Below are 144,179 nucleotides of genomic sequence, written 5' to 3'. Positions count from 1 at the left end.
AGGCATCCAGGCAAGATGCCATCACTATATCCTGTGGCAAGGAGTTCCACAAACTAATTAGACGCTGGGTAAAGAAATATTTTTCTTGTTGTTGTTGAACTTGTTGTTGAACTTGAATCTGAATTCATTTGGTAAGGGCTTTTCAGAATATATTGTTTTGCTGGTGGACCTACTGTGAAGCTAGTAGAATTACTGTATGCAGCTTCTTTGGAAGGCTGTGTGTATTCTGTGAAAACCCCCACATTATGGGTCATAGATGTCAGTGGTCTGAGAAGCTCTGCTTTTGGCTATTACATCTCCAAGATGAGCCTGAAAGCAACGTGTGGGCAATACCTGCTGAATTCTAAGATGCTGGAGGGTGGGAGGGGAAATGACTGGGATAAGAATTTCAGTAGATACAAATGGAACCTCAGTGCTGAGCACAACTCCTTGATTGTCCCAATTCCTAGCCAAAGCAGAATAAGTTATTAAAAACAAATATAGTCAAACTGCTTTAATTTGCTTAATTTCTTTTGGTTGCAGGATTCTGATTTTCCTGGCACTGAATTTGGAATGCCTTGCTGCAGAATGAATGGTATGGTTTATACAAAATTCTACCTGACCCACAGCTGGTAAGAAGCATAGGTAAGCTTCATTAAGCCAACTCTAAAGCAATTGAACAAAACAGGACTTGTTGATTTTTAATCCCTTTCCTAATAATTCTTAAAATTTAATTGGCGTTGGGCACCCGCGAAATCCTAACCCAGGCCTGATCTGCCTTCACAGCACAACATAGAGCCACACCAATTATATCAATGGTACAGGTCTGAGTAGACCCATTGGGTCAGCATGGGCCTTCCCAGAGGAAAGGAAATAAATGTTCCTTTACCCTGAGGAGGCCTCAACATGTCAAAACTCCCCCACGTTATAGCGGATATAGCGGACACCACGCTGGTGCCACTGCATTGTCATGTGAGGAGTTACAATGGATTTGGTTGCCCAGCTGTATGACAGCAGAACACAAGTTTCTGCTGTTGTAAATGGCCATTTGGCGGGGTGTGGGTATACTGTCGGGAGTCATTTCCAAATCACCACTGCAAAGGGCACAGAGGCAGGTGGTGGGAGGAATGGGGTGGGAAAGGAGAAGAATGGGGGAGGATCTAGGTGGTAAGGGAGTAGACAGGAGGCAGACCTGGGGAAGGAGGGGGTGGATCCTGGCAACATTGAGTGTGCCAGGATCCTATCCCTCTTCCATCTCCTCCTTTACCCTCCTCTGTTTTGTGCCAGCAAAATGGCTGGCTCAGATTCAAGGAGACCCATTGGAGGCTTGCCTTATAGCAAGAGAATGAAAGTTCCTTACCTTGAGGAAACTTCCACAACTGCTCCCCTGCAGGATGCAGCACATGCTCAACTGGCTCAGCTGGATCAGTGGAGGGGTTCTAGAATTGGGCTGCTAGAATTCCAGTTGCCTACCCCAAATGGGAAGAAGCATCCGCAGTTGCTCAATGGTGCAGTAAACTCACTCTGCACATGCTCAGAATCAGAGGCGGACTTTACTGACAATAATTTCCAAACCTGAGCCCTGGAAAGATTTGCCTGTCTCCTGTTAAAAGTTCTGCCTCTGTAACATCAAAGCTACATTCGCATTTGGTGTCATGCTAGGAGCTTGCATCCAGCCCTGAAGGATTGTTCTAAATCTTTTTGCTGGCTGATCAGTCACAATTTGGAGCATTTTTTAAACTACAGTAATATCTTTTGTTGGTTTGTTGCATTTTTTTTTTAATACAAATAATGTTTCCTGAAATTATGGAAATAGCTGCAGAGGGAACAGTGACATATTATGATGCTAAGTACTTAGGACATGATGAGTGATAGACACATATGGTCTTTCAATTACTGTTACATCTTTGAAGAGCCAATGTAATAAAAGGGAAATGTGACCAAAGTGTCAAAACAAAACTCTACCTTCAAGCATAATTCTTCTGGAAAAGAGTGTTGAGAGGAAAAGAAATATAAATGGATGGAAGGAGAGAGGAAAGCAAACAGAGACAGAAATTGGCGAATACATTCTATTTATGATCACACCATGAAATCCTGAACCCATTTACCACTGAATGGGCTGCCTTCCAGGCATCCCTAAATTTATCTAATAGGGTCTACAACAGTTATGTTGATATGTTTAATAAACAGATTTTGTTTGAAAAAGATTGCAATTTGCAAAGGACAATATGTTGCCATTACTTTTTTTTTTTGAAAGGGTGATGGAGCATGTTTAAACCATCCTTCTGAGAAAGGCTGGGTTTTTTGTTTTTTTTTTGGCTTTTCGTTTTGTTTTTTGGTGATCATCCTGCCTCTTGGAAAACTGAGATGATAACAACGCTCACATTCATACAGTGCCTTTTGAGTGTCAAAGCTGTTTCATTACCACTATTATTCCCATATTGCAAATGGCAGGCTCAGGGGTAACCCAACCTTACCCAAATCCCTCCCCACCAACAATTGTTGGTGCAATCCCAGTGCACCAACAGAGTGTGCACTGTATCCGCAGGAAGTGGGGCAATTGGAAAGGTCTCCTTGGGGTAAGAGAATGTTTGCTTTCTTATACTGGGGGAAAGATTCCATTGCTGCCAGGAACTCCTCAGATCTACACATAAATCTGAAGCATCTGGTGGTGAGGGAGTATGATGTCCATTGGTCCCAGAGCCCCCAAGTTGGGAGGAACAGGGTTTCGAAAGGGAATCTCTGTGATGTGGCCATCCCTCCCTGCATCACCCCTGGCCCTTGGACATAGACACTGACTTGGTAGCTGTTGTGCAGAATTGGTTTAATTTAGTTACTGTGTTTACATTCATCAGGGATCTCTGCTTCCTCACAGGGTCTGCCTAACAGGTCTATCAAGAACATTGTCTTCCCTTTGGCTTGCCTGCTGCTGGAGTACCAGCTGGTCTTGGAGGGTTCCCACCCTAGAGGGCCGGCTGAGAGAAGATGGTGGCAGGGCTGGCCCCTTGAGGTCTGAGCTGGCTCTAGGTTCAGACTCCCAGCCCCTAAGGTGGTCCCACTGTACTTGACCCCACTGTTATAGGCTGGCCAAGAATGGTGGCTGGGGGCTTCCCTCTTTGGGTAGGGTGCCTTGCGGGTTGGCCCAGTGGGACCTGGGCATCTCTTCCACAGATAATCTGCAGATCTCTAGGGTACCCCAGCAAGGACTGCTGAAATAATATCTCCAAGACATTCCAGGATACCACCTTCAGTGCCACAGATGGACATTGAATCTACTGTGCCGTTGCTAGGAGATGCCTCAGGTGGATCGTTGAGTAGACCTTCCACAAAGAAGTGCAGGAGAAGAGTCACTGTTATCCAGAATGGACTTGCAAACTACCTGAGAGACCTGATCTGTGATATGTGCTCCGTCTGAATATCTGTAAACATTTTCTTGGATTGCTGTCATTGCTGTCTTCTGTCTGAAGAGGGAGGATAATTGTTATGTGCACTGAGTGTGCCTAATAGCCCAATCCTATCCTCCACCATCTTCCACCATGCGTGCTGCATGCTATGGTTGGATGGCGATCAGACAATTAGCAACAAGTAAGTAAAAATAATTTAGTAATCTTTTTTACTTACCACCTGTTAGGTTGCCTGATTGCCTGTGGGAATCCTCAGACCCACACCAGCTATTTTGTTGGCATAAGTCCAAGGAGAGTAAGCGAGTGGGGTGTGCTTAAAAAATCAGGTATAGGATCTGGTGTGCACCTTTGCTACTACTGTCCACCCCCTCCAGCTCATTCTCTGCTCTCTGCCTACCGCCCTCCCAAATCTGCCCCAAACTGCCCCTTCCACCATCTTACCTGGCAACTTTTGCACCAGTGCAGGGCCATTTACAAAAGAATCAATAGATTCACTGTGGTAAACAGTCCACAGCATTGGACCATAAGCACTATTCCCTCTAAGGTGTATAGTCTTGCAACTCTGCACCTCTCAGTCCAGCTCCATGCAGTGTGGAGCTCAGCAACCTGGAAGTTCAGCATGATATGTCATCACCAAATGTCCAGAGGAGTTATGCCATGCAGCTGCCAAAGGGGTCCAAGCACGGGCATGGAGGGCTTAGGGAATGCTGGCTGGTTGTAAGTGAATCTTCAGTTAGGTTTCACAGCAGCTGGTCTGCTGGATCTGTTCAATTAGTGTAATGGAAGATCAGAAGATCATCAGGTGGATGATGTGGTCTTGCCAGCGATTCCATGTTTTGACAGCTGGTTGACAGCTCTGGGAAGGGCAGGGCTGGCTCCACAGCTGTAATCAATCAAGGCCAATGGAGACTCTGATGGACACCTGAGCTTCATTTGACCTTGATGAGACTTTGAATGGATGTGGACTCATGGACTGAAGAGATGGCTCAGCTGAGCCTAATTTGGAGCTAACGAGGTAGCTCACAGCTGAGCTGCATTTGGACTTAACAAGGGGCTGCAGGATAAAAGGCAGCTTCAGAAGGAGCAAAGCACTGACCAGAGCAGGACGCTGACCTGGCCGGACCCAGATCTACAGAAGGGGACTGTCAGGACTCTGCTGGAGGACACAGAAAAGAGGACTGCCAGGACCCTGCTGGAGGAGATGCTCTGCTGGAGAGAACACTGCTGGAGAGGAGGGATTCTGCTTCAGAAGACTGGACTGTGCTTTGGAGATTGGATTGGACTTGGACTGGAGGCTTTGGACCTTTAACCACTGAGTTAAGTGGAGTTTTGGGGAGGGAAAGCCTCTGGACAAGAGGACTTGCAGGGAGTGTCTGTGTTTGTAGCAATAAATTCTTGTTAATTGCTATAGATAAGGAGTTCTGTGTTCATTCCTTTGCACACCACAGCTGCTGTTCCTAGAGATAAAGAGGGTGTTAATTAGCCAAAAAGCGGGCATTAGAAGGGTGTTGGGGTATTTGGACAGGACAAATTGGTGTAGTTGGCAGGACAATTAGTTTTACATACTGTGTTACCCAATAGTGCCAAATTAAAAATCCAGCCTGTACATATATGTTTATGTGGGTTTGTGCAGGTGTGTCCTTGCAAGATTTCCAGCAGATATCTTGCACGATCAACCTTGATGGTATACAAAGCCTGCCCTAGAGCCTGGCTGGAGGGCACCGGTGTGAAGACAGTAAGAAGCCAATATGCTTTATATAGAACTATGATGCTGTCTTGAGAAATATGGGATATGAATAGGGCTGTCGCTTGATTAAAGAAATCTTAGTTGATTAACTGCATGAGTTATAATCAATGGAATGATTAAATCTGCATACATCTGCATCATGCTGAAGAAAAGCTATTCTTTCTTTGGTCTTGGATGAGGCACACAGGTGTTCCAGCAGGGCACAATCTTAGGAGTAGCATCCCCTCCTGTGTGAGAGAAGGAAAAACAGCTCTTGAAAGGTGGGGTGGTAGTTTTGTTAAGTACCCGCATTACAAATAACACTTGAAGAAGAAAAATCTAATGCCTTGATTAGTTGGAGGCGCTTTGCGAATTGACCCAAACCAGCCAACCAGCGGATCTGATTAATGGACTGGAAATTGAAGGCCTGGCCATGATGAAGCAGCAGTCCTGATGCCCTGCCCAGAAATAATCACGACTGCCGGAGCACGTGGTTGTCTTCCCCCAGATAGCTATTGAATTCATCTTCCTCCAGGGACAGCTATTGTGACGACTGTGTGGAATGTCACACTCCCAGGCACCTACGTGATGATGCCTCGATTGAGGAAACAGTCCCCTCCCCGATGCTGTCTCATTCTGAAGAGGAGTTTTTCCTCTATGGTCTTGGCGGCGGAGCCTTCCTCCCTGCCCAAGGGGTATCCAGTGAAAACCAACTGAAAAAGCCTGCATTTCCTTCCAGAAAGAAATTCTGGGCTCACTTCGCTCTCCTTCATCCCACTGAGCAGCCGCAAGCTATTTTCTTGCTCCCCCACCCTCTCCTCTTGCCACAGTGGCGTAGCGAGAGGGGGGTGCAAAGCACGAAGTTTTGCAGGGAGCCCCTCCCCGTCGGAGCTATTCCGGGCGGGGGAAGCAAAACGAAGGCGAATGCCAGGAAGGGCTCCGGAGGAGAGGCTCTCCGCAAAACTTCGTGCTTTGCACCCCCTCTTGCGACGCCACTGCCCTGCCAAGGCTGCTGAGAGCCATGGCACTCAAGGGGCAGAGTCGAGTGAGCGGCGGGCTGCATGGCTTTGGTTGCAAGCCCTCCGATGCCCTGTTCTCTGCAGCCTCCTTCCCTACGGGGCGATCTTAGGCGCGCCCTCGCCCTGGAGCCTCACTGAACGCACTTCGGGACTAGGCTGCCAGAGGAGTGCCCCGCGCAGCAGCTCCACGTGCTCCCCGTCGCCGGAGCCCCCCAGCGGTGGTGTGAGTTTTGGAGCAGGCTCGGGGTGCACACTGACCCCGGGGTAAGCCCCACTGACTGGTAGACGTGCACAGGCTGGGGCGGTCTCATCGGCACCAACAGGTCTCCCGCCCCGCCACTGCCCTGCTTGCTGATTGGCGCGCCCCCCACGCGGCGCAGCAGCCCAGCCTCTCCCGGGGGCTGGGAGCAGCGTGCCCCGGGGGGACCTGCGGGCGCATCACTGGGCAGCAGGAGGGAGGCAGCTCCGGCGCGTCGCTCTCTGCAGGCAGGGGGCGCCCCTGGGGGTTAACCCCCCCCCCGGCCCGGTGACTGCGGCGAAGGTGCGTTCGGCAGCCAGGAAAGAAACTTGCCGCCCGGGCTGGGCGCGCCTCTGCCGCTTGGCTGCCCGGCTCGGCCCGGCCGGCGGGCGAGTTGCAGGACTTTGCGGCGCTGCAGGCGGACGGCGGCGATGGAGTGGGGCAGCCTCGGGGCGCACTGCCGGCCCGGCGAGGTGTGACTCCCTGCGCGGGGCTCCATGACGCTGCCCCCGCCAGGCTGCTGCTGAGAAGGGGTCCTGCGCGCCCCTCGGACCCTTGACGGGGCGCCAGCCGACCCGCGGCCACCATGGGGGCCAACGGCACCGGGGACTTCCTCTCCAACGACACCCTCCCTGGGGAGCCGGGCCACAACTTCGCCGCCCTGGTCCTCGGCATCTTCCTCATCCTCTTCATCATCAGCGGGAACCTGCTGGTCTGCCTCAGCGTCTGCACCGAGAAGGCGCTGAAGACCACCACCAACTACTTCATCGTCAGCCTGGCCGTGGCAGACCTGCTCTTGGCCATCCTGGTGCTGCCCCTCTACGTCTACTCCGAGGTAAAGGAAGACTGGCAGCCCCTCGCCCGCCCCCCCCCCCCCGGGTGGAAGCAGGCATTCCCGGGCACAAGATAAGGTTGCCCCTCACTCCAGGAGGTGACAGGTCCAGGGCAGGTGCAGCTTGTCACACTGCGGGGAGGAGAAAAGCTGCAGCCCGCAAAATTCCCTCTTGTGCACAAGAATCTTAAAACTTAAGGGTGCCAAAGCCTTGCTTTCAGCTGGTCACTGAGGGCCCAGTCCTACCCAGCTCTCCAGCACCGGTGCAGCCCCGACGTAAGGGAGATGCAAGGCGTAAGCCCAGATGCAAGGGAGCCCAGACGTAAGCCCAGATGCAAGGGAGGGCACCAGGATGAGGTCTCTTGTTATCTGGTGTGCTCCCTGGGGCATTTGGTGGGCCGCTGTGAGATACAGGAAGCTGGACTAGATGGGCCTATGGCCTGATCCAGTGGGGCTGTTCTTATGTTCTTATGTAAGGGAACAAATGTTCCCATACTTTGATTACGCCTCTGTGACTGTCCCCCCACCACAGGATGCAGTGCACACCCTCTAAGCATGGCTGCACTGGCTCTGGAAAACTGGATAGGATTGTGCTTTAACCAGCACAGCAGTGGAATAGGGCAACCTTTGCAATGAATTCCTACAGACTTGTGGGAATGTTGCGATGTGGACATTGGCAGTGCTGTGTCAGTGTTTTGGTCTGCACTGGTCCTTGTGGTCTGCATGTTGACGGGGACCCCCCATGGAGGACCACTGTGGCTGCGCAGCCCTTGATTTCATGAGGGAAAGGCTATTGTGGGCTGCAACTGTCCCGGTGAGCCTGTAGTGCTAGCAGGAGCGGAGAAGGCACGGATACCAGAATCTCTCTGAGTTCCATGTGGGCAGGACCAGCACAGTTTGAGAGCTTGCACTTTGTGGACCATTATCTATTGGATACATATTGGATGCACTCTGTTCCCTTTGAGAATGGTCTGTGCAGATACACAGTAGCGCTGTTTTTTTCCCCCTTCAATGTCCCCTTTTTTGGAAGTTTTCTGCCATCTATGGCATCATTGTCCTACCAATGAACACTTTTATGTAATGTGTGTATTAACCATGCTATGCCTGTGTTTGGCATACTGTCGGAAAAATGTGGTGAAGGTACCTGCCAAAAGCCTTGCACCCATGCCAGGCTCAGTATTGTGCTACGGGTCTGTGTGCACAGATGATCAAGTCGATTTAAGAGTTGGGGGTGGTTTGTTTGCTGTTTGTGTTGCGCCATGTATACAAATACATGGACCACTTTTTCTGCCTTTACAGTAACACTGATTGATGACACAGTGAGTTTTAAAGATAGGACATAGAAGTTTGAAGGTTGGGAATTTGCCCAAGGCCGTTCAGTAAGCCTGAGCTTTCTGGTCCTAACCCAGCATGCTAAATGCTAGGCTGTGCTGGCTGGTGGCCAATGTCTAATCTACTGCTGTTCTGCCACAGAGTCTGTTGCAGAAGTTGCTGGTATCTGTGTCACCTGAGGACTGAACTCAATGGATTACAAATGAAATTAGTACATTTCCACAACCACCATCAGCACAACCATGGAATGAAATAGTATAATGTTATATAGAGAAATTGCTTAAACCATTTCTGAGGTTTACTCAGAAATAAATACCACTGAGTTTCTAGCAATTATGTGAAAGACTGCAGTCTAAAATACTATGTGTGCAGTTAGCTTGGAAGGGCTGGGTGAATCTCATGCAATACAGATAAGTGCTGATAAATGGGAGCACCTTTAACAAATTCTGGTTGTGTTTGCTGATTCATGGAGAGGTCTGGGGGAGCAAGGATCTCAAAGAAGCTAATACAATAGAGGGCTTTATTGTGTTTGCAGATTAAAGAGATATTCAAATGTTACTTGCAGACTTGAAACACACTTTGTCCCAGAGCTCAATGTTTGTTTGCAAGACTTTGTTCATTTCTCTTTTGAAAATGCAAGAGGCACTTAATACAAATTAGCAGGTAAAACCCATGGCAGCTAGAATAAGGAAGTGATGGAAGCGTATATGCTTTTCTTTGTGGTTGGTTTCCTTGTAGGGGTTAATGGTAATTTTTGTTGGACACCTCTGTGTATGTGTTTATGTCAAAGACCTCTGCCGTTCAGCTGAACTAAGGACTAATTTCCAAAGCAGGTATACCAGTCACCCTTAGATCTGATTCAAAGTCATTTGAAGTTAATGGAAGTCTTGTGAGGCAGAGGTGTGAGAGGAGCTAAATGTAGAGTAGATTGAATGTCAGGAATATGTATTAGAATATGAATTAGAAACAGTGATGTGAAACACACAGCACCCTATTATTATCCATTATCATAGCAGGCTATTAGATGAAAAAAGCACTTACGTTTCCAAGGGTACCTCTGATATAACGAAGGAAAGAAGACTGTTAAGTTAAAACATTCTTCCCTTGCATGTACAGGTGAATGCAGCTTTCGTGTAATATTTGCTCAGGACCTGATCTTGTTCCCAGAGCCCACTGAAGCAGGCAAAAAGATGTTATTAGCCTTTCGATCCTTAGCAAGCAGCTGAACATCTGCATTTCAAAGTGTACTATTCTAAATCTAGCTCTGTTTGGCATGCAGATGAAACTCATACTGGATTTGTTTGGAAAATGTTCTACATAGTTCAGTTTCAAATGCTGAAGTCATTGATCTGAGGGACTGTATTTGCAATGGCTAGAATAGATTACTTGATCCTAGCTTCTACTGGTCCGCTGGATCATTCACTCTACCATTTGGCCCATTCACTCTAACATTTTTTCATTTCTAAAATTATTTCATGTGCAAAATGGTGACTATTGCAGCTGACTGAGGGCCCAATCCCATTAATTTTCCAGGGCTGGTACAGCAGTGCCAATGGGTTGTGAACTGCATCCTGTGGTGGGGAGGCAGTCGCAGAGGTCTCCTCAAGGTATGGCAATGTTTGTTCCCTTATCTTGGAGCTGCAATGTGGCTGCACCAGTGCAGGAAAGTTGTATAGGATTGGGCCCCTTAATACTTATCTTAGATCAGAGTGGGCAAACTTTCAACTTTAGGTATCCTGGACCTTTAACAATTGTATAGGAGTGGGAATTTCAGCAGGTGCAGCTTGTCATCTCACAGACTAGGTTTGTAGTAGTAACATATATTAAGCCTATGATGGTCATGGAATTGTGGGTCCCATTTTGACAGATAAATGCCCAAAGTGCAAAATCAAGAACCTGTAGCGTTGTAAATAATTCCTTGTAAAACTATTGTGGAGTTGAAGTAAGAGCTGAGCATGTTTTTGAAAATTAATACTCCTTTGGACCCAAACCCTGAAGCTACTTTGCTGTTATGAACATGCAAAGAGGAAGTGGTGGTAGAATTAGATGCTTGGCAGAAATCACTGGAAGCAAACAGTACACACTTGCATGTGTCTACAACACATTTGAAAGCCAGGGCTGGATTTGCTAAATGTTTATGTGATGTGTGTGACTTGGAAGTGGAGAATCTGCCACAGAAAAATAACCTGGAATGATTGGAGATGATTGTTGCGGTTTGGTAATTGCAAGGTTATGGGACAGAAGAACTGCATTGTAAACTGCTGGGGTAGGCCTGCACAGCTTGTGACCCACCAAGTAGACTGGCAGTCCACCAGCTATGTATTTTGGACTGCCAGGTGCTTGACAATTCTGTTGTTGGGAAGTCTTGGGAAGGTGGCCAAAGCCTGGAGTTTATTAAGCTGCTCATGGCTGCATTACCTTGGGTGGGTCAAAAGTTGTCCAGGCCAGTGGTGGTAGATATAAACTATCAGTATAATCTAACACAGGTTGGGCAAACTTTCAACTTTAGGGATCCTGGACCTTTAACAATTGTGTAGGACCGAGAATTTCAGCAGGTACAGCTTGTCAACTGTGAGATGAAACCTTTCAAATGTGACTGGAGAGAGAGGTTGATTGACTGCTGCCAGCTCTTCCCCATTACAATGGTAATTGAGGCTTTTTTTAAAAGGGACATTTTTTCTTTAATTTCTCATTGCGTTGAGATAAAACCACTGGTGCAAAATCTGTGGATAATTGGGTTATACCTGTAATTTTTTTTGTGCAGTGACTGAACAGTTGAAACATTTCATGGAATCCCAGTGACATTCATTAAAATTAAGTTTATGTGGGAAAGATGTTGCATTTTCCCAATTCTTAAACTGTAATAATTCATCATCAAGATAATGTGATTTTCTGTCTATGTAGCTAGTGTCTCCAATCTGGATGTGGCTGTGTAGGACCGAATTAGATGCCTCATAACTGATGCATTCAATGCGTCATTGGTCTTGTCATGCTTACCTGTTCTTTCCTTACTATTAGCCAGCATGTGTGCCTTGCGCATAATCTGAAGTAGGGCTGTGGCAGGGGCAAAATATGTCAAGTGCCCTCTCCCCACACTGTGATCCTGATTTTGATTCCTACCTCACATGGATGCCATGGGCAGCCCAATCCTACCTAACTCTCCACTTAGTGATACACGTCACCAACATGGCACCTGCTGAATCCTGCAGAGGAGTTTTGGCCTTGAGAGGCCTCCTAAGGCTCAAGGAACATTTGTTCCTTTCCCCCTGAGCAAACCCCTGCTGCCCATGGATCAACTTGGACCTGCACCGGTGATATCACTGGCACAAATCTGTGTTGACCTGTGAAGGTGGATCAGGCCTAGGAAGGGAGTTAGAATTTTTTTTTGGGGGGGGGGGTCCGCTGCTGTTGATCTTGCCCCCTTTGCAGATCCAGTCCACTCTCCTCCCTGCCCCCATCTCCTCCCCATTCTGGCCACCCTGTTCCCCACCTCCCTCCCAGCCTCTGCCTGGTCTTACCTGAAGTGGCAGGTGTGATCCATTGCTGTGTGGACATGGCTGTTTGCTGTTTCTGGTGGTGTTGCATTTGCTATAGCTGGAAAGTGCATTCCTCTGGCATAACACATGCTTAGGATTGGGCCTTTAGTAAAGAAAAGCTTTTACTTTACTTTGCCCTTTGGGGTGGGGTAATGACACATTTAATGTAACGTACAGATTGGCCATTAGGTTAGATACAGCACCTTCTTATATTTTGTGATCATTTTAAAAGTATGACTTTGTTAATAAAAATTGCTTAGAAGCTGAGTGGCCCCTTGCTGTGCAGCTCAAGCATAGGAGCTCTTCTTTCTTTAAGAAATGTGATGAACACCCACCCACAAACTGTTTCCTTTCTCTCCAGGAATGCTACCTCATTTTATGAATGCTGCACAAATGTTGCCATTTTATTTTTTTGATAATCTTTTTGAAGACTGTGAGCCCTTTTCCTTCACCTATGAAAAGTGCCTTACATATTAGAATGGGACTGGCTATTGCTTGTGCAAGGCTATCCTCCATTCTCTGAAAATGCTTTCATGTTCTTGGCTCTGGATTGGAATAGTCAACTGTACAAGACTGCCTTGTTTTGATTTTTAAAACATCTGAAATGTTCATTGTTACTAGTCATAGACTCCTGTGACTATTCCAGCTATGTTGCCAAACTCTGTGTTAAATGTTTAAGGAAGTACCTAGGTAGTAATAGGTAATAAGTGATCCCTCTTGCCCCTTACATGAAACACATATTGCAGCAAGAATTGAACCCAACTTTTTATCTTATCAGGTGGAGGTTTTCCGAGTTAGTTTATCTGAGCTTCCTTGACCAAAAGTTAGCAAAGCGATATTGTCAGATGCAAGACAATAAGTGTGTTCAGATCTCCAGCCCATTTCCCAATAAGAAAAACTAGACTGGTGTCCTTTAAGCCTCTGAAATTTACTGAGCAAAGTGTTTCATCACATGCGCAATATTTGAACTTTAATAGTTAGATATAGTGGTTTATGTTTTGGCGACTTCAGGGAGATAGTAGTTTATATATATTTTAAATTCTGTTTTCCATTTGCCACCAAAGTGGACCACATTCTTCTCTTTGGACTGATTTAAAGCCTGAGTAATTCCATCCAATATGGCAGGAGATTACTATCTAGGAATGTGAGCATCAGAAAGTAAGCAACCCAAATTTGGAAGCTGTTATTAAAAATAAAATCTGGATATGAGCATTGTTGGCATGCTTCATCAGATGTTTATCATTCAGTTGGAGACCTAATATGCAGAAGCTTTGGAACTGTAAGACTTAAATCTTGAGATTGGTTTTGACATCTCCAGTTTATTGAAAATTCTTGAATTATTTCTGTATGACTTTAGGGTCAGTGCAGATAAGCAATCATAGATAAGACTTGGAGAGGGCTATTAGATCGCATGCTTCCACCCCCAGCTCTCCCCTCTCAAGCATATATTTCATTGTCCCACGGACCTTAACTACAGTTATGGCTCAGTTCTAACAGGACCTTACACTGCCAGAACGAGTGTTAAGCAGCGTAAAGTCCTTTACAGTTGTCACAAAGTGCAACACACCATAGAATGTGACCTAGCTGCCGCCACAAGCAGTATGTGGCCCGGTCTGCCTGTCAGTGGACAGAGAAAGAGACCCAGTCTGTCAGAAAGAGCCCCCCTCAGCACAGGAGGCGGGGTGGGGGTGGATTGGGGCAAAGAGGGGGAAGAGTGAAGAGGAGACTGGGGCAGGGGAAGGGCAATTTGAGGGCAGGAAGGGCGCATTATCAGCCGTGGTACTGATATCCCCCCCACCTCTCTCCCTTCCCAACCTTGATCCGCCTTCCTGAGTCCACTCAAACTTGTGACAGCTGTATAGCTGACACAGGTCCAAGTATATCCAGCAGAGTCATGAGGGCTTACCCTTACCTCAGGGAGGCCTTTGTGGCCTGAAACTTTCCCACAGGATAAAACGTGCATAGAGGTGCATCTCCGCTTGGAGAGCTAGGTAGAATTGGGCTGCCTGTATGTCTTTGAAACCAACTTTAGCCATGGCTTATACCAGGAGTGGGCAAACTTTCAATTTAAAGGATCCTGGATTTCAACAATTGTATAGAAGTGGGAATTTCAGCAGGTGCAGATGACAAGCACCTGCAGCCACCTGTAAGTAAAAGCAATCCTCCTTCCACCCCTATTAGCGATCCTGGGGATAGAATTGCTGCCCTCACTCACTTCCCTAAAGTTGAAACTTTGCCCACCCCTGGTTTATACTGAGCAGGTTCTCTCTTGACCAGGATTTGCTACCCATTTTATAACCCTGGTAAGAGCTAGCATTAATCACAATTGACTCTGGTGCTAGTGTAATGAAGTTCATTGGGGTGGGATAGGGATGTGTGTAGGACAGTGGTTCTCTAACTTCCCGGGGGTTTTACTCCTGGGGTAAGTCTTTGCGGGGAAGTGAGTGAGGGCAGCAATTCTATCCCCAGGATCGCTAATAGGGGTGGAAGGAGGATTGCTTTTACTTACAGGTGGCTGCAGGAGGTGCAGGGAGCTCCCACACAGCCCTTTGCAGGGCTCCCTGATGCTTAGAACTTTGATACAAAGCGGGTGCAAGGCATTTCCTAGTTGTGAACGCAAAGAGGAAGTGCTTTGTGCTTGCTTTGTTTCAATGTTCTAAGCTTTGGGGAGCCCTATGGACGGCTGCAGAGACTCCATGCACCTCCTGCAATGTCCCACCTGTAAGTAAAAGCACCCCAGACATGATCCTGGGGGTCATGTTGCTGCCCTTGCCCCCTCCCCTGCCTCTTAAAGGGATGGGGGACCCTTTACACGAACTGGTGGGTCTGACTCACCAGTTTAAGAACCCCCAGTGTAGGACAAAGGGAGGACACTTTCCTTCTGCTTTTTCATGAGAGTTAAATGCAGACTTCACAAGGAAATGCCAGCTTTGCGTGGATGGGTGGGTTGTGTGTGTGTGTTTTTTTAATATGATGCCAGAAACAGGGACTTAATAAAAAACTCAAGAGTGTCACTGCAGTTGCAATCAGATTGGAAGGGCTGGCTGTCTTGCATCTCCATAGTCTCTTTTATTATTTCATGCCATGAGCAGAAGCCTTCTACCCAAGCCATTTGGACTAGGCAGAGCAGCATGGAATGATTTTCACACTCATACTAAGATCCTGGTTGCTCTTTGTATCATCTCCAGTGTGAATTCTATTAGTACCAGATGAAAGGTGTTGCCAGCAGGCAATTTAATATTATAGCCTGTTTCCTATTCATTCTTTCATGCCTGAGTTAGCCACCTAGCTATTTATTTTTAATACAGTTCATTAAGAAATGAGAGTGAATTATCAATGCCTGGCTGAGCAGTGCCCCTCTTGATGGTTTTTAAACCTTTTGCTTGCTAGGAGGGGACACTCAATTACATTCCATAACAAATCATTCCTGATTTGTCATTCAGTTGGGAAAACCTGATCAGCCTGGCTGGGGCTTTCCTCTTTCCAGCACCATGGGCTAGGGTAGGGGTGCTCACACTTTTTTGGCTTGAGAGCTACTTTGAAACCCAGCAAGGCCCGGAGATCTACCAGGGTTTTTTTTTTACAATGTTTGCACCATCATAACATATAACATTTATGTGTACAATGTATGTTGGTGTACCTTGAGCCCCACTGAGTATAACAGGACTTACTCCTGCGTAGACATGCCTAGGATTAGGCTGTGAGGCTGCAATCCTAGCCACACTTACCTGGGAGTAAGCCCCATTGAGTACAATGGGGCTTACTCCCGGCGTTTCCTCCCAGAGGCACCTGAAGGGGGGGTCAGCACTCCGCGATCTACTCATTTTGCCTCGCGATCTGCCGGTAGATCGCTATCCACCTCTTGAGCACCCCTGGGCTAAGGGTTGGTTGGTTGTTTTTTGCCTTGACTTCACTTGTAACGTATTTGTCATGTTAGTCTGTGTATCAGAGAGTCATTCTAGTGCAGTACTATTCTATGGAATATGTTCCCACCTGAGCATGATCCCCACCCCCTTTGTCTCCATAGGAGGCCCACAAAGGTTTATTGGGTATAGGTTTGATTTTTAAGACAGCCAAATTCAGCACAGAACAGGACTTTATATTTTATTTATTTACTGATTGCTTTTGGGCAATAACTTTTCATAGTTACATGGGATGGATATTTTTGAAAAAGGCTGCTTTTCTCCGTCTCTTGTTGGGAACTCAGAGCTGTCAGAGAATGCTATCTTGCACTATCACAATGAATACCTGCGGTACTGACACCTTTCTCGCAAATGGCTACAGCCCCTGTGAATCCATAATGCAGTCATTCAGACTTCAAATGATTAGGTTTCAAAGGGCACCTTCTTAGGTGAAGGTGCATTGTACAACCTCAATCCATTGTTCAAACATACCTGTTGCTCTCTAACATTGAGTTAGGTGGGGGGGCAGTAGTGTAGCTACAGGGGGATAAAGCACTAAGTTGTGCAGGGTGCCTCAATGCACTGTGGAAGCTGCCTCGCCCTGGTGGAGCCATTCCCGGTGGCAAGAGCAATGGGGGGGGGAGATGCCTCCACATTGCTCTCACCAGCGGGAATGTCTCCAACAGCTAGGGGAGGGGCAACCTCCATGGCTCATTGAGGTGCCCTGCAAAATGTAGTGCTGTGCCCCTCCCCATATCTATGTTCTTGGTGGGGGGATGTTCTGCCACTTTCAGGCAGAACAGAACCAATTGCCTAACCTGTGTGATGTCACCAAAAGCATTTAATTCCCTCCCCGTTCCTGAAGCAATTTTGCATTTAATTTTTTTTTTCAAAGAATGAAAAAGTTTATTTATTAGGGCAAGGAATAAATAGATACACATGACATTTATCTACTGCTTTTACAGAGTGTAAACAAATGGACAACTTACCTGTTGCATGGGCAGAGGGGCGAGACTGATATTAGAGCCAGCATTCTGTTTCCTGCCATTCAACTCTAAACCTGACAGGAAGCTATGATTTGCACTGCAACTTGAGAATTTGGTGTGCTGTCATCTGTCTTGACCCCTAGGATGCTTCTGGTGTGTTCTTGCTTTCAGGTGAAGAAGTGGGAGTAGATGGAATTCAAGAGCAGAACTGGGCTTCTATTGTAACATTCTGCTGGCTCTTGACTACAGGAAAGCTCATCTATCAGCACATCATCCATGTTGAGTTTGAAGGAGATTTCAGTGGCTTTGACAGTTGCATAAATATCCATTTTTTAAAAGAGGATAGTAATTGTATAAGGAAGAAACATTTGCTAGAGAACTATTCGGTATAACTGAAGATAGGCCTTCAACAATGACCTTGTTCCAGGTTATTTTTGTGTCTTTGCCATGGCTGTTATCTGCTATAGCAGATACTTGAGAGAATGCATTTCTGTTTCTAAGCCATTGGTCACATAGACCTCCATGTTCTGCAGTGAGCCTTTTGCCATTGCTTGTATAGGAGAACATCTTTTGTGTGTGTGCATTGCACATCCATCATGTAGGACATGATCTCTCTCCTGTAAGCCTACATAAAGAATTAGAGCTTTTAGCCTTGAGAGAAAGTCTCATGACCTTCTCACCATGTGCGGTAGTGTCTATCGGTTTGTTTATGTATATAGTGAAGTAAAGGTAGAATTATTTTTTCCTTGAGATTTGGTATTTCTGACAATGAGTTTTCATTGTTTATTTCTCAAGTAATTCTCATAGTTTATTTTCATGTTTACTTGTCAAGTAAGCAAATCATCAACTATCTCTTAACTAGTCTTGCACACATATCTTTATTGTAGATCTGTATGGAAAACTTCTGCACTATAGCCCCCGAGAGGAAGCCTGAAAAAGAAGACATTACTGTATATGAAAAAGAAGAATCTTGCACTGATATTGATTATCTTTGACTGGAGACTTGTGTCAGTCGTTCTGACGCTATAATTGCTCCCACCTTCAGGATACGAGATGGCTAGAGGCTGACACAGGCAAAACAGTGTGGTGTGAACCACCTACACACGGACCGGACATCAAATGTTCCTGAAATGTGTCTTACAAGTATGCCCTTATATTATACAACTGTTGTATTAAACAAGGAATGACTAATCTCAGGTCATTCATCATTAGAAAACAATTTGCATTTACCAATGTTAATTATAGGCCAAAAGGTTAAATGTGTAAGAGGTTTACAAACTTGCTCAGTTTCTTTGCCTTTTTTCCCCTTTATGCAATTGCTTTCTTGCCTGCAATTTTCTTAATACAGGTGCTAAAGTAGAAAATTCCTGATGGGTAATAAAGGTTTGTGATCTACAGCATAGTGTACTGATAATTCTGGGAAATGCATCTTTGTTTCCTAGTAGCTTGTCCCAAAGGAACTGGGAGAGACAGTTGTCAATGTTAGGGTTACCAGATACAAACAGGGACAGAGTGCCTATACCTTTAACCATTGTATAGAAGAGGGAATTTTGTCAGGTGCAGCCCAACATGGAAGCTGTACCTCTTCTTCCCTCTTCAGTATTTAAAGGTATAGGCATTCTGTCCCTGATTGTATCTGGTTATCCTACTCAATGGTATAGTGCAAAGTGGGTTTCCCAAGGCATCATGGCTACTATAATACATTTTAAAACTTAACTGAGAATCTGTCAGGTTTTCATCTGCTTTGCTCATCTTTTCTTTAGTGGTGGAGCATTGTAGGCAGCCTTTTCATGCACAGATCTGGAAAAGTGAGAAGACTGTTGTGCAAATTGAGGTCAAAAAGATCAAGGAACATATCCTGAGAGCAGAGATCTCACACACTAAAGCTGAATAGCAATAATGAATATTGAATAACAATATCTGAGCTGCAATAATTACTTGGGAGCAAGCAGTTCCACTGAACTTCTGAGTGAGTATGCACAGGATTCAGCTGTCAGTCCTGAGACATCCACAGGTATTGATGAGCTTGTACACACCCAGCACATGCAGGCTGCTCTTTAGTGTGCATAATTCAAACTAATTAGTTTCTTAGTGACCAAATTCAATCTTGATTAAGGTCTGAGGATACACTGTCAAATTTGTTGATGGACCCAGAAGCTTCATGCTCTCTGTCTGAGCCATTTTTTCTCAAGTTAGGATGGCCAGCCTTTCAACTTTAGGGCTCCTGGACATTTAACAGTTGTGAAGAGGAAGGAATTTCAGCAGGTGCAGCTTGACATCTCACAGATGACAAGCTGCACCTGCTGAAATTCTCACTTCTGCACAGTTGTTAAAGGTCCAGGAGCCCTAAAGTTGAAAGGTTGCCCACCCCTGACTTAAATGTAGTGACTTTCAGGTCAGGCATTGAATGTGGTGGAAAGAGACAGAAATGGCTTGTTCTTCTGTGTTGCATTTCTGTTGGCACGTGTATGTCCATTCAGGGCCCAATCCTATCCAACTTCCCAGTGCTGACATGGCCGTGCCAACAGGGTTTGTACTGCATCCTGTGGTGGGGGTCAATCATGGAGGCCTCCTCAAGGAAACATTTGTTCCCTTACTTTGGGGCTGCATTGCAGCTGCATCAGTGCTGGAATGTTGGATAGGACTGGGCCCTCATCTCTTATTTAAACTATGTTTGTTTCATGTTTTATTATTTCTTGTAGGCATCATTTTATTCTATTTTTATAGTGTTGTTCTATGTCACTTTGGTCATTATTTTGATAGCAGAGTATAGCAAACTACAGAAAATTCCTTTCACATATTTGCATTTTCCTCTCCCTGTTTTTTGCAAATCTTAAAAGCAGGTTTTTTGCTGGCCATCCACTGCTACCTGCTGTTGCCAGCCCAGTATTAATTGGAGAAAGGCTTTGTTTTTATGGCATGCCAGTGTTATGGGTGACAATTCATATTCCAAAAACATAAGTTTGTTTAGCAAACTGTCAGTGTGATCCTATGCATGTCTACTCAGAAGTAGGCCTCATTGTGTTCAGTAGAGCTTACTTCCAGGAAAGTGGCAGTTCTGTGGCATTTCTGTGGCAGTCTGTGGCATGTAGGAGCTTTCATGCTATTTTGTGTGTCCATTCCACTATTGAACTCACAGAAGATGGGGAATACGCTTGTGCTCATGACTTTCTGCTAACATAGAAATGGGCTGTAGGGCTTGCTACCTTCATATTACTGTAGTCATCTGGTATGATTGTTCACAATCTGTGCCTACAAAATTATGTAAGGACTGTTGTGTAAGAGCACTGGACAGACCAGCTTGACTCGAGTCCCTTTTCCCTAGAATGTATGAAGAGAAATTCTTGCCATAGCTATTCAGTCTGAGTATCTGTGTTGCAGATGCTTGTCATGAAAATGCTGGATAAACTGGCTGAACAAAATGAAATATAAAGGTCCGTTTCTGGCAGATCTCTTGCTCTCAAGTACTATTTAAAGAGGCCTGAGCCATTTAAGATCTCTAAAGCTTTGCACTCTGTACCTTGACAAGCTAATCTCTGGCAACCAGTATAATCAGGTAACAGTTTACCGCGTGACAGGGTTGAAGCTGGTTTGGCCTCTCTTAATCCCAAGTAAGTCAAGCATCAAGGAGATGGCTGAGGTTTTGGTTACCATATATGTGGGATGAATGTATAGGACAGCAGCTTCTTGCTTAAAAGCCATAGCAGTAACATGGACAATGAAGAAATATGAAATTTGGAAGGGATCGTGGTTTATTTGGCTTGTCAGCTTGTTTTGGTTTTAGTGATAGTTTGAGAGGGATGGGGAGAATCAGTATATAATTTGAGGCTCAGATCTTCAAAAATGATTTCACTTTCCTTGAAATCCTGTGGATGTTTACTCAGAAGTAAGTATCATTGTGTTCAGTAGGACTTACTCCCAAGACAGTGTTATAGGATTGCAGCCTTTGTATACCAAATTTGTACACCTTACACGGTCAGAGTTTGTTTCATTTAGGGCCACATTTTAGGACCTTTTTCTGAATGGACACAAGCTAGGGCACAGCTGCCCAACTGAAGTACTGTGTTCCACAGGACAATTCATTTCAAAGGAACAAATAAAGACACGATTCACATGGATTTCAATAGGGCTAAGTGTAACTGAGGGTGAGACTGCCCATGTAGTGAGAGATCTGTGAATAAATCTGTGAATAAAAAATAAATCTTTTGCTAAAAACAGCAATGGGGGCAGGGGCAATTTGGATAGGAACTGCAGAGCTGGGAGAGAGGGTTAAACTCCCCCCCCCCACTATTTCCCTAACTTAAGTTGTCCCCTTGAAGTTGCTTCTAGCCATGAAGGGGAAAGAGATATAGGAATTCATATGATTCTCTACCTCTTTTCCTTGATAGCAAATTTAGGGCAATTTGGATCAGGGCTACAGCTCAGAGGGAAAGTTAAGCCCTCTTGCCTAGGCCGCTCTGTCTGTCCAAATATTGCACATACACCCCACCTGCTTTTAACCAAATTCATATGTAAAATACATGAAAAGTTGTCAGGAAATCCATTCCTAGAGTATTACATCACTGATGCATCTCATGTAGTTTGGCCCTAACTTTGTCTGGATTGTGGCCAGTTTCTGCAATTATGAGACCTGCTGTTGCTGTGACTGTCATGCATTAGAAATTCAGCCCACTAAGGGTAGAGGGAGAAGTGGGATCCTGCATATGTCCAAAAAAATACCACATATAGATTGCATGTATTTGGCATGCACATACCGCCAACAGCATGACTGTTTCTAGATCCAAACACTGTTGAGGTGCAGACTACCTGCATGCACATGCCTGTTTTTCTCCATAGCTGCAACTGACCTCAAGGTCAGTTCTTCAGTGTGGTCAGCCAGAAGTCTCTCAACATGTATAGGTCTTTGATTTCTATTTTGGAAGTGGTGTTTATACTTGAAGTAATAGACTGAACCCCTTTCTGTTCATTAAGAAGATGAACATAACTGTTTTCCAAGTTTCCATATCTTATCATCCTGTTTTGTGATTTATACTGACCATAGTAGAGAAACTCATGTGGAGTCTGTTGCAAGGTACCCAAGATGTTGCAAGGTAATCCCAGATGTTGCAAGAGATCCCAAGATTCCAAAGCAAACTAAGAAGGCAGTGGTGATCAAATCCAGGCCTTTACTGTAAATCTAAAGTGAGATAAATCACAAATGAGAGTGAAGTCGCGCCGAGCACTCTCTCCAACTCACTTCTATTACGTACAATCTGGGGTTCCCTCCTTGAAACACATCATTGGTGGGTTACAAATCATCCATTCTTCAGATTATGCAATTCCATACATCATCATACAGTTAGTAAATGGTATTGCACTTCAGTTTTGCTCACAAGTGACCTCACCTCATAACCATTCTCTATGACTTACTGTGGCCTTCGTGTGTAGCCCGTGAAATGCAACACACTTGCAGTTTGGAAAAAGTGTTGCGGGCTCAGCTAAAGAGAAAATGCTATCTTGCATTTTCTCTGGGAACTTGACCTCTGAACCTGGAAATAGCCTTGATGTGAACCGGAACTGGCTGTGTTGTCTTCTTGAACCTTTCTAATGTAGTTAGACCACTACAACTAACTTAAAATATTACTACTTGCTAGTCACACAAAACTGGTTTTAAAATGAAGAACAAGAAATATAAGGAAAACTAAGCTGCCTAGTGGTTTCTATGAGAGCTGGTGTGAATATTGCTTTCTAGCATTTGTGTGTGCAAGTGGTGCTCTGAAGAAGCCTTCAAACCGAAAAGTTCAAACTGCTGGAATATATTATTTTTCTGTGGTTTGAAAACAAAGGAATATTCATTGTGCTTGCATCTTATTTGTTGTGCCGGGAACATCTGCGGCACGCAGCCAAGTCCAGCCAATGCTTGTGAAAAACCAAAACTGTTTTTCCCCCTTCTAGTTTAACTTACAGAGAGAGGTGAACCATGTTTACATTTCAGGTAAGCATACTATAGCATAACTAACAGTCCTTGATACCTTGTATCAGAGTCCAGTAACACGAGCAGCCCTGGATACTGGCTGTGGTTAGGGGTCCAGAGTTCCTCCTCAGCAGACCCACTTCCTTCCAGTTGGAGTGGTTGTAGGAGTGGCTTTGCATTTGGGATTATTGTATGCTGGTATGACCAGTTTATGTACCCGCGTACTCAATCACAGCACTCTTTTTTTAAAAATGCTTCTGAAAGCAGAATAGAAGATGAGAGTAAAGCCAACAGTTTAGCAGAAATTACCATTACTGAGCTGCAAGCTGTGATGACTCCCTAATTGCCAGGATGGGGTAGGGAACATAAAAGCACCATTAAAGCAACTGTACCTTTCCAATCACAGATATATGAATTTGGAAATACAAGACCAAGTACGAACAATAATGCTGTAGACAACTTTGGATACATCAACAAATCACATATTTTTCCATGAGGCACAGCACAGAGACTGGCTGCACAGAGTGGCCATCTGGGGTTGCTGAGACTTTAATCTCAAGGAAGCTGGATGGGGTACAGTTGGTGGGGAAAAAGAAAAGAGGGACAGAAGCACTTCCCTTGGAGAGTGGCCATCCTATCTCCCTATAGTGTGGATCCAACTCCCACTTAGACTTGGTCTTCCAGGGGGGTTTCCAGCTAGCCTTTTCTAGGGCAGTTTGGGCTGCAGAGCTAGGTGCCTGCAAAGGTCATCCATGTAAACTTCTATGGCTACACAGGGGACCTAGACCCAGAAGGGCAAAAGGCCACAGGAAAAAGAGGTGAACAAGAGTCAGACTTCCTGTACCAAGCCTTCCTCCCTTTTCCTGTACGCTCTTTTCAAAAGAAATAAACTCCAAACAGCTGCATCCTTTACCTGTGTCACCTTCAGGTCACCCACACCAAGATATGGCATTCCCCACACCTTTTGATGGAGAACTATCCTCATGGAAGAAGCAGGAGGGGACGAGTTGCCTGTCAGAAATGGGCTAGCTTGCATAGTTCTGCGGTCCTAAAACGGGTTTTGGTGGCATGTGTAATGTGCTGCTGGTAGCCATTTCAGGAGCACAGCCACTAATGATGGCAGTGAGGGAGGCCTGCCGCCTGACCCCGGAAGGTTAGTCCAATGTAATGGGGAGGGGGCAGAGCAGGGAGGAGACGGGCAGGGACAGAGTGAATCGAGGCTGGGAGTGCTGCCAATATTCTACCCCCCTTCCTGGCCTCAATCCGCCCTCCTGGCTCCATTCAGACTTGCACCAGCAAAGTAGCTGGCACTGATCCAAGTAGATCCAGCAGGGCAGGGAAGGCAAGTGTTTCGGCAGTGGCCCTTCCAGGGCTGTGGGCCTCTAGTATTTCTCTGAGGGTGCCATGGTCTGACTCTAGCTGCACCAACATTGCAGATGGAAGGGAAAGACAGCCAACCGTTGAGACTTCAGAGTAGGACTGTGGATGCTCTATATCCTCTAGTTGCCCAGGAGTTCTTAATGCTCCAGACATGCTATCAGAGTCTGGATTGGGCATGTCTGCTGCCTACATCTTTCCCAAATATTTAGTGGTCTTCCTTTAAAAATAAACCTTCCCTTGGCAGCAAGCTCAGGTTTTTCTGGCACTCCAGCTGTTTTTTTCCTGCTTGCTAAGTATTTCTACTCTGTTACTAATTTCCTGGTCTTTAGAACTAAATTGCATTATTCCACCTTCAGTTCTGCTATAGTTGGAGCGGGATATGCCACCACTCAGGGACTCAGTGGTGTTCTTTAGCACTGCAGTGATTCAAATTGGGCTGACTGGGATTGCCATTGAACAAGGTTTGTCAACGTTTTTAATGACTCAGTTCCTTGAATAGCAACCTAGCACTTATGAAATTCAGCAGGTAATGCTTTTCTGGCTGAGAAATTGAGTGATGTTTTAATTTCTATCTGCCAGATTGCCATTAAAGCCACAATAGCAGGGCCATTGGAAAACAAACAAAGGTTGCTCTGGAATGACTTAGAAGTAAGGATATGTTGCTTGTGATACCTTGGAGAAATAGTTCTGTGGGGTTTCATACTTCAGAGTTCCTTTGCCTTACTATGTTTTTCTGGAAGGTCTCCTGTGACTTTTAAGAAATATGTAACAGGCAGAAAGTGAACAGGTGAGCCTTGTCCATGGTGGGCGAAAGTAAAAGGCCAAATTGCATGTGATGTGGAAGAGCCATGATCTGATCTTCCAAAGTCTTTCTTTGGCCTAAAGCAGGTCTCAGTCTAGGATGGGACCACACCAGTGGGGAAGAGGAGGCTTAAAACTGACTGATTTCCTCCTTAGTTCAAGTAATGCTGGCCCCTGAAGAGAGGGATATTAAAGGAAGGAGCGGATGCTGGGCTTGTGGAGATCAGATCAGATTATCAAGGCTGAGTGTGTACAATTCCCTGTGTTGGTATGTTCAACACTTACAGCCCCCTCCCATTGGACAGCTGGCTTATTTTATGTTTCCTTTTGAAGCAAGCAACAGTAGTGTGCAGTTTCAATGTCACCTTTGCCTACTTCTTCCTTCCTTCAGCTTCTAATCTCTGATACAATTACACCCAGTGTTCAGGACACAAGCAGAAGCCCAAAAAGGAGAGATTGGACAATTTGTATATGAGCAAGGTGGGTCAAAGTCCCAGCGCAATGGATAGCTCCAAAGAGACATGGACATGACAAAGGTCTGAGGCATACTTAGGTAATTTTAAGCTAGCCCTTTTGGAACCCACCTCCCCGCTTGTAGAGTGGAGCCTTAAAGGGGCAGTCTACCGGCTTAGAGCCTTGCTCTTCTTCTCCTCTGTCATATCCTGCCTAGTCCATTGCTGATGCTGGTGCACAGAAGGGTAGATTTTATTTAATTTGCTACTCAGACTCAATTTATGTCATATTTAAAAAGTATACTCTTCCTTGCATAAAACCTTAATACATATTTTTCAAAACTCAAGTTATACAAATTCATTTTTAGAAGGTCCGTACTATACATTTTAAACAGTGATTTGTTTTGAAAAATGTTCAGATTAGTTTTGCAGTTCTATCAGAAAGTGAATGATTTCATTTTAGTTAACAAAGCCAATTGAAACAGGTATCTGTGTTTACTGAATATTTTCTTACTGTACTCTATTACGTAGAAGGACAACTAGACAGACGTTTAAATTATTTTATTTTACTATAACAATAACGTTGCTGTGTTTTGGATTTTTGTTCCTTCAATAGCAAACCGACAATATTTAAGAAGCATATGATTTTTTTTCCAGTTTATTAAACATTTATCACCATTAGGAAAAGAAAAACAAGCAGCATAGACCTAAATTGTGCAATCCATCACTTCATTGAATATGTATAAAATATGACCATCTTTGCCAATGGATTAAACACTGCTATTGGACAATATTGTATATCCCAAAAGATCAAGCAGGATTTATAAAGACAGCAGATAGCATGAAATATGTTGAATTTGCTGAACCTGTCAGGAAACCAAAAGGAACTCAAGCAATTTTACTGTGTTGATGCAGAGAAAGTCTTAACAGAACTGAAAAGTTGTTTTTAAAGGAGGTGCTTAAGGTATATAGCTTTAGAATAAAGTTACATATGTTTCAATTCACATTTGCCAGGGCTTTTTCACAGGCCCTGTTGCACAACTATGGCCACTTGAAGTGGCAGCCCAGCTGTACAGAATGATGGATCACCTTTTTGCAACCACTATAGAGCACTCTGCACCTCCGGAATACAAATTCCAGCAGCAAAGCAAGCCTATAGGTTTGGGCTTTAATAAAAGTGATTCATAATTTATGGATCTTAATGAAAGGTACAAATAATGAGATTGACAGTTTCCAAATCAAAGACTAAAGGTGTTAGATACTTGGGTATTAATATAGTAGGTATAGTTACATATATCTTGGAGGAAATTTTTGAATTGTTGGTAAAGGCAGAATTAGATTTATAAGAATGAAGCTTTCCTGGTTAGTAAGCATTGCTATATTTAAGGGGGAGTTCAAATTTATGTGTTGGGATTATAAGAAAGCTCTTTGGAAGTTGAGCCTGGCCACTATTAGCGGGATAACTGAATATAATGTACCATTTTTATCATCTGTTTGCTTGCTAAACGCCTTACATCCTTATGTGAGATTGATTAATCCAATTCTTGTATCTAATTTAATTACAGGGTAATGATAGTAAATATTGGTTACAAGAATATCTTCCTAGTTAAGAGATGTGGCTACAGAAATGTTTGCACACTGTATTTATTTATAAGACCACTGAAATAAAACAACGCTGGGATTGTAGTTTTGGACAGTTTCAATGCCTTTTTTAAGGTATTGGGATCAGAGAATGTTAAGTGATGGTCACCCAGGGTTTTTTGGTGCTGGTGATGTAAGATCTGTGTCATCTTTCTTTTTTATGTGTGACAGTAGTTTGCTTTTACATGTATCATTGCTTCTGTTGGTAATATGATCTACTTCATTCAGCAAGCAAAATCTGGAGAAAAAAATCCATTTGGATGGTATAGTATATTCAAAGCAGGCTGATGGTCTAATATCTGCTTTTACATGTACCATTGTTATATCTGTCTGATATCTGGGTTTCTGTGTAGAGGAAATGTTTGTGTGTGGAGGAGCTTTAGGAAACTGCCTTATGCCAAAGGTGGCCATTGGTCTATCTAGATCGGTATTGTCAATACAGACTGGCAATGGCTCTCCAGGGTTTCAGGCAGGGGTTTTTGTCTGTCCTACCTGGAGATGTTGGAGATTGAACCTGGGACCTTCTGTGAGCAAAGCAGATGTTCTGCCACTAAGTTCAGACTTCTCAGTCATGTAACCCCCCAACTGCAATCTGAAGGGGTACTGTACATCTTCTGAGGGGAACAAAGTCCGTGTTGCTTTTAGTTTTCTATCGCAGAAGAATGGCAAAAGAATAGCAAAATTCTTTGCATGCTGAAAGTAGAATAGAAAAGGCAAATAATGGGATTATCTTGTTTGGAGACAATAATGCTGGACAGAATAGTCCATTTACATTTTAAGAGTGCGGGAAAGAAGAATATATAATTAGAAAGAAAAGTTGTGTGAAGGTAAGATTGGTGCTGAAAAAACTCTACCAAGAGAACCAATTATTGCTAATGGAAGCCCATTGTGCTATTCTGAAATATGCAGATTTAGGGCAAATTAGAGCCTCACTAATGGATTACAAGACTTCAGAGACAATCTAGCCCTCTTAGAGTAATTTTCCAATAACATTACGTATAAATGAATTGCGCAGCTGTGGCAGTGACTTCATCAGCAGCTATTTTGTGATAGGAGATGCTGAGTTGTAAATGAATTTGCTGTTTGCTGTGCAGGAAGAAACAAAGGAAGGTGGAAAGGATGGTGCAAGTGCATCCCCCCCACCCCACCCCACGACTGCCATCTCCACAGTGTTGTATTCAAAAAGAAAACTAAAGAAGCCCCTTATCTTGTTCCACAATTCTTCTCCCAAATCAGGAAGTGTGGGGCTTCCTATTTTATTTAAATTGTTGCAAGAAAAGAGCAGGGTGAGTGAATCCTTATATTCCTGTCTCCTAACGTGGTCCCATTGAATAGTACAGGAAGTCCCACACTTCCTGTTTTGGGAAAAGACCCCATGTAACAGAACAAGGCAAGAAAGTGGATCCACTTCTTGCTCACTTTTACTGAATGGGAAGCAGATCAGTGCAGTTGCATCCACCGTGAACTAGAGGCAGGCATTGGCAGACTCAGGATGAAGGGCACCCCAAATCTGTCCACCAACCCTCTGCCATTCTCTGCTGATACAAGCCGTATCATTCACTTTGTGACTGGGCCAGATCTGTGGAGGGGTCAAAATGGAAGAGGAAAGATTTTCAGGTTAGACACATTAATTCTCTCACACATAGTTATTCTGCTGGGTGAGTTGCCAGAAACACAATTTTTCAGATTTCAGAAATTCCAGATATACAATATCAGGGGTTCACTTGCATCCACAAGCCTTTTGACCTTTTCAAAGAACTCTAAAAGATGCACGAGGCAAGGCTTCCCCCTACAGAAACCATGCTGATTTCCCCCTCAGCAAAGCTTATTCTTCTAAGTGCAGGGGTCTCCAAACATTTTGGCCAGAGGGCCGCATCAAATATCTGGCATGGTGTGGAAGGCCGGAAAAAAATGTAAATATAAAATTTAAATAAATTAGAGATGGAACTTAGATGAGTGAGTAAATGAATGAATGGGCTCATTCATTCAACCTCTCTGGCCCTCAGAACACCCTCCAGACACAATCAGAGCACAGTTCTGGTCCTGTTCAGTTGAGTGGGCCGGAGGCTTTCAGGGGACAAGAGGTTGGCCGCGGGCCAGAAAGAGGCTTGCTGCAGGTCGCATCTGGCCTCCGGGCCAGGGTTTGGAGACTCCTGTTCTATGTGTGATTTTATCCTTAATTAGGCTTTCCACCATCTTAACTGGAAAATATGTTAGGCTGACTGACCTGTAGTTTCCTGGGCCCTCTTGTTTTTTAAAGATTGGCATTAAATTAGCTGTCCTCCAGTCAGCTGGCACATTGGCCATTTTAAGGGGCAAAATGAATGTTTTAGTCTGAAGATCAGTCATGTCACACTTGAATTCTTTCAGAACTCTTGGGTGGATGCCATCTGGGCCCAGTGATTGTTGTTTATTTACTTCCAGACCTGCCAAAAACAATTGGTTTCAATGTCTGGATTCACATAAATCTGGGCTACTCAATGTATTCACCCAAAAGGTTGTATTTTCCCTCTTAGATCCATCAATTGCCTCTTCGATCCACTCTATATATCACCTTGAAGCCCTGACACCTAGACTTCTTATTTTAAGGATCCTCAGCTCTCACTTGGCAACCTTCAGTCTCGAAAGACTATGGTATCTGAAAGGTGGTTCTGGAACAGCGTCTAGTGTGGCTGAAAAGGCCGATTCGGGAGTGACAGTCCCTTCCACACCGGGAGCAAGTGCAGTCTGTCCCTGGTCTGTCTCCCTGGCTATGGGCCTTCCTTCTTTGCCTCTTAGCCTCAGACTGTTGGCCAAGTGTCTCTTCAAACTGGGAAAGGCCATGCTGCACAGCCTGCCTCCAAGCGGGCCGCTCAGAGGCCAGGGTTTCCCACCTGTTGAGGTTCACTCCTAAGGCCTTCAGATCCCTCTTGCAGATGTCCTTGTATCGCAGCTGTGGTCTACCTGTAGGGCGCTTTCCTTGCACGAATTCTCCATAGAGGAGATCCTGTGGGATCTGGCCATCATCCATTCTCATGACATGACCGAGCCAACGCAGGCGTCTCTGTTTCAGCAGTGCATACATGCTAGGGATTCCAGCACGTTCCAGGACTGTGTTGTTAGGAACTTTGTCCTGCCAGGTGATGCCGAGAATGCGTCGGAGGCAGCGCATGTGTAAAGCATTCAGTTTCCTCTCCTGTTGTGAGCGAAGAGTCCACGACTCGCTGCAGTACAGAAGTGTACTCAGGACGCAAGCTCTGTAGACCTGGATCTTGGTATGTTCCGTCAGCTTCTTGTTGGACCAGACTCTCTTTGTGAGTCTGGAAAACGTGGTAGCTGCTTTACCGATGCATTTGTTTAGCTCGGTATCGAGAGAAAGAGTGTCGGAGATCGTTGAGCCAAGGTACACAAAGTCATGGACAACCTCCAGTTCATGTGCAGAGATTGTAATGCAGGGAGGTGAGTCCACATCCTGAACCATGACCTGTGTTTTCTTCAGGCTGAAGAAATGTCAGCTCTAGGGCTGTGGCATTAAGCATAACCTCTAAATCCCACTGACATCAATGGGGTTTGCTCAGTAAAAAGGACTTGGATTGGGCTGTAAGGGTATCTCCTGCCTTTTCCTTTGAGGTTCATGAAAAATGATTTATCAATAGTGAAGCATCTGCTTCCATGCTGGATTACAGGCATGGTGGGCTAATGACCCTACAGACTGCTTGCACCTTAGCTAGTGCAGATTTTTTACATTCACAGCTTCCTCAGAAGGATTTGGAAAAGCTTCTTTGACTCCTTTTTCTTTACCCAGGATTTTTTTTTTCTAGTCGATGTTCAGTAATGTTCTGAACTCTGTACATCTGCTTAAAAATGACCTCAAAAGCAGTTTCAGCCCTTGTTCAACTGCCCTGGTCAAGTGAGAGCTGTCTGGGCTCTGTGCTAAAAGGGGGAAAAAGGTAACCCCCATGCTGTGACAAGGAAAGCTGAACTGTGAGACCTACAATATGCAGATGTGTGCATCATATTTTATTTTGCATAATCTATTCTACTATTTTTACTTGTTTTGCATTATTCATTCTATTTCAGTTGTCATGGGGAATGACAAAGAGAGATTGAGGGCAATGAAACCTCTGCTCTTTGACTTCTGGATGTCTACACAATGATGGGCAGTTTGGCAATTTTTCTTGGTATCTTTTTTGTTTTTCAGTGAAAAGTAGCTACAGGAGGCTGCAATTGGGACTGAAGTAAAAATCTTCTGCCTGATTAATTGGGGGCATCTTTTTAATCAGTCACAAGGGTTTTAATTGATCTAATCTATTAACCCAATAAATGTTGAGGCTCTAAAATAAATCCTAACATGCTAGTCCTCATGGATAGCCAGTACCAGCTAGACAGAATTTCCTCATATTTAGCTTCTTAGAGCAGCAATTTTCAACCACTGTGCCACAGCACTTTGGTGTGCTACAAATAGTCCACAGGTGTGTCGAGGGCGTTTGGGAAGTGTCATTTATTAGTGGGGCCATTGGAGGTATGATCCCCTCCAGCAACCTGGTGTGCCTTGTCAATGGTCAGGAAACTGATGGTGTCCCTTGACAATTTGTCAGTGTGCCGTGAGATGAAAAAGTCTGAAAATCTCTACTCTAGAGATTAGTAGAGTGGCCTGAACACTGTGGAGTTCACAGATTGCAAAATTGAAATGGATGCTGCAGTTTGCACACACCTCTTTTGTGGCATCTTTTTTGATCAACCAAAATGGTACACCTAATTAATCCGGCAGCAGATTGGGTTCTTAAAATGGTAAATTATTTTACTGCAAGTCTTTAGGAAGACTGAAAGTGGCTGTAGATACATTTTTGAATGGGGCATCCCTTTTCCTTTCTCTCACATGAGAGAATGACTTCTTTAAGATCCTGCCTGTGGCAACATTTGCATACACTGCCTATAAAATCAAGTAAAAAGGATGTGTTTTTCTCAGAACTATCTTATTCCTATTCAAATGTATGTAAAGTTAATCAGTTAACTAATGGCTGAATCCTATTTAGAGGGACTAACCCAGTGAATATCCCACTCTACTGCTCTAAAAGTGGCGCAATTGTCATGCCACCATCATGTGTGTTGAAGCTGCTGGCAGAAACAGCTGGAGGATCTTCATGGCTGCCACTCATGGACCCAGCCTGCATCTGGGCAGGTAAGGTTATGTCATGGACAGTTTGGTGGAGGTGGTTTCAAATCCTGGTGGCAGCAGCATGCACTAGGATGCTAGCCCCCTTTTTCCAGATCAACACATCCCCTGCCTCTAATGGCAGCAAAATAGCTGGCGTGGGTCCAAGGATAGCCAAATGGCCTACAGAGGGAGAAGTATAAAATGTTTTTACTTACCTCTCTATCTGGTTGCCCCCCACATTGGTTGCCCCCCTTGCTCTGTCAGCAAGGCTGCATGGCAAAAGACAGTGGGGGATAGGATTTGGTTCTAACTGACGTGCGAGTACAGCCCAATCCTATCCCCTGCCAGTCTATACCATGCACTACCACCGAAAGAATGTGTGCTGTGGGGATGACAGGATGGCCTGGGAGAAGTTAAAAAAATATTTTTTTATTTGCCTGCGGGTAGGCCTGCTGATCACCAGTGGGTCTTCTTGGACCCATGCCAGCTCTCTTGCTGGTGTAAGTCGGAGGAGAGTCAGGATCCAGGCCAGAATGGGGGATAGGATCTGGCACATGCTGCTGCCACCGAAACCCACCTCCTCCCACTTCTGAACTGTCCCCGAAGCACCCATGACCTGCCCCCCATTTTACACATTCTGGTGTGGCCTGGGTAGGTGATTGACAGGCATAGTGAGCCTCCAGACATTTTTCCCCAGCAGCTCTGGAGCACTCAGAGGAGTTGCTCTTTTCACACCACTGTAACTGAACTTGTGGCAACAGATAGTGGGATTTGCTGCTGTAGGCTCAGAATAAGACTGAGCCATTAATTAACAGGAGATTTTTCTAAAACCTCCTTTTATTTATTCATTTTTTATTTGTGTGTTTGTAGCCTGCTTACATGCTCATGGGTTCTTTAGCATTCAGTGTTAAACCCCAAATATATAAGCATAGCTTCAGTTGATGTAACAAGATAATATAAACTGGGTATACTAAACCCAAAACAACCCCCAGTTCTCACAAGCAGCAGCTGCTAGTGTGTCACTCAAATTTAGGGTTGGCAAATTTCTAAAACGGAACCTGCTGCTTTTCTTCCAGTCTTGCCATTTGTAAAGGTACCCGAGACTTGCTGGGGGAAAAGTCATTAGCTTTAGATAGGTTAGGCTGAGAGTGTCGTTTGCCCAAGACTTCCCAGTGATGCCTCATTTGCTGAGCAGCTAATTTTAGCTTGATTCTGCCACATGCAAAGCTGGCTCTCTGTCTTGTCACTACACTAGAGGCACCATATCAATGCTATCAGCCCTGGTCAGAGTGGGATGGATCCCTCTCAGGAAGAGAGCAGGGCAGGTCCAAATCTTACAAGTACACAACAGTTTCCTTGTTCTTATTAGTAGTAAGTTAATACAATATTAACTTACTACTGAAATAAAGGGAAGTTCCGCAGCAGCCATCGAGATACTCATACATAGATCAACAGTTTGGGGGGGACGGGACTTTTTATTTTAAACTGGCATTCTTTACATAATACAATCAGTAAAAATAACATAAGAGAAACACACTTCATTTATTCTCTTCATTGGATAGAAACCACGCAAGTCTTAGCTAAACCCTTGTGCACTGAGGAAACATGGGGTCTCTTGTGTTCCCTGCTAATGCGATGGTTAATGAGGCCATATGAAACCCGATTTTCTCCGCTCTTTTGCAGTGGTATTAACCTTCCCCTAACCTGACTCTGAAGTCAGGCTTCAGTTAAGGCTAGTTAACGCAAGTTAAGGTTAATGAAGCTGTGGCCTATGAGGTGCGAATAATCCACCTGTGTGGACGTCATCCCAGGGGGAGATTTATAGCAGCAGCAAACCAGGGATTATTGGACATCAGCAAAAGGTTTTGTGATTTATTTTCTTTCTAGGACAATCCTAGATTTTGCAGACACGTCTGAAATCTCCTATTAACGTACATTAAGGTGACAGTCAGAAGATTCTAGGTTGCTTTTATTCCATCAAGAGTTGGTGCTTTGAACTGCTCATTGCTTGGTTATGCAGGAGATCTTGTGTGATTGGAGCTGAACCAGGGTGGAATGGGCAAGGGAGGAGGTCAGAATTATTATCTCAGCATCTGCTAGTATTGATGATCTCCTTTACCCCGTTGTATACACTTTCTCTGGACAGATCTCTACTTTTTCAAAGCAGTTGAGATCTGAAGTGGTTCATACCCAAAGTGTGGGTAAGTATGGGAAAGTGGCACTTTCCAGTGCCAGTGTAGCCTTGTCAATGGGTATGCACTGCGTCCTGCAGTGGGGGGGACGGGACAGTCATGAAGTCCTCCTCAAGATAAGAGAATGATTGTTCCCTTACCTTGGTACTGCATTACAGTTGCATTGGTAATGGAAAATCAAATAGGATTTTGCCTTCAATAGCTTTAAAATGACCAATGAAGCAAAAAGCACAGAAGCCACAGCTTCTTTTGTCTGTTGTTACCCTGTTCATTTCATTCACCTCTTTCTTTGTCACTTGTTGTGTCAGCAGGACTTCAGGTGTGATGGACAGCAGGCATGGAGAAGGCAGTTTTGTCCCCAACCAGGGATGGAAGTTTGCAGCAACCTCATGCTTGCTCAATTGTTTCAAACCTCCTAGCTGCAACTTGGTAACCTTAGTGGTGGGCATTCAAAATAATCAGCCTTTAAAAAGGACCTTCTTAGGGAAAAAGTAGTAAGCCAAGTTTAGAATCTATTTAGGCCTGTGATTGTGGACCTGGTGGTGAGAAGAAGAATTTAAACAATGGCTTGTACTATCAACATGTACTTATGGCTGATGGCCTGTTTTTATCTTCAGTTCCAGGGAGGCATGTGGTCCTTGAGTACAGTCCTATGTGATGCCTTGATGACAATGGACGTGATGCTGTGCACAGCCTCAATTTTCAACCTTTGTGCAATCAGTGTGGATCGGTAAGCATCCCCCTTTCCTGACTCGTTGTGTGAGGATTTCCCTGTTTTGTTTGATCCCTCTAGGACAGGGGTACCCAAACCCTGGCCCTGGGGCCACTTGCAGCCCTTGAGGCCTCTCAATGCAGCCCTCAGGGAGCCAGCAGTCTCCAATGAGCCTCTAGCCCTCTGGAGATTTGTTGGAACCCGCACTGGCCTGACGCAACTGCTCCCAGCGTGAGGGCGACTGTTTGACCTCTTGCGTGAGCTGTGGGATGAGGGCTCCCTCCACTGCTTGTTGTTTCACATCTGTGATGCAGTAGCAGCAGCAAAGGAAAGGCCAGCCTTGCTTTGTGCCAGGCCTTTTATAGGCCTTGAGCTATTGCAAGACCTTCATTCATTTTTATAAGTTCATCTTTAATGTATTCATTTATGTAAACTTATGTAAATTTAATCAAATTTGAAATGTAAATTAATTCTTTTTTCCCCCGGCCCCCGACACAGTGTCAGAGAGACAATGTGGCCCTCCTGCCAAAAACATTGGACACCCCTGCTCTAGGATACAAATAGGAACAAATAATAACAATAATCAACCCTTCTCCATTTGCCTGGCTGCTCTGCATCTGACCTGGGTTTGAAGCAGACCATCTCAGGTTCAAGTCTCACCCTCATGTTACCATCTTGTAGTAGATAATAATTTGTATTGATGGCCCAAAATTACAGTAGATTTTTTACACATATTTACACAATTTTACAAAATTACGCACTACACTTCACCATGATGCTCAAGGACAGCAAAGGACAGCAAAGATTGGGAACCTCAAGAGCTTGTACACTAAGTGCTTTGACAATGAAATAATAATGTACAAAAGGTATGAATGGTGTATACTAGAACCAGAATATACACTGCATAGATGCTCTTACCTTAAGTGTGTATGTGAGTGTCATTCTTTATGAAAAAGAGAATTCTGTATGAAAACTGGCTCTCAGAGGCACAGTGTTTACTGTACAGCTTGGAAGAAGTGGCTGTCTCTCAGTGTAATTCTGTGCATGTTTACTCAGAAGTCAGTTATATTGCATGGGAATTTCAGTCTTAGTATTTGGAGTGGTAACTGTAGCTTTGTTTGGCTAGAATAATGCCACTCAGCCAATAGTAAACTCTGTTGCCTTTGCTTGTTAATTGGCATAGTAAAGAGTAAAATGAGAGTGATTCTGGGTGGGAACTTGGGAAAGAGAGAGAAATATTTTATGCCCAGAATTAGCTTTCTTTCAATCAGAGAATCCAGGGCTTTTTTTCCTTAGGGCAGTGGTTCTCAAATTCCCTTGGAGTGTTTGGGCTGCTCAAAGTGTTTTTAGGGGTGGGGGAATGGCAGCAACACGATTGTGCCTCAGCTGGAGACAGCTACTTTTTTAACCTACCTCTGTCAGCTCTGGCCTCTGGGGTGTGTGTGGGGCTCCCCCACACATGGGGGAGCATGGCTCTGCATAGCTCCCCGCAACTCAGAAAAGCTAAAAATAGCGATTGCGACCCACTTCTGGTTCGCGATTGCAAAACCAGAAGTGGGTTGTGATATCTATTTTTAACTTTTCTGCGGCGTGGGGCATTCTGCAGAGGGATTTACGGCTTCCCAGACAGACACACAGACACCCCTACCTGGAGACCGGTTCTGGCAAAGGTAAGTTTCCAAAAAAAACATTTTGTCCCCAGGGGCAGCACCTGCCCCTTAAGGGGACAGAGACAGGGCTTCCCTGGCTGGGGTGTCACAGTGCCCCAGTTTGAGAACCTTCCTTAGCGAGTTGCCACGCAGTTAATTTTAGTTTGATCTGACCAGATTTTGTTTCTTGCCTCAAGATTTTTCTTAGCTCAGCTTCATTTTTCCGCAGTGAATGATGTTAAATGATGTCTGTTTGTATTTAAATATTTCAACAAATGCAAACACCAAATAGCCAGTGCCTTTTTTCCATCCAGTAGAAGTGAAAATCCTGAATTTCTGCTGTAAAGATTATGGAGACAAAATAGAAATGTTGGGAATTTGTTTTGCTAAGCTCATTCAATTCTTACAGCCAGACTTATGCTGATTTTCAAAGTTAATTAAGATATATACACCTGATCAATGATATGTGACTTTAAGCCTACCCACTACATTTCTGCATAGCCGTAAAGTTGGCTATTAAAGGCCTCTTTATACTTTTAATGGTGAGAATCACTATCAGTTCTCTGCTAACTGTAGTTGCAGCCCAACTTTACTTTCTGTGCAGTGGAAGTATTCTCTAGATTTTTTCCTGTATGTGTTGTTTGTAACTTTCAGTTAAAATAAGCCAGAGGAAATGTTAAAATGCGCTCAGTTAATTTGAGCAAGACGAACTGAGAATTAAAGAGCAAGTATTTAGGCATCTGTTACATAAGACCATTAGAGGTATATAGATTTGAGGAAGAACTTGTAGCTCATTTAGTACAACCAATATATTGGTAAGGATTTAATGATATTTCAAGAGGCAAATCATTGCATGTCAGTGAAATAATAGATTGGAGGACATATTTATACAGAGGATTAGTAACCCTGCTGTTAGCTACATCTCAGTTACAGGCTCCAGGTATTAATCCAGAATCCATGTACATAATCCATTGATGTTTAACATGCATCATCTGCCTTGTGAAACCAAGTGCATTTTGTAGTTGAGATTTAGACAAAGAAGTCAAACTGCAAGCTTCCAGGCTGCAGTTAGACTAGACTAGATAGACTAGTTTACCAACTGCTTATAGTGAATTCTCAGGACCAGAAATTATTCCTCCTATAACCTCCACTACAGAAACTCTTTACATCCACAAGGAAATTCCAGGTGCTTTAGCCAGCCTGCAGTGGCTAAATATCATTCACAGGACACAATGGCTTGGTTCCCACTAGTGTTTACTTGATATCTTCTCCACAGTTGATTACTGTCCATTTGATGTCTAGTGGCTGAATGTTTGAATTGACTTAAAAACACTGTATTTCAGGTGATCGGAGGCAATAAAGTTATAGTGAGATCTGATCTGTAATCACACAGTCAGCCCAATCACACATTGATATTGGGTTATGTAGGCCTGGATCATTCAGTTATCTAAACAATGGTTTAGAATGATCATGAATAAAAGTAAGCCTGCTGAAGTTTCTGAGGAAGTTGGAGCTTGGGCACTGAAGGCTGTTGTGGCTCCATCTCATAACAACCTACCATGATTTCTCATGATGTCTAAATATGGCCACATAGAGCCTGAGATGCTCTAGTTCAACTTTGTGAATTGGGCCAGATCGAAGAAGGAGTCTAACAGCTCTATCTTGTTCTCTGTCACCCAGGTTCATTGCTGTCTCCATCCCACTGAACTACAATCGCCGGCAAATTGACCTACGGCAGCTGGTCCTCATCTCCACCACCTGGATCTTTGCTTTTGCTGTGGCCTCCCCAGTAATCTTTGGCCTCAACAATGTTCCAGACCGTAACCCCACTTTGTGTCAGTTAGAGGATAACAACTATATTGTGTACTCCTCCATCTGCTCCTTCTTCATTCCATGTCCTGTCATGCTGGTCCTCTACTGTGCCATGTTCCAGGGACTGAGGCGCTGGGAGGAGGCTCGGAAGGCCAAGCTGAAGAGCAGCATCTACTTGGGCAACAGGAGGTTGTATTGTCCACCACCCCTAATTGAGAGGAACCAGACTGAGATCAAATTGGAGGAACACAACCTGCATGCTCACTCTGAGCAGTCTTTTCCCAGGGATTACGTGAACAATGGCATTCAGACTGTCTCCTGTCCACACCTCAGATATCTGCCACATCCAGGACTCAAAAGGAAACCAGCTAAAATCAATGGGAGGGAAAGGAAAGCCATGAAGGTTCTACCAGTTGTTGTTGGTGAGTGCACAATATTCAGTGGTCAACATGATGGTGTATCATTAGGCGGTGGGTTAAAAACAGAAGGTTTCAAAAGGCCTTAGGAGCTAGGTCTTAAAAGACTTGGAATACTGCTGAGGACTGAGGCCATGCTATACAGACTCTCATAGATGTCACTGTATACCAGTGGTTCCCAACGTTTTTTCACTTGCGTACCCCTTGGCAATTGTACCCTTCATATTAGCCCTGCAAGGCGTTCTAATGTCAGCCCTGCAAGGTATTCTAATACAGACCTGTCTTTTTCTGCCATTATTCAGTTCTTTTTCAAGTACCCTTAAAGGTCCTGGCAAGTACCCCTGGGGGTTACACATACCCCAGGTTAGAAATCACTGCTGTGTACAATCCATATATTTTTCATCTTGAGAGGCAGTGAGTTTATTCAGTATATTGTCATCAGCCTTTTCATTTTATATTAAAACAAGCCACTGCTTAGTTCCTAATATAAATGTCTAGTGGCTCAAACCTGTCTGAAAGTCGCATCATCTGCCCTAGAAATCCATACCTCCAATTCCAGATGTCTGTGAGTTTCAGGTAGCAAGGGGATAAACTTTGCCTATGCTCAAGTCATTCTCAGTTTTTGTTATTTCATAGGACTGAGTTCTGCTTCAGATTGCTGCACAATCCTTATCTCAGGTGTATACATTCTCCCTTTTCTGTATTTGCAAAGTGAGGAGACTGAGAGATAGTGCCCTTGCCGTTGTTGACTCCATGGCTGAGTTGTAACTTAAATCAGCTACTGCATCACAATTCCTCTGAGTGGTGCATTCAGGCTCTGGAAGAACACATGAACATTGGAAGTAATTTCATAATTCCAGGATCCAGAATCTTTGGTCATGTACCCCTCAATAAACACACAAGAGAAGTTACTTGGAATAAAAATTGGGCCAGTTTATGGAAAAGCCAATCACATACTTGAGCAACCTAACAGCAGATCCAGCCTCACAACTCTCCCCTCTTTAGTGCAGGCATCTAACCTAGACAGCCAACAACCATCTATTCCCCTCTTGAGTGTTCCCACTCAAGAGAGTATTTGAGTGTTCAAAGCTGTGGCTCATCAGTTGATGTCCTGAGCTTCTCTACACCAACCCCAGAGGTCAAGAAAGCTGCACTGCTTCCCCCAAGCCAGAAAGCCTTTGAGGCATTGTCGCTGGCATTGACCTCACAGCTTGGGGCTCAGCTGAGCTGGAAGTAGGCAATGATGCAAGATTGCCAAAGATCAGAAGATGCCTTACCCCACCTCATAGCAAGCAAAGGGTTCCACACTGTGGCACAGACTCCTTAGAAGAAATATTGCTTTGCAGTCCAAAGCAAGGTTGACTTTGTGGTCCAAGGGCTCACCAGCCAGCCTCCCTGAGCAAGGCAGCTTCTAGGAATAGATACTGGCTTACCCACTGACTTCTACTTACATCAGGGTGCACACCAAAATCCCTACTCCTGTGCCCCCTCCAGTGTTCACAAAACCTGACAGGTAATCACCCTGGCTACAATATAACCTACCAAACAAAAACAAAAAGTCAGTGCTAGGTGAAAAAACTGCCAACGAATACCAGTCGGGGGACAGCAAAAAATTTCTGCCCAGCTCCACAAACAACCAGATAATCTCAGACTGAACAATGGGAGGGTTGGTGGGGGTCAGCCAGGTGAAGCACATTGAGGCAAAGAAAAACAACCTGGCTAATGGCTGAAAAAGCCCATCTGCAAGAAACTGAGCATCCAGTCGGATGCCAGAAGCAACCCACCCTGGCCCCCTGTGTTGGCAGGTCTGGGCAAGGGATCTGCTTGTGCAAAATGGAAACAGCAGGGCAGCAAAACTAAAGGATTCTTAAAGTGTCTTAACTGTGCCTAAACTAAAAGGAGGGATGTGGCTTGTAGGAGAATAAAGTGTTGCTGTAAAGTGTACCCCCATTCTGGCAGTAATTTGGGGCCTTACAAAACAGACTGAAAGTATTCTCCCATTCAGAGTGAGGGCACAAAACATTGCCTTCAATCCAGATGGGCTTTCTGATATCATGTAGCCAAGTCTGGATATGTGGCAGCAGTGCTTTTTTTGTAAGAAAAAAGGTGCAGGAACTCACAACTTGTCTGTCTGTCTGTCTGTCTGTCCATCTATCCATCTATCTATCTATCTATCTATCTATCCATCCATCCATCCATCCATCCATCCATCCATCCATCCATCCAATCTCCTGCCCTGCCCTGCCCCCCATCTGAGTAGACATGCATAGGATTGGGCTGTCAGTCTCCACATCCCCTTCCCCCTAGCTACTTTTTCTACACATGGGGAAAAATACTATACAGGTGCACTTGTAGCGTGTGGTATGTAGTGTGGCACTACTTCGAGGAGAGGAAGCAGTGAATGGATTCTGGAAAATGGTTTACATGAGTTCCATGTAGTAAAATTACTCTAAGTAACTGTGGGAGTAAGAACAAAAAAGGAATTCTTACACGAGAGGGGTCCTTAGGTGCACAGAGAAACAGCTATGTTTGCAAACAAGCGATTAAATATGGTTTAATTCAGGAATCAGAATACTCTGAGTCTTTGGGAAGGCGCTTGGCATGCAGTTGTATGTTCTTTGCTGCCCTGAGCAGCTGCTGTGCATTGCTGGAGAGGAGCTGCAAATGCTGGCTGTTGGAGGGCATGCTTGTGGGGGAAGGACGAGGAGGATCTCTGGCAAGGCTGGACAGCACGTTGTACACATGGAGAATCCCTTTTCACCTGCCCTTAGCATGTGAAAACGGGTGCAGATATATATCTCTGCCAGGATTAAGAGCCCAATCCTAGGTATGTCTACTCTGAAGTAAGTCTCGTTCTAGTCAATGGAGCTTACTCCCAGGAAAGTGCCTAGGATTGCAGCCTAAGAGCCCAATCCTATGCATGTCTACTCAGAAGTCCACTTTAGTGAATGGGGCTTACTGTGGATAGGATGGCAGCCTCAGGGCCCAATCCTGTGTCTGTCTACTCAGAAGTCAGTCCCACTAGAGGCAGTGGGGCTTCCTCCCAGGAAAGTGTGGAGCCTCAGAGCCCTTCCTCTGCCTGTTCACTCAGGCTGCAAGGCTATGACACTTTCCCTGGGAGTAATCCCCATTGAACACAATGGAACTTACTTCTGAGTAGACATGCATAGGCTTGGGCTCTCAGGCTGCAAGGCTATGCACCCTTTCCCAGGAGCAAACCCATTGAGCACAATGAGACTTACTTCTGAGTAGACACACCTAGGCTCTTGCTGCAGATTGGCACGGGGGCTGCACCAGCTAGCTTCCTTTCCCTCCTCCTTCACCAAGCCAGTACCTGGGCGTTCCATGGGTGCCACAGCCCGTCTCCCTGGCTGGCTGTCCGTCCTCCTCCTCGGCGTCGGCACATGTCCCCCGCGCCCTCCACCGGCTTGGAAGCTGCGCGGGGAAGCAGAGCATGGGGGGAGGGGAGGCGGGCTGGGCTCAGGCGAGAGTTTGGGGATGGGAGCAGGAGGGGGTCATTGTGCGGTCAGGCAGGGGCCAGGCGCCCGCCCATCCTGCACCACCCAGCACCCACCCAGCGAATGCCTCTCTTTTGCTCCCCCCCAATGCTTCCAAAGGAGAGGGGCCCCTGCAAAAAGGTGCCGGAACTCTGTCCCCCCGCTTTCCATTAGAAAAAAAGCCCTGTGTGGCAGCATGCTAACCACATGTTGCCTAATTAAAAACAGTTGCACCAAAGCAGCTGCTGAGAAGGACAGAGAACTGGAGTGAAACAGCACAAAAAAGGCGAGCTTTTGCTCTTTTGGAGACTGTTTTGAATCAACAGTGTGCAGCTGTGAAAATTTGACTTAGTCCTAGCCTGAATCTCACTATGTGACAATTACAGAGAGGGCCTACTACACTTTTTACTACTGTCCTAGTAGAACTCCTGCCTTGGTCTGCTTAGTCAGGTAGCGTATCCCAGCTTTATTGTTAAGAAGATCTTTTAAGTGATGAGCAGCAGGAATCTTTATACAGGCAGCTTTTTTAGATGTTCCTGTCATGCTTAATCTTTTTGCATGATTCATACCTTTGGGAGCTCTGTAGACTCCCCCTTCCAGTTTTGGAGTACTAGTCTCAGATACAGGAGAGGAACCAAGCATCCCACCCTGTCATGGCATTCCAACAGATATGCTAACCTGGCTCCTCTGCCAATTGCTCTGAGAATCCCTTGTTAGTCCATTCATGTCCCACAGAGACTCCCTGCTATGTTGAGGAGCAGGGGAACTTGTTCTGTTCTTTGCAGTAATCATGTTAGCTCTGCTCTGCTGACAGTTGACAAGGATGAAAAAAGATATGGGTGTGCCAAGCTTTCAATTTTTTTATTTACATAATGACAAGATAGTATAATTAGTAGTAGGTTATTGAGTACCCTTGATAGCCAATTGTGTGCAATAATATCTTCGATACAGCATATTCCAGTCTTTTGTGGCTGTGAAGTAGGCTCTATGTAGCTGATTCCATTAATTTAGGCTGCAATCCTATCCACACATACCTGGGTGTAAGACCCATTGAAGTCAGTGGAGCTTAGTTCTGAGTAGACATGCATTGGATTGCGCTGTGTCATGCAGTAGGATATGAAGTACCAATTTGTATTACTTTTTTTTTTGCCAAAGGGTGCGTTAAATTTCAGTCTGCCTATTATGACATTTAAGTGCCTGGAGAATATCAGACCACCTACAAAGAAATGGGGTGCTCCAGTGAGCTGATCATTGGTCATACACATGGAACTATCGCACTTGCAAGGACTGCCACATTCATGTTAATGAAGGGGACAGCCTGGTGCATGCAAAGGGGTGTGCACTGCTTCCTCTTCAGTTTTCTGTACTGTGCATATGATGGCCCAATCCGATAGGTGTGTTATACTGGCAAAACACATTTGTGGCTGTCACATGGGTGACACTGGCAGAGTGCACGGCCTGGCCTTCCCACAAGTGGCAAGTAGCCAGGTCCATGTGAAGATGGACTGAGGATGTCCGATGGTGCTGATAACACCACATAGGGGATCAGAGGGAGACAGGGAGGGTGTGGGTGAAAAAGGAAGGAGACGGGCAGGGTGGAGGGTGGTTCAGGTCTGAGAAGAGAGCAGATTTGGTGGCTGTGGCACTCATCCACCAAATCCTAACCCCCATCCTGGGTCTGATCCACCTTCATGTGTCCACAATATGGACTTGCAGGTCTGAGGTTGACCCATGGCAGCAGCTGGGGCTTGTCCTGGGGCAAGGGAACAAATGTTTCCGTATCCTGAGGAAAACATGCTGAAACACTCCAGTGGGATACAACAGACGCTGCGTTGGTGTCACTGCATTGCCACGCAGGGAGTTAGGGTGGATTGGTGGCTTTGGATTGAAGCAATGGATAGATAAGAAATATTTACATTTTGGTCTAAAATCCAAGGGTTTGTATCCACAGTATAATTGGAAGGAGTATACAGGTTGAGTCTTGGTATCCACGAGGGTTCTGTTCCCAGAACTCACATGGATGGCAAAAATCGTGTTAAAGGAAATCCATTTAAAAAACCAATGTCCCTTTGCTCAGTGATTTAAAAACAGCCTTGCTGACTTTTGTAATGCAAGACAAAAGTATCAGGCAGGCAATCATTCTCTCTCCTGATGCTTAGAAAGGCTTCACTCTGAGGCGGTGACCCCTCCCTTCACCAGGAGCCACAGTACAGGGAAGGAATGGAGGAGGTGATAATCACTTCCACTTAGCACTCTTTCACCTGCTCAGGGGGAAGGGAGGGGTCACTTACCTCAAACTGAAGCTATTCTGAGCACCTGGAGAGAGAATGATTGATGGATGGTCTGCCAGCTGCCATCTCCCACATTAATGAGGCTATTGTTAAATGACTTTTTTCCTTTAGTTGAAAGGGCCCTGATCATTGCATTGAGATAAAATCGTGGGTGAAAAGTGGATAATTAGGTTATACCTGTATTTCATTTGCTTAAGGAATTGGTGTTGAAGAACTTGGGGAGGTGTTACATAGATTTTTTTTGTTCGATCAAAGTGTCCAGATAAAGGCCAGTTCAGACAATAGTTTAAGTCCAGAACCAACCCCACCTGATAACATACATGCATCTTCACAGCCTACCTTCTCCCCACACTTCCTGGTTAATTTCCCTAATTGCATGGGTGGATGGTTTATCTAAAGTATGCACACCGATGCACCTAGAGGAGGTTTAACATTCCACATTCCACAGTTCAAGCAAACTGCCACCTGTGTGATTAACCAAATTAACTGGGAAGCAAGAGGAGAGGGCATGTCTGCTATTCTGTGGGGCTGGTTCTTGACTTGAAGCATTATCTGAACCAGTCTACAAGGGGAAGGAAATAGGAGATATAAGGAGTATTCTTGGCACTCTAAACCGGTCCTCCATTATGGCAGGTGTTAATGCTCCCATGGCTGGGGGTTGCTCAGTGCTATGAATGCTGTCTGCATTATTTCTATAGCAACAACAGAGACGTCAGGTGTAGGCTGTATGTAGTGGGGTTGAGAGCAGCTTTTAATCCAGTGCTGCCTCTCAGTAAGAGGTATCTTGTCATATTAACAATGGCATGTTGTCCATGAACCCCTGCTAATTGCGTAAGAGGCACCTTTTCAAGTGGGTGCTCCTTTTTTTAGCAGGGGGAGAGTAACTGGCCCACCTCACCCCAGCAGTGTCTGTTCTAGTGGCTGTCTGCTGGTATTCTTTTGCATCTTTTTAGATTGTGAGCCCTTTTGGGACAGGGAGCCATTTAGTTATTTGATTTTTCTCTGTAAACCACTTTGTGAACTTTTAGTTGAAAAGCGGTATATAAATACTGTTAATAATAATAATTAGTTTCAGCAGATTTGCCCAGATAGTTGGTGCTAAAAACACAAGCCCCATTCCTTTCTGAGGACCAAATCTGCTGTTAATGGCTTTGAAGTCTTTGATCACCTTTACAACAACCCTATGAGAAGGGCAACTGTTACTCTTGTGTGACACATGGCAGAACTGGGCCTTGAACCTGGTCTCCCAGCTCTGCTTCTCACAGTACAGCCACTTTGTGGAGGCCTCTCAGAACTGTATGCTTGGGTACCTAAAAAGAAGAGGGAAACATAAAAGACACTGTGCCTTAGCAACCCAACCCTCCCTTCAGGTTTTCCCTTCAGCCAGGGGTGACCCTTTTAACTTGGACTGTCCCTGAACTGAAGCTAGTTGTTGGAGGGGTAAAAGGGATGTCATCTGACCTAGCTTTCCTGGCTCCTGTGCTCACAAACATACACAGACAAAGACATATAGCAGTGGTACTCAAACTTTTCTGGCCAGTGGCTCCCTTGACCCCCATGGCTGTTGGCCATGACTCCCCATCATGTTCCTGAGGGCTGGAAGTGACATCATTAAACAGGAAGTGGCCAGAAATATTAGCTTTATTAAATAAATTAAATATAATATTATAATATTTATTATAATATAATATTAAATATTAAATATATATTAACTATATTAATATTAATTATACTAATCATATCATTAATTAAATGCAGATCTTAAAAATATATTATTAATACACAGTAATATACATGCTTTATAAATGATCAGCTGCTGATCACTGTGGGAGACAGGATGCTGGAGTAGGTAGATTTTGTCTGGTCCAGGAGGACTCATTTTTTTCTAAACATTGTAAGCATACCAATAGAATTGTTTTATCAAATGAACTTTGTGAACAACCAGTCTGACCAACATTACACACACACACACGCACCCCTGTGGACCTGAATCCAACTAGTCATTTCTCCCATTCTCCTTGGATAGGTTTGAACCCTTTATTAATTTAATGAAATTAAATTTTTCCAGCAGCTGGTAGGGAAAACAAAAATAGACCATGAAAATATATCAGAGCTGATAAGGGTTTGGTTAGGAAGCTGATTTGTCTCCTATACTAGGAGATGCACAGCTCAAGTCTATGCATGTCTACTCAGAAGTAAGTCCCATCAGAGTCAATGGGGTTTACTCCCAGGAAAGTGTGGATAGGATTGGGCTGGCAATCACTTCATCAATGGCTGATAAGAATTCCCTTCATATAGCAAGATTCATCACTTTAAAAATATAGCCTCTCCTCTTCAGTCAAACAACAAGATTAATAAATCACTTTAAAAACAGTACCCTTTTTCTGCTTCTGGCCAAGTAAAGTGTGTGCTTGTCTCTCTCTTCCCCCTTTGCCAGCTGCATGGAAACAACTTTAAGGGGAGGGGGAGGAAAGCCGGAAGGTTTGGAGATCAAAAGGGGGGAGTGGAAGAGGGAGGGGGTTGAAAAGAGAGATTTCACTGTGATGAGAAGTGATCCCAGGCTGGGAACTAGGAACCAACCAGACAAGGATCAGCGAGGGTTAAGGACTGCAAGCCAAGTATGCTGGAAGAAGGCAGGGTGGCAGCAGCCACTCTTGCAGCTGAGCAACTCCCATTTCTTCTGCTTTAAAAAAAAAAGTGCAGAAGATGGGCAGAAGACAGGCTCCTATTCTGCCCAGGGGTGTGACTGCATTGCTTCTAGAGGACATCCCATGCCTCCCCTTTGAGTTCCTGGTGCCACCCTAAAGAGCCGCACCTCACAGTTTGAATAACACTGACATATAGCATTTAGCCAAGTGTGCAGCTTGTTAGAGAATGAGGAAGTAATTAGTTCCTGTCTTAATGAGCTCTTGTCTTAATGAGACAGGCAGATAAAAAATTTTTTAAAGGACTTATTAAGGAAAAAAAATACAGAAAATATACAAGGTTCAAATAGGCAAAAACAGGCACTTTATCTAATCTAATTTTAAGGCAAGATGAAATGAAATCCCAACAATCTAGACCAGGGGTGTCCAAAGTTTTTGGCAGGAGGGCCACATCATTTCTCTGAGGGGTGGGGCAGGGAGAACTAATTTACCTTTAAAATTTGAATAAATTTACATAAGTTTACATAAATGAATATATTAAAGATGAACTTATATGAATGAATGAAGGTCTTGCAATAGCTTAAGGCCTATAAAAGGCCTTTCGCAAAGCAAGGCTGGCCTTTCCTTTGCTACTACTGCTGCATCACAGACGTGAAACAACAAGCAGTGGAGGGAGCCCTCATCCAACTGCTCATGCGAGAGGTCAAACAGTCGCCCTCACGCTGAGAGCGGTTGCATTGGGCCAGTGTGGGCTCCAACAAATCTCCAGAGGGCCAGAGGTCTTTTGGAGACTGGGGGCTCCCTGAGGGCCATATTGAGAGGCCTCGAGGGCCACAAGTGGCCCCAGGGCCGGGGTTTGGGAACCCCTGATCTAGACCAGCAGTTTTCAAACTCTCTGGGAGTTTGACCCACTCTAAGTCCTTGTTGGGGGGGCAGCGGGGCTGGGGGGAAGGCAGCAATGCGATCCCCCGGGATCATGTCGCTTAGGGGGCTGCAGGGGCTTGGCTACACATACCAGAGCCTCCTGCAACCTCCCAGGGGACTGGGGAGCCCTGCACGACCGCCTGCAGAGCTCCCTGAAGCTTAGAAAGTGAAAGCGGATCACATCCTGCCCCCGAAAAACTGGAAGTGGAGTGTGATCATTCCACTTTCACTTCTAAAGCTTCAGGGAGCCCTGCAGACAGTCACGCAGGGCTCCCCGCAGCCCCGTGAGGCTGCAGGGAGCTCTGGTAAGTATAGCCAAGCCCCTGTCAGTACACATCCCATACTAAACCTTTCTCATGGATGTGCGGGTTGCAGAGGTAAAGATGATGGGGCTTTACAGGCTGACTAAGCCAAGCCAGCTCCATCTTACATCCAAATAGGAGCCTCTTATTAGGGCAAGGGAGGTCCCATTCAGCACACTGCCTTTTGTGCAGCACTGTTCTATGCAGAGTCATCTACTGAGTACTTCTTTGCAACATTGACTGGACCTCAAATTATGTGTCTTGTCTCCTCCTCCTCCTCCTCTTGTACGGTGAACTGGTACATATGAAAGAACTTGCTCTGTGGAGTGGCCCCCAAGTAAAGGCAGTGTGAACTGGCTTCCATGTGACAATCATATTGTGAGAAGTGACCCCAACCCTTTATCCAATAATCTGTCCCCTGTATTGGAATGGAATCTGTGATGTACCATTCCATCCTGCAGAGTTGGGGGACACCATAGGGCCAAAAAGGAGCTGGCTGGGTCAGCTAATTGGAAGGGGATGGAGTAAAGTGCAAAAAGGGGACCAGGAAAGAGGGGAAGTGATCAAGGGAAATCAGCCATGTGGAGAGATGCTGTGGGAGGAGGAAGAGAAGAAACTGATGGAAGGGCAACAAAGAGGAGAGAGAAAGGAGGATGAAGGGATCCCGGGGGGGGGGGGGTGCAAAGAGGGTTCCAGGGAAGGCAATATCCAATGTGTCTATTCCTGGCAGAGACCCATAGACCTAGAATCCTAGCACCAGCATCCTGTTGGCCAAGCTTGGTCATTGCATCTAGGATGTCAAGCCTGGGCAGGAGTCTTTTCTCTTCTCCCACCCTGTGCTGGGCTTGCCCTTTTCTCCTGCGCAACCCTGCCTTCTTGACTTGGTTGAACTCTGTCTCATTGGCCAGGCCTTGCCCCCAGGATCATTTGGGCAGATCAGTAGCTGCACTTTTGCACAACTTTGCGTTGAAACTTCACTAGCAAGGGGAGCAAGGGTTTGGGAGCAGGGAGTGGGAATGGTTCCTTTAACTGGCAGAAATATTTGAAATAGCCACACTGTACCTTTTGCCTCCTGCTTTCAGTAAAAGAATGTCTGACCTATTTTATTCAGGTCAAACTAAATTGTCGTATAATGAATCTTTGGTGCCTTAAAATCTTTCTCTATCCTGCCTCCCCTCCATAATTTGCTTTCCTGGAGGCTTTTTGGTTAAATGTGAAGGCCAAGCTTTTCACTGGCTTTCTGGGGCATTACTTACCATTGTAAGTGGATGCCCTCCTATTGAGCAGTGATGCATACCTTTCCGGTGAAGATCACTCAGCCTAAATGCCAGGGTTGAATAAGACTCCTGTGACCTGTCAGTCACAGTGTCTCTCTCATGAAGGAAGGGCCACCAGTCAGTCTCCTCTCAGACTGGCAGGATGAAGTATCCAGCTGTCAAGTCGTGCAAAACAGAGCCCCACTGCCCTGAACAGCTGTGCAGAAGGGGTGTTTTCAACATTGCAGATTCTCCCACCACTCCAGTAGGTAAACAGAAGAAACTGCACATGCTGAAATTCTCTTTTGTTCATGCAGGAATCATGTTCCAGTGATGAATCAGGTCATCTGCTTGCACTCTTTGGGTCTCCCCAAATGGCTGAGTAAAGTACTGGTACTGTGTGATTGCTAATGCTGACCCTGCTATAGTCACTGAATATAATTCCAGTTAATTTCAGAGAGGAGGCTTAAGGGTGGGTCAAAGCCCTGTTATTTTGTGGGGAGGCAGCAGCACAGCATTTTTAGTGGAAAACAAGATATATTGGTAACCCTCTCCTGTGAAAAACTTGGCCAAGTTTCATGGGGCTCAAAAAGTCCCTACTCATTTTTTCCGCATGGAAAAGGCATGGGGAAAATGGGGGTTGTGCTGTTTGCAATAGTACTAGTGATGACTGATAAGCACTAGACTAGTGTACCACCACTATACTACTTTTCTAAGTGGCTCTGCAAAAATAACATACCCATGGCACTCCCCCCAAATGCCACATATCAAGAAGCTCTCATAAAACTATATACAGTAATCAGTACATTACTTTCTGAGATTCCTGTAGACTGTGGTTTAGTGTTGATTTTGCAAATAAGGTTTTCTTCTTCCAAATACATTTAGTTGCCTTGTAGGTCACAGAGGGCTGTGGTATTACTTGCAGACATGGCAGCTTCTTGAGTTCAAGTCCAATCCTGCTTCATTCAGGGTTGAAAATATAGTTCTGGTTTGTTGAAGACAATTGACCTCTTAGCTTACATGAAGAAAATTCTGCTGGGGATTTGCGGCCAAAGTTGCCACAAATAAGGAAGAAGTTCCTTATTGCCCTGTTCTGTGCATCCCAGAGGTTATTTTGGATAACCTAGTCCTATAGTTCCCAAACTGTGAGCCATGGCTTGCTGGGGAGCCATGGAAACCAGCTAAGGCAGCTGTGGAATCCTTGTGTAAACACCTGGCACCCCATACAATGTATAGCAAGGGTCTCCAAACCCTGGCCCGGGGGCCAGATGCAGCCCTCAGCAAGCCTCTATCTAGCCCGCAGCCAGCCTCTGATCCTCTGAGGCCTCTGGCCCAGTTGACCAAACACAACCAGAGGTGTGCTTGTGAGGAGGGGGAATGGGGGTCCACTTAAGTGTGTGCTTTATTTTTTGGGCTGTGTTCGTGCTTGGAGAAGTCCTGGACATTTGAGCCCATTTATTCATTCATCTAAGTTCCATCTCTAATGTATTTATTTAAATTTTATTTTTAATTTTTTTTCCAGCCCTCAACACAGTGCCAGATATTTGATGCGGCCCTTTGGCCAAAAAGTTTAGAGACCCCTGAAGTATAGGATTGTAGCCCTAATGGGGAACTGCAGCCAGTGGCCCAGTAGGTCAAGGGAGCCGCCAGTTTAAAAAGTTTGGGAACTACTGGCCTAGTCTGCAATCCTGTACACCATTGTTTCTCACACATTTAGCACTTGGACCCCTTTTTAGAATGAGAATCCATCAGGACCCACCCATCATCAAGCAAGAAAATTTTTAACAATCCTAGGCAGAAATCCTACCCACACTTATCCAGGAATAAGTCCCATTTACTATCACTGTTGAAAGAATATACATAGTAGCTTGTTAAAAGTACAGGTCTGTAACTGTCCCATCACAAAAATGTTCCATCTCCCAATGCCCACTTTTTTGGCTAATTAACACATCCTTATCTCTAGAAACAACAGCTGTGGTGTACAAAGGAATAAACACAGAACTCCTTATCTATAGCAAGTAACCAACTTTATTGCTACAAACACTTATTCCCTGCATGTCCTCTTGTCCAGAGGCTTTCCCTCCCCAAAACTCCACATAACTTAGTGGGTAAAGGTCCAAAGCCTCCAGTCCAAGTCAGCTCCATCTCCCAAAGCACAGTCCAGTCCAGTCCAGTCCAGTGTTCTGCAGCAGAGTCCCTCCTCTATGTCCTCTCCAGCAGTGTCTCTTTCAGCAGGGTCCTGGCAGTGCTCTCTTCTATGTCCTCCAGCAGAGGCCCATAGCTCTTGGTCAGGGGTCTCTCTGGCCAGGTAGCATTTTGGCTCCTTCTGAAGCTACCTTTTATCCTTGGATGTCCTATTATCCAAATGCAGCTCAGCTGTGAGCTACCTCATTAGCTCATTCAATGTCCCATCAAGGTCAAATGAAGCTCAGGTGTCCATCCAGGTCTCCATTGGCCTTGATTGATTACAGCTGTGAAGCCAGCCCTACCCTTCCCAGAGCTGTCAAGTAGCTGTCAAAACATGGAATCGCTGTCAACACTACATCACCCACCTGATGATCTTCTGATCTTCCATTATAGTAACATTTCCCCAAATCCAGTCACATATCAAGTAGCATCAAGTCTAATATAGCATCAAGTCTAATATAGTAAAAATATTGAAATGAATGGGACCCACCTGAAATTGGCTTGCGACTCACCTGGTGGGTCCCAACCCACAGTTTGAGAAACACTGCTGTACACTCTTTCCAGGAAATATGCCCCACTGAATACAATGGAACTTTTCTGAATAGATATGCATAGGATCTGCTAGTCTCTCAAAATAAGAAAGGTTGTATTCAAGGACTTGTACTTAGAGGCAAGTGTAAGAGCTGACAGGATCTACTGGAGTCCTGATCTGTCTCCAGTTTTTGTTATGTAGGTTCAAGCAGAACTATTAGATCATCTTAATGTATCATACTTGTTTTTTTTTTAATCCCCAAGATGTACGATTTAGAGCTGGTTCAGACTAAAAAATGTGTCCCAGCTGTCTCTGGGGATGTATTTGCATGGAAAATGGAGTATGAGATACGAGTAGGATGTCCTGCTCCTATTCAGCTGCACCCATCTGGAAATAATCACAGTGTATATAGAGTTGGGAAAATGTACTAATACAACAATGGAAATATATTGAATGTGAGAATAAGTATTTAGGGGAGTACATGAGTCTCAGTATCAATTTTTTAATGAGCTAGACTGCCTTTCAGCCCTTGGATACACCATGTAAGTTCTGGTGTGAAATAGGATAAGAACGATCTCCTCGGTTACTTATTCTGTAAGAATAAAATTGATCAGTATATGGGAGGAACTCTGACCCCATAGTGACAGACGTTTCGCTACATATGGGCAGGAGGTCTGGTCTAGAGGGTGGAGCCTCCGTTAGCCCGAAGATAACATCTGAAGGTCACCAGCTCAAGGTCACCGGCAGCTCCCTGAATGGCGAGACCTTGAAGCAGCTGACAAGCTGAACTGAATTATTCCACCTGCTCTTTGGTGTGAGCGAAGAAATGTCTTGGCTACCGTTCAAGTGAGAGATGAAGGAGCTGCTTGTCAGCCAGCGTGGGAGGCAACTGGGGGCCAAAAGGGATACCAGACCATGAAAGATCCATCTGAAATGTTGTGCGGTTCTTGAAAGACAGAACCTTTCTGTTATTGTAAAAATCCCCTGCGGACAGTGGCGTCACTAGGGTTTGCGTTATCCGGTGCGGGATGCCAGTGCATCACCCCCCATGCAGTGGGTGGGGCAATACCCCAGGTGGTGGACATGGTGATGTACCATCACTCCGGCCCCACTGGTTTTTTGGTTGTACCTTTTGATAGAACAAAGAGAACACATTCTGCATGAAATTACGGATTGATTGATATATAACATGATGGTATTATTCCTCCAAATTATGATTTTAGTGATTTTGGTCACTAGTGGTGTCACACACACCCCCAGGGTGTCAACTTACTAACACCTTATTGCTGCCATTCTCAAACTTTTAGCACTGGGACCCACTTTTTAGAATGACAATCTGTGGTGGAAGTGATATCATTAGGCAAATTAAAATAAATAGGTATAATAAGTATAAATAATTAAAGTAAAACAAATAATTAAATAAGCAGAAGCCAGCCCTGTTCCACCAAGTGAATTTCCTCTGTAGCCTGCCTGCAGTAACACCCCCTCCTCCAAAACCAGTAAGGTTTTCAGCCCTACCCAGTGCCCAGTTCAATTTAAGAACATCTGTTTAAACCAGATCACTGTCAGGATCCACCTGGCTTTGCAAGTCTCAAAAAGTTCACCTTATCAGCTGAAGCCTCTGTTTTGATCCTTTTTAGTGGGGGGGGGCTGCCTTCTGGAGCCCTTGTTTAGCTCCAAGTGCATAGGATCAGGACCATTCTGGTAGCCTTGTATTCTCCTTCACCTGATCTTCCACAGCAGCCGAGGCACTCATGCGTACTCGTGAGGCTTAGTTTTGCTTTTCCTAGGACTCTATATATTCATCTGCTTGGAGGGAAGGACTTCCTTCTCAGATGTTTTTGGGGGCTGCATTCATTGGATCAGGACCATTCTGGTGTCCTTGGATTCCTCTCAGCCTGCCCTTTCTAAGGGCTAAGGCAAGTTTGCCTACTCATGAGTAAATGTGCTCACTTTCACTTTCCATAGGGCTCCATGCATTTTTTGTTCTCCAGTTTTTTGGCCATAACTTTTGATAGAAAGGAGATATTTCACTCAGGTTTTTTGCATTGCATTCTGCTCGAGATTCCACATCCAACGGTATATAATATGATGGGGTTACTCCTAACCACTGTGATTTTAGCATGTAACCCCCCCAGTGCGCGTCACCCCTTCTGTGCGCATCACCCGGTGCGACCTGCACCCCCCACACCCTCCTAGCGATGCCACTGCCTGGGGGGAGGGTTTAAAGACTATGTGAACCACCTTGAATAAAGTCAGAGGAATAATTCGATGACCAGAAAGGCGGTATATAAATACCAGTATTATTATTATTATTATTATTATTATATGGAAGAGGGACAACAATTCATGCTGCACACCCCATGGCACAACAAATAGTCACTCCAAGTGCATGTGGAAGCGGCTTACAGACTTTGCCAGTAATAACAAAACCAAGCAAAATTGTGTTTCTAGCACTGGCTGCCCACTGTTTGAATTAGACAGTCCAATCCCCTTATTGAATTAGCAGGCCTAAAATCACACACAGAAAGACAAGCTGTTCAAGGTCACAGGACTAGACACATTGGTGGAAAGGGTTTACATTGTGTGCCTCATAGAGCTGCAGGCCACAACTGTAAATGACTTCAATTGTAAATGACTTCAATTTTAGGACTAAACAGCCACAGTACTGATAATAAACATAGCCAGATCCTGCCAGTGAAGCATTCCAGATAAGTGGTAACACAGGAATCTATATCAATGGAGTGTTATGGTTGCTGGCCAGTCATTACTTTTGTTAAGCTGATTACTGCATAATAGCCCAAGTTGCCTTGGTGAAGTTTCCTTAATAGTAGCTAGTGATTGGGAGATGACTGAAGATCTCACATAAGCCTTAAGAATTAACCTCATCACTACTACCCAAGGCTAAGGGAAGAGGCTGATGTAAGAAGAGGTGTGTGAGTGTGAGTTAGAGAGAGAGACCTATCTGGTGTAGCAGATATGCTGACCTGCAAAGTGTTTGTGCTGCTTATACTCGTATACTGGTAAAGAAAGTATATATTGCTAAAAATGCCCTGTCTTCAGTGTGTTCTCTCCAAAGGAAACCAAAATCTGAGTAGCAGTACCCCAGAATTTCTCACCGCTTATGAACATGGGAAAACGCACAGTAGAAGAAATGTGTCATTGCCATATGCTCTGGTTAAAGAGCTGTGCCTGGTTTAGCTCTGGCTTAAAAATAACTTGCCTGTTCAGGTTCCATATACTGTAACCAATTTCACATATAAATGGCATTGCTGGCACTTATGTGTATGGCATTAACTTGCCATTGCTGCATCCTCTTAGGCCACAGATCTCCAATGTGCTAACATTACTAATACAAGATACCTATTATCTTTGTGACAAAAAGGGAATATCAGTGACCAGGTAATATCTGAATAAGGAAAGTTTCTGCTTGTAGCCATGTCCTTAGTCCCAAGTGCAAGGCCCCAGCTGTAACCAACTTTTAATTAGTGCATACCAGGCCTGGGAGAACTGTGGAGGAGGCCGCTTCACAGGGCCCTCAGATATCGTACCAAGTGGGCTTCAAGGCCAACCTGATTAACAACAGGGTTCAGCTGTGAACGTCTCAGGTTAGGAGGGGGGATTCCACCATGAGTAAGAAGGCTTGTGGCACGTCCACCCCTAGAATGTTCGGCTGGAACCGAGTTCTGATTGGTGGATGGGTCAGGAAACCTATAAAGGTGAGGGAGAAGAGTTTCCTTTGTTCTAGCTTTGTCTCTGGCTGAGGGGGCCTGAGATCCTTGACCATCCTGACGAGGGTGACCCAACTTGGCTGCAGCAAGATGGGTTAGATTGGACTTTGGAAAGCTAAGACTTTGTTGAGTGGTAGTTAGAGCTAGGAGTTAGTTGTTATTGTTTTATTAGTACTGGGTGTTGTATTGTATTGGTGTGCTCTTTTCTAAATTCCTAAAACCTTGACTGATGCAGTGCTGCCTGTATAACTATTCTTTGAACATTTATTCAATAAATCCTACTTATTACAACTGACTGGATTATTGGGACTGGAGAAGTTGGAGGGACTGGTTGTGGGAGATAATCCAGTGTGTCTGGGGTGGACCCTGGAGACCCAGTAGTGGGAGCCTGCTCCATAATTCAAGCCGAGCCCAAGGGGGGGTATAGACTGGAGTACGACTCAGGGGAGGGTTCCCCAAATTTGGCCTGGCTACCAGGACTGGAAGCTCTGTGATTTAAGAGCTATTTGGCAACTGGAATTGGAGAGACCCGTGGGGTGCCAAGTGACCATAGCGGTTTATGGCCACTTGATCACTCTCCAGGCAATAAAGAGATTATCCGGCCATTAAGGTGTGAGGTCTGGTTTCGTCACAATCTTGTGATGTTGTCCCCTAGCCTCTGCATTTAGAACCACCTTACCTTTCCCCGCTATGAATCAGTTAACAACTGGTTAGTTCTTTGTTATTGGACTCTGGTTGATTGCCCCGAGGTAGAGTGTCTGTACTTGCTTAGATTAGGACTGGATAGAATTAGAAAACCCATCCTTTGGACCTGAAGTCTGTCATCTACAACCACACCCTGGAAGGCCTGACCTTACCTTGTCTTTTCACCTCATCCTGATCTTCAGCCTATCTCATCTAGACCTGTTGAACCCGGTATTTGCCATCCTCTTACAACTAAATACTAAATCCTTGGGATTTACATGTTTGCTATTCAGCTTATGCTTTTGGTAAAGTTGGTTAACTAAACTTGTGAGATTAGCTAACTGATGTAGAGCCAGGGCCAGCCCACCCACGAGGCCAATTGAAGCAGTTGCCTCGGGCAGCAACTCAGGCAGAGATGGGAGGCACCCATCTCTGTGCTCCTACTTGCCTCCACTGCTCCTCCTCCTCCCCCCATTCTTTGGATCAAAAGCAAGCGGAAATGTGGAGGGGAGGGGAGGGAAGTGCTGAGCTAGAACATTGGCGAGCGAAAGGGGTAGAGGCCAGCACATCATTGTGTAAGGGGGGGCAGCATTTGCGTGCCGCCTCAGACATCAGGAGCTCTTGGCCTGGCCCTGCATACAGCCTGTGTGTCAAGAGCAGAACGAATATTGCATACATACGCACAGTTTCAACAAGATATGGAACGCTGAATGGAGCAAGCAAACTCAATTGTGTAGGACTAACACACTCAAGAGTGGGATGAGGTGGTCTCAGTTAAAGCAAGAAATTAGAATTCGTAGCTTCACACTTTGGAAATCACTAAGCTTTTCTTGAATTATGAATGAATCCAAGAAATTATGTATTCTTGGATGTGAATTATTATTGATCAGTTCAGCTTCTTCACAGCCTTCAGCCATTCTCCACCTGTAAAACTGATACACAGAGAAATCAGTGCCAATTGTCAGCTTCTATCCTGTTAGAAGTAACAGCTGGGGTAGAACTGTGGCATGGGTGGAACAAGTTACAACAATTCTCCACTTATGCTGTCGTTTCAGTCCTGATCAATCCTCTTCTACTGCTGATATTTAAAGTTAAAAACAGTGAAAACCTAAAGGTCATACTACACATTCAATGTAACATGTAGTTTGTCCCTTTGTAAGGCTCCAATCCTATACACATTTTTGTGGGAGTGGGGCTCGTGTGTTCAGTGGGGCTTAATTCTGAGTAAATATGCACAGGCTTGTGGTGCAACTGATTTTTGCATTCATGGTTAGCTGCCTTCTGCTGGGTTATCTGTGACCTCCTTGGGCAATGTAGCTTACTGAGTCTATATGGACTGGCAACAGCTCTCCAGGGTTCTTTTTCCAGCTTGAACTGGAAGCACCAAGGATAAAACCTGGGGCTTTCTGCATGCAAAGCAGGTACTGCACCAGAGAGCCACAGCCTCCCTTCCCTTAAATCACAGAGCTATGGCAGTTCTAACTCATTCCTTTTTCTTTCTCTCTCTGATAGGTGCTTTCCTCTTCTGCTGGACTCCTTTCTTTGTGGTTCATATAACCAGAGCTCTGTGTGATTCCTGCAACATCCCTGCTGAAGTCACCAGCATTGTTACGTGGCTGGGCTATGTCAACAGTGCCCTGAACCCCATCATTTATACTGTCTTCAACACCGAGTTTAGGAATTTCTTCCGCAAAGTTTTGCACATCTTCTGCTAACACACTGGACTCTGAATACAGAACAAAGTGTTGTACTGCACAGTGCAAAGAGCCAGACAATTTACCTTCTTTGTATAGTTTATTAAAGTTTTATTTCTTGCTACATTAGCATGTATTTTAGCCTTTTTGCCTGCTTTGGTGAAGAAGGATGCCACAGTAGTTTCTCTTTTGAAAGAAACATATCAATACAATATTATTTCAACTGCACAGATATTGTTTTCTAAAGTGCAATCCTATGCATGTCTACTTAGAAGTAAGTCTCATTGTGTTCTGTGGGGCTTACAGTCAGGAAAGCATGTATAGGATTCCATGGTAGCTGGTGAAATTTGGAGTTGGTGGAGCCAGTGTCTTTTGTTCATGCATAGCGTGCATCAATACAACAGTTGTAGTGGTTCATTGTAGAATACACATGAACAGTTTTCTTATGTGTATGTATACTTTTGGATAGCCACTGAATGCCAAACAAAAGCTCTTCATTAACACTTCCACATTTCCGAAAGCATGAATCTGCAGCTCTAGCAAATGTCAACTCACTTCTTGCATTATCACACTAGGTCTGATACGTATCCTGTTTTTGTAAAGTGTTTGGCACCCTTAGGTTAATGGAATCATACTAGTGTATGAGGTACTTTGAGCACACAGAATTATATAAATACTATTGATATTCTCTCTGCTCAATACCAATTTCCATAGTTGGTCTTTTCTGCAGAATATAAGAACATACATAGAATAATCTCCTGGAGATTAATGCTGATTCCAGGAGACATTCGGGCCAATCCTGGGTGGCAACTCAAGGACATAACTCCACAAATTCATACTTTACAAACATTCATGTGTTTTTGGGCACAATCCAAACCTACTTTCCAGCATTGACATCAGGGCAATGCAGCTCCTAGGTAAGGAAAAAAGCATTCCCTTATTTTGAGGAGGCCTCTGTGAGTGCCCCCCAACTGCAGGATGCAGCACAAATCCCATTGGCACCGCTATGCCAGTGCTGGAAAGTGAATTTGGATTTGGGCCTTTGTCTCTTAAGAAAGAATATTGAACACCTCAGAAGTAGCTAAATCAAAGCTTCTCATAGCTTAACCACACGGTTTTTGTTAAGATAAAAGGGGGTTGAAGTACTAACAAATCTGGCACTTAGAGCTCCTTGGAGGGGAGGAACTCAAATTTGAACATAATTCTTCGGTGGGAAAGAAGGGACACTCAGGACATAAAAGCCTAGAGGGCTAGACCTGCTTTTTTACACCTGCTGTGACAGACTAAGAACCGCACTTGTAGCAAAGGGAGGGGAGAACTTGCTCTTTGAATGGTGCCTTTTCTTCACAATATGGCAACTGGTTTCCATAAGTCAGCCAGTTAGAAGAAAGTGGTATCATGTTCCCCAACGAAATGCTCACTGGATTTATGTGAATGGATGAAAATTGCCTCACAACTGCTGACAGCCTCAGCAGCAATTGGTTGAAAGTTTTCATAATTCCTTGAGAAGGTGGGCCAAATCAATTGGAACAAGTAAACTGCACCAAGACGATTGCTGTAAAGGAGTCTTGTAGTGTGGGTTTCTAGTGTACAGGCTCCTTCCCTCTTGTCCTGTTAGCTTGAATGAAAAGCCAACTTGAAACGAGAGATTCAGGCATGAGAGAAAACCAATGGGATTGAACCACCAGAAGAAAACCAGGTTTAATTATTATTATTATTTAATTATTCAGTGACTGCCTAAATCACACAGAAATCAACTGAGTAATTTAATGCAATTAAGTCTTTAAGCACTTCTTTTCTTTTATTTTTTTCTTCAAATGGCCAAGCTCCATTTGCCCCTATGCAGGAGCCTCCACTGATATGACTGCAGTTTAAAACTCTTTAAAAATTCAGAGTCTATTATATATTTGGCTAGACTGTCAACAGGGCCTGGAACCATGTAAGCTTTCCTTTGTCCCATTATAATCTTCTACAGTGACTAAGGAAACCCTTTTGTACTGGCCATGGACTTGTCGAATTCAGGCAGAAAGCATGAATAGAGAAGCATTCGAAAAGATTACAATTGGACTTACCCCTGGAGAGATGTCAAATTCCAAGCATTCCCTGGTGGTGCTGCATGATGTTTTATATTTGCATTGCCATTTGGTGGCTTTGCTAGAAATAAGTTATCTTTTTGAAGTATTTTGTATGTATTATTGATATCTACTTGCCTCTTCATGGAAGTGATGTGCTGGAAAGCTTAAAGAATAGATAGAACAGGGAATGAAAATAGTTTGTCTATAATGGTCCATTCACTTTACTAGCAATAGACCATAACAGTGGCTTGTTCCAAAGTCTTCTCTAAGAAGTGTAATACTTTTCACCAGACTCAAAAATAGTTGCTCATAGACCATCTCTAGTTGCATGCAACTAATCATGGCTTTGGATGGATGGATTGTGGGTGCATTGCATCAAATGTTCTGTGGGGCCCAGATGTTCAAAGCTATATGTGGAATATCTGTGTTCACTGTGGCTGCTGCAGCAAATAACCTGCTGTTGCTGAAATGAGGCAGATGTGGTTTTGACTGCTCTTAGGAATATGATAGCACACACTTATGAGTACATAAGAATAGCCCTGCTGGATCAGGCCATAGGACACTTATAAGAACAGCCCTGCTGGATCAGGCCATAGGACACTTATAAGAACAGCCCTGCTGGATCAGGCCATAGGCACATCTAGTTCAGCTTCCTGTATCTTACAGTGGCCCACCAAATGCCCCAGGGAGCATACAAGACAACAAGAGACCCACATCCCAGTGTCATCCTTTGCAACTGTACAGTAATACTAATAATACAGGTATTTATATACCGCCTTTCTTGGTCGTCAGATTTTTCCTCAGACTTTATTCAAGGTGGTTTACATAGGCAGGCTATTTAAATCCCCGTAGGGATTTTTACAATTGAAAGAAGGTTCTATCTTTCAAGAACCACAACATTCAGATGTTTCTTTCTGATCTGGTTTCACATTCTGGCCTCCATCCTCCCACGCTCAGAGCAGATGGAATAACTGGCTCAGCTTGTCAGCTGCTTCAAGGTCGCATGGTGCCAGTGGCCTTGAACTGGCGACCTGTGGATGTTATCTTCAGGCAAATTGAGGCTCTACCCTCTAGACCAGACCCCCTGCCCACTGACCAGTACACTCTGGTCTGCACAAATATAATGCAAGTGGGAGTGAGAGGTAAGGAGGATGCAAGCCTACACACTATGGGCTATGAGCCAGAAATGGAAGCTTCCGAAATTAGAAACTTGCTAACAATTCCCATGAGCAAATATGATCAGGATGGTGTCGACATGGATATTTCTGATCAGCACAGTCAGTTCCTGGAACCACTGGTGAGCAATTCCAGTGCTCACAATCTTTATTTATTTATAAATCTATAAATTTATAGGTGCAATCTATATATCCATGGATTTGTGTCAATTTGAATTGGGTGGGGGGAATTCAAAGTCGCACACACCTTTGCCCTGCACTGGTGTCTTACTCCTTTCAAGGCAGCCCAAAACACTGTAGAAAGGATCTGCCTCGCCCAGGCAGGGAAATAGGCCTGGAGTCATGGAAGAGGTTCCCCTTGCAAAGGAACAGGAAGACTCCTGGATCCCCTGAGGCAGCAAAGAGGCTGAAGAGGGGAAGGGGGGGGCAGAAAACCTCTGTAGCCAGAACACATGCAGCAAGGTGGAGCACACTCGCACTAACGCTCTCTCTCTCTCACTCTCTCTCACGGGCAGGTGCGGTAGTAACAGGGCATTGCTTTAAAAAAACTCAGAGAGTGTTTGCTGAATTCCCCCCCCCCTTCAGACTGAGATGGTGCAGGCTCTCTGTGCTCCAGTCTACACAAACAAAACAGCCCAGCAAGCAAGTCTTCCCAGCAAGCAAAGCATGAGATTTAGGCTACAATCTTCTCCACACTTTCCTGGGAGTAAGCCCCATTGACTACAATGCGGCTTACTTCTGAGTAGGCAGGCATAGGACTAGACTCTTAAAAGCTCAGCAGAAGCAGGACAGCTGGCAAGGGGGGAGGGCTGAGTACAGAGCGGAGGAGGACGTGATTGAGAACAGCTGCCTTAGTTTCCTTCCATCCCCAAGTGTCAGGCTGCAGCGTGTTTGCGTAACACTATGCAATTTAGCACAACACACGGAACTCACGTGCATAAATAGGCTCCACCTGTACTATATTTCTGTCCCCCCTTTCTCCCCTTGAGGGGACCCAAGTTGCCAAGTTGCTTGAGCAACCCAAAAAGTGATGGCTGAGAAAAAGACATGTAGGATGGACAAAAGAATGGCAGAAGGAGCTATATGCATCAGACAGAATATGTTAAGATTATGTTGAAAATTTCTGTTATTTTCTTTTTAAAGAAAAATCAATTTTATGGAGCCACCTGCAGACCATGCTGAAGAAAACTATTTTTCTTTCATTATGACTCATTTCATTAGCTACTGAATATTCATTCAGTCAAGCTTCTAGGCTCTCCTCATTGTCACCTTTTTATGAGGAAGCTACCATCCAATTAGGAAAGTAAGCACACAAGTGCACTAGCCAGGTTTCACAATGCACTGAGCAATGAACTGAGCAATGGGCCTGTCCTGTTTGCAGCCCTTTGAAGGGAGTTTCTATTCACCAAGAAGCTTTAGGAGAAATTCTTATGAGCAGTCAGACTCTCCACTGATGGGGCTTGGTTAAGCTTTGTGCTCCCAGGGTATAGACAAGCCTAAATGGATTCTAGTGATCAGCATCCATTGCACCCAGAATCCATCTTATCAGTATTTAACATAAGAACATAAGAACAGCCCCACTGGATCAGGCCATAGGCCCATCTAGTCCAGCTTCCTGTATCTCACAGCGGCCCACCAAATGCCCCAGGGAGCACACCAGATAACAAGAGACCTCATCCTGGTGCCCTCCCTTGCATCTGGCATTCTGACATAACCCATTTCTAAAATCAGGAGGTTGCGCATACACATCATGGCTTGTACCCTGTAATGGATTTTTCCTCCAGAAACTTGTCCAATCCCCTTTTAAAGGCGTCTAGGCTAGACACCAGCACCACATCCTGTGGCAAGGAGTTCCACAGACCGACCACACGCTGAGTAAAGAAATATTTTCTTTTGTCTGTCCTAACCCGCCCAACGCTCAATTTTAGTGGATGTCCCCTGGTTCTGGTATTATGTGAGAGTGTAAAGAGCATCTCCCTATCCACTCTGTCCATCCCCTGCATAATTTTGTATGTCTCAATCATGTCCCCCCCTCAGGCGTCTCTTTTCTAGGCTGAAGAGGCCCAAACACCGTAGCCTTTCCTCATAAGGAAAGTGCTCCAGCCCCATAATCATCTTAGTCGCTCTCTTTTGCACCTTTTCCATTTCCACTATGTCTTTTTTGAGATGTGGCGACCAGAACTGGACACAATACTCCAGGTGTGGCCTTACCATAGATTTGTACAACGGCATTATAATATTAGCTGTTTTGTTCTCAATACCCTTCCTAATGATCCCAAGCATATAATTGGCCTTCTTCACTGCCGCCGCACATTGGGTCGACACTTTCATCAACCTGTCCACCACCACCCCAAGATCTCTCTCCTGATCTGTCACAGACAGCTCAGAACCCATCAGCCTATATCTAAAGTTTTGATTTTTTGCCCCAATGTGCATGACTTTACACTTACTGACATTGAAGCGCATCTGCCATTTTGCTGCCCATTCTGCCAGTCTGGAGAGATCTTTCTGGAGCTCCTCACAATCACTTCTGGTCTTCACCACTTGGAAAAGTTTGGTGTCGTCTGCAAGCGTAGCCACCTCACTGCTCAACCCTGTCTCCAGGTCATTTATGAAGAGGTTGAAAAGCACCGGTCCCAGGACAGATCCTTGGGGCACACCGCTTTTCACCTCTCTCCATTGTGAAAATTGCCCATTGACACCCACTCTCTGCTTCCTGCCCTCCAACCAGTTCTCAATCCAGGAGAGGACCTGTCCTCTAATTCCCTGACTGTGGAGTTTTTTCAGTAGCCTTTGGTGAGAGACCGTGTCGAACGCCTTCTGAAAGTCCAGTTATATAATGTCCACGGGTTCTCCCACATCCAGATGCCTGTTGACCTTTTCAAAGAATTCTATAATGTTCGTGAGGCAAGACTTACCCTTACAGAAGCCATGCTGACTCTCCCTCAGCAAGGCCTGTTCGTCTATGTGTTTTGAGATCCTATCTTTGATGAGGCATTCCACCATCTTACCCGGTATGGATGTTAGGCTGACCGGCCTATAGTTTCCCGGGTCCCCCCTCTTTCCCTTTTTAAAGATAGGCGTGGCATTTGCCTATCTAGACATTTGCCTACTAGACATTTGCCTAGTATTTCCCAAACTGCGAACATTCTGCCTTGATAATAAGGAAACAGCAGTGCCAGTAAAGTTATCAAAAGCTGAAGAGTTAAGTCAGATTATCTGGCCTCCAGTATCAATCACAGGATGACATTGTTTGGAAATCTGTCTTTTTAACCCCCAGGTCTGCTTGCTCCTCCTGAGGGCTTCAGAAATCCCTCATAGTAGTTCAGATTCTGCTGTGAGGATAGGGGAAGGAAGCCCTATGAATGAAACCAATAGACCCTAGAGCTACCCTAGAAACCAATAGATTTATAGAGTTACTGGTTGCAGCAGGTGATAAGAAGGGTATTTCCACACTGGTGCACCTTGATTAAAATCCATAAGGAGATGTCTCTTCCTAAATAGTTCCTTGTCCCTGTAGAAAATTGCCCCTTTTATGCAATGCATCTAATCTGCAGAACTTCTTCTGTGATAAGGTTTGTCCTTTACAAGAGTGAGCATAATACTTTGAAAAACAAATCCCTCACCGTATGCACCCTGAACATTGTATCTTTACAACCATGGCTTACTTTGCAAGTTTATGCAGAAGATGTGGGGAGGACTTTGAACTATTTGAAAGGAAATGAAAATGTATATTATGCATACATCAGAAAAACACTGTAAATCAGTGATTTTCAAAGTGGGCGCTAGCGCCCCCCAGGGGGCATTGGAAAGATCCAAGGGGGCGTTGAAAGTAAAATGGGCGTTAGGGGGGCGATGGGGACAAAGTGGGCGATAGGGGGGCAGTGACAGGTCAGGCCAGGTGAAAAACGCTGGCCGCCACCAAAAAAAAGGGGTTCCAGGCGGCCAGCGTTTGAATTTGGCGCGCTTTGTCCTTGCACGCCTCTGATTTGTTTTTCTCTGCCTGGAGTCAATGAGCGGGAGAAGGAGGCTCCTCCCCCCTCACCGCTCAGAGCGCTCCAGACTTCTGAGGCAACAGCCTCGTGAGTGCTCTTCCCCTGCGCCGCTTTGCCGCCCGCCTCCCTGCTTGTGTGGCCACAGCCTCAACGCTGGTCGTGGTGCCTGCCTGCTGCCTGTGTGGCCACAGCTGCTTGCCTGTGCCGTGTGCCTGCCATCACCACCACAGCCTCTGCAGCCGCGTTGTGCTGCCTGCCTGCCTGGGACCAACACAGCTCAGCAGCAGCCTTCTCCATTGATATCCAGGTAAAAGAGGAGAAGGAAGTATAAGTGTGCAATCCTGAGGCTGTCTACTCAGAAGTAAGTTCCATTATATTCAATGGGACTTACTCCCAAGAAAGTGTCTTAAGGATTGCAGCCTCAATACATTACGTTAAAAACATTACTCATCCTACTTGTGTCTACTCATAAGTAAGGTCCATTACTCAGTTGGGCTCGCCCCCAGTCCAGCAATCTCCCCCTCCCAACCCCCCCTGCACCTGCAGCCTCTATCTCCCAGTCTGAGCCCCATCCCAGTTGTGTCTACTCAGAAGTAAGCCCCCTGAAATGAAGTGGCTTGGATTGCAGCCTAACTAGTCTTGCCCCCCCAACCCCTCTGGACCTGCCTGCACTGCCCCAAAGAAAATCCCATCATGCATGCACCCCCCCCAAGATAAAAAATATATGCAATATATTTATACATATTTATTTATAAATTTATACATATACAAGATGGTTGATGCTGGATGCAAAAAGGTTGGTTGCAAAGTTTGCTGCAAATAGTGAGTGCGTGCTTTGCAAAGAATTTGCATATTCTTGTTCCAGAATAAAATATGGCTCCAACACAGCAAACAAAAAAGAAGTGTAGGCAATACAGTGTGGAATATCTGAAATATGGATTTGTACCAGCACCAAATAACGAGCAGCAACCAATGTGCCTACTGTGTGAGGGAGTTTTTTCTAATGAAGCCATGAAACCTTTCAGGCTCCTACAACATTTGAAGAAAATGCACTCTGATAAAGCAGACAAAAACTTAGCATATTTTCAGTCACTTCGGGAACAATTACAGAAAAGGAAAAATATTGTAAATATGTTTGCTAGCACTTCACAGCAATCCAGTGATGGTTTGCGTGCATCATACGACATCTCATTGCTAATCTGGTAAGCCTCATACAATTGGGGAACAGCTTATTCTGCCAGCAGTCAGTGAGGTTCTGCGTACAGTTCTACACAAGTCACCCGAACAAATTATTAAAGCTATTCCTCTCAGTGATAACTCTGTTCAAAGAAGAGTGGATGAAATGGCTGAAAATATTGAAGACACATTGTGCAACATGCTTAGAACAATAGAATTTGGTTTACAATTAGATGAGTCCATTCTTCCAGGTAATCAATCTTTGCTTCTTGCTTAGGTTCGTTTTGTCAAAGATGAAAGTTTGGTTCAAGAGCTGTTATTTGCAAGACAACTAGAAACAGATACAAAAGGGGAGTCAGTATTTCGTGTTGTTGAGACTTTTTTCAAGGAGAAAGATATCCCGCTTGTGCAACAGATGGGGCACCTGCAATGACAGGTTGTTACCGTGGCTTCATCAGTTTCTTGAAAAAAGCTGTACCTGGTGTGTTTACGGACGGTCCACTGTGTAATTCACAGGCAACATTTGGTCGCAAAAAACCTAAGCAGTCGACTTCACGAATCATTAAACACTATTATCAAAGCGATAAATAAAATTAAGGCACATGCTCTCAATTCTCGATTGTTTCGACAGCTCTGCATTGAGAACGATGAAGATTTTGAACATTTGTTGTTGCACACAGAAGTTAGATGGCTGTTGAAGGGAAACTGCCTGAGACATTTCTATTCAGTTTTTGGAACAGTTGTTGAATTCTTCCAAGACTCCAATCCTGTTCTCTGATGAACTAAGAAACATCAAGCATGATACCGCCTACTTGTCTGATGTATTCACAAAGTTTAACGAAGTTAATCTGCAACTGCAAGGAAATGAGATTAGCCTTATCAAAGTCAAATCTGTTCTCTCCACGTTTCGCTCAAAGTTACAGTTGTTCAGACGTAACATAGCCCGTCGTGAGCTCTTTCAGTTTCCGAGCCTCTCTGAATTGGAGGAGAAGAGCATACCAGACGATAACCTACAAGTGTATTGTGCACACCTGGATGAGTTGCACAGAGACATGTCTGATAGATTTCAGGATCTTTTTTTGCTTCAGATACCAGACTGGGTGATAAATCCATTCCTAGATATCGGCAATGATGAAACAGGAATGGTAGAGGAAGAACTTATTTCACTCCAAAATGACATTCTCAGACCAAAGTTCAAACAGTCATATCAAGACTTTTGGTTACAAAAAAAAATTTTTGACCGATACCCTGCACTGTGGAACAAAGTTAAGATGTACTTCATTGCTTTCCCTACATCATATTTAGTGGAGCGAGGCTTCAGTGCAGTCGCCTACCTACTTTCCAAGCAAAGAAACAGACTGAACGTTATTGAACGTGGGGATCTAAGACTTTTCCTTAGTTCCTTCCAGCCAGATGTTGATAAGCTGATATCCCTAAACCAAATACATCCATCCCATTAAACTTGTGAAGACAACGTAGTTGCAGAAGAGATGCAAATTTAGCTTTTTAAAAATGTTATTTATTAAAAATGTTAAATGTTATATATTTAACTTTAAATACTGTTTACTAGATTTATTTGTCAAATACATACGCTTTTTTTTATAGTGTTGTATTACTTGTTTTGAATTTGCAGTAGACTATTAAGCAAAGAGGTGGGGGGCGCTAGGAATTTTTCCTGGGCCTCAAGGGGGCGTTAGCCCGAAAAAGTTTGGGAACCACTGCTGTAAATGATGCATTGAAAACTCACCATTATTTTTCCCTAGTATATTCCATATTTTTCTAAACCACAGTACCACGAGAGTTTCTGTGGTTAAAATGTTGCATGCAATAGCTTCTTTATCTAGTTATCCATCAGGTCAAGCCCATAGCTTCTTTGACATCTATAGTAGAAAACATTCTTTGGATCACTATGGCCTTCCCTTTCCTGTATGTTTTGCCACACTTTTATAGGTCACCCTTGCTTCCAAACATCTCTCTACTTGAATGACTTCTGTACTGCATGCAATGGTCTGCATTCTGTTGGCACAAAAGCTAGTTAGATACTAGTAGTGATTATTTAAATAGGCCAAGAGTATGTTGGCATCCTTCAGTCTCGGAAGACTATGGTATCCCACTCTGAATAGTGTTCTGGAACAGAGCATCCTCTCCAGTGCGCGAAGCCTGGGTCAAGTAGATATGGAGGATAGACTGTTACCCATGCAGCAAATTCCCCCTCTCCACGTCGCTGAAATGGTCCAATGGAAAGGCAGAGGCCAATACGGTTGGTTCCAGCGACATCGCAGGAGTTGCCAGAACGTGACTGTGTTCAGCCATGAACTGCCTCAGGGACTCCGGCTCCGCATTTTGCCTCGAGGTTGACTCCTGAAGCCTTTTCCATAACTGGATGTAGCCACAAGGCAGTGGAGGTTTGGGATCAGAGTTTTCCTTCTCTTAGATGAGCTGCCTTCCCAGGCTGACGAGTCCCATCTACCCGGTGGGTAGATGGGCCAAGAGATACTGGGTGTATTAGAACTGCCCTACCATGCATGCCACAGGAATGCTTTCATACCACCGCATTTTCAGAAGTGATGTGGCTGCTCAAGCCTGAGTGGCTCTAAGAAAAAAAGAAGTATATGGTCTTCCTTCCGTCAAATCCCTCCCCAAAACCCAAGTGTGAAACTAGATGGGACTCTAAACACATTTGTAGTTCTTCTGTGTTTTATTCTTTTCAATTAAATTGCACTGTGGAGGTGATGCACTGAGCAAAAAATGTGATGGTGTTAGAGGGGAGATGAGTACTTCCCACCCATGATTGTGATCTGTGTGTGTTTGGAGGGAAGTTTCCATTCAATTAAAAATAGTGTGCATGGGAGGAGAGCAGTGCTCAGAACTGAAATCATGGCAGGGGCCAAGCATTAAAGTTCTGATCCAGAAATCTGTGGCAATAGCCAAGTACTAAAATTCCATTGGTGGAAACTTCTTTTTCAATTAAAAATAGCATGTGCAAGAAGGGCTTGATCTAAATCAGAACTACAGCAGCGGCAAATTATCAAAGGCCGCCTACCTAACCACCATGGTTTCAGCCCTGTTCATCACCCCCCCATGCGATTTAATTTAAAAAAACAAAACAGGGAAGATGATCTGAATATTTTACAGTCATATCTAGTTTGATCCAAGACACCCACCTTAATCCCAATTCCCAACTGAAACCAAGCTAATTTTCTTAAATTGTTTCTATCCTATCTTTCCATTAGAGGTCCTCTTGGCAGTACAAAATGTGGAAACAACCTATTATTAATGTAAGCCTTTTGTATAAAAGATGGACTTTTTAAGTGAATATAATTGCATTTACCTCTGGCTACCCTTGTCTCTTCCTCCCTTCCTCCTGTGAACTCCCACATTGTCAATTTCAGGTTTTAAGTATTGTACCCCAGAAGTAGAGGACAGTTTCTTGCTTATGAAACTCCATCCAAACTCAGTGCACAGTGACAAGTGCTATATAAATATTATTATTATACTTGACCCAGAACATATAGTCAGATCCAATTCAGCTGTGTTGTAGCACTCTTTAGGGCACATGAACACATATAGTACTGGTGATTCCTTCTACAGTTAACACACTTAAGATCCTAAGGGACGGAGAGAGAGAGAGAGAGAGAGAGAGAGAGAGAGAACAGTTCCTGCTCAGACAGCTGTCTACTTCCAGGATGTCCACATTTTTATTTGCTGAACAGTCAGTTGAACAATATCGCTCAAATTTGGCCATCAGCCCACATCCACCTACATAGGTTTTCTTAATAGCAAAGAAGATAATTAAACGCCTTTGCATCATAAGAGACTTTCTTTCAGTCGGTTACTGATTTTTGCTTCTACAAAACAAGAGATGAGCAGAGATACTGATGAACTGAATTAGGATTTTCTGAGAGGTTATGATAAGACAGAGAGGGAGTGGAGGAGACAGATTGTCTTCCAACAGGGTTTGTATCATTTCATACATAAAAACAGACACAAGTTTGATATAATATGTTGAAACAGGCAGGGTTTTTCATGGCAAAGAAAAGTTGCCTTCCCATTCAGGTGCAGTTGAAACAAACACTGACTTTAAAAAATAAAATGAAACCACTGATGGAAGATCTTCATTTCAAAACAGGAGGAAGATGCCTACTCAGCTATGGAGGCAACCTTAGATCTGTTTATTTTATTATGAAACACTGCTAGAAAACTTTTCATCTGCAAAGTTGTTTACTGCTTTTCTCTGATTTATCTTCTCAAGCACTCTTCAGGGGAGGGTTGCAGTATTTCTCTTTTACAAATGGGATACTGAGGAAGCAAGATAGAGATCTGCCCAAAACAACATACAAACAGCAGGGTGACTTAGAAGGGAAGAGCATTTCACGTATGAAGTTTACATCAAGTTGAAGCATCTCTTGCCCTAGTTCTGAACATCTTATTGCTGTTTGTGTGATAGACAGGGTACAGGACAGACATTTGTGAGCATTCTGGCTAACACAGACCCTGCGCTTGTGCTGCAAACTCAGTTGAACCAAGCGCTGCTTTTACCTGTGTGTGAAAACATGTCTCACTCTAGCCAGCAAACTCTGTCTGGGCGTCAATAGCGCCACTGAAACTTCAGGTCCTTGCATGTAGCATACAGATGATTGCTGTGGGCTTGTATTTGCTATCCTACTTGGATGGAGCTATTCATCTGTCATCAAACCTAAAGCAGAAATGCTAGTTCCTGACTGTGGTTTGTACTATACTTTTTTGTTTGAGCAAAGACCAAAATCTGCTGGATCTGCCATTTCAGTGGTTCTATATGTTCCTTTCATTTCGCAACTTCTATCATCACTATCCAACCCAAACACAACGTTTTTTTTAAAGGAATAAACTTCTGCATATTGAACATCCACTCTGCAAACTTTGAAGACTGAATATTCCGTGAACATGAAGGTCCTTTTAAATAGCAAGCATTGATCAATAACAGGACATGAGATAAAAGAATTAGAATTCTAGTACTCTTTTTCTCCATTACCCAGCTGAGGATCTGACAGGAACAGATAGCTTCAAGGGGCTCCAAATGAAGGCTAAACAATCCAAAGTGGGATGTTTTGTTTTGTATTGGGGTATCTGAATCAAAGCACATCTAAAATGCTCGCTTCCAGTTATATGTTTCAAGATAATATGTCACCAAGAAGCAATACAAAGACTTTGGGACCATCAAATGCATGCTCAAAGCCGCTGGGATCTGGTCAAACACAAACATACACCTGAGCTGGGTGTGGAAAAAACAGGATGTAACACCTTCTCTGAGAGAAGTAGCAACTGTTTTCAGAGATGCACACCTGAAACAAGCATAAACAGGGTACTGTGACTCTTGATTTTATTTTGTCCATTAAATAAGGTCTGGGAATTCCAGAACAAACCAAATTGTAACTCACCCTGAACCTGGCTAGAGAAACAACAATGTCTTGTGTGGCACAGTTTCTGGGACAAGAAACTGACCAATTATAAAGGACCTGAAGATCATTCAGTTCACCTGAATTAACTTCAGACTTTATATTTCCAAAATATGGAGAGGTCAACCTTCCTGCCCTACTTGCTTCCTGTGTCTAAGCAGCCCTATGTGTGTCTCACACTAGTTCATCTTGGTATAAATTCAAAAGGCCATTTATGAGGAATTTCCTACACTGGAGTCACTCCTGTGAGAGGGAGGGAGGGAGGGAATTCTGGGACCCTCCTCTATAATCATCACATTTTATAAGTACATTGATGTCAATTTTACCATGTAAGCATGTCATAAAACAGACATGTACTTCTCACAATTTCTTCTTCCTACAAAAGGATATTTCTTACTTTGTAAGAAAAGTTGCCCTGGGTGACGTGAGGTTTTTGACTTCCAGTCCACGTCCTGTGCTAACCCTGTCAATTCATTATGGGCTTATTGTAACATATACTTTGGCACAAACGGACATGAATCACACATCATTTTCCTCTCACATTTTTTATTTTACAAAATACAGCTGTGGAGACTGTAGGATGCAGAAGATCAGCATGGCTGGCTGAGACAAAAGGGGCTTGTTAATCCTTCCGCGTTGGCAATTTTTCTGCTAAAAATTACTCTCCTTGAGCAGATTTTCCCTTTGCAGGATAAGATATATGGAGAGAAAAGCAGCTATGGGGAGGCAATTTTTGGCAGAAAAGCCACCTGAGGGGAAAGGGAAGCTCCTCCCCCCATGTCCATCTTTTGCTGTACCTTGCAGTCTCCAGCCTGCATTTTATAAATGGAAAAGAAAATGGTGGAGAGAAACAACTTGTGCCATGTGGCCGCCTTTATATCTTTTTCCAGTTTGTCAACATTCATCCTGAATTGTATTACTCAAAATTGGACGCCATATGGGAAAATTACACTGAGGACCTGCTTACCACAGCACTTCCAGCTGCTAAGTATATCCACTTCTCCCGACTCCCATCAAGGACCCAGCACAGAAACAGCAGCAATCAGATTGAGTAGCCTTTGCCTCTTCTCAGGTCTGCCACTTACACCTCATATACATTAAACCCCCTGCGTGGCTTGCCTTTCTGTACAACTAATTGCAGCTGTTGTAATATCCTAAGCAGGGAATGAGGCAGCAGCACAGCATCAGCAGGGATGACTTCCTGCCGTGTCACAAAGTGTTCCAGAAGAGGCTTAGCCTCTGACTTGTGCTTTGTCCTGCTGAGTTTAAGATTAGGAAAACTGCACGGGACTTCATGACTCTGCATGCTAAGTTGGTCACAGAAGAAAACTTGGGCTTTGGGAAGGGGTGCAAACAAGCAAACAAACAAAAGGCTGATCACAGGAGATGCATAAACATGTTTGACCCTGAAAGGAAATGAGATAGGCAACTGAGCAGTAAATGAAGAACAATTGAAGGGCCACAATTCAGGCATAAGCATGTAGGTGCGCTTATGCGTATGTATACATTCCCACATTCAATTGATTAATGGAGATTAGATAGCTGATTAAGTGTGTGCCTAAGAACACACTCAATCCAATCCCCAATCCTATCCCCCCCCTCCTCTGGTGCAGCTGCACCAAAAAGACATGCACTGTATCCAGAGGGGTGGTGGAGGATAGGGGGGCTTTGGAGGGGAAAGGGGATTTATATCCCTTTAATATTCCATAAGCTCCCCAACTCTGCAATGGACCTGCACAGACCTGTGCTAGCAATTTTGTTGGTACAAATCTGAGGAGAGGAAGGGGGTGGGGAGGCTGCCAAAGGGGAAGATAGGATATGATGCATGCCATTGCCACCAGATCCACCCTCTCCCGCAGCCCCTGCCCCCCTCCCATCTCTCCTCCCTGTTTTATCTCCTTCACAGCCTTTCCTGCTTCCTGTTAACATTCAGTTAGTCTCCCTCTAGCATGCAGGCTGGTTCATCAGCAAGAATCTTGCTTTGTTAAAGAAGTACCTACACTTCCAGCGCTAGTAAACAACAACTAAGGTGCTGTAATGGGGGTGGAGGGGGAGATCCGCAGATCCCTAAATCCACATATACCAGATCCACAGGCATGGGGGAGATGTCTGTACCATCATCCTCTATAAGTACTTTCTCCCAGCTACCTGATAAATTGGAAAAAATGTCCATTGGAGGAAAAGTTAACCAATGGGTAGGCATGCATTTTCCGGAGAGAACAGGCAGGTGTGTGAGGGGTTAAGTAACTCTCCCTCCCATCCTTTCTACTGTTCAAGCCCCTCCCAATGGGCTCTCACCAAATACAGGAGCGGAAACTCATACCAAGTTTCAGTGGAGTCCCACCCTCATTATAAGGGCTAAACTGCATATTACTTTAAATGCGTACAGCCGGGCACACTTGCACTATTGTTGTAAAAAGGAACTTGCAGGAATCCAACCATGACTGGAGCCATGGTGTAAGGGGGGATTGAAACCTTTGTACTCACTGTAGGCCAGTTCCTGCTTCCCCTCTCCACTGGCTGCTCCAGGAGGGAAGCTCCCCTTGGTGCCAAATAACAGCTGCAGGGGAATCCGAATGGGACCCTAGAGGAAGCAAAGATTTAAAGGCCTCCTCTCTCATGCCAAAGTTGCAGTCTGGGCTGGGACGCCCACACCTGCTATTTAGAACAGTGCTTCCCAAACATTTTAGCACTTTTTAAAACAACAATCTATTGTGACCCACTACACTGAGGGAGAATATTTATTAATGATAATTAATAAATAGGACCCACTTTTTAAAACAACAATCTATTGCGACCCACTACACTGAGGGAGAATATTTATTAATGATAATTAATAATCCATTAATTACAGAGTCCTGTGCTCCTGAGGTTGCTAGAGACCTTACATATTGTGTCTAGGCATTTGCTAGATTCTGTAAAAATGGAGTTCAAGGACTGTTCTCCCAAACCTTTATAGTGAATCCAGGTCCTCAGAAGTCTGAACTGGAGAGCAATGATGTGCAGTTAGAGACAAAAATCTGAAACTGGGCTCACACATGATCTATGGCATGCCAATTACTAGAGAAAATTTTTTAAAGTGAAATTTTAATTTGGGGGTTTGAAGATGACCTCATACTATCTGACGGTTTTCTTCTGCAAACTGGACAAGGGTGCTTGCAAAGTTTAAAAAAAATGTTTCAAAACTTTTCATGACCCACCAAACATCAGCTCACAACCCACTGGTGGGTCCCAACCCACTGGAAACCCACTTTGGAAACACTGATTTAGAAATATAAACCAGCACCGTGTGTACCAGGGCCAGACTATGTGCATTTAGCAGAACATGTACGAGTAGTTTGACCATTAGTAAGACCCTTATAGAGGACAACTTAACAGCAAAACTGAGTTGTGATACCACCGCCATTTCGAGCCAGATAAAGTGGGGTGTTAAAAGGGGTGAGGCTTCAAGCTCATACTCACATGCACTGAAGTGACATTTTCTGAAATGCCTGAAGATTAACGGTCTGACAGTGGAAATGTTGCAAAGCATTTTGAAGACTATTCAGTTCAAGCAAAAGGCATGGACTTCCTTTATATGCCCTTAAGTTCGACACCTGAAACTGAATTTCACAGAGGTGAACAAGAGGCAAAACTTATGTGCTGGAGCTCTGGTCAGTTACTTCCCCCTTATAAACAATGGGCAAGGAAGGAACTAGAAGCTATATCGTCCTATTTTTTACTGTGTAAACTGACAAAAAAATCTGGTAACATGAAACTACAAGTTTTGAATCCACATGAACATAATATCAACTTTTTACGATATCTGCACAATTTTAAAATAAAGCCCTAATCTTGCTGTTGAAGCCATACAGTGGCACTGTAGTATCTGATTACCTGGACTGGTGACTTTCACCACAGAGGTAGGAATGAGAGCACAAGCCTAAATATGGTTACTCAGAACTTAGTTTAAGTACTTTAGACTTTAGAATTCAATAGGATCCTTAGTAATTGAATTGAGGACTGCAGCCTGAGAGCCCAATCCTGAAACCCAAAGTGCCAGGGGTATGTGCATACCACCAGCTCTATCATAAGCATGCTGCAAGGCACCAGGGGAGGAAGGAGTGCCAGTGTTGGGCCAGAGCCAATAGGCGCTGAGCTTCAGCGCACATGGATGGCTGGGGCTCCTCTAGTACTAGTCAGTGGTAAGACTTCTTGGGGCAGGGGGTGGCAGGGAGCGGGTGGAACAGGGCAGAGGGAGAGCAGGAGGGGAGAATTGGGCCCGGCAAGGGGGAAGATGGTGGCAGCCTTTGCTGCTGCATCCTAACACTCCCCTGGAGCCAGGCAACCTGACACAGGTCTCCTTGGCTCTGTGCCTCCTCAAATGCAAGTGCAGAGCTGAGGAGATCCATTTGCGGTGGCAAGGAGATTCATTGACAGCGCCAACTGATCACCTCAGCTCTGCATCGCACTGCAAACGCTCCCTTACCCTGAGTAGACCTCAGCAGTAGCTTTAGCACCCACAGGATGCAGTGGTTGCCATTTTGGTGTTGCTGCAGTCCTGGGCGAAGAGGCATTCAGGGTTGGGCTGTAGGCAGGCAGTTGAGGAGAGCTTGGCTTCAGCTGGGCTCAAAATAAATAAAGTAATTGTACTGTGTCCTGTGTCCCCAGTCAACATCATTGATGCTATAGGTAATTATTTGTGAGTCCATTCGACCCACTTACCCATTGCAAAGGTCTTGATCCCTTGCTGAATTTCACTACTTCTCTGAAAAGGCCAAAGTCTAGTGAAGGCATGAGAAATGTGAAAGGGACTGAAAAGATGCAGCTCTCTTCTTTACAAGCCTCTGTCTTTTTGCAGCTCATTAAGAGTTGAGTCAGCTCTTATCTTCATCAGATAAAGGTCAAGGTGGCTCACAGTGACTGGAGAGCATTGGTGGCCTTTCCAATCAGAAGGAATGGAGAGGATAACTGAGACAACCCCAAAAGAAGTACAAAATCAGTACTTCAAAACTCATTCTTAAATCCCAGTTTCTCTATGACACCTGCTTAACTTTTTCCAGTCTTCTTTCCCAGCTTCTAAAAGGTCTAATTTACAAGCAATAAGCATTTGCTCACTCTCATTCCCCCCATTATTCTTGTTTCTTTCTCTCCCTCTGCCTTCTCCACACATTCAGAGTGGACGTGGTTGGCCAGGATTATGCACAGAGAAGCAAAAATCAGGGATTTTAACACTAATGGTAACACTAATGAAAAACATGATTTTGCTCCCCTCAAAAGTTCACTCTTTATATCAATAATCAAGCCTCACAAAAACTGGAGAGTTGGAAGCCCTTCTGCTTGTGCTGTAATGTGCAATGCACACCAATAATCCTCTTCATAATACTATTAAAAATCATAGTGCCAACCTTTTATAATGGGGGACACCGGAAATCTGTTGCACAAAAATCAAAAGCCATCTCAACAAGGACATCTTTGCTGGATTTCTAATGGGCTCACTCCTCTGAAGTGGTTGCAAAATTCCAGGAGGGAGGAGGAGGAGGAGCCAACAGTGGATGAACAGACATGTCTCCAGGGGCTCCTGAGAGACAGTATGTTTCCTGCCAAAAAACTGCAGGTCTGAAGAGGATCTGGAGATCTTTATCAGGAGAGATAAGATCTTTCCACAGTGTAGGTACCAGAGATTTTGAAAGCTCAACCCGGGGGAGGGGGGCTTTCTTTTCGGAAACCTAATCATCAGGGACAGTATTGGGGGAGGTGCAGTGTCTGCAATCAAGCTGCTGGCTCCGTGCTAAGATACCATATGGAAGAAAAAGCATGAAGCGTAAAGTTTAAGTTGGAAATTTAAGATAAGTATGTGTTAATATTGTCCCCGGCTTTGATTGACTGATTTGGCTAAAAGCCCTGGATATACTGAAGGCATTAATGAGAAACTTTTTAAGGATGTTGAAAGTGCTCTTTATCTTTGTAGTGGAATAAATCGGTCATGGATTATAATTAAATATAATTTGGTGTGTGGACTAAAATCCAGAATTACTTGTGGACATAATTTTTATTAGACTTGAAAGAGTTTTGTATCCTTGAGACTCTTTCTTTCGTTTTGTTTTTCTCCATTAATCACACTGTTATCTGTAAGAAAAATTCAAAAAATGCCTGACTGAAAAAACATGTGGTGAAAGTAAGGAGAATAATACGCTGTGGACATCTTGTGGATTAGAGAGAAATTGCAAGATGGAGCCTGTTCCAGATATTTGGATTCAAATGATCCTCCAAAATTTGGAAAAATTGCTCACAGTGAGAAGACAGCAGTTGAGCTGGTCCTTGCAGATTCAAGCCAGTTTAAAGACTCTCTCTCAACAGATAGATATGTGCAAGGAGCAATTGGAAGATGTGAAGAAAACAGAAGATAAACAGAAGGAGAAAGCGGAAAAGATGATGGTGAGGGATGAAATCATCATCAGAAGAGTGGATACAGAAATTAGAAAAGTGGAAAATCAACAGGCTCTAGAGGGGACGCTGATGGAGATCGAAATAGAGAAGATGGACAGAGTAACATGGGTGTACAAAATACAAAATTTGTTGGAAGAAGAAGAAAACATATCCCAGTTAATTGGAAGAATGAACATACCTTATACAAGAAAGTGTGGGCTTACTGGATTCTGTTACAGAGATAAATTATTAAAGATATTACAGGAGAAAAAATGGAAAGAAAGAAAAAGAATCCTGAGAGTTAACGTGAGAGTTAAAGAAAATTGGAGAATTTTATTTAGTTAATAACTGGTTTAAATTTACTTAAAAAATAAATATAAACGAAATTGATATATATGAATTAGAATGAATTAGAAAAAATAGCTGGAAATATTAGCGTGTGGATGAATTGTTTTATAGGTGGTTATTATGTTAAAGAAAAAAATGTAATCAGATTGGAGAATTAGATTGGAGAATGGTAAAGAACATATTATAAGAGATTGTTGGTTTTATTATAATTTGGAAATTAGATTATTATTTGATATTAATGAGTAATTGCACTAGTTGAGATGATAAAAAGTGAATATTTAGAAAAGATATAGGGAATTAGGAAAAATCTATTATATTTGATATAAGAAATATATAAATGAGTAGAAGAGTTAGAAGTAGATGGAAAAATTGTTTTATATGTTATACTTTGGTAATTAGATTATTTTGTTTTAATATTAATGAGTAATCGAAGTAAGTTTATGTTTGATAGAAAGTGAAAATTTAGAAAATATAGTACAGGGCATTAGGGAAAATTTAGTATATATTATATAAATAAATGGATAAACTAATAAGAGGCAGGAGTAGATGAGTAGTAGATTAGGAGATATAGTATGATTAATGAGTAATGGTATATGGTATTTAGCACTCCTAAATGTATGCTATATGTTTGTATGTCCGTGTGTGTTAATTAAAAATAAATAAATAAATATGAAATGGTTACAAAATTCCTATTCAGACATGTTCCAAGTTCTAATATACAGTAGTTTAGCACTAGACTGCCTCGGAATGGGAAAAAACGTGGTTTTCTCAACAATGTCAAACAGCACTAAATGTCAACTACTGTACTAATGTTGGCTTTAATGTTTGAGGGCAACAGGCAAACTATAAGCCCAGTTTTCAAGACAGGAGCCCAGACACCTGTGCTTACCAAAGCATTCCAACTCAGGAAATTTCTTTGACGGCAGGCTCTGACTCAAGGTTCACCACACAGTGGTGACAGACTTTCTTCTGCTCTGTAAAATAACACTGAAGTGCAATTGAACAAGTATATTTACAGCACATTCACAAAGCACACCTAATCCCAGCATCAGAGTCCTGCAATGCCAGGGTAACTTTATGGGTTTTGAATGTTCCACTGAAGCAGAAGTTGGTATGCCACAATTTGAGGGAGTATCTTTTCACAATAGGTACATCTCTGGACCAGGCCAGAAGTCAGAAAAAGGAACCTGTTTCATCAACACTAGAAGTACTTTTTAGTACTTCTCCCCCCATCCCCACTTTCTTCTCAAAGGAATGATCATGCCCTAGAACCAATGCTCATTTATATGGTGCAATGTTAACACTTGGCAGGTGCTATTTTCAAACTAATCTTCTTGTATCATGGAAGGCCTTAAGTGAGATGCTGTAGAAATGTACAGTTGCACCTTTTCCTCTTATTTTTGGCAGCACCCATTCAGAGCTGTAAACACTGTGCAAAGTATGAATTATTCTGAGAGAACATTTTATCATTTTACACATATAGAAGAAGGTAGAACCAACTTCAGAAGTATGAAAATCAAAGTTATGAGAAAGCAGAGCAAAACCACCCTGACTTTGTTCATGTTACATCATGTCATAACGTTGATCTATGGCTCCTATTCAATGGACTGGGATCTACAGGCCATTCCCTACAAGTCAAACAGGCAGTAGGCAATAAACCTATAAATAAAAGCTGAGGCCTTTCACATGACCTTGCCAAGAGCTCAAGCAACTGCCTCGTCATACTATTAGCAAGTAAACATTTGTTATTGAACAACCAAATCCTTCCTAAGATCAAGGGCTAGTCTTGTCACTGAGCAGTTTGGATAACTTGTCTAGGGGAGGGTGGCAGCTTCTGGGGTGGAGAGATACTCTAAGTGCAACTGCTGATCTTCATAAAAGCCATCTAAGCAGTGGCAAGATGCCACTGGGAAGCCAGGAAGCAAAAACAGTAGCATGAAAGGTTGAGAGAACAGAAGTAGCTAGCTTGGGGTCCACTTGAATCAGGAGTGAGGGTATTTGGTTCAGTGCTAACCTCACTCTATCATGGAGACCTATTTAGCCATGTGCTTGTCAAACAGAATGACCAAGGGGTAATTCTACTTCTCACTGTAGACTTTTCTCCCAGTTTTTGATCAGAAGGAGGGTGCTTATGCAAGGGATGCTCTATTTTCGGGGGTTGTGAAGCAGCTGAATTATATAGGTCTAATTCTGCTGAAATCTCATTTCAAGTTTTGGTCATAGTGGAAATCATCTGTTTCCCATAGCCATTCAAAAGCTCCAGATTCGTATTCACACTTGGAATGAATATTACAAGAAGTTTCATGATTGCATTGTACTTTGTTCAACGTGACATTTACCATGCAGAATTTCCAAAATGTTAAATTTTGTCCTGCAGAGAGAAAACCCCAAAACAATATACCAACCAAAGCTAAAATGGTGATGGAATTCAAATCCAAATACATCTTAAGTAGGTTTTTTAAAAAGTCAATAACTTCAACCCACTGAAGGACCAGGCTGTTCTATATACATTTTTAAAATGAGGAGGTAGGCCAGCATGTGCACAGAGCAACAGTGATACAACTTAAACATCATTCAAGCTATTTGAAGGCATCTCAGAAGAAAGTGATTATTATCAACTGTGTTAAGCTTTCATAAGTCACTTTAAAGAACTATCATCATCCAGTGGAGCTGTAGATGCAGCCATTTAAACTGCTAGTCAGCTTTGCAGAGGTTTCGTGAACAGCCCTGTGATGTAAGCATTCTCTTCTTATAAGTGGAACCACTCAGCATTCTCATGTTCACATAGTTTCTGTTTCTGCTTTACAAAGTGCTCATGTTGGCCAGCAACATGTAAATAATATCAGAATCTGTTCTTCTTGATGAGTTCAATCTATCAACATGACTTCACAGCAGGATAACTGGTCCAGCCAGTCTGCCACCTCCCTGAACAACTATGCAAACTTGAAGAGGTAAAGAGGTTTCAGACAACAACTTTCTCTATCACATCGTCTGTAACATGGACCTCTTCTGCCTGAACAGTAACTGTGGTTGACTGGCCGCACATATGCTGGTGGTCTTTCCAATCCTGAAAATGAGGAACAAAAGAGATAGATGCTTAAATGAAAGCACATAATCAGTGAAAGTGAATCAGGGCAACATTAAACATGGGTTAAACTAACCTTTTGTGGAAGAAATTCTGCTTTGTTGTGGAAGACATTCTCCCCAAACATCGCAATTCTAAACTCACTTAGGGTTAAGGAAATAAATTTTCCTGAAATCTATGGAGCATGCAGTAGAGCACATATATTTTAGACAAGACTGTAAGATGAGGTCTACTGAGCAGCCTTACTGTTCAACCCTCAGCTAAACGAATAGTGATTGAGTAGTGGATCATGGATGCATATTTCTCCATTTCCAGTTCAGTTCTAAACCCCTTCCACCGATTCAGGCACACCAATGGACTGCACACTGCATCTTTGGGTGGGAAAGCAGTTGCAGAGGTCTTCTCAGGGTAAGGCAATTTTTGTTCTCTTGCACTGGGGAAAGCCTCTGCTTTTCCCATGGGTTTCCTTGGTCCTGCACCAGCTATTGTAATGGCAGCAGAAAGGGAGATAGAATCTAGCTGCATTCAATTGTCTAACCTTCCTTCCACTGTTCTACTCCCTGCCTGCCCAGAAACTACCCCATTCCCCCTCCCCACCTCATTCTTCCCACTGACCATCCCCACTGCCACTCACTTCACATGGGCAGGCAGAGTTTTCTTTGCTGGTCAGTGTGCCCAGCCATTAGTAATTACACTGGCAGCCTCGCTGCACTGGCCAGTGGAATTTACATTCTGTCATATCCCCTGCCTTCTGCTGGCGAAACACACATTCCACCAGTGGCAAGGGGATAGGATTGGGCTCTTCATCTATGAACTATTGAAACTGGGATGCAAAAGGAATATATTACCTTCCGTTGACAGAATGTTGAGCAATAATTGACTTTATGGCAGCCAGTGCACTCGTTCATTGCCTCGCGGCCACAGTTTACACAGGATTGCTGTCATAATGCAGACAAAGAAGCTAAATCAATGAGAAGTGAAACTTCATTCATTCTTGCAAGTACAAGGTACATGGGACAAAGAAGAGAGATGATGCATAGCTTCTAGAGACCCTTGAAGGTAATGCTTTGTAAAAATCAGCTCTTTCCATACTGCAAATGAGTATGAAGAATTTGAACAGGCATGTCACTTCTACACCCTTTTGTCCTTCAATCTGTCTGAACAACCACAAACTATCCAAGGCAAATATGGAGAGGGCACATTGGACTTTATGATTGAAAAGACTGTATCTGAATTAAACAGAGGCACATAAACTTTTTACAATTCTGCATATTATTCATTGCTCTCTGTTTATAAGTGCTACTTTTCAGACACATACAGTTGAAAGCAAGGTTATGTTACATATTAACTCTGTTTAATAAATGAGATGACAAGTTTTGAAAGGTATCTAGACTTTGAATCACAGATAAGCAACACTGAGGCTTGTGGGCTCTTGTGAAAACTCCTGAGAATGACTACATACATGATGTTTCTAGAGATGGCAGTCCCAAGGACAGTAGCCAGTGACAAGCCCTGTTGCTTTTATTTCAGTTCTCATGATTTCTTTCACAAGTCAACATTTTTCATATTTCAGGATAATTTCAGAAATGTTATAAGTACAACTTGTCTGAAACACATAATTTGGCCACCCCTTGATATACAAACAACATGCAAATCAAGTTAATCTCATGCAAGTGCAATAAGCAGATGGGCTGCAGGTTCCCAATTTCTGTTTCTAAAGTGGGCTCCACTGCCAAAGAAATGTTCTTAGTGTCACCCACAGCTGTGACATTTTATTTTCCTTTAAAAATGCAGATATATGAAATGACCTTCTGAATCTCCAGTTTACCATGGTTACTTGCTCCTAGGAACTCTTGATTCCTACCAGTCCTAATGGTAATAAATTATACTGAAAGAGATCAAATACATGGTCCTTCCTGCTATTCTCTAACAGAGGACTACAATTTTTTAATTAAAGGGATGGGGGAAATCCAAAATCAAGTGGTAATTTTATTCAAACAAACTGAATACGGTGCTAAACCAGAGGTTTCAAACTTGTTCGTATAGCTGATTAGCATTCATGGCACCTACTAAGGGTCAGAATGACATCATTAAGCAGATGATGGCCAGAAATAAGCATCTTATTTTCATGCAGAAATTCGACAAGAAAATGTGCAAATCTTGATCATATTTTCAAGATATGAGAGAGCCCAATCATCATGCTGGGAGTTCAGTTATAATATGGCCGCCCTTTCAGCAGTGCCTTTTCTGCCAAGGCATCACTTGGCAGCTCTGTAGCTAAGACATGGCCTGTGAAGTGACACCTCGGCAGAAGTGGCAATGCTGAAAGGGCAGCCTGAATGATAACTGGGCTCTCCCTATACCTCAGCAGTGTCTTCTTCTCACGCACTTCTGGGTCTGTCCCTGTAGCATTCCTTGCCTTCTGAGGCCTCCTTCCATCTGTCCCTCCCAGAGCCTTGGCAGAAGTGGTGTTGCTGAAACGGCAGCACTGGGAGATGCCAACTATTACATGGGCCTGAAAAAGATATGGCTTCCACGGGCCATATCTGGCCTGTGGGCCTTATATTCAACATTCTTGTGCTAAACAGTGAATATTAGTGAGTAACTAAGGGTGCAATTCTAACTTTGCACTGGAAACAGGCAGGCCAGTGGGCCTGCACTGCATGCAATGCAAGTTTGGTGCCGAAAGTGGCACAGCCTGAGGCAAGGGGAAACCTTTCCCTTTACCCTGTGTCGCACTGCGGCGGCCCCACTGGGTCTACTTAGATCTATGCCACCTGACAAGCTGGTGCAGATCTGAGCAGAATGGAGCAGCCAGGTTTATTTCTGATAAGAAGGGATGAGGTGGGAAGTGAAAAGACATAGAGAAGCATCAGAATAAAGAAGTAATCCCAAGCTGAGAATAAGAGCACTTCTTCATTTGCGGGGGGGACGGGACGGGGGACTTATCAACTCCTTAGGTTCAGGCAAGACTTTTAACACCACAGGATAATGTGATATTTTTCCTTCATAAACCCATTAGAAAATGAAAAAGCTGTGCACAGTAAAACTCCAATATCTGGTATCCACTTCTCTGGCACTCCTGATAGTCCAGAATCAAAATTGTCCAAAACTGCTTCAAGGTCAGGAGCTAACTCGTTCACCCCTGCGCAGTGCAGTCACGCCTAGGACAGTGATGGCATCACCAAGACAGTCTATGGAAGCCACTCAGAGACAACCTGAGCAGTTTGGTAATAATGTAAGTAGAGATCTGGGCAGTAATGTAAGTAGTGAACTTGTTATCACAACGGGAAAGCTAGATTCAGGGATCACTGAGGGCGGGACAGGACCTCCTGATAGTCCAACTGATAATTCAGTACCACCTTTGTCCCAAAGGTGCCAGACTATTGGAGCTTTACTATAGCTGGGATGGCTCATTTCCAAACTAGAGCAGAAAAAGACATGGGGAAGGTTTCACAGCTCAGTCTGTCTGCAGCACATACAATTACCCAGGTGCGATTAGCAACCTGATGCAGTTGTATAAGGCCAGCACAGGAAGCGATTCTTGGCAGAGAATAAATTGCCATGCTATGAGAGTGTTAGCACAAACCATATTTAGTGCAGATTGATCTGCTGGTTTTTAGGCACAACTAAATTACACTCTGATTAACACCTAATTTGTTTGCACCATCTGCCTGCAAATTATCCACAAACCTTGAAATATAACAAGTTCTACAGAATTATATTCCTTGTGTTAATGGCCCAACATGGAGGTACAGTGCTAAGGAAGCAACAGCTCTTGTAAGCAATCAATTGATAAGTTGACACTACAGCTCTTACAAAAATTGATATGGCTGTAAGTAGCAAGGGGGACTAGTTTAACTGAGAGCCAAACTAGAGATGACAACGGTAGATTCTTGAACAGATCTCTTCCGGTGATAGTGGTGGTTTTAGAGGAGGGTCCCACACAGTTTTATGCATCTCCCATTATTGGGCACAGTGCCAAAATAACTGCATGTTCAACTCCCACCTTGCTTTGCTATCTTCAGTGCCTGCTGAGATGCACAAAAAATGGCCTGATAGCACAGACTCACAAAAACTACACACTATGTTCTTGTCTCTACAGCTATAGAAACCTTTATTATTAAGTACATACTGCATCATCACCAGAAAGCATAGCTATCTAAATTTCACCAAAGTCACAGTATATTCTGCAACTGTGGTGACTGCATACCAGAAACCCATGCCTGCAGCTGGGATCCACTTTAAGCTACAGAAGGCAAAGAGCACACCTATTTCAGAGCTCACAATGGGGAAACCCCAGCTCTGCTTGTGGAACTCACGGTCTCTATTTGGCAAAACACCATGATATTAAAACCCAATTTAAAGAAGAATGTAGAAAAGGCCACCACAAATAAATGGGTGGTATCAATACAACATACACAGAGGGTTGTATCACTGTATTTCTGGGAGATCAAACTGAACCTGGAAGCAAACAAATTAACCAATAATAGGAAATTACAACATAAGGTCAATACAGAAAGAAGTGCATAATAATTGCTTAAGGGCTGTTTGATGAACATGAATTTTATAGTATCTGCATTTTTGCTTTGTATTTTTAAAAAATATAAGGTGGCCTAAAATAAAAATAAAATCTAATTCTTGTACTTACCTTAATGATTATTTCTGTTTTTCCATCTACGTCATCTGTTTGTTGAAATAACTGGCTCTGATACTGCTAAAATTAAAAGATAACAGATATCAGCTTTAAATATTTGATTTTGTCTGCAAACGGCTTTGTGAATTTTTTGTTGAAAACCGGGAGAATTGTACTTACCGTGAATCCCACTTCTCAGTGGTCTCCATGACCAGATTAGTCCTTACAAGTGGGTAGCTCCTCCCTCTCAGGTAGGCAGGCCAGAGTCTTTTGGTCGTCTTGAGGGGAGGGGCTGCCTGGACTCCCCAGACCGTCCAAGCTTGAAGAGCCCCGCCCCTGACGCCAGATGTTTTGTGTCCATCTGGATGCACTGTAGTGGCGGTCATCTGGTGTCACGTGCTGCGTTGTGTGTTGGCTCGGGGGATGAGTGCAGAATGGGCCCAGGTGGTGTGGGGCCCTACCCCAGGTCTACTGCTACTCTGAGCTGTACTGCGTCCCCCTGACTTTACCATTCTGGTGTTCAGCATGTCTGTTTTTCCTCCTTTTTTTTTTTATGGCTGTGAGGGCAGACGGACTAATCCGGACATGGAGACCACTGAGAAGGGGGATTCACGGTAAGTACAAATCTCCCTGTTCTCCACTGGGATCTCCATGTCAGTCCTTACAAGTGGGATGTGCCCAAGCAGTGCTCCTCAAGGATGGGAGCTGACGTAAGCTTATAGAGCTACGCTCTGAAGGACGCGCCTTGCGAAGGGTGCATCCCCAGAGGCGAAGGTGTCGATCTTGTAGTGTTTGATAAAGGTGTTAGGCGAGCTCCAGGTAGCTGCCCTGCATACTACCTCCAGGGAGAGATGAGCCCTGAATGCGGCTGAGGTGACAGCCCCCCTGAGGAAATGGGCCACTATGCCCTTAGGGGGGTCCTTGCTGGATGCCCTGTAGGCCTCGGCTAAGGCCTCCCTAACCCATCTGGAAATGCTGGAGGGAGACACCTTCTTGCCTTGGTCACTAGGTCGGAATGAGACAAACAAGGCCTCTGAACGCCAGTGGGCTGAGGTCCTGGAGAGATAAAAGCTCACTGCCTGATGCACGTTGAGGGCATGCCATTCCCACTCTCTGGGATAAGGATTGGGGCAGAAGGTGAGCAGCACCACCTCCTGCGAGCGGTGAAACAGGAAGTTCACCTTGGGTAGGATGATAGGGTTGGTGCGGAGGACAATCTTGTCCTCCTAGATCTGGCAGAGCTCCCTGGCTACAGAGAGGGTTGCCAGCTGGGATACTCTTCTGGCAGAAGAGACACCCACCACGAAAGCGGTCTTCTGTGATAATAGCTTCAGCGAGCATGTCGCCATAGGCTCAAAGGGAGGCCTCATCAACGCCCTCAGCACCAGGGTCAGGTCCCATGTGGGGGCCCTGGTCATGGAGGGCGGATTGAGGAGGTTCACTCCCCTGAGGAATTTTCTAACATAGGGGTGTGACGCCAGGGCCCTTCCCTTGGTGAACCCCAGGATGGAGGTGACTGCTGAGACCTGCCTCTTAAGGGTGGCCATGCAGAGGCCCTTGTTGAGGCCTGCCTGGAGGAAGTTCAGGAAGTCCTTGACCGGATACTGTCCGGGTCAAGGTTCCGGGGTTGGCACCATTCAGTTAGGACCCTCCAGGTTCCATTGTAGACTCTATTGGTGGATCCTCTCTGGTCAGAGAGATGAGTAGCCAGTACGGCGGGGGAGAAGCCTGACTTGGTTAACCTCTTCTGCTCAATCTCCAGGCAGCTAGATGGAGCTTGGCTATCTGTGGGTGCGGGATAGGGCCCTGTGACAGTAGGTCTGGGCGCTAGGGGAGGGGAATGGGTGGGGGAATGGCCAGCTCCCGCAGGTCCGGATACCAGGGCCGGCAGGGCCAGTTTGGGGCTATGAGGAGGACCTCGGCCTGCTCTAGCCTGACCCTTGTGAGGGCCATCTGCAGGCGCTTTGTGGGGGGGTGGAAGGCATGCATTACCCCTCGGGGCCACCACTGGTGGAGTGCATCCATCCCCTCTGCTTCCGGACAGCATCCTTGGGAGAAGAACCTCGGCAGCTGGTGGTTGTGGCTGCTGGAGAACAGGTCTAAGATTATCAGACCAAACTGATGGTTGATCCCTGCAAAGACCTGCGGGTGAAGCCTCCATTCTGAATGGTCGAGGTCCTGGCGACTCAGCCAGTTCACTGATGTGTTTTCCAGTCCGGCGATGTGCTCGGCTCTGATGGACCTGAGGTTCTTTTCTGCCCACAGCATTAGTCTGTGTGCCTCCATCTGCAGCGCTGCTGACCTGGTACCCCCTTTGCCGCGATGTTGTCGTTGTAAACTAGAACGTCTTGGTCCCTGAGTTGGGGGAGGGCGACAGGGCTAGTCGAATGGTCCTCAACTCTAGCAGGTTGATGGGAGCTGTCTTCTTGCTTGGGGACCAGCGGCCCTGTGTTACCTCCTCGGGGGCGTGTGCCCCCATCCCTGGAGACTCACGTCTGTGAACAGGACGGCTCTGTGGTGTATCTGGATGGGCAAGCCCTGGTCCAGACTGCGCAGCCGCATCCACCATCCTTTCCCTGGTGGGCAGTACCCTCTTCTTTCCCCTGGACTCCACCGGTAGCGGGTCAAGGGCGTCCCTGAACAACTTGGCTCCCTAGAAGGGGAGGCTGGTGACCTTGATGTGTGAGGTTGCATCCACATCCCAGCTACGCAGCCAGGTGCTACAACGCATGGCAACTCCTGCAGCCATGGCCCTGGTCAAGATGCCATCTGCTGTGGTGTCTGCTACGAAGGCGGCAGCTGAGGTCATCTTTCTGATATCCGACTGTGGCGTCTGCTATGGAGGCAGCAGCTGAGGCCATCTTTCTGATATCCAAGCTAGCCCTGGAGCATAGCTTGTGGGTCTCACTGAACTGCTGAAGTCAAAGGACCAACGCTCTGGAGCAGAGGGAAGTGGAGACGGAGGCCCGCAGCACATTGGAGGAGGCCTCGAATCCCCCCTGGTGGCTAGCTCTACCTTCTTGTCTGTGGGGTCCCTTGGGAGACCGTCACTGTCTGTGGGGCGGATGACTGGGGATCCCAGTGCTGCTACTGGGGTGTCCACCAGGGGTGACTTGAGGCTTGAGGGGGGGTTCATCTTCATCCTCCTCCTCTTCCTCCTCCTCTGGGGTGGAAGCTGGGAGCCCTGTGGGTGGATGCTCTGGGGTGCCCCCCCGTGGTTGCTGGTGTGCCTCCATGGCAGCGTTGACGCTGGCCTGGACCATGTCTTGGTTGGCCCTGGAAAGCTCTCCCCAATCTAAGGTGCTGAGCCTGCGCAGGGAGTGTGCACGTCAGGGGCCTTGTTGAGGGTGGGCATGTGTGTGTGCGGGTGTCCACCAGCTCAAGGGGGGCTCACCGCTTCTCCAAATTCTGGTCCGGTCCCGGCCTGGCGCATGGCCAAGATGGCACTCGTGTGCGCGGTCCTCTCCTCCACTGCTCTCCTGCTGTGGCTGGAGGCAGCTCAAGCGACTGGACAGCCCCTGCTGCCGCTGTGAGCCTGCCTCTGCCGCCCCTGCCCTGCTTGGGGGGGGGGTGGTCTTTGTGCCCTTTGAGCGCTAATCCAAGATGGCGCCCGCCAACCACGTGGTGCCCTTGAACAATGGGGAGGGGAGGAGGAAGCTCCGCACCACTGCTGCTGCTGGGGGAAAGCAGCTCCGGAGGCTGGCTGCAGCCGGAGCACTCGCGAGCAAGCCTGCCTCACCCCTGCCAGGCGCGGGAGGGGGGGCCGGACAGCTGGAGTCACGGGAGTGCCTGCTGGGTGTGCAACTGCTGTTGCTTGTTGTCGGCAAAGGAGGGGGGGCTGCCCTGGGGTCAGATGAGGGCAGCCCGGGTGCTGCACGGCTGCTGCTAAAGCACTGCCCTGGGTCAAAGGAGGGCAGCCAGGTTAGGCGCAGAAAGGTGAGAAATTCAAGAGTAGAGTTGGCTGTCTTGCTCTAAAGCAGGAGCCTCTAGGCAGGCAGCTGGTAAAACAAAGGGAACTCTCTGAAAGGGACTGCAGCCAGTACTGAAATTCAAAATAGGTTTGGCTGCCTTGCTCTAAAGCCTCCAGGCTGCAGGTTAAACAAAGTAAAAAATTTTTAAAGGGACAGCAGCCATTCTTGCCTGCTGGAAGGCTGGAGAGTTAGGGAAAAGGTAAAAGGAAGAATAAAATACCCTCTTCGCTTCTCCAGTGGGGGGGGGGGGTCCAGTGGAGCTGAACCCAGCTCTGTCCTGCTTCGCCAAAATGCTAGGCCAGTCTGGGGAGTCCAGGCAGTCCCTCCCCTCAAGATGACCAAAAGACTCTGGCCTGCCTACCTGAGAGGGAGGAGCTACCCACTTGTAAGGACTAAGACGGACATGGAGATCCCACTGGAGAAGTGGTATATAAATACTGATGATGATGATAAATATACATATATTTACTCGTATATTTACTTCAAAGTGCTTTTTAACAGCCCAATGCTGAGCTGCCTGGTGCCGAAATGGCTGCTGCTACATCCTACGGATATCAGGCACTGCGGGCTGCTCCTGATGCCTCCTCAGGGGAAAGAGACATTCATTTCCTTTTCCCAAGTAAGCGAAGCAGCCCCACAATGCCAGCCCCACTATTTAGCCCTGCTATTTGCCCCACAATACCAGCCTCACTATTTAGCCAGTACAGAGTAAAGTAGTCCTGTGTCAGGCCGAGAGGCCTGATGCAGGACTTTGGATCCAGCAGAGCAGAGCTTAGAGCATGTTACAACGCGGTGCACCAGCACTGAGCCAGCACGAAATGTTCAGGATTGTACCCGAAACCTCACTTTCCTGTTAAAAGGGAGATCCAAAGTAGTAAGTGAAAGTTGTTTTTTTTAATGTGCATACAATAACCAATTCAATGAACCAGAAAGAAGATTAATGCAGGAAGAAAATTGGAAGAGGTAAAATAAAAAAATCACAATGATACGAATCAGCCTGCTCTCCAAAAAGCCCTCTGAAATAAAAAAAACAAACAGAAGTTTCAGTATCATCAAGAGGACCACTTTTGTGAGATTGGGAGGGAGGAAGTTCCACAATCTAGCTTCGATGACTGAAAAGGTTCTGTCCATGTAACCACCTGTCTAAGCTCCGATGGTAGAGGGATGGACAACCTAAGAGAGCAGGCAGGTTTATGTATGGAAAAAGCAGATGTTGAGATTGTTAGGTCTCAGACCACATAGGGCTGTCAAGATTAGTATCAGCACTTTAAATTGAACTTAAAAGCAAATTTATTATAAAGTAGATTTTGATAATTTCAGTTCATTCTTCTAGAATCCTCTAGTCAGATCAATGAAGGCAAGCTATGTAAACTATATCCTTCTCTTCCGACTTCTAGCCAATGACTGATTGTGTTGGGATTTGAGTTCCCTGAAGCTTTTCCACCTTGTTGTATGCTCCATTTGACAGGTTTATAAGTTGCAACAAAGGCCAACAATGACCATGAGTGCTGCCACTTGAGTAATCTGTCTTGTTTTGACCCAGTTATCCAGTGAGGCTCCAAACTTCATTTAGGGCTTCTTAGGGAGAATCACTGTAATCACCAAAATTGTACATTTGTCATAAACATTATAAGGGATGACAAAAATGCATTACAAAATTGCACAAGATCATTTTTTAAGAAATCGTATATTATCTGCTCAATTTTTATTTTTTATTTACACACCCTCCAGCAAGAATATACACATTAAATTCACAGGGCGGACAAGCCTCAGAGGGCCTTAAAGCGAACAACAGAATTGTGTTAAGGTGTGCTAAATAAATTAAACTAAATGTATTGTCACCAAAGATACTAGCTGAAATTAGATGCAACACCTGCCAGGGTGTTAAATCTCCTAGGAACAGTTTAAAAACAATCTAAAGCAAAGTAGATTTATCCAAGAGTAGAACCTAATACTTAAGCAGATTAAGGGCTTAATTTCAGATCATCTTTATGACCTGACATCAAGGCATTTAAAGGTTTCAAGGGCTGCGAGTTTACAGGAACATAAATACGTCATAGAATCAAATTAGGAAATTCTTTGGATGCAGGCAGCAAAGGATGGAAAATCTCTTCTGTTTTGTAATGCATGAGCTCTATAAGCCAAGTGAATCAGCCTGTGAACTCCAAATACTATGTAACTTATACATTTAAATAACATTCTCATTTTAGTTCAACATATGTGAAAAGGAGACACTGCCATCAAAGAACCATAAGCACTGTAAAAATCCAAACACTAACTTTTTTTTAATTTAAGAAGTGAAGCCAATTAATCTCACTGATTGTCATAACTATCACTAAGTAAGTTGTGTAGTATGTGATGTCTGCACTGCCATATAGTCTGAGAATTCAAATGCATGAAGGAAGCTCTTCAACCCTTAAAGTTATGCTGGGAAAGTGATTTTAAAAAGCTTGTTTGATTAAACTGTGAACTTTGCAAGAAATGTTTGCCAGCTAGAGACTGCTTCGGATAGGTTTGTGACAGTCATAGATATTTTAATGAAGGGAAAAATTTGCTAGATGCAGCCTTTCCAGTATTGACAGAAAGTGCTTTTGTCAATTTTGCAGCTCTTCTAGAAACAGGAACACTTTCTGGGATTGGACCTTGCAGTTGTATCTTTAGGTCAATCAAGGTCAGGAAGGATCTGCAGAAATGGCCTAGTACACTCCCAGACCTACATTCCCAGGATAGCTATGACAGTTAAACCACTTTACCAACAGGTTTACGTTTGTGGTATAGAGATGTAGTTTTATACTAGCTAAAAAAACCCTTAACATCATATCATGTGCCAACTTTATAATCCAAAATACGAATTTAAAATCTTCACAGTGTAGATTTGATCTTTAAGATAATTCAGTTCTTCTGAAAATGCTACACATCTCAATCACAGTTAGGATCACTTCCCACATTATAGGAGACACTGTTTTATAAAGGGATATGTTTCTGCACTGTGCAAGGACTCCTATTCAGTCATGGGGTCCGGAAAGAACATTTGCCTCCATCACCTATTGCATTTTTAGCAAAATGTAACTAATGTTACATTCTGAAAATGGAATATACCAGGTGGTCCTTACAATGGAATGAGGATGTGCATCTGCTCACTGGATTGTAGCCAAAAGAAAATGGGCTTTCTGTTCTACACGACCTACAACTCCACCTCTCTTGTGAACTTGGGACTGCTCAAGTGATAAGACAGGGGAAGAAGAAAAGATTCTGAAATAGTCTTCACAAAGGAAGCTTGTGTGGCAAGGATATATTTCTTCCTGAGTGCAATTTATTTTACAATAACTCTACAGTTCATATAGTATATACAGTATAGATATGCAGTTGCTGTCACTGTCAATTCTATTTTTACTAGAGCTAGTAAAGAACAAGAATTTAGATCCCAGGGGAAATTACATTTCAAAACTACTTTCTGTTACAACTAATATATCATACACAAACACAGAAAGCAAGAAGCCAGGCACCACCATCCTGGATCTTGCAAAATCTCAGATCTCACAAAATCTTGCAAGATCCAAGATGGTAGCATCTAAATCTTGCAAGATTTCATGAGATTCAAGATAGCGGTGCCTGGGAGAACAGGTAGGAGGGGCCACCACGTGGGTATGTAGTCTACCTGTGAGTGCACCCTAAGGCATCATGATGCACACTTTGGGAACCTTTTATTAGGCAATAATAAAATGTGGGCAAAGCATATTTTCCTGCTGAGGAGAGTCTGAAACAGAATTTAGTTCTACAGAAAATCCAATGATCCAAAAATCTAAAACATTTAATCATTTAATGGCCCAATCTTATGGGCATGGTTAGAACTCACATTCCAGGGTGCAGCTGTTGCAAACAGCAACAGACTATTCAGTGAGGCTAGGCCGCTGTCACAAGAAGCCAGGCTCCAGCAACCTCCCATACCATTAAGTCAGTGTGGGGGGATGAGTGGAATGGGGTGGCGAAGGGGAGCAATGGGATGAAGACCAGGGAAGAGGGCTGATCAAGACCAGAAAGAAAGTGGTATCGATGGTGGCAGCTCCATCAATATCCTTCCCAGATTTGTTCCCAGGTTTGTTCCAAGCAACTGCATTGGTGGAGGAGGAAATTGAAAGGATTGGGCTATAAGAAAAATTCAAATACCCTCAAGGAAGTATTAAATATTGTCAGCTGAACATTCATGTAAATATCTTATTTTATCAGACTAACTCTGGGAGGCAATTACAACTGTGCACAAAGCACATCCTCAGACTCAAGCAGATAAAGAAAGCAGGAAGTGGCCTGGATCAGAAGTGCTTCAGGGTTCCCTGATGGAAAGACAATGTAACAGAATGCCATTAAGCCACAAACTTGTCCACCTTCATCGCCGTTCCTAGCTTTCCAAGATGTGCACTATACATTTTGAGTATTTGATGAGGCTTCACTGAGCAAAGCATCCATTGCCTAGAATCATCACTCTTTTTTATGTAAAGGATAAAGAAGCAGAATCTAAAGACCATGCAAAACAGCACAGGTAATAGATGGCCTCTGAAAGAAACTCTGCTATGACAAGCTCGTTGCCTCACTTATTCCGTTCCCACCAGTTGTCAAGAAACAGGTGCAGATCTGCTCACCACCTCATTAAACTTCTCTGCTAAATTCCAGAAAACATGGAACAGAAAAAAGCATGTCACAGTAAGAATTCCATAAGCCTCAAGATAGCAAAAAATGAATTCTGTAGCACAGCGAAGAGTGCACTTTTTCCTTCGTAACCAATTCAATGCCCATCTTTACGGAAGCAGCCTGTTTCGTCTGCACTAATTTGCAACATCATCTACACAGCAATATCTATCCTTTAAAAACAACTCATAATTCTGGGGTGCATGTGTATAACTATAAGCTAGTTTATTTCATCCCCTATTAGTGTACCAGGTATTGGATCAGCACAGTTTCACTTTCCTTTTCATGTGAGTTGACCAAAGCATTTTGTATCTGCTCTAGAACTAGCTATCAGTTTGGTCTTCAAAACTTATCTCTGATCAATAATCTTGCTTTGTGCTAGTCTGGAGTACATGATTTATTTTAAAATTTGCCACCCCTCTCAGAAGCTTAGGCCCAAATCCTAACCAACTCTGACATAGCTGTGCTAATAGGGCATGTGCAGCATCCTGCAGTTGGGAGGCAGTCACAGAGGCCTCCTCAAGGGAATGTTTGTTTCTGTACCTCAGAGCTACATTGGCTTTAAGTGAGTGCTGGAAAGATGGTTAGGATTGCACCCTTAATGTCCTTGTTGAGGTCTGGTGTTAAAGAATGGGCAAGCACCTGTAAGTACTGCTGTAGGGGTTACGCAGGGTAAGACTCTCACTTTTGCATGGTTCATGAGACCCAGTGCATGTATACTTGCAAACAGACTGAAAAATGTAGAAGTGAACTAGAAGCAAATCTTCCATTCAGAGTTATACACCAGAGCAAAAGAGATCTTAGAAGCCTGAAGGGAAGGGCCCTGGATGACAGTATTTCATATACATGTGGGATGGTACACTGCTAAAATTAAGGTACAGGATTCTGGTTAGCTAAGAATGGAACATCCATATTCAAAGGCAATATACATCTAGTTACCAAATAGTATTGGCAACCTTCAGTCTCGAAAGACTATGGTATCGCGCTCTGAAAGGTGGTTCTGGCACAGCGTCTAGTGTGGCTGAAAAGGCCAATCCGGGAGTGACAATCCCTTCCACACCGGGAGCAAGTGCAGTCTGTCCCTGGTCTGTCTCCCTGGCTATGGGCCTTCCTTCTTTGCCTCTTAGCCTCAGACTGTTGGCAAAGTGTCTCTTCAAACTGGGAAAGGCCATGCTGCACAGCCTGCCTCCAAGCGGGCCGCTCAGAGGCCAGGGTTTCCCACTTGTTGAGGTCCATCCCTAAGGCCTTCAGATCCCTCTTGCAGATGTCCTTGTATCGCAGCTGTGGTCTACCTGTAGGGCGCTTTCCTTGCACGAGTTCTCCATAGAGGAGATCCTTTGGGATCCGGCCATCATCCATTCTCACAACATGACCGAGCCAACGCAGGCGTCTCTGTTTCAGCAGTGAATACATGCTAGGGATTCCAGCACGTTCCAGGACTGTGTTGTTTGGAACTTTGTCCTGCCAGGTGATGCCGAGGATGCGTCGGAGGCAGCGCATGTGGAAAGCGCTCAGTTTCCTCTCCTGTTGTAAGCGAAGAGTCCATGACTCGCTGCAGTACAGAAGTGTACTCAGGACGCAAGCTCTGTAGACCTGGATCTTGGTATGTTCCGTCAGCTTCTTGTTGGACCAGACTCTCTTTGTGAGTCTGGAAAACGTGGTAGCTGCTTTACCGATGCGCTTGTTTAGCTCGGTATCGAGAGAAAGAGTGTCGGAGATCGTTGAGCCAAGGTACACAAAGTCATGGACAACCTCCAGTTCATGTGCAGAGATTGTAATGCAGGGAGGTGAGTCCACATCCTGAACCATGACCTGTGTTTTCTTCAGGCTGATTGTCAGTCCAAAATCTTGGCAGACCTTGCTAAAACGATCCATGAGCTGCTGGAGATCTTTGGCAGAGTGGGTAGTGACAGCTGCATCGTCGGCAAAGAGGAAGTCACGCAGACATTTCAGCTGGACTTTGGATTTTGCTCTCAGTCTGGAGAGGTTGAAGAGCTTTCCGTCTGATCTGGTCCGGAGATAGATGCCTTCTGTTGCAGTTCCAAAGGCCTGCTTCAGCAGGACAGCGAAGAAAATCCCAAACAAGGTTGGTGCAAGAACACAGTTACCAAATAGTGGGGACAAAAACAGGGGATTGCTACTGGCTTGTGAGTTTTCCGGGGCTCCTGGTTGGTATCTGTTGGAGACTGAGAATTAGACAAGATGGGTCTTTTTGCAGCAACCCTATATTTATTTCATCTAGGGGACATCAAGTGAGTTTTACAACTGGGCAAAGTTGAACCCAAGTTTCCAAGTGAAATGCTCTGTATTCATGATTTTTCACCATGACTGCACAGAAGAGATTGTAAATTATCTGGACAAAGAATCAAGAAGGGAGAGGAGCTGAGTCTTTAGTAACCTCTTAGTTCCTAAACTTGTTTCCATGGCTTCTATTCTATATCTCAGAGGTAGGGCGTTTTTTGGTCCGAAGTCCATAGTGAAATATGGAACCTGTTTGGTGTGTACAATGCATAGATCTCGCTATAATGACCATCAAAACCTTGTTTTCTGTAAAGAAAAAATGTCTTGCATCCCATTCTTTTCTGAACACAATATACTCATTTTTGAATTCCAAAAATGAATTGCTCTGGAGAAGAAAACAGAAATTTTCCTCTCTTGCTCTCCCTCTTGCTTCCAGTATCACATGTCAAGCTCTATTCTTCGCTCTGTGGAAAGTCTACAAATATACACTTGGGGAGAAAAGGCATGTTTTCCGAACACCCATTAAATGACCATAATCCTATGAGCACAGTTGGGCAAACATCTGTTTTGTTTAATAAAAGCTCTAGAGTTTAAATGTTAATCATCTATTTTATGGCTTTACGCTTGCAGTGTAACCATACTGCAAAGGTTACAAGACTAATGTGTGGTAAATAATTGTGACATGAATCTATTTTACATGAATGTGACATGAATCTCTCTATTTTAAATGAAGCAGGGAAGTAGAATACAGTTGGCATGATGCCACCCTTGCAACAGTAAGACATTCCAGAGACAGAGGAATGCAATCTACCAAGCACGGCTGTTGCACAGTTTCCCCCTGCCTCTCTTGTATTAGAACCCAATTTTATTGCAAAACAATCCTAGGTCATATAGTAGCAGTGCTCAATGTTCAGGTTAGTTTCATCCTCCCTGCAGCCTTTTAAAAGAGGTGCAGAGGTGAACGGCAGCTCAGCTACCTCCCCATAACTATTTCTACAACAAGAGCCACTTTAAAATGGACCTTAGCTTCTAACCTCTTGCTTACAGCCAGTTCTTTTAGACTTGCGCTGCTCCCATAGAAGGCACACATTTCCTCACGCTCAGTCCTGGCATGGTCAGCCATTGCGTGCCTGTGCTTTCTTCAGTATACACAAATACAGAGCAACAATATGCCAGGGAGCAAGACTGCTTCATTTGGGTGGGCAGTGCCAGTGTGTGCATGCATGCCCACAGGAGAAGGGACTGCAGGTTATATTTTTAGCAATTGACAGAAAGCAGACAGCCAGATCTCCCAAGGCTTACTTTGCTTACCTACTTCCTCTATTAGCTATTAACCACACATACTTGTTACTGACAGTCTCCTACTTGGTCTGAAAATAAATGCCTATCAACCTAAACAAGTTATGCAAACTAATTACATTAATTAATTACTTTAATTCATCCCAGGGCAAACATGCCTGGGTATACAAGTATCCACAGTATTGGGTATTTTGGTACATAAGTATCCACAGCATGGCTGTGTAAGCATGGCTTCTGTAAGGGTAAGTCTTGCCTCACGAACCTTATAGAATTCTTTGAAAAGGTCAACAGGCATGTGGATGCGGGAGAACCTGTAGACATTATATATCTGGACTTTCAGAAGGCGTTCGACACGGTCCCTCACCAAAGGCTACTAAAAAAACTCCACAGTCAGGGAATTAGAGGACAGGTCCTCTTATGGATTGAGAACTGGTTGAAGACCAGGAAATAGAGAGTGGGTGTCAATGGGCAATTTTCACAATGGAGAGAAGTGAAAAGCAGTGTGTCCCAAGGATCTGTTCTGGGACCGGTGTTTTACAACCTCTTCATAAATGACTAAGATGATTCCTGGGCTGGGGCAGCTTCCTTATGAGGAAAGGCTATGGCGTTTGGGCCTCTTCAGCCTAGAAAAGAGACGCCTGAGGGGGGACATGATTGAGACATACAGAATTATGCAGGGGATGGACAGAGTGGATAGAGAGATGCTCTTTACACTCTCACATAACACCAGAACCAGGGGACATCCACTAAAATTGAGTGTTGGGAGAGTTAGAATAGACAAAAGAAAATATTTCTTTACTCAGCATGTGGTTGGTCTGTGGAACTCCATGCCACAGGATGTGGTGATGGCATCTGGCCTGGATGCCTTTAAAAGGGGACTGGACACGTTTCTGGAGGAAAACTCCATTATGGGTTACAAGCCATGATGTGTATGTGCAACCTCCTGATTTTAGAAATGGGCTATGTCAGAATGCCAGATGCAAGGGAGGGCACCAGAATGCAGGTCTCTTGTTATCTGGTGTGCTCCCTGGGGCATTTGGTGGGCTGCTGTGAGATACAGGAAGCTGGACTAGATGGGCCTATGGCCTGATCCAGTGGGGCTGTTCCTATGTTCACAGATCTGCTTATAAGCTCTTGATGCAAAAAGTTTGTTTTCATACTACAAAAAGCAAAAGGGCAACCATTTTCTGCTTTAAGCTCCATAGAAATAAAACTTAAATAATATCAGTATGAAAAGTCTCTGCAGCAAAAATGAAGAATGCAACTGAAAATTTCAAAGATCACAGCAGGCACAGCTTTCTGCTTCTACATAAAAGGTTACCAACTGTGCTCCCTGAACAGCTGGCTGGAGAGCTATTTGGGTCTTAAATGGCTTCATTTTTGGTAGCATAATTACCTCTTTCCTTTCCACATCTGCTTGAATTTTTGCCTGAGTGACAGCAGCTTCTCTATATGAGGAACTGGCCTGCTTAGCTTGTTCAATCAACGCCTTCAGCTGCTGAGCCGTGCTGAGTAGTGAACTGACTGCCTCTTCCAGGTACAGCCAGTTCCGTTGCTCTGTCATTTCTAGTCCATTCACCACTGAAGAGGATATTGTTTTGGTGGGGGTAGAAGGTGCAACAGCCAAGGCAGGAAGTGAAGTCAATACTGAAAATTGAAACAGCAAAACAAATCCACACAACAAATTGTAAAACTTCAGTGCAAATTCAATTTGAAGTCAACAAGCAATAAAAACTTCAATCAACTAGCCTACCCAATCAGAATAACCTCTGACCTGGGCTGATGAAAATGTTGAAGCAAACTGGCAGATCTGCGAGGCTCATTTCCTTGTAGGAGTTCCAGCAGAACAGAATTCATGACTATAAGCACTTTCATATATTTGGTAGTTCCTTCCACACTTTCCAACTCACTTTCTCCAGAGGTTAGGCCTTCCAGAAGCAGTGCAGGACCCTTTCCTCCAGGCAAGTATTTTGTTGCCTGGCAGGAGGGCAAGGGAGTTATTTTAACGTCACCTTTTAAAGATGCACTTATTGCTTTAAAATGTTACTGCTCTGAGCATTTAGCAATGACAAAGGTTAGAACCTCTGCTGCCCTTAGCACCACAGTCTTGATCAGAAGCTGCATTCACAAAGTGCCCCTGATCTACCATTATAACCATAACTGGCTTATTTGGTTTCAGTTTCAGCTTGTTAACCTTTACCATTCAACCACTGCCTTCATACTACAAGACAGCAGGAGTGATGATGGTATGGACAAGAGATGCTGTCTTTGAAACTTTTTTCAAAAAGACTTTAGTCAAGATGGAGCATCAAGTTCAGCAGCAGGCAAACTGAGAAATTTACCTAGGGGCTTATGTTAATGTCTCTAGGCCAGTGTTTCTCAAACAAATTTTCACATACCAATAAGCAATAGGAAAAGAAAACATGCTAATTAAGTTTCGATAACTCAATTTTTTGTTGTTATAGTGTTAATGAGGTATGGGGGGAATCACAGTGAGCTCCTTTACTTTAAAATTCACTGCTACATCATTGGTGATGAGATGCAATCAAATCAATTAGTTTGCTATTCCAGGTTTTCACCAGGGAACTGATAGAACTATCTACTACTATCCTACTACCTACCTACTACTACTACCCACAGAAACAACTCCATTCCACAAACCAATAAGTCCATAAGTCTTCTAGAGCAGACCAACTTAACTGGTCTCCTGCTCGGATGGAAAGTTAAGGCTACCCACATCTATACCCTGACCAAGTAATAGTCTGATCATAGGGAGGGCTGAGTGCCAAAGAATAGAAGCTTTTGAATTATGGTGTAGTAGACTTCTGAGAGTCCCCTGGACTGCAAGGAGACCAAGTTGCAATCCTACCCTGCACTGGAACAGGCAAACTAAGAGGTTTGCGCTGGATCCAGCACGTGACAGGGGTAAATGGCTCAGCCAGAAGTAAGGAGAAACTTTTCCCCTTACCTCCAGGCCCCTATGGGTCTCCTTGGAGGTGGCTCAAGTACGAGGAGAGCGGAGCGGCCTGAAGCCGCTCCGAACTCCCCAGGAACGGGGGTTGGGATCTAGAATAATGCTGGGTCCCAGCCCTGCCTCCCGCTCCCCACCCGCCTTCCCCCGGGGTTGCTCACTGCCCATCCTCCCCCCGGCCAGGAACATCTTCCTCCCAGCTTCCTCCCTGCCCACCCCAGAGCCTTGTGTCCGCCCAGCTGGGCCGACGCAAGGTTCACTGTGCAAGCCGCAATGGAGGCTGGATTCAGCATGTACCAGTGCACCTCCATGTGCTGGCACGGCTTGCTCATGAGGAGGCACAAACATGATTTACAGCACGTTTGCCACTCTCCTGGCCAGAGCAAGGAACTTGTGCCAGTTCAAGTTCTTCTCTGGATTGCACCCCATATCAGTTAATCATATAGAAAATCAACTGTCTAATGAAAATCAGTTCATTAGAAGGACAGATGCTGAAGCTGAAGTTGAAATACTTTGGTCATCTCATGAGAAGGGAAGATTCTTTAGAAAAGACCCTGATACTGGGAAAAACTGAAGGCAAAAGGAAAAGGGGACGGTAGAGGATGAGATGGTTAGATAGTGTCACAGAGGCAAAGAACATGAATTTGGACAAACTCTGGAAGTTTGTGGTAGACAGGGAGGTCTGGCAAGCTGTGGTCCATGGGGTCACGAAGAGTCGGACACAACAACAACAACATGACAAAGGCCTAGTCACAATGTATCTGGTCTCCAGACACTCAGCCTCAGGAACAATGTGAAACAAGACATTCAGGAAATGTTTTGGGGCCATGACATTGCTATATTCACATCCAAGGTCAGAGTCTTCCCCACTTCTCCCAGTCATGGAAGACAGCTGAGATTTTCATATGCATCTATGTTGTTAGAGTATTTTAAAGGAAGAGACTTACCAATTTTAGGATGAGAAGTTGGTAATGCTGCTTCTGGGAAAGCTGAGATCTGACAATTGTCTTGGTAACTTGGGTAGTGAGGTTCTGGATGACTGACCTGACAAGGCTGCTGAACATTTGTGTCTTGTACTATTGGGGAAAAATACAGAATCAGGATGCCTATAAGAATTCATCAGTTGGTTTGAATATTACATTTTTTATGTGGGCATCTGGACATGAGACTATGTATGTTAAATGGCTGGGTCACATGATAGCAACAAGCAATACGTCAAATTATATCTCCTGTAAGACAGGCAAAAGAGAACAAGTATTTTATTTCTACCTTTTACTATTTCAATCTGAATAAAGTTTCAGTTTCAACAAAGAGTACTAAAACTAGAACTCTGAATGTTCACAAATCAGAATATCAATGGTATTTTCAGAGATGTGCCAGTCTAACCCAGGGGTTAGGATTGTGCTGCACAAGTCACTTGTGTTGACCCAGGGGTGTCGCAAATGTACTATAAGGTACGTTTGCTTTGACTTTGGAGCCGGGGAGGCCAGCGCAAGGAGTTGCGCTGGCGTCCCTGCACTGGATTCAGGCCCAGCAGGGCAAGTTTGCATCGGCCGAGGCTGGCCAATATAGGGGTCTGGGGGGAGGGCATGGGAAGGGCAGGGAGGAGGCGTTTTGGGTTGCGGGGAGAGCAGCCGGCAGGTGTTCTCAGGAGTGAGCAAGGAGCAGGGCCAAGATCTGGCGGTTATGCCGGATCCTGACACCATTCCCAAGCAGCGCAGATCCTGAGCAGACTCATTGCAGCCAGTGTGGCACAACATAGGGTAAGGGGAATGTTTTCCCCTTGCCTCAGGTTGCACCGATTCTGGTCCCAAACTTGCACTGAATGCAGCGCAGGTCTGCTGGCCTGCCTGCTCCAACGCAAATTAGGATTGCATCCAGTTTCATTATTGTAAACAAAAAGACAAAAGTTCTCCAGAGGGTTCTGAAGGTGTGAGAGTGAGTGATCTAACCCCCCCCCCCGAGGCAACAGGAAAAGGAACTCTTCCTGAAGAGGAAGAAGGAAAAGAACTCTTTCAGCAGTATCCCCGAGGGATACTGCTCAGGTAGATCCCTGATACTGTTCTGGTAGATCCCCTTGATGAAGAATGCCCCCGCCTTCACCAGGGTAAACAGGAGTTTGCCTTACCTGGGTAAGTCTTTCCCTCACAGCGGGAGAAATGGTGAAAAAAGTGGCAATTAATGTTGCTGCGGTGAAGAGAACCGGGCCTCAGCCACATTTGTCAGGCAAAAACACTCCTTTCTCTCCGGAACTCAATGGACCCAACCTCACAGAGGAGGGGAGTTGAGACAGGCTGAAGAGAACCATTTTCCCTTCGCTTTGAAATTGCTGAGGAGGAGCTCCAAAAGAGATGACAGAACTCCAGCGAGGCAGGGACGGTCTGGGGACTGGATCCCTGTGCTTGTGGAGCTCCGCCCGCCTTTTCGTTGGCCCTGCCTCCAGTAGCATCGAGGGACAATCCCATTGGTGAGGAATGCCCCTGCCTCCACCAGGGAAATTATATCTTTCCATATACTTCCTTAGGCTCTGGCTTCCTCATATTCAAATTTTGGCACTAAAAATCTTATCTCCCAACAAGAAATCATAGCAAATGCATGTGAGCAGGTGAATGTGCACGTGAGAGAGATCTATCCTGCTTACCAGTGGCATCACCCTGGGATGGACTTTCTGAGATAATAGCTGTAGCCTCCACTGTTGATGTACGATCAAAGGTCAAAGTGCCAGAGGTAGTAATCTGTCCTGAAGGAGTCACAGTGACTAAAAAAAAAGTATAGAAACATATTCAAAATTAAGCAGAATCAATCAATTTAATCACCTAAAGATTTGTCCAGCTCAGCGTTTCTCCATGTTTGACCCCCGCTGTTCCACTCTGCATGGACCATTTATTGGCGGTACCACTGGAAGTAACTGGTGATTATGTCATCACCAGTTACTTCTGGGTTGGGAGGCCAGATGTGATGCGATAAACACCAGTAAGAAGCTCAGAATGGATGGGAGGCCTTTTTCGAGCATGCAGAGAGCTTGGTTTGTAGCTCTGCTCACCAAGTCAAGCCTCTTATCACTGTTTGTCACATCACATCACTGGTCTCACTGCCAGACAGCAGGTGTCCAGGGGTCCCACAAGTACCACCAGACACCACATCAAGTACCACTGGTGGTACCTGTACCACTGGTTGAGAAACACTGGTCTAGCTTTATTTCACACTGACTAACCATTTTACCAGCTCAGAAACAATTTTTCCCTACATTTAACAAAAATGAACACATACTTTGTTAATTCCACCAACGAAGAGAATGAAATTTAGGGATTAGTGTAAATAACAATTCAGGAATGCTACAGCAGGCCTTCCAATGCCACAGATCCAAGAGATATAAAAAAAAAAACCACTCAGGTTTCACTTACAAGCCAGAGAAACAATGAAAAAACTGGATTTGGGTTTTTAATAATATTATGCCAACATGTCCTTGGTGAGTTTGCCTAGGCCAGGGGTTCCCAAACTAGTGGGTCGCGACCCATCAGTGAGGGAAGCACTTGTCCCTGCCCCTTTAAGGGACAGGGAGGGGGGAAGGCAGCAACACGATCTCCAGGATCACAGTGTTGTCAGAGATGGGAGGGTTCTTTTTCACTTACTTGCCTCCAGCACCAAAGTTCTGGGAGGTCTGGGGAGGCCTCATATAAAAACATATAGAAAAAGAACAAATTGGCACTTCTGATTTTTGGCACAAAACCAGAAGTGCCCTTTTTTAACACGTTTGGAGTCATGTGGAGCCCTGCAGAGGGTTCCCCAGACCCCCCTCCCCGAACCTCCCAGGACTCTGGTGCTGGAGGCCAGTAAATGAAAAAAACCCTCCCATTCCCAGCAGCAGTGCAATCCTAGGGATCACAATGCTGCAATAGCCCCTCCCCTGCACACACTTACAGTGTTTCCAACTCCCTTGTAGGAGTCTGGAAATCACTGGCCTAGGTAGCAAAACATCACAACGATTTGATAGTACAGGAAGACAAAATATGGATTAATGGCATCAAAAGCAAAATGTAGCTTTGCTATTAGAATAATGTGACAAACAAAAGGAAGGAAAATGAATACAAAAACTAAAGGAGCTGTATGAAGGGTCTATGTAATGAAATATTAAACTTTTAAAAATAAACTATACAGTATTGGCTAAATGTTTGTATATGCTTGTATTTTGATGTTCAATTTACCTGGCAATCTTCATTTCCTATGGTTGTGCTATATATTTTTGTATATATTCGGCATGCAACCTCTCTGTTAATTTATGTATTTATTTTACCCTTGTATCTTGTCAAAAATGTCAGTAAAAAAACAAAATAAAATTGATTGTTTTCATTTGACAAAGCTGTTTAGTTCAAGCAAGACTTACAGGTAGCAGCAGCAGTCCCAGGAAGCAAGGTGATGTTTTTGGGGGAGTCCTTCTTCACTGGAGTTGTAGGCAGTTCATTTTCTTTTTTCCGCCTTTTATAAGGGACAAACAGTCTTACTGGGCCACTCTAATGACAAGCAAAAAACCAGAAAAAAACAACTATTATTTTTGTCTTTACCATGGCCATGATTACTTCTGTCAAGCTGAGGATATGGAGTATCCACTCATTCTGATTTGCATAGGACAAACTTTTCATGAGGTGACACAGGCTACAAATACTAGGATTGTTGAGTACGCAGAAGGCACTGCTGCTCCAGAGACCCAAGGTCAGGCAGTTACACCCAGGAAATAACGGGGCACAGACACGGCAGTGCTCCATCACCAGATGTCCTTTTACTAGAAGTATGTACAATATGTACAGTGCTAAGGCAGCACAGCAAAGTAAAACAGGCAGAATGGGGGCAGGAAAGAGGGAGGAACGGGAAGTGGGGAGGCTGCAAAAGGGGGTGGACCTGGCAATAATGGCATGCACCAGATCTTATCCTCTCCAGCAATAGCCCCCTCTCCCACTTTCTCTCCTCAAACTTGCTCCAGCAAAATCACTGGTGCAGGTCCAAGGAGACCCACTGCAGAGCAGGAGGTTGATGGAATTTAAATTCCCTTTCCCCTCCAAAGCTTTCCGCTCTGCCCTCTCCCCTGCTGGATACAGCACACACTGTTTTGGTGCAGCTGCACCACCGGGGGTGGGAAAAGGATAGGCTTGGGCTGTTAGTTCTGCTCTAGTTGTAGCAGTCTTCTGTCCAAGATTCTATAAACATAAGTAGACTACCAGAGACATTTCAAAATACAAAACCTCACTTTTTAAGCAATTTATTGGACAGTCAATTTCTCACGATGACACTCGTGGAACTGTAATATGACAGCCTGCATTAGCTCCCTGAAAATACACTGGGCAGCCCCTTTAGTAATGCTCCTAAGATCATTTTGTGTGTTTGCATTCTTTTTTTTCATTTTCTTTTTAAGGAAATTACAAATTTTATTTGGGGAGAAACTGAGACTTGATATTTTAAAAGGAAGACCTACTTCTCTTCTGTACGGTGTTTCATGTTTCAGTCCTGGGGAAAGTACCCTGTACTTATCACTCTTTCTAGTTACAGGGTACTCAGAAAAAATAACCTGTTTTGTTGCTGTCCCCACACCATGGACCCAGCTTTGTTTTTGAGTTTCAAGTCAGAAATGATCATGTAACCCTCTTTCCTTTTGCTTTTCCCCTCAAAGCAATACGTAAAGTACCCTTTGGTCCACCATATTTACAATCCTTCCTTTCTTGGGATACTCATAACTGTGACAACTGGTGCATTATCTGTTTTGATGATTTTTGAATCAGCAGGTGCAAACTCACCAAACTCATGTCATCACAACAAGCAGCGCAAGTGCATGAAGCAGCATGAGGATTTAATATTCCATCCTGAAATTTGAAGGAAAGACTATGTTAGAAAAACTATATTGTAGCCCAGGGGTGCCCAAACCCCAGCCCGGAGGCCACTTGTGGCCCTCAGGGGCTCCCAATCCGGCCCTCAGGGAGTCCCCAGTCTCCAATGAGACTCTGGTCCTCCAGAGACATGCTGGAGTCCATGCTGGCTGGACGCAACTGCTCTCAGCATGAGGACAACTGTTTGACCTCTCACCTGAGCTGTGAGACGAGGGCTCCCTCCACTGCTTGCTGTTTCATGTCTGTGATGCAGCAGTGACAGTGAAGGAAAAGCAGGCCTTGCTTTGTAAAAGGCCTTTTATAGACCTTGAGCTACTCTAAGACCTTCATTCATTCATTCAAGTTCCATCTCTAATAAATTCATTTATGTAAATTTATTCAAATTTTAAATGTAAATTCTTTTTTTTTCCTGGCCCCCAACACAGTGTCAGAGAGATGACTGGCCCTCCTGCCAAAATGTTTGGACACCCCTGTTGTAGCCTAAGAACGTTAGCAATGAATGTGCCACTTAAATCACCGAGACAAGTTAGCTGTGACTATCTTCAGTCCCACCTATTTTATAAGGGACAATCTTAACTTACTTAGAACACAAGCCATATGCAAGCCCAATATGCTAAGAGACACAACCTACAGAACACAGGATTAGGCCTAGAGCTCTCAGTAACAGCACAAAGGAAGCCCCTTCTTTTCCCTCTAGCAAGAGGAGCTACCTTGGCCCTCTATAACAAACCATCTGCAACCTTTGCACCAAATCTTAAGACCTGCAGGAAAGCAGCTCCTTATGCTGACTCATCTGAGCAAAACTAAAGGCAGACCAGGGACATTTCCCTGTTTCTAAATGTTCAGCTCTATCCTGCTTATCTTCCACAAGATGCTTCCATAGTTTGAGTTGTACAGCCAGTGTGGTGTAGTGGACAGAGCTCGACTTAGACTCAACTTATCCCTGTTCAGCAATTTAGCTCACTAGATAACCTCAGGACAGTCACTTAACCAGCCACACAGAGTTGATGGAAAGACAGTAACTACCCTCTGAGTTCCTAGAACAGTGGTTCCCAAACTTTCTAACGTGGTGACCCATCTCCACAATGGGTCACGACCCAATGATACCTACCATGCTACAAAGCCTTACTGGAACTCTCCAGAGGCCACTTTCATGTTGTGCCAGATCTGGAACTCACTCTATTGGTCTCCACGGACCTCAGAATGCCTAAAGGAAGCAAACTGGAAGTTGTGGATGCAAACTGGAAGTATCTTCTGGTCACTTCCTTGAGGCATTCTGAGGCCTGCAGAAGCCAATAGAGTGGTCGGAGGCCCAGTGCAACTCAGAGGTGGTCTCCAGAGGCTCCCAGAAAGATTTTGCAGTGTGGCAGGGAGCATCAAAATGCTACCCACTGATGGGTCACAATCCAGTTTGGGAAGCTCTGTCCTAGACGGAAGGACAACATACACTGAGACAAATAAATATAGGTGGAATTGAGTAACAAAAACATCAGCTTCTGATGGAAGCCTGTTCATTCCTTACATAAAATCCTTACATAAATTGTTTCACCAATTAAAAGCAGAGAAACATTGCAAAACCAAAACATTGCAAAACCAACCATATCACAAAGATATGATATACGCTGTAGATTTTTTCAACCTACTTTCAGAAGTACAGGCTGAGTCTCATTATTTGTGAGGGTTCCATTCCCAGAACTCATGCAGATGACAAAAATTGTACTAAAGCAAAACAATTTAAAAAACAAAGTCCCTTTGCTCCAGTGATTTAAAAACCATCCTTGCTGACCTTTGTGATGTTAAGACAGAGTCATTAGGCTGACAATCCATTCCCTTGACCCAGAGCAAAATGATCTTTCTTTCATGTGGTCCGGGGAAGGGAGAGGTTGCTTTGCCTTGGAGAGAGAGGGCTGCTATCTTTTGCATTAACAAGGCTATTGTTAAATAACTGTTTTCCTTTATTTTAAAGGGCCCTTCTCATCAAGTTGAGATAGAAAAATCTGTGGAATCTGTGGATAATTAGGTTATACCTGCAATCCCTTGCAGGACTCTCTCTACAATAGTAAGGAAAGCAGTTTTAAAACTGTGATTTTAAAGGGATGCATTTTTCCCCTTCTCCAGGGATCAGCACATTCCTTCGCATTTGCAGTGGCCATTCATGTTGAGTCAAATCTGTGTATAAAAAAAAATCTGTGTATAACAAAGTTGCACCTGTATTAGCATATATGATTACCCTATTCCATGGCCTCCCTATCAATCATGATGACATTATGCATACTTAGTAGGTGTTTCATTGAACTCATTGACTTATGTGGAAACAAGCACAGAATTTGTCAGTGACCCCACCACAACTAGAATAAAAGTTTCCATTATGCCATTTCCACTACATCCCAAAGATGAAACACACAACCTGCCCAATCTACCCTGCTGACTGGTTAAGTGGCACTTTTTCAAGTGGGTGTTGCTCTTTTATTTAATAGAGTGAGAGTAACTGGCAGCAGTTACCTCTCCCCAGCAGTGTCTTTTCTAGTGGCTGTCTGCTGGTGTTGCATCTTAGACTGTGAGACCTTTTGGGACAGGGAGTCATTAGTTATTTGATTTTACTCTGTAAACCACTTTGTTAACTTTTTGTTGAAAAGCAGTATATAAAATATTGTTAACAACAACAACAACAACAACAACCACCTATGCAGTGAAGGGGAAAAAAGAAGGCTCCATCTTACATGAATAAGGCACTGTAATGGCCTCCCTGCATAACGGATGCTTCTTTTCCAGTCTTTGCTGCTGGCTCTTCCTGCCATGGCTTCAAATTCAGTAGGGCTGTACCAGTTTTCTCCTTGCTTAATGCAACGCCCTCGACCACCTCAAACAGAGCAAAACAAAGATTAGGTACTGTCGTACACTTGGTCTCACACTTCCAGGGTTTTGGGGTGCTCAGAGTTGTTGGTTCTGAACCCTAGAGCCCTCAAAGATCCCTGTTCGGTAGTACTGCCACCACCCTGTAAGAGCCAGTGCCTCAGTCCAGGGAACCCAAGACCCTCTAGGCTTAACTATATCCCTTGTAGGCACTGAGCACTTTCTTTACTTAAAGTCTCAGTCCTCAAGTTACTAGTCCACAATGAGGATTTTTGGTAGCTTGCTGAATGGCTAGGCAGGATTCTGAACCTTTGTCCCCAACAGGCAATGAACCAACATGGTAAAAAGATTTTCTACTTTATTAAATACATAGGGTTACAAAAAGGTTACAAAGGCAGCAAATGCTAGAGGCATAAAAACTTCTAGAAAACATATCAGCATAAAACAACAAAGCTAACTGGCTAGCTCTATTATTCTCTAACCCTCACCTGGGTCAGCTTCTTTTGTAGATCCTCAGGCCAGTTACCTATGGCCACATGGTCCTGGCGGGGCAAGATGTGCACCCACCACCTCTCTCACCAAGAGACAAGGAACAGACCCTGTCCTCTGGAAGTGGGGCTGGAAGCTCGCCCTCTCAGCTCTTCCCTCCCCCTGGAGATCTGCAGCTGCATTCCATCCTTGATGGGCGTCTTTCTGGCTGCCTAGGTGCTACATAATCACCTTCCATTGAGTTGTAAATCCTAGCAGCTAGGAAATGCAAGCCACTTCTGTGTTACTGTTTTAGCTTGGTTCAGGCCTTGCAATGCTACTAGGCCTGAACTGTACATATTCATGACAGGTACCAACAGCTTTGTGCAGAGATGGCTGAGCTGAGTCTACACGTCTTCCCTTATGACGTGTAGTTCTAGCAAGCTTGGAAGGGAAAGGAAGTTCCAGCAAGGAAACCCAAAAGCTTGGAGGGCAGTACAACTACACAGCAAGCCTTTGACCCGGAAGTGAGACTATCTGATCATTCTGAGAACAGGCCTAAGTGAAATAACATGCACCAAGACAATAACCACTGGAATACAGGACTCAGAAACTAAAAGCTTGGGTTTTTTCAATGCATTGTCAAGGGCCCACAAATGACCTCTTGGATTACAAGCCAAGCATCCTGTTCCCCAACATCCCCCTCCAAAGGCATGTGCATGTGCACACACATGCACACTCTTCAAGCTGCCCCCCCCCCAAATATCTACCCTCTGGGGCAGCCTATCAGGCAAGGTGATGCAAGCTGTTTACCCCAAGTATGCCACCACCAACCTCCAAACTGCTACGGACGTAACCTGCACTGGTCCACTTTCTGCCTGCTAAAAGTGAACAGAAAGTGGATCATCTGCCTCTTACATTTTTCCTGGCATGGTTTCTTCAAGTGCAGGACTTCCAGTTTTATTTACATGGGCTGCATTAACGAAGGTGCTCTTTCACCTGAAAGGTTTCTTTAAATTCAACTGGAAATCTTGCACTTCTGCAATTGAAGAAATTGTGTGAGGAGCATGATAAGCAGCTGCTGCCTTTTTTAAAAAGTTGTGCAGGGACGGACGACCTGAGGTGGCACTGGGCAGCATTCCGGGTTCTGCTACTCCTGCCCTGGCCACAGGTTTGTTGGAGCCTGTGCATTTGCCATATAGAAAATACACTTGATTAAATTCCCATTATGTAATCTTAAATATTCACACAAGCACCCCACTCAGCATGATTAAACAAAAACAAAAGAAGGGCATACACCCATCTTTTCCCCTCACACTTAACAAGCACTGCCATCGTAAACACTTCTGTTCCAAGCATTCACTCTCTTCCTTGTATAAACATGAAATGTGAACTCCTCCCATTCCTGCTCATGTCTAGTCACACAATTTTGGGGTAATCAACATAAAATCCAGGGAACGTTTCTCTGTGGGCAACCCATCCTGCTACATAAATCAGAGCCCTGGTTTGGTGTAGATATCCAATATCCATCATGAGATCAGATCAAACCATTGGGAGTTAGGACAGGAGCACAGAAAGGTCCATCTGACTTTCAGATGGCCCTTGATGTACATGATGATGTCATCATGATACAGGCTAAAAAGAGAGTATGCCACATAGCTGAGACTGGTTGAGCCTCAATTTTGTGGCACACATATTCTGGCCTGATGTACTCTCAAAAGAATCCATATGAGCTGGAAGCCGGGCACTACTCCAATAAACTTTAATTAGGATTACTAGTCACTCTTTATAACAGAAGAGGATGAGAAAATCCTACCTGAACCAAGTCGGTTTTTGTACAGAATTCCACTGATATTCCGGCATCGCACAGGTAACTCATTGTCATACACTGAAGGGTCCCAGTTATACTTTGTTCCACTTTTTTCTTGTCCAGATGTTAAAGGCGTAGGAGGGGACTGGGGCCCTTAGGATTAATGGAAAGAGAACAGTCACAAAGATTCTATAAAAATGCAATTATAAGAAGAGAGTAATATTAGTGCTACAATCCTACACACTTATCTGGGAGTAAACCTCACTGAACTCAGTAGGGTTTACTTCTGAATAGACATATCTAAGATTAAATTGCTACACTTCCCTGAACAGCGGATTCATTATCAGAGGGCTGCGAAAATGCAGAAATCATATGTGAGGGACTTATAACCTTACTCCATCCCATGCTACTGCCACCCTTCCTCCCTAGCAACCAACAGCACAAGTGTGGGCAGCAATCACATATTATGGCCCTCTCACTCTATTTCTGCATTTTAACCATTACCAAGACTAGCATAGTAGATAAACATGCAAAGGAGCAACTGTGTTGCTCACGTAACATATGAACTGGCCTTGATTTACTGATTTTATAAAACTGCTTTAGCTAGCGAAGAGAATGGAAGTTTCAGTTAGTTTAACACAGGGCTGCCCAAACCCCAGCCCACGGGCCATTTGTGGCCCCAGAGGACACCCAATCAGGCCCCCAGGGAGCCCCTGGTCTCCAATAGGCCCAGTACTCCAGGAGCCCTCGCTGGCCTGACGCAGCTGCTCTCGCAGCATCAGCATCAGCGAGGGAAAGGCTGCCCTGCCCAGCCCTCACAGGAGAGCTCTGCAGAAGCCCTGTCTGTCCGCAACACTCCCTGCAGCTGAGGCCAGGCATCCGATGGGGGTGAGGAGTACTGGGCCTGTTTGAATTTGGCTTGGAGGGGGCAGGGGGACGGGCATGGAGGAGGGAGAGAGAAAGTGTGGGTCTGGTTGTGCTGCTTGAGTATACCTTGGGGTTGGGGGGGCGGCGCTGCATTGGAGAAATCAGGGGATGCTTGAATGCTGCTGGAGAGCATGTCTACTCAGCAGTAAGTCCCATAGAGTCAGTGGGGCTTACTCCCAGGAAAGTATGGATACAATAGGCTGTGAGTGCTTGGCGTTGGGGGCTGGCACTGCAGGGGAGAAGTTGCTGGATGTCTGAATGGGGAGGAAGCATGCTGCTTTTGCTTGTTAGGGTTGCTGGCAGAGAGGGAGGAGGATGGGGGTCTCTGTACACAGCTCTCTGCCTGCTTCTAAGTTCCTTTGGTACTTGATGCTGGCTGGGGGAGGAGGAGGGATGGAGAGCCCAATCCTATGCCTATTTACTCAGAAGTAAGTTCCATTATAGTCAATGGAGCTTATTCCCAAGAAAATGTGGATAGGACTGCAGCCTAAGAGAAGGAGACAGACAGGAAGTTCCCTTCTGTGTGGGAATGAGGAGAAAAAAACTCATGCCCTGAGGGGGGAGGTGCCCACCAGCCCCCTGGCTGATTGTGTTCCTTTGCTGCTGCTTGTTGCCAGGATGGGCGGTGGGGGGGAGAGAGAGAGAGTAAAAACATGCTCCTGCAGGGAGGGGAAGAGAGCCCATGCTTGCTCCTCTTAAATTTGTTTTGTACATTTCCCTAGGAAGAGGTTATTAAATGCATCAGGAGTTATTTTAACACCCCCCTTTTCTGCATCTCATGTGTATTATAAATAAGCTCAGTAAAACCCATTCATTCATATATGTTCCATCTCTAATGTATTCATTTATGCAAAAATTATGTAAATTTATTCAAATTTGAAATGTAAATGCCCTGCCCTGAGAGATGATGTGGCCCTCCAGCCAAAATGTTTGCCCATCCCTGGTTTAACAGACAAGACATATAAGAAGTTTAAACATCTACTACACCACCACATGGTGAATAACAAGATAGCAGCACAGTAAACCAACCACAGAATTATTTTCTCAATACAGTTGACCTTTAAAAAATAAATCATTTAAAACAAAGAAACACAATTTATCAGTAATGTTTCTTTTCCCAGTGATAAAAATTAAAGATCTGTGCAAAGCAGAAAGTTCTCCCATGCTGCCAAAGATGACTCCTTCCATAATTTACTAAAGTTGTGATTTATGAAACTGCTAAATTGAAATACATGGATCCAAGCCAATGTATTCCCAACATCTTGGATTAATAGCCTGACCTTACACACATTACATAGTAGCCCATTGATTCATTAGTTCTATAATCAATCATGATACTGAGTGCCATAAATCTTTCTTAACTTATTTGTCATCTGGGATATAAAAGTAGATAATGAGAAAATACACAAAATATCAAGAAGCAGGGGCGTGTTGGAGGTGGGGTGGCCGTTTATGTTAAGGAAGGGATAGAATCCAGCAAAGTAGAGATTGAAGGTGGGTCTGACTCCACCTTAGAATCTCTGTGGGTTAAATTACCAGGCTTATGCAGCGATGTAATACTGGGGGCGTGCTATCGTCCTCCAGACCAGAAATCAGATGGGGACCTTGAAATGAGGAAACAGATCAGGGAGTGACAAGGAGGGACAGGGTTGTAATCATGGGGGACTTCAATTATCCTCATATAGACTGGGTCAATTTGTGTTCTGGTCACGATAAGGAGACCGGATTTCTTGACATGCTAAATGACTGTGGCTTAGAGCAGCTAGTCACGGAGCCCACCAGAGGGCAGGTGACTCTGGATTTAATATTGTTCGGTACACAGGACCTGGTTAGAGATGTAAATGTTACTGAGCCATTGGGGAACAGTGATCATGCTGCGATCTGTTTTGACATGCACGTTGGGGGAAGAATACCAGGCAAATCTCTAACAAAAATAATAAATAATAATAATAAAACTTTATTTTTATCCCGCCCTTCTCCCTAACGGGACCCAGGGCGGCTAACAACATATTAAAAAGAACAGATTTTAAAAACATTAATACATAGCAGATAAAAACATTTAAAAACATTACAGAGGCCATAAAAACAGTAGTCAGATTAAAAGACAGAAATAAAAGAGCAAGTCACCGAGGAATCAAGCCTGTTAAAAACTAAAAGATGTATAAAAATATTAAGAAGGCCAGAAATCAGAAGGCTTGTTTAAACAACAGTGTTTTCAGGCCTCGCCGAAAACTCTCAAGAGAGGGAGCCATTCTCAAATCAAGGGGAAGGGAGTTTCATAATGTTGGTGCCACTACCGAGAAGGCCCTATTCCTTGCAGCCGCCCCCCGGACCTCCTTGGGTGGCGGCACTTGCAAAAAGGCCTTCTCTGATGACCTGCGTACCTACTTCCGGATTGTACGGAAGTAGGCGGTCTCTAAGATATCCTGGCCCAGAGCAGTATAGGGCTTTAAAGGTCAAAACCAGCACCTTGAATTGGGCCCGGAAACGAATAGACAGCCAATGTAGCCCCCGGAGAAGCAGACTGACAGAGTCAAACCGCCTGGCTCCGGTGATCACACGGGCCGCCGCATTCTGTACTAATTGTAGTTTCCGAACCATCTTCAGGGGCAGCCCCACATAGAGCGCGTTACAGTAATCTAACCTTGATGTCACCGTGGCATGGATCACTGTGGCCAGGTCTGCACGATCCAAGTACGGTCGCAGCTGGCGCACCAGCCGAAGCTGAGCAAAGGCCCCCCTAGCCACAGCCACCACCTGGGAATCCAGGAGCAGCTGCGAGTCCAGGAGGACCCCCAAGCTGCAAACCTGCTCCTTCAGAGGGAGTACAACCCCATTCAGAGCAAGCCGATAAACCCTTGAAAAACCCTTGACTTCCGACGGGCGGACTTCCCTCAAATGAGGAGGCTGGTTGGAAGGTGGTTGAAAGGGAGGGTAAAAAGACTCCAATCTCTCCTGAGTGTATGGAGGCTGCTTAAAACAGTAATAGAGGCCCAGCAGATGTGTATACCACAAAGAAAGAAGGGTTCCACTAAATCCAGGAGGGTGCCCGCATGGCTAACGAGCCAAGTTAGAGAGGCTATGAAGAGCAAGGAAGCTTCCTTCTGTAAATGGAAGTCTTGCCCCAATGAGGAGAATAAAAAGGAACATAAACTGTGGCAAAAGAAATGTAAGAAGGTGATAAGAACATAAGAACATAAGAACAGCCCCACTGGATCAGGCCATAGGCCCATCTAGTCCAGCTTCCTGTATCTCACAGCGGCCCACCAAATGCCCCAGGGAGCACAACAGATAACAAGAGACCTCATCCTGGTGCCCTCCCTTGCATCTGGCATTCTGACATAACCCATTTCTAAAATCAGGAGGTTGCGCATACACATCATGGCTTGTACCCCATAATGGATTTTTCCTCCAGAAACTTGTCCAATCCCCTTTTAAAGGCGTCTAGGCTAGACGCCATCACCACATCCTGTGGCAAGGAGTTCCACAGACCGACCACACGCTGAGTAAAGAAATATTTTCTTTTGTCTGTCCTAACCCGCCCAACACTCAATTTTAGTGGATGTCCCCTGGTTCTGGTATTATGTGAGAGTGTAAAGAGCATCTCCCTATCCACTCTGTCCATCCCCTGCATAATTTTGTATGTCTCAATCATGTCCACCCTCAGGTGTCTCTTTTCTAGGCTGAAGAGGCCCAAACGCCGTAGCCTTTCCTCATAAGGAAGGTGCCCCAGCCCCGTAATCATCTTAGTCGCTCTCTTTTGCACCTTTTCCATTTCCACTATGTCTTTTTTGAGATGCGGCGACCAGAACTGGACACAATACTCCAGGTGTGGCCTTATCATAGATTTGTACAACGGCATTATAATATTAGCTGTTTTGTTCTCAATACCTTTCCTAATGATCCCAAGCATAGAATTGGCCTTCTTCACTGCCGCCGCACATTGGGTCGACACTTTCATCGACCTGTCCACCACCACCCCAAGATCTCTCTCCTGATCTGTCACAGACAGCTCAGAACCCATCAGCCTATATCTAAAGTTTTGATTTTTTGCCCCAATGTGCATGACTTTACACTTACTGACATTGAAGCGCATCTGCCATTTTGCTGCCCATTCTGCCAGTCTGGAGAGATCTTTCTGGAGCTCCTCACAATCACTTCTGGTCTTCACCACTCGGAAGTTTGGTGTCGTCTGCAAACTTAGCCACTTCACTGCTCAACCCTGTCTCCAGGTCATTTATGAAGAGGTTGAAAAGCACCGGTCCCAGGCCAGATCCTTGGGGCACACCGCTTTTCACCTCTCTCCATTGTGAAAATTGCCCATTGACACCCACTCTCTGCTTCCTGGCCTCCAACCAGTTCTCAATCCAGGAGAGGACCTGTCCTCTGATTCCCTGACTGTGGAGTTTTTTCAGTAGCCTTTGGTGAGGGACCGTGTCAAACGCCTTCTGAAAGTCCAGATATATAATGTCCACGGGTTCTCCCGCATTCACATGCCTGTTGACCTTTTCAAAGAATTCTATAAGGTTCGTGAGGCAAGACTTACCCTTACAGAAGCCATGCTGACTCTCCCTCAGCAAGGCCTGTTTGTCTATGTGTTTTGAGATCCTATCTTTGATGAGGCATTCCACCATCTTACCCGGTATGGATGTTAGGCTGACCAGCCTATAGTTTCCCGGGTCCCCCCTCTTTACCTTTTTAAAAATAGGCGTGACATTTGCTATCCTCCAATCTTCTGGCACCATGGCCATTTTGAGGGACAAGTTGCATACCTTAGTCAAGAGGTCTGCAACTTCATTCTTCAATTCCTTAATAACTCTTGGGTGGATGCAATCAGGCCCCGGTGACTTATTGATCTTTAATTTATCAATGAGGTCTGAAACATCTTCTCTTTTAACCTCTATCTGACTTAACTCCTCGGTCAGGTGGGGCCGTTTGGGCAGCGGTATCTGCCCGAGGTCTTCTGCCGTGAAGACAGATGCAAAGAACTCATTTAATTTCTCTGCCATCTCTAAGTCTCCTTTTATCTCCCCTTTCCCTCCCTCACCATCCAGAGGGCCAACCGCTTCTCTGGCGGGTTTCCTGCTTTTAACATATTTGAAGAAGCTTTTATTATTCCCCTTAATGTTGCTGGCCATGCGTTCCTCATAGTCCCGCTTGGCCTCCAGTATCACCTTCTTACATTTCTTTTGCCACAGTTTATGTTCCTTTTTATTCTCCTCATTAGGGCAAGACTTCCGTTTATGGAAGGAAGCTTCCTTGCCTTTCACAGCCTCTCTAACTTGGCTCGTTAGCCATGCGGGCACCCTCCTGGATTTAGTGGAACCCTTCTTTCTTTGCGGTATATACCTCTGCTGGGCCTCTATTACTGATGTTTTAAGCAGCCTCCATGCACTCTGGGGAGATTGGACTCTTTTTACCCTCCCTTTCAACCTCCTTCTAAGCAGCCTCCTCATTTGAGGGAAGTCCGCCCTTCGGAAGTCAAGGGTTTTTGTTAGAGATTTGCCTGGTATTCTTCCCCCAACGTGCACGTCAAAACAGATCGCAGCATGAACACTGTTCCCCAATGGCTCAGTAATGTTTACATCTCTAACCAGGTCCTGCGTACTGCACAATATTAAATCCAGAGTCGCCTGTCCTCTGGTGGGCTCCGTGACTAGCTGATCTAAGCCACAGTCATTTAGCATGTCAAGAAATCCGGTCTCCTTATCGTGACCAGAACACAAATTGACCCAGTCTATATGAGGATAATTGAAGTCCCCCATGATTACAACCCTGTCCCTCCTTGTCACTCCCTGATCTGTTTCCTCATTTCAAGGTCCCCATCTGATTTCTGGTCTGGAGGACGATAGCACGCCCCCAGTATTACATCGCTGCACAAGCCTGGTAATTTAACCCACAGAGATTCTATGGTGGAGTCGGACCCACCTTCAATCTCTACTTTGCTGGATTCTATTCCTTCCTTAACATAAACGGCCACCCCACCTCCAACACGCCCCTGCCTGTCCCTCCTGTAGAGTTTATAGCCCGGGATTGCGGTATCCCACTGATTCTCCGCATTACACCAGGTTTCCGTTATGCCCACTATGTCAATATTTTCCCTTGTCACCAGACATTCCAGTTCTCCCACCTTTGCTTGTAGACTTCGGGCATTCGCATAAAAGCATTTGTACACAGAATGCCCCAGGATGCGCTGCTTATTTGCTCCTTTGTCCCCGCATCCTCTCATTGTGCCAAACCGTCTATCACATCCCATCACACTACCTTTCCCAATTTCTTCTCCTACTCTGTCTTTGTCTTGTTGTTCTCTAACCTCCCCATCCTCATCCCATAGGGTGGGATGATACGGGAGGCCAAGCGAGACTATGAGGAACGCATGGCCAGCAGCATTAAGGGGAATAATAAAAGCTTCTTCAAATATGTTAGAAGCAGGAAACCCGCCAGAGAAGCGGTTGGCCCTCTGGATGGTGAGGGAGGGAAAGGGGAGATAAAAGGAGACTTAGAGATGGCAGAGATATTAAATGTTCTTTGCATCTGTCTTCACGGCAGAAGACCTCGGGCAGATACCACTGCCCAAACGGCCCCTCCTAACCGAGGAGTTAAGTCAGATAGAGGTTAAAAGAGAAGATGTTTCAGACCTCATTGATAAATTAAAGATCAATAAATCACCGGGCCCTGATTGCATCCACCCAAGAGTTATTAAGGAATTGAAGAATGAAGTTGCTGATCTCTTGACTAAGGTATGCGACTTGTCCCTCAAAACGGCCACGGTGCCAGAAGATTGGAGGATAGCAAATGTCACGCCTATCTTTAAAAAGGGAAAGAGGGGGGACCCGGGAAACTATAGGCTGGTCAGCCTAACAACTATACCGGGTAAGATGGTGGAATGCCTCATCAAAGATAGGATCTCAAAACACATAGACGAACAGGCCTTGCTGAGGGAGAGTCAGCATGGCTTCTGTAAGGGTAAGTCTTGCCTCACAAACCTTATAGAATTCTTTGAAAAGGTCAACAGGCATGTGGATGCGGGAGAACCCGTGGACATTATATATCTGGACTTTCAGAAGGCGTTTGACACGGTCCCTCACCAAAGGCTACTGAAAAAACTCCACAGTCAGGGAATTAAGAGGACAGGTCCTCTCCTGGATTGAGAACTGGTTGGAGGCCAGGAAGCAGAGAGTGGGTGTCAATGGGCAATTTTCACAATGGAGAGAGGTGAAAAGCGGTGTGCCCCAAGGATCTGTCCTGGGACCGGTGCTTTTCAACCTCTTCATAAATGACCTGGAGACAGGGTTGAGCAGTGAAGTGGCTAAGTTTGCAGGCGACACCAAACTTTTCCGAGTGGTGAAGACCAGAAGTGATTGTGAGGAGCTCCAGAAGGATCTCTCCAGACTGGCAGAATGGGCAACAAAATGGCAGATGCGCTTCAATGTCAGTAAGTGTAAGGTCATGCACATTGGGGCAAAAAATCAAAACTTCACATATAGGCTGATGGGTTCTGAGCTGTCTGTGACAGATCAGGAGAGAGATCTTGAGGTGGTGGTGGACAGGTCGATGAAAGTGTCAACCCAATGTGCGGCGGCAGTGAAGAAGGCCAATTCTATGCTTGGGATCATTAGGAAAGGTATTGAGAACAAAACCGCTAATATTATAATGCCGTTGTACAAATCTATGGTAAGGCCACACCTGGAGTATTGTGTCCAGTTCTGGTCGCCGCATCTCAAAAAAGACATAGTGGAAATGGAAAAGGTGCAAAAGAGAGCGACTAAGATGATTACGGGGCTGGGGCACCTTCCTTACGAGGAAAGGCTACTGCGTTCGGGCCTCTTCAGCCTAGAAAAGAGACGCCTGAGGGGGGACACGATTGAGACATACAAAATTATGCAGGGGATGAACAGAGTGGATAGGGAGATGCTCTTTACACTCTCACATAATACCAGAACCAGGGGACATCCACTAAAATTGAGTGTTGGGAGAGTTAGAACAGACAAGAGAAAATATTTCTTTACTCAGCATATTGGTTGGTCTGTGGAACTCCTTGCCATAGGATGTGGTGTCGGCATCTGGCCTGGATGCCTTTAAAAGGGGATTGGACAAGTTTCTGGAGGAAAAATCCATTACAGGGTACAAGCCATGATGTGTATGCGCAACCTCCTGATTTTAGAAATGGGCTATGTCAGAAGGCCAGATGCAAGGGAGTGCACCAGAATGAGGTCTCTTGTTATCTGGTGTGCTCCCTGGGGCATTTGGTGGGCCGCTGTGAGATACAGGAAGCTGGACTAGATGGGCTTATGGCCTGATCCAGTGGGGCTGTTCTTATGACGTCATAATCCAAACATCATAAATAATCATAACTTTTAAAAAGTTAATTGACATAGACATTTAACAATTTATTTTTATCTGTGCAAAAGCATGACACGAATCCTGACAGTGACATTTTTAAAGACATTACAAGATCACTCTATACCTGGTGTGAGAGGTGCAGATGGCCCCTTTAGCCCTGTAGTCTCTACGATGCTGCCATCTGTGTGAACTACAATCAGGGTAGCTTTCTCAGCATTCAAGCTGTCCCCAATCTGAAGAGCTGTTCTTCCAGACTGTAGAAGATTTAAAGAGCTTGAACAGCTAGTATAATGGGGCAAGCTTGTTATTTTTATGATTCTTAACATTTTAGGATTTTAGGACTGGGCTGCCCAATCCTATTGATATTCCCCCATACTGATGCAGCAGGGCAACACAGCTTGTGCTGTATCCTACAGGGAATTTTGCTGTTTGGAGGCCCCCTTGAGGTTCAGGGACATTCATCCCCTTGCCCCAGGGAACGCTCCTGCCTTGGCAGCTAGTCTGTTCAGACCTGCACCTGCTAAATTGCTGGCGCAAGTCCAATCCATGTTTTCTTTCCTGGAAAGGGGGATAAGATACAGCACAAATCAGCACCACTGATCCCACCCCGACCTGGGACCCAATCTGCCCATCCCCCACTGCCTCCCTCTGTCCTTTAGCCATCCCTCTGCTGCACAGCGCAGAATGTACCTGCTCTGGCATGCGTGGGGACCTGCACTAGTGCCTGGCAGGATGGCGCAGGCCTTCCCACTGGCACCACTAACTCCCATGCTGTTGCAAAGTACCTTATGGTGCTTTTTGTGACAGCCTGCACCAGCAGGGAGACCACAGGATTATGCCACTAAAAACCTAACCTGCAAAAACCAAGTGGATGTCTGTATTTTCACTTGAAAGTGGCAAGGGAAGCAGAGAGACTGAGGGTTCAATCCTATCCAATTTTCCATGCTGAAGCAGCTGCATTGCAGCCCCTTGTCCCTAGACAAGGGAACAAATGTTTCGATACACTGTAGACGTCTCCATTACTGCCCCCCAGGATGCATCAAATGCCTTGTTGGTATAGAGGCATCATCGCTGGGAAGCTGGATAGGCTTGGGCCTTGAGTATCTTGCTTAGTATCTGCTGAATGGGTGCAGGGACATAGTGCCCAATCCTATCCAATTTTCCAGTGCTGATGCAGCTATGCCAACGGGATGGCCATCCTGGGTGGGGGATCAGTCATGGAGGCCTCCTCAAATAAGGGGATGTTTGCTCCCTTTCCTCGGGGCTACAATGTGGCTGCATTGGCACTGATAATTTGGATAGGATAGGGTCCATAATTCCCAGCATTCTTCTGTGCATGCAGATCTTTGGAATTGGGGCCAATACATTAAAACTATCTTGGCCAAGGGGACCTAAAATGCAGTGCAAATGGAGGAACTGATTTGATATTAATTGATTTGAAGATAATTGATCTGAGGAAGAGGAAAGTCTATCAGGCAGGCGGACAGGAAGAGTGCTGGCAGGGGAGTGAAGGGCTCAGCTCCGCAGTTGCTGCCCCCCCTTAAAGGGAAAGCAAAGAGTAGGCAGAGTGTAGCAGCTGTAGGAGCAGATCTCTCTGCTCCCCTGCTGGCACCCTCCGCCTGACTGACTGCCTACCTGCTTGCTGGGCCTTTTCCTCTGCCTCAGAATCGTGGCTACTGCTCCAATCCAGCTGAAAGGTGATGAGTTCTTAACAGGGCATTACCCCACAGATCAAAAAATAATGTATTTGGGGGGAAAAATTATTCCTCCAATTCTATAAATGGAAAGCAAAGACTAGATGTAGAAGAATGAATTTATCCTACTAGCCCTGGATAAGATAGCCCTGTAATTGGATGAACTGTCACAGCTTCATATACATATAGCCTAGCTGTTACTTATCACAAAAGAAAAACCAAGTATGTAAATATGAATACTGAAGCAGGCAGAACCAACCCTGACCTTACCAGCACATGTCCTGAAATAGATGCTGCATTTGCCACTGACGTGGTGAACACGTTGTCTGCAGAGGCACCCACATTGGCTACAGTTACAGTAGTCACTTCTGTAAGATACGACCAGAATAAATTACGTTTCCTGCTATAGACCTGATAAAATACACAGAGTAAAGCATAATTGTTTAATTTGTTTCTCATATGGTATTTGTTTCCTATCAAGCAAATTACACAGGCCAACACACATTTTGCTTCCTTAAATGTTACACCAATTCCTGGGTATATTTGGGGTGTCTATTCCAAAAAGGGCATCCATTTTGCCCTATCACGTCTAATTTTGGAGACACGGCATAGCCTCTTTAGTGAATGGTTCAAGCAGCTTCCTCATGAGGAAGCTGCTTGAACCATTCACTAATGAGGTTATACTATATTTCCAAAACTAGATGCGATAGGGCAAAACGGATGCCATTTTTGGAATCAGCACCCCAAATTCATATCAGACCACCAGAAAGTTTGGGAAAAACTTTTCTGACCCTCAATTTTGTAGACCTGTGTTATTCTAAAGGGACCACCTAGATGTGGTTTCTGTCTCCCTGGGTTTTGCATTCCAACACACAAAGCAAACATTTACTTGAACGCTGGCTGGGTGAACACAGCTAACCTGTATTTGGCCAGCAGTATGCTATCAATGACCATTTCTGAAGGGGGCCAGATGCAACAGAGGAGATGGAACCTTCCTTTCCCCATTGCATGTAGAAAGTTCTACTTCACCTAGTTCTGAGATAACAGAAGCTCAGGTTTCAGTGTGCATTTTAAGCTGCCTGTTTTATGTGGATATACATTTCATATATTTATTTATATAAGTAAGGGCGCAATCCTAACACTTTAAGTCAGTGCTTTCCAGCACTGAAATAAGGGCAATGCTGCTCTGAGGTAAGGGAACAAACATTCCCTTACTTTGAGGAGGCCTCCGTGACTGCCCCCCAACTGCAGCATGCAGCACATGTCCCATTAGCACTACTATGCCAGTGCTGGAAAGCGTTGACATAAGGGGTTAGGATTGCACCCTAAATTATATAAATAGATGTAAATACATAAAGTTAAAGAATAAATTAGATTCAGGATGCTCTGCGCGTAGGTTGTGCGTGCTTGGGCGCCTCACACGGCGGCGGTGCTTTTTGAAGGACTCCGGCAGGGAGGCTCTGCTTCCCCTGCCACCGCACACCTCAGCTATGCCTCAGGCCAATGTGCACATGTGTGGGTGTCATCTATCTTTCTGACCAATGTGCAGGCCACTCCCTGTGAAAATCTTTGTATCTGGTGCCATGTGAAACTCCTCACAGTGGTGTTGTGGACTCTGTGGTGGCCCAATCCAAGGCATGCCGGCTCAAGAGTAAGTCCCATTCGAGTCAATGGGGCTTACTCCCAGGTAAGCAGGCTAGGACTGCAGCCTTAGGCAGACACTGAACCTTCTCCTCTGCATGCCTGCTCAGAACTAAGTCCCCTTACACTCAATGGGGCTTACTCCCAGAAAAGCGCTTTCCTGGGAGTAAGCCCATTGAGTGTAAGGGGACTTAGTTCTGAGCAGGCATGCAGAGGATGGGGCTCTCTGGGGCTGCCTTCCTCAAGGCGCGTGTGCCTGTCAGAGGCAGCCCGCGCGCGCACAGAACGGCGCTCAACTGCTGCCTGGGCGCGCGGCCACGCGCATGCGCACAAGGCGCTGACCTGCGAAAGCAGCCGCAGCGGCCTCGTCAGCGCTCGGCAGGGACTCGGCGCCCATCTCGAGGTGTTCGGCGTCCGCCGCCATCACGGTTACCGCCGTCACCGCCTCTTCCGCTTGCGGCTCCGCCTCCGAGCCCGCGGCACCTGCCCGCGGCTGGTCCGAGCCCTCTGCGGCCGCGGCGGCTGCCGCTGCTGCGGCTACGGCAGCGGCGGCAGCGACGGCCGCCGCCTCGGCTAACCCCAGTTGCTTCGCGGCCAAGTCCGAGTCCTCCATCCGCGGCGGCCTTCGCCTGGTTAGCCGAGCGAGGCCTGTGCTCCGATCTCACCCGAGGCCTTCTCCGATCCCGTCCGAGCGCCGCCGAGTGACCTCGGGCTGGCTTCGGGCCCCCCGAGTGATCCCGACAGGCGCCGATCTGAGCCGACCTCCCCCGATCGCCCAGTCGAGGCGAGCTTGAATTAGGCCGGAAGCGGCTCCGAAGCCGCGCTGGGAGGCAGCCCCGGAGAGACCCGAATCCTTCCGACCGCGTCCGAACCGAAGCTCCGGAGGACGAAGACACGAACAGCGGCCCGAACTGCGCGAACGGCTCCGAGGGGGCCCGAAGTGCAGAAACAGCCGCGCGCGGGTCGTTGGGCGCAGCCGGGTGGTGCTCTCGCGCAAGGGCTGCTGGGACGCTGGAGGAACGAGCGGTGGGGAAGGGGGCGGGGAGAGGATTGGGAACATGGCGGCTGTGAGGCGAGGTGAGCCGGTGGGGTGCAGGTCTCTCCAGGCAGGCTGGACAGGAGGCTTCCCAAATGGGGCGAGCAGTTGGAGGCCTCTGGGGGCCGGCTCTGCCCCCGCAGGGGGTTGGTTGCTGCCTCGGCTACGGCGGCCCTCGGGTGCCATGGTAACGCTGACACCAAACGTGGCTGCCCCGCAGAACTCTGGGCCTCCCTGCTTCCGAGTGGGCGCAGGACTGCAGCAGCGGGCTCTGGCTGCCATCCTAGCCACGCTTCCTTGGGAGCAAGCCCCATTGACCCTGGTGGGGCTTCCTTCTGAGTAGACACGCTTAGGACTGGCTCCCAGGGTGGCTGCCTCTGCCTGGGGCATTCCTGGAGGCGTCTTGTTTTCCAGCAGGATGTAATGTTGGAAATGCTTGAAGATCCTGTTTGCACCTAAAGGAATTGCCTTCAGGAGTCACTTGCGGACTGATGCAGGTTCCCAGAGACTCTGGGCCAATGGGCAGGGGGTGGACAGAGTGGATAGGGAGACGCTCTTTTCCTTCTCACGTAACACCAGAACCAGGGGATGGCCACAGAAGTTGAGTGTTGGGAGAGTTCGGACAGACAGAAGAAAATATTCTTTACCCAGCGTGTAATTAGTTTGTGGAACTCTTTGCCACAGGAAGTAGTGATGGCATCTGGCCTGGATGCCTTTAGGAGGGGATTGGACAAATTTCTGGAGAAGTTCATTATGGGTTACAAGTCATAGTAGGTATGTGCACACTCTTGGTTTTAGAGAAAGGCTGTCTCTGATTGCAGGGGTGGATACTGGGACATAGGTTGAGTCTGTGGTCTTGTGTGCTCTCTGGAGCATTTTGGTGGGCCACTGTGAGATACAGGAAGCTGGGCTAGATGGGCCTTTGGCCCAATCCAGCAGGGCTTTTCTTATGTTCTGTGTCGGAGGAGGTACAGGCTGGTGTGATGTGGTGACCCTTTTCCATAGCTAGAGGCGATATGATAAGTTCCCCAAAGAGGGAACTTTGGCAGGTGCAGCTCAACATGGAAGCGTTTAAAAAGCTGCACCTGCCAGAATTCCCTCTTCTATACAATGGTTAAAATATGGGCACTCTGTCCCCCTTCCTATCTGGTGACCTCATCCATGTCCCCACCATTCTTCGGTTTAGGCTTGCAGCACTGTAGTTTCTGAGCATATTAGTCAGGAATAAAATCTCATTGAAAACAATTGAGTCTTTGGCCTCATTTGTAAGCTATGCCTCCTTCAGACGGGGTGGGGGCTCATATGATGATGTGCCTCTCATTATGGAAAAATTAGAAAATCTCCTTCACATAGAAAATTAGATGTCAGAAGTAAGTCTAGGCTGAGGAAAAACAATCTCTCACATCTAGTTTTCTATATTAAGTGGAATTCTTATTTTTTGTGTGGAGGAGTGTTTCTTTGATCCTCCTCACCTGCAGTCTGAAGGAATATAGTCCAGTTACAGGTAACATGTCTGAGAAATAGGCCAAAATCCAAGGGATTTTATTCCCTTGTGAAATGTATTTAACTTAACTTTCAGCCTTTTAAATTATTAGTTTATTTGGTGTGGACTTCTATAAGTTGTGGTTTAGACTGTTGCCTATCGAAACCAATGCAAAATGCTAATTGCTGCTAGTGACTGATTTGGTAGTGCAGGGGATTACTGGAAAATTGCATCAAATTTTTCTTCTTTTATTGGGTTTTTCCTGTCCTTTTTCTTATTATAAATAAATGAAATAAACACACACACACACAGAAAATTGCATCAAATTGACATAATGGGTAGAATGCTGGACCTGTTAGACCTAGATTCAAATTCCTGCTTGTTGTTAAAATCACTCAGACTGCATTCCTTGGTACATACACACTTACCTGGGAATAAGCTCCATTGAATACAGTGGGACTTGTCAGTAATTGTATAGGATAACCTTTTTAGTTACTTTGGGTCATTCACAATCTCTCAGCTTAACCCACTTCACATGATTATTGTGAGTATAAAGTGGGGAGAGGCTATGTATGCCATCCTGAATATGAATAAAAGGTGGAATAACTCTTTATTAAATAAGATTAAATAGTTTGAACTAATCCAAATAAACAAATGTGAGAAATTTCTATCTCCAAGTCTGGTCATGGTACTGAGTTAAACACATTTGCCACCTCAGGGCCATCAGAATGGCTGTAAATCCAAGACTGCTGATGCTGTTGTGACAGGATAACCAACTCTGGAAAGGATGACATCACCATGGCTACAATTTGTGTTTTTCTGCTTGTAGCTTTCATGCTTAGATCCCTTGAGGTCAATAAAGATGATACACAAAATATCTTGGGTATTATATTTTTTTATTGGGAGTCTGTCTTCAACCATCCATTTTCAATCCATTAATCTAGATCAGGGGTGCCCAAACCCTGGCCCTGGGGCCACTTGTGGCCCTCAATGCCTCTCAGCGTGGCCCTCAGGGAGCCCCCAGTCTCCAGTGAGCCTCTGGCCCTCCGGAGATTTGTTGGAGCCTGCATTGGCCCAGTGCAATTGCTCTCAGGGTGAGGGCAGCTGTTTGACCTCTTGGGTGAGCTGTGGGATGAGGGCTCCCTTCACTGCTTGTTGTTTCACGTGTGTGATGCAGTAGTGGCAGCATAGGAAAGGCCAGCCTTGCTTTGTGCAAGACCTTTTAAAGGCCTTTTATAGGCCTATATTACAAGACCTTCATTCATTCATATAAGTTCATCTTTAATATTGTCATTTACGTAAACTTATGTAAATTTATTCAAATTTTAAATGTAAATTCTTTTAAAAAATTTTTTTACTATTTAAATGTGAATTAATTCTTTTTTCTGACACAGTGTCAGAGAGGCGATGTGGCCCTCTGGCCAAAAACTTTGGACACCCCGGTCTAGATATGTAGGACAGAGAGTTGCAGGTAGACCAGACCAATTTCTTTTGCTTTATGTACTGTCTGACCACCACCCACTGGAAAGCATCAGAGGGAAACAGATATTGGAGGAAATGCCAGGGAGAGTTGACCTTCACTCAGTGAGAATGCAAATGAGAATTCTCATGCAATGAGAATGTGCATGAATGGCTGTTGTATCCCTGTCTTCGTGATGATGGAAGACATTCATGGGGACTGAATTACCTGGCTTGAACAAGGGCTGGGAGGAGCTGCTTGGCAGATGTATATTGCTCAAGAATCAAATATGGTTCAAAAAAGACTCTAGGTGACTAAAACAGAACTGTACCCTTCTGTTTGTATTTCCAGCAACCTTGCCTTCCTCATAATCCTCCCTGATTAGGGAGTACAAAGAACTTGACATTTTCCCAAGCCCTGGATCTCTGCACTCTGGTATCAAAGATGTCTGTTCATAATTAAAGATTAGGGAGGTAGCTAGGAAAATTAGGTAATAGTTATTACAAAGCTATTCCAACAATAATAGCTGTGACCAAATCTTTTTTCTTCTAAAATGATATGATGTTAGTTGAAATGTCTGATTCATTTATGCTACATAACATTCACACATCTAGTAGATGCCGCAGTGGTAATAATAACTGTAGGTGCTGTTCTAGGTGAATCTTTGGCTTGATTTGCCAAGATTCTTTTGGCGGCTAATGGTAATGTCAGCAGGAAAGGGTGTCCTTGTTGGTCAATTGCTTTCACCTGCAGTTCCCATTATACTGTATGTTTAGTGGTGTATATTAACAATACAATACTGTACATGTTTACTCAGATGTGTTCAGTGGGACTTATCTCAAGTAAGTGTCTGTTGCAATGCAGTCTAAAGGCCCAATCCAATTCAACTTTCCAGCACTGAATGCAGCTGTGTCAACGGGGCATGTGGTGCACCCTGGGGGGGAGGGGGTCACAGAGGCCTCCTTGAGGTAAAGGAACATTTTATTCCTTAGCTTAGGGCTTCATTGCAGCTGCAGCTGTCCTAGAAAGTTGGATAGGATTGAATCCTAAGTACTTCCTGCTTCTGCTGAATGCTGAACATATGTATGGTCTATAACTCCATCTTACAGTCATATCCATTACTATCTACTGTAATATGCCCCCTCCTCTGAATTGTTTTCACTAGAAAGTGAAACTCGGACTGCATCTAAAAGCATATTCTGTCATATATCAAAAAACCAAGTGAGATTTCTGTAATCAGCAATCTTAGAAACCATAACACAGTTCTTTCACTAGAGGGGGATAGCGATCTTTGTGTAACGGCTAGGCTTGAAGAGATTTCTGTACTACTGTGTACTGTACTGTATATCTCATTAAGGGTGCAATCCTAACCCCTTATGTCAGTACTTTCCAGCACTGGCATAGCAGTGCCAATGGGATGTGTGCTGTATCCTGCAGTTGGGTGTCACGGAGGCCTCCTCAAAGTAAGGGAATGTTTGTTTCCTTACCTCAGAGCTGCATTGCCCTTATGTCAGTGCTGGAATGCACTGATATAAGGGGTTAGGATTGCGCCCTTAATCAAACTCTGAATTCATATTGTCCTGCCTAGCTTTGTTTCTTCTTGTTTTAAAAGATATCAGTCTGATCAGTGCTTTTAGATTATGCTCTACAAACCACTTATACAGGAAAAACAAAATGTCTTAAGTGGTTTGTGGATGGCAACATTACTTGTGCAAGGGTTGGATAGTGCAAAATAGTAAAGATAGGATCTTCCAATGTTAAAATGATAGCTTTTGCTTGAGGGAGGTTATGTATGCTCCAAACTGGCTACTGTCACAGCAGGGAAATACTGCCTGCCTAAAAGAACTAGAAGAAAGTAATTTCTGTTCTTTAAACATGTATTCAAGCTGCCTAAGGGCGCAGTCCTAACCAACTTTCCAGCACTGGCATAGCTGTGCCAGTGGGGCATGTGCTGCATCCTGCAGTTGGGGGGCAGTTACGGAGGCCTCCTCAAGGCATGGCAATGTTTGTTCCCTTACCTCAATGCTGCATTGTCCTTATGTCAGTGTGGGAAAATGGGATAGGATTGCGCCCTAAATGTTTTAAATTTTTAGTCTAAGAAAATATAATTTATTTTGCTAATTATTATTTTTTTCTTGTGAATAGGAAGAACTTCATCTGTTGTATCCTTTTAGTGTGTTCACACAGCCAGATTATTTCAGCCAGTATTTCTTTATGCCAGTATTTTTGAAACAGTGTTCTGGGAAGCCCTGGTGTTCCTTGGAAGATTCTCTCAGTGAGATCAGTAATGCTGTGTGTGTGAACTACCTGGAAGATACCTTGCTCGTTGCTATTATTCTTCCCCTGATAGTAGAGCAATGAGTGTATTCTCTTACCTGTGCATTGTATGTATTGTCTGTATTGTGCTGCATTGGTGCTGGAAAGTTAGATAGGACTGGGTCCTCTGTCTTCAAATGTTTCATCTACTACAGTCCTTGCTTCATTATTATTCCTTCAGTCTAGAGAATGTGAATAAAGGACATCCACTCTGCAAACCAGAATTCACATGTTATCTGCAGGTCTTTATATATTTAAAGGGAGGAGCATTGTTCCTTAAATAGCACATAAGCAAATAAGCAGATCAGGAGAGAGATCTTGGGGTGGTGATGGACAGGTCGATGAAAGTGTTGACCCAATGTGCGGCGGCAGTGAAGAAGGCTAATTCTATGCTTGGGATCATTAGGAAGGGTATTGAGAACAAAACGGCTAGTATTATAATGCCGTTGTACAAATCTATGGTAAGGTCACACCTGGAGTATTGTGTCCAGTTCTGGTCGCCGCATCTCAAAAAAGACATAGTGGAAATGGAAAAGGTGCAAAAGAGAGCGACTAAGATGATTACGGGGCTGGGGCACCTTCCTTATGAGGAAAGGCTACAGCGTTTGGGCCTCTTCAGCCTAGAAAAGAGACGCCTGAGGGGGGACATGATTGAGACATACAAAATTATGCAGGGGATGGACAGAGTGGATAGGGAGATGCTCTTTACACTCTCACATAATACCAGAACCAGGGGACATCCACTAAAATTGAGTGTTGGGTGGGTTAGGACAGACAAAAGAAAATATTTCTTTACTCAGCGTGTGGTCGGTCTGTGGAACTCCTTGCCACAGGATGTGGTACTGGCGTCTAGCCTAGACGCCTTTAAAAGGGGATTGGACAAGTTTCTGAAGGAAAAATCCATTATGGGGTACAAGCCATGATGTGTATGCGCAACCTCCTGATTTTAGAAATGGGTTATGTCAGAATGCCAGATGCAAGGGAGGCACCAGGATGAGGTCTCTTGTTATCTGGTGTGCTCCCTGGGGCATTTGGTGGGCCGCTGTGAGATACAGGAAGCTGGACTAGATGGGCCTATGGCCTGATCCAGTGAGGCTGTTCTTATGTTCTTATGTTCTTAACATTTACATGGGGAAAGATACTAAAGTGCAGAATCCTCTGCTGACCTGAATGGGTGTGGCTCCTTTTGACTTCATTTTTGCCAAGAAAACATTTGGCTGTATATTGATGTGTGGGGGCGGTCATGAGAATTATGTCCAACAGCAAGCACAGCACTTTAGGCAATTCACATGTCTCAGCAAGACTGTGTGTTTCTTCAGTGAGAATGGTATAAAAATAAAAGAGGACTATCAAAAAAATGGAAGGGGAAGCATTTCAGCCGTGCTCTTTTTGGCAGGCTGACATTTTCAGCATGCATGCCACTATTGTGTTTTCCAGGTGCAATTTCAGGTGCTGGTTGTTACCTTTAAAGCCTTAACTGTTTAGGACCAGGCTACCTGACAGACTGCCAGCCTCACTTGTAAAATGGCCTTTCCTTTTATGTCAGTAGAGGGCCCTCCTCCATATTCTGCTTGGGGATGTTCCAGAGAGAGTCCCTCCCAGGGGGACATCTTTCATGAGGAATTCCCAGCCTTTAGAGATCAGATTGGCCTGCCAGCGTTCATAGGGCAGATGAAGAACCACTTATTTTCTTCAGCTGGGGATGGGGGAGGAAGATGAGATTAGTTTTTTGGGGGTATAGAGTTGATTACTTTTGTTCTCCATTGCTTTGTTAGTTTACTGTCCTTGTTCTTTTTTGATTTTCTGTTTTAATGTTTTTATTGTTATTGTTTGATTTTAAGATACTTGTAAATCCTATTGGGAGGGTGAAAGCATGATATAAATATTTTAAATAAATATTTGTATAGCACTGAGGAAAACAAACTAGCAGATTATTGCAGTATTTTTATTTCAGATGTATTTCAGGTATTTTTAAGATACTTGTGATACATTGTCAAATAGTTATCAAATAGTTCTACTTTGGCCTGCTGCTTTCCAGCACTTCTTGAGATTGAATCATAGTATGGATGTATTTCTCACTTCACACTTTGCTTCTGGGCTGCCCCCCCCCCCCAACCAGGGACTGCCGTTGATATGTGCACATGATTTGAGACAGAATTCCCATTGCCAGGTCTCCTTGGACTTGTGCCAGTGAAATGGCTCTTTCAGCTGTTGCTGCCAGGCCCAATAGAATTAAGCAGTATCTGTCACCCCTCAGGCACCTTCTTTCTTGACTGAAGAGCCCCAAACATTATAGCCTTTCCTTATAAAGAAGGTAACCCAGCAAACTCATCATTTTGGTTGCTCTCTTCCTCAGCTTTTTCGGTTCCACTATATCCTTTCTGAGATGTGGCGGCCAGAACTCAACTACTCCAGATATGACCTTACTATCAAACTGGTTGAAGACCAGGAAACAGAGAGTGGGTGTCAATGGGAAATTTTCACAATGGAGAGAGGTGAAAAGCAGTGTGCCCCAAGGATCTGTCCTGGGACCGGTGCTTTTCAACCTCTTCATAAATGACCTGGAAACAGGGTTGAGCAGTGAGGTGGCTAAGTTTGCGGATGACACCAAACTTTTCCGAGTGGTGAAGACCAGAAGTGATTGTGAGGAACTCCAGAAGGATCTCTCCAAACTGGCAGAATGCGTTTCAGTGTAATTAAGTGTAAAGTCATGCACATTGGGACAAAAAATCAAAGCTTCACATATAGGCTAATGGGTTCTGAGCTGTCTGTGAAATATCAGGAGAGAGATCTTGGGGTGGTGGTGGACAGGTCGATGAAAGTGTAGACCCAATGTGCAGTGGTAGTGAAGAAGGCCAGTTCTATGCTTGGGATCATTAGAAAAAGTATTGAGAACAAAACGGCTGATATTATGCCATTGTACAAATCTATGGTAAGGCCACACCTGGAGTATTGTGTCACCACATCTCAAAAGGATATAGTGGAAATGGAAAAGGAGCAAAAGAGAGCGACTAAGATGATTACTGGGCTGGGGCACCTTCTTACTGAGGAAAGGTTTGGGCTCTTCAGCCTAGAAAAGAGACGCTTGAGGGGGGACATGATTGAGACATACAAAATTATGCATGGGAAGGATAAAGTGGATAGAGAGATGCTCTTTACCCTCTCACATAACACCAGAACCAGGGGACATCCACTAAAATTGAGTGTTGGGAGAGTTAGGACAGACAAAAGAAAATATTTCTTTACTCAGCGTGTGGTTGGTCTGTGGAACTCCTTGCCACAGGATGTGGTGACAGCATCTGGCCTGGATGCCTTTAAAAAGAGATTGGACAAATTTCTGGAGGAAAAATCCATTATGGGTTACAAGCCATGATGTGTATGTGCAACCTTCCTGATTTTAGAAATGGGCTATGTCAGAATGCCAGATTCAAGGGAGAGCACCAGAATGCAGGTCTCTTGTTATCTGGTGTGCTCCCTGCGGCATTTGGTGAGCCACTGTGAGATTTAGGAAGCTGGACTAGATGGGCTTATGGCCTGATCCAGTGGGGCTGTTCTTATGTTTTTATGTTCTTATAATTTGTACAATGGTGTAATAATATTGGCCATTTTATTCTCAATCCTCTTTTAAATTATCCCGAGCACGGAATTGGCCTTCTTCATAGCTGCTCTTCACTGGGTTGACACTTTCATGGAGCTTTCCACCTGCACTCCAGGATCTCTCCAGATCCATCACAGTCAGTTCAGGGTCCAACACTGTTGATTGATTTGCCCCAGTGTGCATCACTTTACACTTACTTCCATTGAAGTTTATCTGCAGTTTCGCTTCCCATTCCCCCAGTTTACAGAGATTCTTCTGGAGCTTTTCACAATCCCTTCTGTATTTCACCACCTGAAAAAGTTTAGTGTTATCATCAAACTTGGCCACCTCACTGCTTATTTCCAGCTCCGGGTCATTATGACCAAATTGAAAAGCACTAATTCCAAGACTGATCCTTGGGCCAAGCTGCTTTTCAATACTCTCTATTGTGAAAATTGCCCATTTACTCCCACTCTCTGTTTCCTAATCCATAATTATCCATATTAATCAATGTTTCTGATCCTAATCCATAATAGGGGTGTCCTCTTATTCCCTGACTGATAAGCTTTCTGATGAGCTTTAGGTGAGAAAGAATCATAGCTAAGGTCTGACCAAATAACTTGAAATTTACTGTATTTGAATTCTCATATGTTTGGAATTCAAGATTTAGGATAGAATTAGGGTAGATATTTGACAAAGCCAAGCTTGTACATTTCTAGGTATTTTTAATCCATTGCTAGTCCATTGAAATGCTTGGAACGGATTACTCTCAGTTACTCTATTAGAGGTACACCTCGATTACTTAAGTAGAGGTTTCTCCAACAAAAACTTCTGCTGTTGAAAATGCCTACACCAAATTATTCAAGTTATAAAAGCCGCCTCCCAAAATATTCTTCCTGTTCATTGGGCTCTGGAAGATTAATAGTCTTTGATCGTATTCTCTGTCAACTTTCATAAGACTGCCAAATAACCCAAGTAAAACAAAGCCTTTGGCTTGAATAAATGGTTTTATGGGAGAGCTTATCAAAACTTTTAACTTTAACAAGTGCCTCTGTCCTAGCAGGCTGTACTGGAAAAATTATCTCTAAGCAATATTGCGTTACCTTGGTGCACCCACAGCATAGTGACAGAACACATGCTTTGCATGTGTTGAGTTCCCTGGTTCAGTCAAGTTAAAAGGAGAGGTGGCAGGACTGAATAAGACCTGTCTCAGTCCTTGGAGAGCTGCTGTTAGACACAATAGACCAGTGTTTCTCAGACTGTGGCTTGCAACCTGATTGTTGGTGGGTCGCAAAGCTTTTAGATGATAGCTGAGAAGGCAAATACATTGAGCCCTATGGAAAGTGAAACAGACATTTTGCATGTTTGCTTGTGAGTAGACGACCATGCCTTGATTCGTTGCAAAGGGAAGGCTGAGAGGAATCCAATACCACCAGAATGGTCCCGAGGCACTGAACACAGTCCCCCAAAAACACTCAAGAAGGAAGTCCCACTCTCAAAACTGACATTGAGCTTCATTGAGCCCTATGAAAAGTGAAACTAAACTTCATGGTCGTGTTTACTCATGAGTAAGCAAACATGCCTTGGCTGGTGTTGAAGGTCAGGCAAGGAGGAATGCATGGCCACCAGAATGGTCCCGATCCAATGGAAGTGTAGCTCAACAAGTTCTCCGGAAAGCGCCCCCCCCCCACTGAAAAAGATAAAAATAGATGCTTCAGCTGTTAAGGTAATTTTTTTTTATTTTTTAGACTCTTAAAGCCAGGTGAGTTCTGATAGTCCAGGCTACCCCCCCCCCCCAGAGCTTAATTTCCTCTCGTCATCACTGGAATTTTCATGCTATTTAGAGGGAAAGCTTTGAATATTAATCTAGCCCAACAAAAACCATGCTGACTTTAAAACTGATTTCATCACATTTAACTATTTAAATAAAAGAACAATTGAAATGGGCATTGGGTAGGACTAAAAATCTTACTGATTTTTTTTTGGGTGGGGGGAATTGAGGTTATTGCAGGCAGGCTACATAGATTCACTTGGTAGAACAGAATTGGCTTCCCAGGGTTGGCTTATATAGTGGAAGTGGAAAAGGTGCAAAAGAGTGACCAAAATTATTACTGGGCGGGGGCACCTCCTTTATGAGGAAAGGCTACAACGTTTGGGCTCTTCGGTCTAGAAAAGAGGTGCCTGAGTGGGGATATGATTGAGACATACAAAATTATGCAGGGGATAGATAGAGTGGATAGAGAGATGCTCTTCCCTCTCACGCAACACTAGAACCAGAGGACATCTGCTAAAATTGAGTGTTGGGAGAGTTAGGACAGACAAAAGAAAATATTTATTTACTTAGCATGTAGTTAGTCTGTGGAATTCCTTGCCACAAGATGTGGTGATGGCATCTGGCCTAAATGCCTTTAAAAGGGAATTGGACAAATTTCTGGAGGAAAAGTCCATCATGGGTTACAAGCCATGATGTGTAATGTGCAACCTCCTAATTTCAGAAGTGGGCTACGTCACAGTGCCAGATGCAAGGGAGGGCACCAGAATGCAGGTCACTTGTTGTCTTGTGTGCTCCCTGGGGCATTTGGTACGCCACTGTGTGATATAGGATGCTGGACTAGATGGGTCTGTGGCCTGATCCTGCAGGGCTCTTATGTTCATCTCATCACCCCGTATTTATTTGTTTTGCTTTAATTACAATTATTTATTTTAATTTGCTTGATGATGTCACTTCTGGCCCTGACATCATTTTCAGTGGGTCCAAGAAAGATTGTCATTCTAAAAGTGTATCCCGATCTAAAAAGTTTGAGAACCACTGCAATAGACAATACAAAGCTAGAGATGGACCAACAGATATTGTCTATATTGGCAGTGCAGATACCTAGAATAATATGTTTTCCGCATAGGTCAATCAGGCATGATTTGTGGCTACTGGTTCACTGATAAGTGCTCACTTCACTGGGATATTTTATTTGAATATTTTAGTGCCAGTCTCTGAAGTTTTATTGACAGTACTCTGACAGCTCTAACCATCATCCTGTATGGATACTGTAGTTTCAGACCATTTGCCACACCAGAAGCTTTGAGACATTTGTTTAGCTATAACCCTTAACACTACCTTTCAATTTGATAAATTTCAATTTGATAAATTTGATAAATTGAAAGCCATTGTAAGTATTTGTGGGCAACATTTATAATATACAGTACTGTATTATGGTATAGCATAAAAATAAAATCCTTAACTGAAGTTGCAAGCTGTCATCTGTTCCCTTACAGATTCTATTCTATTTAAATGGTGTTTATTATATATTTTATTTCTTGGCAACCCTGCTGATGATCATTTATAAAAGTAAGTTGTTTCATACACAAAAGTAAAATGTGTTTGTGCTGAGCATTGTGGACCCGATGTAATTTGACTTTTGTCTTCATTCCTACGTTCCTCCTTGGCAGGTCAGGTTTTTACTTATCCAGATAATTTCTTGGCTCTTGATCTAATATTGCTGTTAACAATGGCCATTCTAGAAGCAATTCGGCTCTACTTTGGTAAGTAAATTAACGTTGTGCGCATTAGGACCATCATTAAACATTAATCTTTTTTTCAAAGATCTGTATGAAAACATACTGATTCCAAGACACCAAGTAACTGATACTACAAGGCATTTAAACATTTAATGTTAAACATTAAAATGCCTGATTGACCCATATGGGTAAAAATGTGAGGCTTAGCTCTGCATGCTACTTCAAATCAGGCTTTTCACTGTCAGACTAGATGGTGATAATATTTATTGGAATGTAAACAGCAAGAGTACTCCTATATTCAGTGCATGAATATTAGTGGGGGAAGCTGAACCTTTGCTTCTCAGCTGTCAAAGGGCCTCTGTGCATGACTGTGGAAACATGGAGGCACTGTAAAAAGGAATAGCTCTAGTCTCTTCTTCATAAGAACATAAGAACAGCCCCACTGGATCAGGCCATAGGCCCATCTAGTCCAGCTTCCTGTATCTCACAGCGGCCCACCAAATGCCCCAGGGAGCACACCAGATAACAAGAGGCCTGCATTCTGGTGCCCTCCCTTGCATCTGACATAGCCCATTTCTAAAATCCATGACAAAGCTGGGATATAGCCAAGTTCAATGGTAGCATGATGCAGAACACTGTACCAATGCCACATTGGGTCTGCCACCTCTGCACATTTTTTTTTTAAAAGCACTGCTTAACATACTTGTTACCCAGTTTCTTCAGTGGCAGAAGTGCAGGACTTCTGGTTTGATTTATAGGTTCCATATGAATGAAGGAGCTCCTTTGTGTGGTCCCTGTAAATCAAGCCAAAAATTCTGCTGTTTCTTGTTTGAAAAAACCAGGTACAAAGTAAGGAGGCAGGTGATCCACTTTCCACTCACTTTAGTAGGTGGAATCAGTGCAGCTTGCATCTGTGGCAGGCTGAAGGGATGCAGTGGTGATGGCACACTCAGGGTGAAGGGTACCCTAAATCCACTGCCCTCTTCCTTCCTCCCTGCAATCTATTGCAGATGCAATCCGCATCACCTCACGTAAGGGATGGGCTACTCCTGGCCAAGCTCCAATGTGTGTTGCTTTAGTAGCATCTCTTTTTCCTTACACTCTGAGCAGGTCGCTGAATAATAGTTAATGTTCCATATTATGGTACTCTTTAGAGTTGCCTACTATAGATAAATCTGTGCCTAAAGTTTGTTCTGGAGCAATATGCACTGTACCTTTAGATATTCTATATCTAATTCCATACATTGCTACACAAATCATAGGGTTAAAAGCCTATGATAGGTTGGAGCATAAGAAACCAATGGACTGTCTCTGTCCCCTTTTTCTGATTCTTGTTCCTGCCTTTTTGCTCCATCCCAACTCCAACCAGGTGCCATAACAAGATCTTTTCCTGCTGCTTTTAGAAATAATACTGTCCAGCTCTGCACTAAATACCTCTAACTAAGTGCCCTGCTGTAGCACAAGGCAGGCTTGAGTTGTCTGATGGCTTCCATCAACAGTAGTTTTCATTATTGATGGGATTTATGACTATAGCTGCTGTGCCTGTGATTTTTTTAAATACTTCATGTCACTGAACCCAAATCAGGATTGCATTATTCCAAGAGAGGGCATGATACATTTGTCAATTACAGTTATACAGTGTGTGAGGATTGTTCTTCAAGCTGGTTGTAAAAGATCCAAAGGTGAGGATCTTATGGGTCCAAAAGTTCTCAGTTCCTTGCCACAGTCTATTTGTGTCTTATGAGATATCTATCTTATGAGAGCTTGAAATAGATTGATGTAATCTTCTCTGACCATTATAAATGTGATTCTATTTGAAATAGTGTATTTTAATATTAGAGTACAAATAGATCGTTTGGCTAATATGTATCTAAATTACTGTTTCCATTTTTTGATTTGTATTCTTGTGGACTGTAATATGTGACAGTCAGTGGTTACAATTACTACTAGTACTAGTACTATACTGTTTTTCAACAAGAGTAATTCCCAATGTGGTTTACATAGTAAAATAAATCAATAAATGCTTATATTTTTATTTCCATTAGGTAGTAAAGGGAATCTAACAGAAGAAGAGGCTCCCCTGGGGATCTGTCTTATGATCACAGTTGGTAGTGTAATTCTGTCTGTCTACTTTCTGGTGTGGCAAACTTATGTCCTAAGAGCAGATGTCATTATTAATGCTGTGCTGCTTGTAACATACGGACTAGAAGGAATTCTTCATATCATAGTCATTGCTGCATTTGTCAGTTAAACTTTTTTGCTGCCTGTGGTACACTTCTATCTGTCTCCCCCTCCCAAAAATAAAGAAGCAATGCACATCCTTAAACTATATCCTTGTTAAAGTACATGGGGTTAATTTTCTGCAGTACAGGTGTCCCCTTGTATCTGTGGATCCGATATCTGCAGGTTTAGTTATTTGTGGGTCTCCGCACCCTCCTATGCCTGTTACCTTCACTTACCATCTTTACCCTGGTGACAAGGGAGCATGTTTCTTCCTTTTACAGGATATTAAAACAGGAATGTGAAAAGCAGGCAGGCAACCTGCAAGAAGGACACAACCAGAATGTTAACAGGAAGTAGGAACCTTCCTGTTGATGTTCGCTTAGTCTCCTCCCTTTTTTTGAAGATACTTGGAAACTTGTTTTGCAGCCCTAAATATATTTACTAGTATTTGAACCATTGGATTTTACCTAAAGAAGTCATTGATTTTGGTATAAGTCTTGTTGATTTCAGTAGAACCTCCTTCCACTAAATAGATTTATAGTTACTCATAGTTCTGATTCGGGAGAGTGTGGGAACCGATAAATATTTGTGGAGGAGGGGGCAGCAACGTGCTCAGGATGATCATGCTGCTGCCAGGGACAGAAGGGTTTTTTCAACTTACCTGGGGGTCGCTAAGGCTCTCCAGAGCATCTGTGGACTCTGCAACCCTCTCTGCAGCCTCCACAATGCTGTAAGTTTAAAAAAACCCTTCCCTCCTTGGCAGCAGTGTGATTGTCCCAATTTGCATTGCTGTCATCCCACCCCTTAAGGGGGCAACAACAGAGCTTTCCTAACTGGAGCATCATGACGCCCCAATTTGGGAACCACTGCATTATGCCAAACCATGGACTTGCACGGTTCCTTCTCCTCTCTCTTTCGCATGCCTGCTTCAGTTTCCTCCTTGATTTCCTGTAGTTTGTTGTTACATCCAGTCAAGTAAACTATTGTTTGTACAAAAATGCACAAACCATAATTTATAGACTTTCAGTATGGATTCCTTCCTTCATTTCAAAGGCAACGGGTATTCTCAAATGCCTACGAGAAAGGTTTCATACAGGTTTCAAATATTTGTTTTCAAATTTTTGAAAATGTGACACATTTTCTTCACATATTCTGCAAAGTAATTGCAGGCTTGGTTGCATGAAGTACTATACAACCCAATGTTATGCACATTATTCAGAAGGACATCCCAGAGAATTCAGTGGGACTTTCTCACAAATAAACATGTGTAGGACTGCAGCCTTAATTTAAGTCTTGAAAGTGTTACTTTAAAATGTCTGAAGATACAGTACATCAGATATGAGAACAGAGCCTTGTTATTCTAGTTTTGATATAGCAAAGAGGAACGATTCCAGTGCAAATCCCACATAACTCCCACATAACCCTTGGAAGGATGAATTAGACATTGCTGTTCTGGGAACTGCAGCATTTAAATATTGTATCTTTCCTTTAAAATGATACCTTTCTGTATCATATTGAATGTGGTTTTCTACCACTTTCATTTTTCTTTTATGAAATAAATATTTTGTAGAACTGTGTTTTTAAAGGCTGTGCCAGGTAGTGTTTTGAAATGACCTTATTTTTGTAATATTTCATTTTGAAAAAAAAATATGTATCTGCATTTTGTAATACTTGATTTTGGAAAAAATGTATCTATATGTTATATATTATGTATCTATATGTTTCTATTTTTCTACCAATATTTTTAAAAATAAAGAGATTGTAAGTTATAAACACTAAACCACGCAGTTAGGTTTATGTGGGGATCAGGGAAATGTTAGATGGTGAAGTCTGTCAGTGACCTAGGGCCCACATCAGACGGCCAACCCTTGAATCCATTATACTGATGGCAGCAGTAGCACCTGATGTGCAATCAAGGGGCACACCATGAGGGGCTGAATACAGAGCTTTGCCCCAAAGACCCCAGCAACCTGGCCCCAACAGTGTGGATTCACTCACTATCAGCTCAATCCTAAATAATTCCCCCCTCCCACTGATGTAACTCTGCCAATGGAGTGCATGCTGTATCCTGCGAGTGGGGAGAGGCCTGGAGGCCTCCTTGAGAACAAACCTCTGCTGCCCTAATAGGTCTCCTTGGATTGCATTAGCTATTTTGTAGGCACAAGTTCAAAGAGATCAAGGGAGAGGAAAGGGGACAGGGAACAGAGTTAGGATGTGGCACACACGGGTGCCACCAAGATCTACCCCTCTCTCTCCGGTTCCTCCTGTCCATCTCCCTCCCTGCCCAGAAATTTCCATTCTTCCCCTGCCGTCTTCTACCTACCCCCTGCCACTCCCCACCACCAGCTTACCTTTGCTGCCAGAGGTAGCTGGTAGCAGCAGGGGGCCTCTGGCACTGCTTGTCACTGGTGGTGGCAGACCCAAAATGGCTGCCATCAGTGCACTGTGCATGCCACCATAAAACCATTTTCAACAGCACAACTGTTCCATTGTTGTAGAGGGAAGCCTAATCCTACTTAGGATTGGGTGTATGTTTTTATGGTTCACTTTATCTAATATAGTGCGCAATCCTAACCTGCACTTAGGCTGGCATAAGTGCCCCAGGAGGGTCGCAAACGTG

The 144,179-nt window shown here is 44.6% G+C and overlaps 3 protein-coding genes across 4 annotated transcripts; 2 read left to right on the top strand and 1 right to left on the bottom strand.

Annotated features, from left to right (window-relative positions):
* The first annotated feature begins 6,952 nt into the window (after positions 1–6,952).
* DRD4 (dopamine receptor D4) lies at positions 6,953–58,863 on the top strand. Its single transcript, XM_066619541.1, has 4 exons — positions 6,953–7,201; positions 35,128–35,240; positions 38,552–39,105; positions 58,661–58,863. Exons 1-4 carry the CDS (start codon positions 6,953–6,955, stop codon positions 58,861–58,863), a joined length of 1,119 nt encoding a protein of 372 aa, XP_066475638.1.
* A 22,983-nt stretch (positions 58,864–81,846) lies between these two features.
* On the bottom strand, positions 81,847–126,809 carry DEAF1 (DEAF1 transcription factor). Of its 2 annotated transcripts, XM_066610571.1 has the most exons (13): positions 126,295–126,809; positions 124,582–124,679; positions 122,742–122,871; positions 113,354–113,500; positions 110,937–111,076; positions 108,127–108,192; positions 106,725–106,851; positions 104,982–105,098; positions 103,288–103,416; positions 100,766–101,016; positions 87,191–87,256; positions 83,388–83,477; positions 81,847–82,521 (listed from the first exon to the last, which is right to left on the bottom strand). In XM_066610571.1, exons 1-13 carry the CDS (start codon positions 126,563–126,565, stop codon positions 82,417–82,419), a joined length of 1,737 nt encoding a protein of 578 aa, XP_066466668.1. In that variant the 5' UTR covers positions 126,566–126,809; the 3' UTR covers positions 81,847–82,416. The 2 variants fall into 2 exon arrangements, with proteins under 2 accessions (XP_066466668.1, XP_066466677.1); XM_066610580.1 differs by lacking the exons at positions 81,847–82,521; positions 83,388–83,477; positions 87,191–87,256 and adding an exon at positions 92,095–92,738.
* A 190-nt stretch (positions 126,810–126,999) lies between these two features.
* TMEM80 (transmembrane protein 80) lies at positions 127,000–143,167 on the top strand. The gene is made up of 5 exons (XM_066610593.1): positions 127,000–127,029; positions 132,076–132,092; positions 139,073–139,166; positions 139,268–139,360; positions 141,382–143,167. The coding sequence occupies exons 1-5, from the start codon at positions 127,011–127,013 to the stop codon at positions 141,585–141,587; spliced, it is 429 nt and encodes a 142-aa protein (XP_066466690.1). The 5' UTR covers positions 127,000–127,010; the 3' UTR covers positions 141,588–143,167.
* The last annotated feature ends 1,012 nt before the right edge of the window (positions 143,168–144,179 follow it).

Source organism: Tiliqua scincoides, chromosome 1 (assembly GCF_035046505.1).
Source record: "Tiliqua scincoides isolate rTilSci1 chromosome 1, rTilSci1.hap2, whole genome shotgun sequence".
Taxonomy (NCBI): Eukaryota; Metazoa; Chordata; class Lepidosauria; order Squamata; family Scincidae; genus Tiliqua; species Tiliqua scincoides.
This window is presented reverse-complemented; position numbering and strand designations above follow the sequence as displayed.

What these genes read in the sequence shown, in the direction of transcription:
- DRD4 (XM_066619541.1), top strand. Translation starts at nt 6,953, where the DNA reads ATGGGGGCCAACGGCACCGGGGACTTCCTCTCCAACGACACCCTCCCT. An exon ending in CCCTCTACGTCTACTCCGAG is followed by an intron (nt 7,202 to 35,127) that starts GTAAAGGAAGAC and finishes TTTTATCTTCAG; the next exon opens with TTCCAGGGAGGCATGTGGTC. An exon ending in TGTGCAATCAGTGTGGATCG is followed by an intron (nt 35,241 to 38,551) that starts GTAAGCATCCCC and finishes TCTGTCACCCAG; the next exon opens with GTTCATTGCTGTCTCCATCC.
- DEAF1 (XM_066610571.1), bottom strand. Translation starts at nt 126,565, where the DNA reads ATGGAGGACTCGGACTTGGCCGCGAAGCAACTGGGGTTAGCCGAGGCG. An exon ending in ATCTGCACCTCTCACACCAG is followed by an intron (nt 113,501 to 122,741) that starts GTATAGAGTGAT and finishes ATTAATCCTAAG; the next exon opens with GGCCCCAGTCCCCTCCTACG. An exon ending in CAGATGTGGAAAGGAAAGAG is followed by an intron (nt 87,257 to 100,765) that starts GTAATTATGCTA and finishes TTTTAATTTTAG; the next exon opens with CAGTATCAGAGCCAGTTATT.
- TMEM80 (XM_066610593.1), top strand. An exon ending in GCTGATGATCATTTATAAAA is followed by an intron (nt 139,167 to 139,267) that starts GTAAGTTGTTTC and finishes CCTCCTTGGCAG; the next exon opens with GTCAGGTTTTTACTTATCCA. An exon ending in AGCAATTCGGCTCTACTTTG is followed by an intron (nt 139,361 to 141,381) that starts GTAAGTAAATTA and finishes TATTTCCATTAG; the next exon opens with GTAGTAAAGGGAATCTAACA.